Source organism: Pyrus communis, chromosome 9 (genome assembly GCF_041283825.1).
Source record: "Pyrus communis isolate YQ-2024b chromosome 9, ASM4128382v1, whole genome shotgun sequence".
In the NCBI taxonomy this organism is placed as follows: domain Eukaryota; kingdom Viridiplantae; phylum Streptophyta; class Magnoliopsida; order Rosales; family Rosaceae; genus Pyrus; species Pyrus communis.
In genome coordinates, this window is record NC_142573.1 from 21,749,034 (window position 1) to 21,893,212 (window position 144,179).

At 37.8% G+C, this 144,179-nt stretch overlaps 10 protein-coding genes, 1 long non-coding RNA gene, 1 other non-coding gene and 3 pseudogenes across 14 annotated transcripts; 7 read left to right on the forward strand and 8 right to left on the reverse strand.

Moving 5' to 3' along the window:
• Positions 1 to 1,422: 1,422 nt before the first annotated feature.
• LOC137740396 (shikimate O-hydroxycinnamoyltransferase-like) lies at positions 1,423 to 5,176 on the forward strand. Its single transcript, XM_088700525.1, has 3 exons — positions 1,423 to 1,930; positions 2,139 to 2,595; positions 3,902 to 5,176. Exons 2-3 carry the CDS (start codon positions 2,176 to 2,178, stop codon positions 4,796 to 4,798), a joined length of 1,317 nt encoding a protein of 438 aa, XP_088556651.1. The 5' UTR covers positions 1,423 to 1,930; positions 2,139 to 2,175; the 3' UTR covers positions 4,799 to 5,176.
• LOC148694402 (uncharacterized) lies at positions 3,810 to 6,028 on the reverse strand. The gene is made up of 2 exons (XR_015966921.1): positions 5,824 to 6,028; positions 3,810 to 5,745 (listed from the first exon to the last, which is right to left on the reverse strand). It is a non-coding gene; the product is annotated as an uncharacterized LOC148694402 (long non-coding RNA).
• Positions 6,029 to 18,743: 12,715 nt separating this feature from the next.
• LOC148694403 (uncharacterized) lies at positions 18,744 to 21,173 on the reverse strand. The gene is made up of 3 exons (XM_088700700.1): positions 20,465 to 21,173; positions 19,340 to 19,744; positions 18,744 to 19,228 (listed from the first exon to the last, which is right to left on the reverse strand). The coding sequence occupies exons 1-3, from the start codon at positions 21,171 to 21,173 to the stop codon at positions 18,744 to 18,746; spliced, it is 1,599 nt and encodes a 532-aa protein (XP_088556826.1).
• An 87-nt stretch (positions 21,174 to 21,260) lies between these two features.
• LOC148694404 (uncharacterized) lies at positions 21,261 to 22,138 on the reverse strand. The gene is made up of 2 exons (XM_088700701.1): positions 22,044 to 22,138; positions 21,261 to 21,969 (listed from the first exon to the last, which is right to left on the reverse strand). Exons 1-2 carry the CDS (start codon positions 22,136 to 22,138, stop codon positions 21,261 to 21,263), a joined length of 804 nt encoding a protein of 267 aa, XP_088556827.1.
• A 655-nt stretch (positions 22,139 to 22,793) lies between these two features.
• LOC137738953 (mitogen-activated protein kinase kinase kinase 20-like) lies at positions 22,794 to 23,842 on the forward strand (annotated as a pseudogene).
• Positions 23,843 to 36,477: 12,635 nt separating this feature from the next.
• Positions 36,478 to 39,862, reverse strand: LOC137739064 (uncharacterized; annotated as a pseudogene).
• Positions 39,863 to 53,222: 13,360 nt separating this feature from the next.
• Positions 53,223 to 53,333, reverse strand: LOC148694405 (small nucleolar RNA R71). The gene has a single exon (XR_015967097.1). It is a non-coding gene; the product is annotated as a small nucleolar RNA R71 (small nucleolar RNA).
• A 15,300-nt stretch (positions 53,334 to 68,633) lies between these two features.
• Positions 68,634 to 71,004, reverse strand: LOC137740676 (uncharacterized). The gene has a single exon (XM_068480509.2). It carries the CDS (start codon positions 70,430 to 70,432, stop codon positions 69,194 to 69,196), a length of 1,239 nt encoding a protein of 412 aa, XP_068336610.2. The 5' UTR covers positions 70,433 to 71,004; the 3' UTR covers positions 68,634 to 69,193.
• Positions 71,005 to 75,145: 4,141 nt separating this feature from the next.
• Positions 75,146 to 80,261, forward strand: LOC137739727 (protein HEADING DATE REPRESSOR 1). Its single transcript, XM_088699799.1, is given in 5 exon segments — positions 75,146 to 75,428; positions 77,600 to 77,629; positions 79,427 to 79,752; positions 79,840 to 80,025; positions 80,027 to 80,261. Coding segments are annotated over 5 exon segments (702 nt in total). The 5' UTR covers positions 75,146 to 75,283; the 3' UTR covers positions 80,042 to 80,261.
• Positions 80,262 to 81,810: 1,549 nt separating this feature from the next.
• Positions 81,811 to 86,678, reverse strand: LOC137740380 (uncharacterized). The gene is made up of 6 exons (XM_068480256.2): positions 86,162 to 86,678; positions 85,592 to 85,834; positions 85,325 to 85,498; positions 85,129 to 85,235; positions 84,034 to 84,365; positions 81,811 to 82,498 (listed from the first exon to the last, which is right to left on the reverse strand). The coding sequence occupies exons 1-6, from the start codon at positions 86,273 to 86,275 to the stop codon at positions 81,975 to 81,977; spliced, it is 1,494 nt and encodes a 497-aa protein (XP_068336357.2). The 5' UTR covers positions 86,276 to 86,678; the 3' UTR covers positions 81,811 to 81,974.
• A 7,027-nt stretch (positions 86,679 to 93,705) lies between these two features.
• Positions 93,706 to 96,052, forward strand: LOC137739837 (Eukaryotic aspartyl protease family protein). Its single transcript, XM_068479558.2, has 2 exons — positions 93,706 to 94,020; positions 94,498 to 96,052. Exons 1-2 carry the CDS (start codon positions 93,831 to 93,833, stop codon positions 95,772 to 95,774), a joined length of 1,467 nt encoding a protein of 488 aa, XP_068335659.2. The 5' UTR covers positions 93,706 to 93,830; the 3' UTR covers positions 95,775 to 96,052.
• Positions 96,053 to 105,177: 9,125 nt separating this feature from the next.
• On the forward strand, positions 105,178 to 106,303 carry LOC148694406 (uncharacterized; annotated as a pseudogene).
• An 81-nt stretch (positions 106,304 to 106,384) lies between these two features.
• Positions 106,385 to 107,026, forward strand: LOC148694407 (uncharacterized). The gene has a single exon (XM_088700702.1). The coding sequence runs from the start codon at positions 106,385 to 106,387 to the stop codon at positions 107,024 to 107,026; it is 642 nt and encodes a 213-aa protein (XP_088556828.1).
• A 4,501-nt stretch (positions 107,027 to 111,527) lies between these two features.
• LOC137739966 (putative folate-biopterin transporter 3) lies at positions 111,528 to 116,304 on the reverse strand. The gene is made up of 5 exons (XM_068479723.2): positions 115,687 to 116,304; positions 113,324 to 113,583; positions 112,754 to 112,849; positions 112,512 to 112,682; positions 111,528 to 112,408 (listed from the first exon to the last, which is right to left on the reverse strand). The coding sequence occupies exons 1-5, from the start codon at positions 116,066 to 116,068 to the stop codon at positions 111,818 to 111,820; spliced, it is 1,500 nt and encodes a 499-aa protein (XP_068335824.2). The 5' UTR covers positions 116,069 to 116,304; the 3' UTR covers positions 111,528 to 111,817.
• Positions 116,305 to 123,649: 7,345 nt separating this feature from the next.
• On the forward strand, positions 123,650 to 127,519 carry LOC137740985 (AP2-like ethylene-responsive transcription factor At1g16060). Of its 3 annotated transcripts, XM_088699393.1 has the most exons (9): positions 123,650 to 124,270; positions 124,408 to 124,490; positions 124,647 to 124,655; positions 124,792 to 124,880; positions 125,035 to 125,108; positions 125,191 to 125,241; positions 125,645 to 125,721; positions 126,734 to 127,334; positions 127,455 to 127,519. In XM_088699393.1, exons 1-8 carry the CDS (start codon positions 124,068 to 124,070, stop codon positions 127,285 to 127,287), a joined length of 1,140 nt encoding a protein of 379 aa, XP_088555519.1. In that variant the 5' UTR covers positions 123,650 to 124,067; the 3' UTR covers positions 127,288 to 127,334; positions 127,455 to 127,519. The 3 variants fall into 3 exon arrangements, with proteins under 3 accessions (XP_088555519.1, XP_088555518.1, XP_068336895.2); XM_088699392.1 differs by having other exon boundaries at positions 123,656 to 124,270; positions 126,734 to 127,519; XM_068480794.2 differs by having other exon boundaries at positions 123,662 to 124,246; positions 126,734 to 127,519.
• Positions 127,520 to 144,179: the final 16,660 nt, after the last annotated feature.

Sequence of the window (144,179 nt, forward strand, 5' to 3'; positions counted from 1 at the left end):
GGGTTGACTCAGAAACCACAGTTCTCGCCCCCAGTAAATATCGTTTAGGCTAGTGGGTTTTTAGCCCACAAAAAGGATTAGTTCGAGTGAGTCCTCGTAGAGGTAGGACTATGAAAAGATTAAGTGTAGCTCGATCGAGTCCTACACAAATTGAAATTGCCAAGGATAAGGATAAGTTTTGGATAAATATGAATTATGCTAGAGATCAGAACGCATACATGATCAAATAAAGATGAATAAATCTCATAATGGGACTAGGTTTAGAGTCCTAGTGAAAATAAAAGAGGCCGCGAGACTAGATGGAGATGAAGTTTTAGCTAAGAATGAATAAAAGGAATATTGAAGCAAAAGACGAGCAAACACAGTCTAATTAGGACTCTGCCTTGGCAGGATTGTTTATCATGTAAGTCTCACCTATAAATAGAACTCTAAAAGAGGCTCCACAACTAAAGCCCATTTCAACTCAACAAACAAACAACCCAAATGCTCTATGCGAAAACCCTTGCTATATGCGAAACCCTTCCCACACGCCTGGAAAAAAAACATTATCCTAACCCTCCCACCAACAAAATTTGAGTTGGGATAAGTAAACAGCACAGTATTGGCAATCGACAACATCTTCAGTTTGGATAATTGAGCACCCCTGAAGTCGTAGAACCAGGCGATTTAGGAGCGTCTTCAGTTCGAACAAGTGAATAACACTGCCTTTGGTTGGTTGGTTGTCTATCCAAGTCTCGGCCAATGAATAGTTTCCAACTTTTTCATCTAAAGAGGTCACTTCATTAGCTTCCCAGGGAAGTGAAGTGTTCTATGATTAGTTACTCTAAGGTGCATTTCGTAATTCGGCATTCAGACAACCAAACCACGTTCACCATAAAAATGCTCATCTCCTTTGAGTACCTGTGCCGCTATACCCTCATACCGATTTGGCACACTTATATTTTCATAAATATAGTCAAGGAAGCCAAACCTAGAGCAGGAAGTCCTGAACTTCGCAGTATCATGTATCAAAATGTTACGAAACATTATAAGGGCTTATAAAAAGTTGGATCACTATTGATTGCCAATGAATTTAGAGTGAAAATTCAATTTCCATTCATATAGTGGTATACAATATAGATAAAACACATTACCTTGAGTGATATGTCTTTTTATAAGGAGAATATTAAGTAGTTTTTTTTTTTATCCACAATTTAACTTGTAAGTAAGAGTATAATTGAAGATTCTCTAAAGTCCTTCACCGTTTACCGGGCATTAGAAAGTTGGTGGAGAATAGGAGTTGAAGCTAGAAGAAAGACCTTTGTTAGGTTTTTTTGGTTTTGTTTTTCTTTTCACTCTTCACATATATTTTAAAACAAAAATAAAGAAATAAAAAGGAAAGTGTTGGTTTCTTCGTACTATAGGTCACCAACTCTACTGATTCTTGCATTATTTTAAACCAAAGGAGACAAACCCAACGCAAGAGGGAGGTCTCCACCAACTCCTATCCATCACTTCCGTTCTATCTAAAGCAAACTAAACCCATATTACTTTTCTTCTCTTCTTTTTTTATTTTTTATTTTTTCAGAAAAAGTAACAAAAACAAAAATGGGAAAATTGTTGGCGGTGATCAAGGATTGCATTGCAGTTTGACGTGGTATGTTGTGAGTGGGCACGGTAGGTGAGTGACAGATGCTCTGCTCCTCCGCGCTCGCTCCAGATATATGCACTTAGTTGGAAGGTCTCAACAACACCCTCCCTCCCTCCTAAATAAGCACTCTTCCTCTCTCCTTTCATTCTCCTTCCCATTTCCCAATTTCCACCCATCTCTGTGAATTCTTCCCCTTTCCCTTGCCTCCATCTCTCTCTACTCTCTCTCTCTCTGTCTCTCTCTCTCTCCGCCCTTCCTCTGCTAAAGTACGCTGGTAGCTCGCAATACGCACATTTCCAGGTAATCATATCGGTCCTTCTTTTCTTCTGGTTTAATTATCATCTTTTAACGTTCACCGACGGCGCATGTTAGCAACAACGCCGGACATTTGTTTTGACAAACGACGGCAGACGTTACAAGAAAACGCGAGAAAGGAATGAGAATGATTTTTAGTCAAATTAAATACCACCAAGGACGGCGCACGTTAACAGTGTTTTGTTGGGTGCAGCGCGGGTGTGCCAGGCGGGGCCCAACGAAGAGCGAACATGGTGGTCAACGTTACCGTGAGGGAGTCAACGATGGTAAAGCCGGCGGAGGAGACGCCGAAGAAGGCGCTGTGGAATTCGAACGTGGACTTGGTGATTCCGAGCATTCACACGCCCAGCGTCTATTTCTACAGGCCGAATCAAAACGGTGGGTCCAACTTCTTCGACCCGGCGGTGCTCAAGCACGCTCTCTCCAAGGCCCTTGTGCCGTTCTACCCCATGGCGGGGCGGCTGAAGCGCGATGACGACGGCCGTGTCGAGATAGATTGCGGCGGCCAGGGTGTTCTGTTTGTTGAGGCGGAGACGGGCTCCGTCCTCGATGATTTCGGGGATTTCGCTCCCACGCTGGAGCTCCGGAGGCTCATCCCGGCCGTTGATTACTCCGCTGGCATATCGACTTATGCGCTCTTGGTGTTACAGGTATTTTATTTATTAGTTTTTCGGATGGTCGTTTTAAGTGTTGTCGTGTAAGTTTTTTATTTGGTCAAACACATTTTATTTGAATTGGTCAAGTAATTAATGATCATATTTCTTGTCCGCATATAAGCATAGGACAATGCTCCAAATGCTACATCTTTGTAGGGGTGTCCACCTAAATTCAGCCTATGTCATGTTGTGATTAGTAAATTTATTAGTTAATTCTCTCCGGATTGGTGGAAATTTAAAGAATCAATCAATCGTGTTCGTTCATCGTTCATCGTATGATTAGTTTTCGTTAGGTATTGTTTGTATTCAATTTTAAATAAAAAAATTCAAAATAATTTATAACTGCACGATATACGATGAACGGACACGATTGATTAATTTTTCGAATCATCACAAAAAGAATCCAAATAGAATCTTAATTCTTCATTTAGAATAAACTTGTGAGTTTGAATAAATAAATTACATGTGTAAGTGAATGACTGTTAGTTTTAAACTAAACTAAAAAAGAAAAACATATTGAATTTTGACAATCGAGTGCGTGCCCTTGGCAATTGGCATTAGCTTTTCTCGATACTTGTTTGCATCACATATATGACCAGGCATTTATTGTTTTAAACTTGTGTAAAAAGATTTACCTAAACAAGTGGGTGGCAAAAGTTTGGTCATACAAATGAGTCTCGTTTTCCCTTCATTAGATTTCGTATATTTAACACGGTCAACTGATCAGCTGATGGATCTATAGTTTAGAAAATGTGGGTTATATAGTAATATTATTGAGATGGTCATTTGGTAACAGGGTGGTGTTATCCACAAATTTCTGTTAATTTACGTCATTTGATTTTTTTCATTTCATTCAATTAGGCAATTGCTAATTAAAAGAATGTGAAATATAAAAATAGGTGTGCAAGTAGCACCACCATGATGGGATTTTGGACTAGTGATATTGCAGGTGACCTTTTGGCTCGAGTAAAAATCGATTTTGGACTAGTGATATTGCGGGTGAAATTTTTATGTGTGTTGACAATTTGGAGTAAACTCTGCGTTTAGATTATAACATAGTGTTGAAAAACATACTACTTGTATTGCATATAATTTCTTAAGGCTAAAAATCAGATTTCTTAATTATATCATTAATTTGATTTGAACTTCTCCACACTTATTTAGAGGTCCTAATCTCCATGTTGATGAAAGTTCAAGAAGATACTTAATTAGGAAAAAAAGGGGATGTTATTGTTTTTGACCATGGTAATTATTCAACAGTTGAGCTTACAAGGAATGGTTCGGTTTTTACTCTTTGCAGGTCACGTACTTCAAATGCGGAGGAGTGTCACTTGGTGTTGGAATGCAGCACCATGTAGCAGATGGATTTTCTGGTCTGCACTTTATTAACACATGGTCTGATATGGCTCGTGGTCTTGACCTTACAATTCCTCCATTCATCGACAGGACATTGCTTCGTAGCCGAGACCCACCTCAGCCTGCATTCCACCACATTGAATACCAACCTGCTCCACCGATGAAAACCCCTCTGCAAAGCGCAAAACTTGGTGCTGCAGATACCACCACAGTCTCCATTTTTAGATTAACGCGGGATCAGCTCAACATCTTGAAATCCAAGTCTAAGGAAGCCGGGAATACAGTCAGCTATAGCTCATATGAGATGTTCTCAGGTCATGTTTGGAGATGTGTATGCAAGGCACGTGAACTTCCCGATGATCACGACACCAAACTATATATTGCCACTGATGGAAGGTCCAGACTGCAACCACCACTCCCACCTGGTTACTTTGGCAATGTGATTTTCACAACAACACCAATTGCTGTTGCCGGGGATCTCCAATCAAAACCAACTTGGTATGCTGCCAGCCGTATCCATGATGCTTTGGTCCGTATGGATGATAATTATCTTAGATCAGCCCTCGACTATCTTGAGCTTCAGCCTGATCTGTCTGCCCTTGTTCGTGGAGCTCATACATTTAGATGTCCAAACCTGGGGATCACTAGTTGGGTTAGGCTGCCAATCCATGATGCCGACTTTGGATGGGGTCAGCCCATTTTCATGGGACCTGGTGGAATTGCATTCGAGGGGTTGGCGTTTGTATTACCAAGTGCAACCAATGATGGGAGTTTATCGCTGGCCATTTCTCTGCAATCCGAACATATGAAATCCTTTTCAAGGTTGTTGTATGACATATAAGGAAACGATATGCCAGAGAAGTTTAGTCTGGTTTGAGTTACGGCCAGCCGGTCATCTTCAGGTTTGCCTAAATTTTCGAAAGTGGTCGTGTTTCTTTCCTAGTGCCTTTTTGCTCATTCATGGCTAATGTCAGTAGGAATACTTATGTTGGTTGACTATTTGCTCGACCTGATATAGAACATAAGTTGCACACATCTAAGGACTTTGACAACAATTCTATTACTCATTGGAACTAAATTTACATAATGTTTAATTTTGTTATGTCACTTTGGTTACAATCTGGTATAAGTTCCCAAAATTTCGGAATCATGTATGCAGAACCTAAAGATCTGTTTTCGTTTTATTTTTACTGGTGTGATTTTACTTCAGTCATATACATTTGCCATGTTTCATGCTATTGATCGTCGCCTATATTTTTGGTGCTTTGGTTTAGAATTAAGGAACTCAATACTTTTACTAATTTGCGGAAGATGAAAATGCAGATAATCAGTCAGAGAATGCTGAAGTACTGTTTATAATTATACACAACAATCCTGGTACAAGCGTACAAACAATTTCTGTAAACTTACCAACAAATAGGATTAACAGATAATAACCACAGAAAATGTGAGAAATTCCCAATTAACAAAGCAAAGCTTATCGACCAAACAAAAACAAACCAACCCTCATATTCAGTATATGTCTCCGACGAATCGGAACATGTCATAGTAAATGAAAGGGAAGAACAAGAATAAAAGCAGAGGTTACTTGCAGCATGGTTTTAATGATGAGAAAAGGCTGCTGGGACTTTGCGAGCACCGGTGTTGCACTACTTTTCTCAGTTGGGCGTCGATGACCTACATCTGCACCACCATTTGCCCCTTTCCCTCTTTGGTTCTTCCTTGAATCATCCGTTCCATATTTTTCTCCATACAGACTGACTGAGCCACCCACACCAGCACGCCTCACTACCACAGAACATTCAGTGCAACATTAGTCGGTGGTTTGAAAGATCAATCAACTGAATAATAAAGGTAACTTCTTACCATGAATTTCTCTTCCTTGTACACCATGTTCGTGTTCTAACTCGTAGACGCTCGTGTGGGCCAAGCTTGAAAGGGCATGAGTGCATAAGATGAATAATAAGCATGTAAGTAATTTCATTCCCAGTCCTTTCATTTTGTTTAAGACTGCCAAAAGCTAAAGGTTTATGCCTCAGCCTTTAGGGATGCTTATATATATTCTCTAGTTTGTAGCTACACATATTTAGAGAATCTAAAAAGGAACTCAGCAAATGGTAGCGTCAAAGAGGAGCAATCCATCTGTTGGATAAGCAGGCACATTCCGAAACCCTACCATTTGTGCTTTGGAGGAATATTGTTAAGCTTAGCTATACTTAATATATATATATATATATATATTTTTTTTTTTTTTTTTTTTTTTTTTGATAACGACATACTAATTTGATCAATGGGTAAAGGAAGCCTTCCCTTTTCTCTCAAAAAAATGTAATTTCTGAAAGCCATGTTGCTGTCGGCCCCTTGCTTTGTCTTGTGGTCGGCAGCAGCCCAGTGTTCACCCCTCCTCACCCTTTTCCTTCCTCCTCTTTCTTCCTCCCCACCCCCGTCCCTACCCCCACCCCCGTCCCTATTTGTTAGTTCTCCAACTCTCCCCAGTTTTTCCCTTCTCCAAACCACCATGGTCGGTAATTTGGTTTTTCTTTTTTATGCACTTAGATTTCAGTTGTTTTCATTCTGGGCATTTTGTGTCTCAAGTTGCCATTTCCTTAAGTTTATCTCAGCTCTGCTTTTTATGCCTTGTGTTGAATATGTGGCCAAATTTTGATGGGCCTTTATGTTACCCAGCAACCCAATTGAATGGACCCTTTTATTTGGCCCATGTGAAAGCCACGGGGTGGTGTTTAGGGTTTTATTTGGCAGCAGCAGCTGCCTATTGTTAGAGAGCAGCACAGTGAAGAAAATGAGCCACTGCCGCAGCCCCATTTCAGAAAAGGAGAAGTTGTTGCTCGTTTATTGGTTAGCTATCACTCCATCAAAATTGTATTTATTGTATTGTCTTTGAGCTTTATATAGAGAGGAAATTATTCATTATATTTCATTCTCTATTTGTTTCTTTGGTGAGTGAGAGTTATTGGGTATATTGGGGTTTGGGTTGTGAGATTGCCAACACTTTATAAACTCTCATTTGGTTGATAGTGGATTATTGGGTGAGCTCCTACTGCTCCGAGAACATACTCTAGTTACATTGACTGTTGAGGAACCTCGTTAAAATCTTGGTGTCCTTTATATTTTGTTCTTGCATTTCATTTGATATATTTCCTGTGGGTTAGCTTGAGTTGGTTCCAATTGGTTTGGTGCTATCCTAGTACAACACTTTGTTCCTGTCCAAGCATTGCTCCTCATAGTGGACCTTCAACCATCTACCCTTGCTGCTCGGTTCGTCTCATGTCTCCTCCTGGGATCTCCTCCAGAGGAGAACTTTGGTTGTTTGTAGCATTTAAAGTGCATTTACACTTTTTGGTAGAATTTGGGGAGTGCTCTTAGTGTGGATAGCTTGCCTACCCCCATTTTCCGTTCATCCTTTTAGTTCTTTGGCCCTTCTTCCACGTGGTGGCGACAGACTTGCGGTGGTGGTGCGGCTGTTTTGGTGGAGGTGGCTACTTTACATTTTCTTAACTAGGTTTTTCCGTTTGTTAGCTGCTATGGGCTGCTCACTTTGGCCCTATTTCATTGTAATTTTCTATTATGGAATTGAGATTTTGCTTGGCCTTTTTTGGACTCTATTTTGGAGGTATTCTTACCTTGTAATAGCTTTTATCTTTCAATGAAATTTACTTTGATCGACAAAAATTAAAATACCTCAGAATATAGCTAATGGGGAAGTATATAACATATTCATTTATTAACTGACGTGACTGCTAGTAATATGATCGTCTGATCATCTGATTCTGAAGGGAACTGAACACGTACCTAATACACTGATTTTGGTATACCGCCTGGACTTTTACAATTTTTGTTGGATGTGAACACGTACAATAGTTTTACGTTGATGGTCTGTTGCCTTGCAGTTTCTTGCAACCTCCCTCTGCCTCATTGGTTATTCTATTACCTCATTTGGTTCACTGACCATGCACGTTAAATCGCCCCTTGCGTTTGTTTTGCAGAGAAACGTGAGGAGGCACAAAGAACAGAAACAAGGAAAACGGATTAAAGACTGACCAAAGAAAATCAAACATTATGCTTTCAACCAGTACAAAATTAGCTCCGAGTAATATGATCATAATTTTGGGTACAACAATGATTAAATTGACAGTTCTGCAGTTCTAAGTGACATCGTAGTAATACAAACTGCAAAGTGGAATTTAAACAAAAAAAAGACAAATTCATGAAAATTTCCTAATTGTAAAGTACATATCAACAACGTCCTCCTCCATTGCCTCAGGGTTCTCATTTCTCCTACTCTCCCGCTCAATATCCTTGCCAATGGTCTCTCTAATCGCATATTTGCAAGCATGCTGGCATGTTTCGGTTATGTCCGCACCACCTAAACCTGCAGTGTGTACTTGGAAAGGTCCTCATTGACACATCTTTTGGAAACTGTAGACTTCCTCAAGCAAGACTTGATTGCTTGATAGAAAAATTCCCCATTAGGGAGAGGGATGTAAATCAACTGAACCAGATGCCCTGGACGCAAAGGTGCTGGGTCTCTAACGTCAGGTCTGTTAGTGGCCCCAACAAAAAAAGCATCTTACTAGTGTGATCTTGCTCTAGTCTTATACGTTCTATCATGTTTCATGCAGTTGTTCGTTGAATATCTTTTCAGTTTTTGGTGTAGGACTAAGGAGATCATTTTCGTCTCCAATTTGCAGAGAATCAACAAGAGGATGTTAAATTTATGTTTATAACACTACAATCCATTTACAAGCTTAAAAACAATTTCTGAAAACTTGCCACCAAAAATATAGATATCAGCACTCATCAGATTCCAAGCTTATTAATTGCCACAAATAGAATGGGAGAAAAGTTCTCAATTAACAAAGCAAAGCTTATTAACCAAACAAAAGCAAACCAACGCTTCATTTATGTCTCCAATAAATCGGAACATGCTACAGTTATTGAATGCGAAGAATAAGAATCAAAGCAAATGTTACCTGCAACATGGTTTTGGTCAAGAGGAGGGCTGCTGGGATCTTCCAATCACCGGTGTTGCACAACTTTTTGGGCTCCGATGAGCAATATTTGAACCAACTCTGCCTTTCCCTCTTTGGCTCTTCCTTGAATAATCCGTTTCATGTTTTTCTCTATACAGCTTGATTGAGCCACCCACACCAGTATGCCTCAATACTATAGAATATTCACCGTAACATTATTTGGTGGTTTGAAAGATAATTCAGTTAAAATAATAAGAGGGTTTAATTTCTTATTCTTAACATGAATTCCTTGTCCTTGTACAACCTCATGTTCTAACTCAAAGAATCTCAGGAGAGCCGAGCTTGAAAGGCACGAGTGCATATAATATGAATAATAAGCAATCGAGTAATTTCATTCCCTTCATTTTTGTTAAGTTGGGTGGAGGGTGTAGGGAGATAGCTAGGGAGTTAGGGATAGACTGTGCTAAACGTAAAAGGTTTAGGCCTTAACCTTTACTGATGCTATCGAGTTTCTAGCTACATTTTGAGAGAATCTAGAAAGGAACTCAATAACTGGTAGCCTTAAAGAGGAGAAAATCCATATCTTGGCAGAGCAGGCACTTTCCGAAACCCCACCAATTTTACTTTGGAGGAATATTTTTACACAACTGTTGTGTTTCTCAAGCTTAGCATAATATTCTATGCAGACCTGAAGTTAAGTACATATATATGCTTCTGTATATTTGATAACTACGTACTAAACTCATACGCTTATTTTTATCAATGGGGAAAGGGGTTTCGAACTTGACACTTCTTCCAACAATGGGAAGAGAAATGCCACCTCATAGGATATGGATATTTGTGCAGTAAAACATATTCGTTATTAAAACGATCATGATCTCATTCCGAAATGAATTGAATTACGAACAGAATTACACCTGTTTGGGTATACCTCCTGGACTATTACAATTTCTGCTTGATGTGAGAAATTGAGCACACAATTATGTCGTTATGGTTTGCTTTTGAAACTGTAACGTCCATTGCCTTGAATTTCTAACTCAACTGTAAGATGCATTGCTTGAAATCAATCTCTAGAAGATGTAACCATTATTTTTCAACCGATGGTGTCTTCATTTGCCCTTCTATGGTCACCATTTATTTCGTTTAGCAGAAGCATATAGTTGCAAATGCGATTATTGCAGCAACATGAAAAGAAAGAAAAAACAGAATCCAGCAAAAGGGATTAAAAATAAGCGATCAAAATAAATCATGTACAATGCTTTCAACTAATTCAACATTTATCTGAGTATTATGATCATAATTTTGGGTACAATAATGATTAAATGAACACTCCTACGGTCCTAACATTGATGTAATACAAAATGCAAAAGCTGAAATTTAAAGAATAAAAAATACGCATATCATGAAACTATACTAATTGTTGGATGCTAAACCAGAGTTGATCGAGAAGGAATGCAGCAGCTAAACTAAGAAAGCCAACGGCTAGTTTCTTTTTAACGTGTAACCGCTAGTTAGGTTAAGTGATAGTTTTTGAGAAGTGTAAAGCCATCTCCAACTGAAGGCTGGTCAGGCCATCTCCAACCGAAGGGTCCAGAGGGTCATAGGGCCGAAAATAGCCCGAAAACCGTCTCCAACCAATCGCTAGGCCAGAGGGCTTGTGGAATCTGAGAGGGCCCATAGAATCTGAAAAGGTCAAAGGGCTAGAGGGCTGGCTGCATGCAACCAGCCCGGGGTTGGCCAGAAAAAATGGAAATCCTGTCGGTTATAACCGACAAAAATACATTCCTATTACTTAATATAAATGTATTACTGTCGGTTGAATGCTTTCATTTTTTTTAAATTCTATTTTTTTCCTATAACTTTTACTTTACAAAATTTGTTTCATATATTTTTTTTAAATTCCATTTTTTTCCTATAACTTTTATTTTACAAAATTTGTTTCATATTCTTTTTTTAAATTCCATTTTTTTCCTATAACTTCTATTTCACAAAAATTGTTTCATTTTATTTTAAATTTTATTTTTTTTCCTATAAATTCTATTTCACAAAATTTGTTTCATATATTTTTTTTTAATTCTATTTTTTTCTATAACTTCCTAAGCCATTATACAACATTAAATTAAACTAAGTAACATTAAACAATATGAAACAACATTAAATAACATTAACGAAGATAAAAATTATACTACATAAAAAAACATTAAATAACATTAACGAACATAAAAATTATACTACATAAAAAAACATTTAACCACATGAAACTTAAACAAGATTTAAGTTGTAGTTTTTAAATAATAAATTATCTTTGGCCCTCAGTTGGAGACAGTTTTTTGTGACAGGGATAAAACGAGCCTTCTGACCATTTGGCCCTCGATTGGAGACGAAGGCAAATATGGCCCTGTACTGTTTATTAAAATATTAATATCTTGGACCGGCAGAGGGCTAAAACGAGCCCTCTAGCCAGCCCTTGGTTGGAGATGGCTGATAGGAGCATATTCATGCGACTTAATTAGCTTGTTCTCGTGCATTTATGTTGTGTTTACTTAGCTATTTTAGTGTTTAAGGCTACTTTTGTGTATTTTCAGATTATAAGGCCAAAGTGTGCAAGAAGATGCAAATTGGAGTCTTTTGGAGCGAAAGAGGAATGAATGAGTTGAAGACTTGAAGAAACGACGAATTCCTACTCCAACGATGAATTCTTACCAAAACGAGGAATCCTACTCAAACAAGGTTTCCTATTTGATATAGGAAAGTTAACCCTAAGTTTCCCGTTTTGGTAACTTTTCCTAAACTTAAACGTCCGTATTTTCTAGCCACTTTGACGGCCTTATATGCATTTTAGGACACAAAACCAAGGCCCGAACCCAATTACACAACCTTGCCGCGCCTTAACCCTAATTCCCTTCCCTTGCCGTGCAAGGGGGGGCACTTTGGTCCAATTTTATGTACAAAAGCCCTAACCCTAAACCCAAGCCGCCACCATCACCCACCACTCTAATTATTCACCCTAATAAACATAAAAAAATCATTCATTGCCGCAACACCATATATCCCATTCATTCCAATTTTAATCAGCCACGATATCATTTTCTATTCCCCATGCAGCCGCACTATTTTTCATTGACTTCAACATTCACATATTTCCATTTTTTTAGCCGTGCATGCCATCACTTTTCAGCCCATTTTCATTCTTAAAACCGTACCCTAATAAACCATTCCAAATCAGCCGCAAAAAAAGGCCATTTACTTATTCCTCCTTGAGCCGCAAACTCCCATTCACCTTTTCTCCATCACAGCCGCAAACTCCAGCCACTCTCTCCCATTATCCTGCCGCAGCCACCTGCACCCATTTTTCTTCTCTGCCGCCAATCACCATCCATTCCAGCATCACCTTCTCAGCCCCCACTTGTCCCTCAACCAAAAACCTTCACTGCCGTGCCTTTTCCCACACCATTCCACCACCATTGCCGCCCACTTTAACACCCTAAATCCATCCCAAAGTCAGAAAAATCACCCAAATAAACCCACACAACATCTCTGCCGCAGCAAGGAGAAGAGGAAAGAGGAGCTTGGACGCGCCGAAATTCAAGTGGATTCGTTGGGCGTTCTAGGTGTAATCAATCCTTTGTGCTTTATGTTTAAATTCAATTGTATTTCTCTTTCTGTGAACATGAGAGGCTAAACCCCCTAGTTAGCTAGGGGGTGATTCGAAACCATGATTATATATGTGAAATAAGTTGATTACTTCCAGTTATTGTTGCATAAGTTTTGAATACAATTTGCTTAACCGTTTGATTTAGAACTTATTCTTGTATGTTGATTGAGAGTGCACGCTTAATTTGCATGCTTGAATTTGATGCTAGGATATAAGTTTGTTTCACCTAATCGTTATGAATTTATATTCACAAGTAGTGAAGGTTGCTAGTCACGATCATGTTAAGTAGATTCCTGGCAAGCGTATCATGCTTTTCATAGTTACAAATGCCTTGTCGATGCTTATGATTTCCAAAGAACGTAATGATTCTAACTTATATCTTTATCATGCTGTTCATATAGAGAATTTGTTAGGAATAATTTGTTTGCGATGCATATTCATCCAATTCAATGATTCTAGGGAAATCTGAAGGTTAATTTAAGCGGACCTAATTAACTTGGAGTGTCGAGGTTCATAACTTATTGGATTGATAATTGGAAATTGATTTACGTTGCATATATTTCATGTGTGGAGAAGAACCCCTTAGCTATCCCATCATCCATTGATTCATCCAAATTTTGTCTTAGAATCTATTTTCTTTACAATCTGCCCATTTAGTTTAAATTCATCCAACCACAATCCCCCCATATTTTGTTGAGTCACAGTCATTCGTATTTGTTTTATTTTGTGTTTTTAAGCATTTGGAGTCATAACACTTTCAAATTCGTCCCAATTAAGTTCTAGTTTCTGTTTGAGTCAACTCAAATTAGATTAGCACCCCTAGTTAATCCCCGGTTAGAACGATCCCTACTTACTTCATTACTACAATTGTCACAAATAGGGTTTAATTTGTGTGTCAACATAATTTTCGCATCAATGGCCTCAGAGGGCTTGTTTTAGCCCTCTGGCCCTCCAAGAAATTAATATTTTAATGAACAATGTAGGGTCATATTTCTTACCATCTCCAACCGAGGGCCAAAGGGTCATAGGGCTCGTTTTAGCCCTGTCACAAAAAACCATCTCCAACGAGGGCCAAAGGGCCATAGGGCCAAACATAATTTATTATTTAAATTTAAAAACTACAACAACTTAAATTAAATGTAATATAATTAAATATTTAAAATAAATTGTGAAAACACTAACTTCGTCATAGTAATTGACACTGCTTTCATGTTTACTTGCGGCGGTTAATAGTTCTATGTTAAATTAATTTTTTAATTTAAGTGTCCAATTACTAGTACAACTTAGTTTGAGATAGTTACATGTATAAATGCACAGTTACCATCTCTAATAGGAAGCTTATATTTGGGGCACCCATTATATTTGTCCCACATCGGGAGAGAATTGAGCAAGCAAAAGCTTGCATGTGTGGCACCCATTATATTTGTCCCACATTGGCTGTGGGAGAGATTTGAGCAATCAAACATGCTTATAAAAGCAACATCCTCACATAGAACCAATCACCTTTCCGGGCCTTAACTAAATATTCTTTTTAAATTTTTGGGCAAAAAAAAATAATTATATATATTAATAAATAATGACTAGCTAACATCAGCTAGTCGTTGAGATTCAAAATTTTTGGCTTGGCCTAGGGCCGGCTAGCTGGCTTATTTGGGAAGGGCCAGTTGGCCCTTTGGCCCTTTTTTGTCCAATGGGGTACACTAGCCCTTTGGCCTGACCCTTAGTTGAAGACGGTTTCAGGCTATTTTCGGCCCTTTGGACCCTTTTGTTGGAGATGGCCTAAGGCTTAGATTAAAAACTCCAATGAAGGGCTAAGCTTAGCTTTGTGCGAACAGGTTTAATATGCATTTGTCAACTAGCTCCAATGGAGATAAGGGCTGACTGCATTCTGATGAGGCACTTTTATTCTATACATTATTCCCTATTCTTGGTATATTTTGGTTATTATTTTGGTGAGATTTTGATACTTTGTTATATGTTTTTAATGTAGGACATGCGAACTTGTTTAGAGCATATAGTAATCAAACAGTGGAATTTTTTAGTGAATGCAATTGGAACGGGTTCATGAATCTGTCAAGAAGGTTGTATCAAAATTTCATAATTTTATCCCGAAGCATCTAATCATGGCGAATTAATTTATGCCCAGCGCGCAAAGTTGGCAGATTGGGCTGCAGAGCTTATTTGCAACGTTTGGGCTGGAAGATGATGGATTTTGGACTTAGGCTCTTCTTGGAACTTGAAGAGGAGGTCCTAATATTTAGTTTGAGTCATTTTGGGCCTGTTTTGGAGCCCTGAAAGTCCAGAAACGTGGCTATTTGTTTGATGGGCGAATTTCCTAGTCAGAATAGGAATGTAATTCCTAGTTTTTAGAAAACCTTTTCGATGAGGGTTTTAATTTGTAGTAGTATAAATAAAGATATTTAACCATTAGGAGAAGAAAAAGAGAGGAGAACACGCACACTACTTTAGAGAGGTTTGGTATATTCAAGGTGTTTTCTTTTCGTGTGCTTAATAATATTTTGTTTTATGATTATTCGGAACTAAGTTCTTTTGCTAGGGCGAAGCCACGAGCCTTAGCACGACTATGTGATTTTATTAATTTTCTTATGAATTGATGCATGCTTGCTTTGAATTATTAATCACCACGATTAAACTATCTAATCGTCTTAATGATTTGCGACCATTAGGGTTTTTAGACAAGTAATTTGATGCAATTTCTGTTGGAACATCACCCTAAAATTGAGAAGGGCTTCTAGTGATTAGTAATTGTAAGTTCACTTAAGGCGAGCATCATGCTCTTAAGGGTTGCATGGTTTTTCAAACGGTTTTCACAAAACTTAATGAGTCTTGCATGTTTATATTTGATCTGAACATCACGGACGAGTTGCATGTTAGATATAGGTTTTCGCTTGAACATCACAGGGAAAATATGCATTAGGAAAACCTTACCTTCAAAGCATGTATGTCGAAATTCATAAGTAATTGGTAAAATTGCATAAGATTGTTAATGGTGACAGCATAACTCTAGTGTCTAAATTGTTTTCAAAAACCTATTTCTTTTGCTATCTTTATTTTGTCAATTATTTAATTATTTTTATTTAAATTCGTTTTTATTATTTTAAATTCCAAAATCAACCTTTTCGAAACTTTGTTTTAAATAATTATGTTAGATCCCACATCGCCCAGGGGAGTGGATCCCGTAAGCCTTATATGTATATTCCCATCTATACCTAGCACAAGGCCTTTTGGGAGCTCATTGGCTTGGGTGACCCACTGGGAAGTTCTCGTGTGAGTTCCTAAAAACAAAACCGTGAGGGCATGGTCGGGACCCAAAGCGGACAATATTGTGCTATGGTGGAGTCGAGCTCGGGATGTGGTGGGGGCCCGGGCCAGGATGTGACAATTTGGTATCAGAGCTAATCGTTGGCTGGAAGTGTGCCGATGAGGACGTCGGGCCCCTAAGCGGGGTGGATTGTTAGATCCCACATCGCCTAGGGGAGTGGATCCTGTAAGCCTTATATGTATATTCCTATCTCTACCTAGCACGAGGAGCTCACTGGCTTCGGGTTCCATCGGAACGCCGAAGTTAAGCGAGTTCGCGCGAGAGCAATCCCAGGATGGGTGACCCACTGGGAAGTTCTCGTGTGAGTTCCCAAAAACAAAACCGTGAGGGCGTAGTCAAGGCCTAAAACAGACAATATCATGCTACAGTGGAATCGAGCTCGGGATGTATTGGGGGCTCGGGCCGAGATATGACAAATTAGCTAAGAATTAGTTTAAATACAAATTATTCATTCAATCCCTGTGGAAAGCGACCTTACTTGAGCCGCTATACTATAACAACTTTGTACTCTTGCAAGTATTTTTAAGCGTTTTTATCCCTATTTTTGCAGATGGTAAAAATCCTATCACAATCCTAAAACCCTACAAATGTCATAAACATGTGTGCTATGAGCTACTGCAATAGCAGTCTTAAATGGCTGCCATTTCCTTCTCAAATTCTATGCAATCATACTCATTCTTGAAAACCTAAAACGTCTCCGAAACAAAATACCAACTTTATAAAACATTATCATGGCCTCTGAGGTTAGTTCTTGATCACTAAAATCTGGTTGTTTGTGAAATCTGGTTTCAGGGTTGTTCAAGTAAAGGTTAAAACCCTAAGTGTCGATTCAAGTAAAAAAATGAAAGGATTCGGTAAAGGTGACCTCAAAGCTCTGATCTTTGATAGGGAAAACTACGACTACTGGAGGATTTGGATGACAACCATCTTCAAGTCGTATGACCTCTGGGAAATGGTTCAACATGGATATGAACTATTAGAGATGGAGAATGATGATCTAGAAGATGATCTTACTGAGAAACAAATAGCTATGGTGAAGGAGAATAGGATGAACGATGCCAGAGAGTTGAGAATCATTCAAGAGGCTATTTCAGATCTCATATTTCCCAGAATAGCAAATGATACACTACTAAAGTTGTTTGGGATGCTCTACAACAAGTATATAGAGGAAACGCGAAGGTACGGAAAGTGAAACTCTAGTCTCTTAGACGTGATTTTGAATTTACACGCAAGAGAGAAGATGAACCACTCAAAGACTACTTTTCTAGATTGTTTGATGTTGTGAGTCAAATGAAAATTTATGGAGAAGATCTGCCAAATGAAAGAATCATACAAAAGCTTTTAATTAGTCTGACTAAGCCTTATGATTTAGTTGTGAGTGTGATAGAGGAAATCAAAGATACTGATACCCTTAAAGTACAAGATGTGTTGGCTTCCTTGAGAGTTTTTGACCAAAGGCTTGAGAGGCACGCTGATTGTTGCTTTTCAAAGATTGAGTTGTATATTCATTGTAAGTATTACAAGAGAGTGAGAACATTCTTATAAAGAATCACAAAGAAAAGCTACAAGGGAGAGGCAAACACAATCCCTAAGAACCTTCCCTAGACCCGTGAGAAGCAAAAGAATAAAATAAGGAAAGAAGCTTCTACAAGTAAGTAGGAAGAACTAAGAGGTAAGGGATAAGACAAGGTATGGGAAGACAAGAGAGTAGGGTTAAGACCATCACTTTAGCCCACAACTTAGCTAAAGTGAGGATGACAACCCATCCTTGAGATCCTTACAAAATACTTTGGGAAGTTAAATACCGACTCCATGAATTAAGGAGTTGACAACATGTCACTAAGAAATCAAACTCAGTCATGCATGCAACCCGAAACCCTAAAGTACATTAGACAACTTCCAATACTCCCCCTCAAGCTGGATCCAGAAGGCTGATGGATCCAAGCTTGGACAGAAGTCGCTGAAACTGATGAGAAGGCAAGGGCTTTGTGAGAATGTCAGCCAATTGGTCGGAGCTTCTGGTATAGTGTGTCTGAATTACTTGTGATTGCACCTGCTCACGAATGTAATGACAGTCAACTTCAATGTGCTTCGTTCGTTCGTGAAACACGGGATTGGAAGCTATGTGCATGGCAGCTTGATTGTCACAGAATAGAGACATAGGAAGAGTTGCAGAAAACCCTAAATCATTTAGAAGACCCTTAAGCCAGATTAATTCACATGCTGTTGAAGCCATTGCACGATACTCAGCTTCGGCACTGGATCTGGCTATGACAGTTTGCTTTTTACTCTTCCAGGTGACTAGGTTTCTACCAACAAAGGTATAGTAACCACTAGTGGATTTGCGATCAATGGCATTGCCTGCCTAATCTGCATCACAGTACCCCATGATGTGAGTGTGATCATTCTTTGTCATGAGAATACCACGACCAACAGACCCTTTCAAGTAACATAAGATCCTCTTTACAAGATTCAAATGATCGATGGAAGGAGTGTGCATGAATTGGCTGACAATGCTCATTGCATATGAGATATCGGGTATGGTGATAGTTAGGTAGATTAGCTTACCAACAAGCCTCTGGTATGAACTGATATTTGAGAGTGGAGTTCCGCCCACGTTAAGTTTGAGCTTGCTATCGAGAGGAGTAGTGGCAGGCTTGGACTCACTCATGTTAGCATCCTTGATAAGATCCATGACATATTTTCGTTGATTAAGAAATAAACCCTTGTGAGAAGATGCCATATCAATCCCAAGAAAATATTTTAACATCCCAAGATCTTTAATCGCAAACTTTTGTTATAGTGACTGTTTGAGTTTGAAGATCTCGGCAGCATTATCACCAGTGATTATTAAATCGTCCACATAAATCAGCACCACTAATTTGCCACCAGCTCCAGTACGAACAAATAATGATGAATCAGCACCACTTCTTTTGAAACCAGCACTATGAAGGACTGAACTTAGTTTAGCATACGAAGCACGAGGCGATTGCTTCAGTCCATAAATGGACTTATGTAACTTACACACCAGATCAGGGACCTGACTTTGAGGATGTCCAGGGGGCAATCGCATGTAAACTTCTTCTTCGAGATCACCGTGAAGAAAGGCGTTCTTTACGTCCATTTGGTACATAGACCAACCTTTATTGATAGCAACAGACAATAACACCCTAACTGAGTTCATTTTTGCAACAGGCGCGAATGTTTCTTTATAGTCCACCTCAAATGTTTGAGTGAACCCCCGAGCCACTAGCCTGGCTTTATGCCTCTCGATTGAACCATCTGCATTAAACTTGATCTTATAGATCTACTTGCAACCCACTGCCCTTTTTCCTTTTGGAAGTTTGGTGATGCTCCAGGTGTTGTGCTGGTCTAGAGCTTTGAGTTCATCACGCATTGCTTCTTGATTATTAGCCTCATGGAAACTTTGAGGCTCCCTGTAACTAGAAATGTTGTTAAGAAAGGCAGCATGCGAAGGAGTCATCTTTTGATATGACACATAACTTGACATTGGATGCTTTGGTTTATATATATCAAAATCTTGAAACCTGGTGGGAGGCTGCCTATCACGTCGGGGATTGCATCGAGGTTCTGGGAGAGATGGCTCACTCTCGTGTAACCTTTCAGCAACATCTTGAGGGTTTTCTTGGTTCTCACTGCCTTCATCTTGTATGAACCCATCAGGCTGAGAGTTTTGGAGACCAGTATCAGTGTTGTCATGACTGAGCTCTTGGTGGTGTAGATCCTCAGGTCCGATTCTTGGTAATGGGAACAGGTCCAGGATGTCATCCCCTTGGTCTATGATTTCACTTGTTTTATTAAAAAAAGAGTTAGTCTCATGGAATCTAACATCTTTGGACACAATCACTTTCCTTAGTTGGGGATTATAGCACTTATATCCCTTTTGAGTGGATGAATAACCAAGAAAGAAACATTTAGCAGCTCTGGGATCCAATTTATCTCGGTATTGAGATTGAACATGCACAAAACAGATGCAACCAAACACTTTAAGATGTGAGACATCAATTTTTCTTCCTTTCAGGACCTCTAGGGGAGACTTGAGTTCCAAGACTCGACTAGGTAACCTATTGATGATGTATGCAGCTGTCATAACACCTTGGGACCAAGATCTCTTTGGTACATGCATTTGCAACATCAGTGCTCTTGTTTTCTCAAGAAGATCTCGATTTTTACGTTCGGCTACCCCATTTTGTTGAGGGGTTCCAACGCAACTCGTTTGATGCATGATGCCATTAGCACTCAAATAATGTTTCATGATATGGGACATGTATTCGGTGCCATTGTCAGATCGTAAGGTTTTTATTTGAGATGAGAAATGGTTTTTTACAAGGTTATGGAAATCTTTAAATACTTCTACAACTTCACTCTTAGACTTTAGCAGATACAACCAAGTGACTCGAGAGAAGTCATCCACAAAAATCACAAAATACTTGTAACCATCAAAAGATTCACTAGTTGGTCCCCATACATCAGAATGAACTAGTTCAAAACACTTACTTGTTCTAGAAAGAGAAGATTTAGAGGATAATCTAGTGTCACAAATCATATCATCCTTTCCTAAGTTTGGGAATAAAGCTGACAAAATGGGAGAGGAAGGATGAGCTAAGCGTTGATGCCACAACCAAGTATCACGAGTGGAGTCGAACTTGGCTTGAAAGCTTCTGGGATTGCTCTTTGACATGTAATAGAGACCATCTAAGTAAAACCCTTCACCAATCGTCCTTTTGGTGGCACAGTCCTGAAAAATCACATTGTGAGGAGAAAAAATGGCTAAACAATTCAAGGTATTTGTGATCCTTCCCACAGATAGAAGTTGGAATGGGAAGGAAGGAACATACAAAGCTACAGACTCGATTTCATCGGACATCAACTTGATTTTTTCTCTCCCTAAAACCTTTACTTGATTTCCATCTGCTATTGAGACTTGAGAAGGTTTTGTCAATCTTTCAAACTTTTGAGAATTAGACACATGGTTGGTCATATGATCTGTGGCACCTGAATCTATAACCCAAAAATCATGCAACATATTTAATTTGAGTGCAGTTTTAAAGGCTTTCATAATACCTGGCATGTCTTCTTGGGGCACAGGATTTGTGTCTGTCAAGAATCCTGTAAACTTGCCAAGCATTGTTGTTGATGTTCCTTTTTCCATGCTATTAGTGCTGTCTCTTTGAGCACCTCCTTTCTTGCCTTGAAGAAATGTCATGAACTCATTCATGAGTTTTGTTGGATTTGCTGTGAAGTTCTTGAATGAATCTGACTTATTGGAGATGGAGGTGGATGCATGATTTGCTCAATGTGGAGTACGATTTACCCTTTGTACACCCTTCATGAAGTCAGGCTTTAATTCTGGATGTAAAATCCAGCATGTGTCCCTAACATGCCCTGTGTTATTGCAGTGTTGACACTTTAGGTGAGGGTGCTTTCCTTTGTACCTTCTTTCGTTGGTTACATATGCCCTAGACTCCGGTACATTTGGCATTGTACTCATGTTCATGACTTTCCTCCTTACTTCCTCACGTTGAATCGTTGCACACACGCTTGGAAAGGAAGGTAGTTCTGTGTTCATGAGCATGTGACATCGCAGATCTTCATATGTTGAGTCAAGACTGGACAAGAGTTGGAATATCTTGTCTTCTTCTGCCCTCTTTCGTAGCAACGCTGCATCGGTCATATGAGGACGATAGGTTTCCAACTCGTTCCACATGGTCTTCATGCTTCCCAGGAGTTGCACGAATGGCTTACCATCTTGTTGCAGATCGGAGATGTCCTTCTTTAATTGGAAGACCCGAGCAACATTATTTTGGCTGTCATACATTTCCTTGACTGCTTCCCATAGTTGATAAGAGGATTCTGAGTAGCTAAAAATTTCAGCTAACTTTCGCTCCATGGAATTCAAGAGCCATGACATCACTAGCTGATCCTTGCTCAGCCAGGATTCATAGTTTGATGAGGAAGCATCAGGAACTTTGATGCTTCCATTTATGAACCCTAACTTGGACCTGCCACCCAATGCCAACGACACAGCTCTTGACCATGGCAAGTAATTGAACTCATTCAATACGATGAGCTTAACCTTTGATTTGGATTGACATCCAATTCATGCACATTTACGTAGGAAATTTCCGGGGAGTTATCAGCCGTTGATGCTGCCGGATTTTCTTGAGACATTTTTGAGATTGAAAACTTTTGGAAAGCAGTATAGCAGGAGCAGGTTAAAGTTCCTGCTCTGATACCATGTTGCTTTTCAAAGATTGAGTTGTATATTCATTGTAAGTATTACAAGAGAGTGAGAACACTCTTATAAAGAATCACAAAGAGAAGCTACAAGGGAGAGGCAAACACAATCCCTAAGAACCTGCCCTAGACCCGTGAGAAGCAAAAGAATAAAATAAGGAAAGAAGCTCCTACAAGTAAGTAGGAAGAACTAAGAGGTAAGGGACAAGACAAGGTATGGGAAGACAAGAGAGTAGGGTTAAGACCATCACTTTAGCCCATAACTTAGCTAAAGTGAGGATGACAACCCATCCTTGAGATCCTTACAAAATACTTTGGGAAGTTAAATACCAACTCCATGAATTAAGGAGTTGACAACATGTCACTAAGAAATCAAACTCAGTCATGCATGCAACCCGAAACCCTAAAGTACATTAGACAACTTCCAATACTGATGGTGCAATTGAGAAAGCTTTTTAGTCACTAATCACATGGTCCTCTAGTCATTCTAATCAACATTAGAAGAAACAGATGAGAGATTGGAAAGGGAAAAATAAGAAGTGGGAAGGAAACAAACAACTTAGATTGTTCGAGTGAACAGAAGAGAGGAATGGTGAAAACAAAAGCGGAAAAAGAAACTCAGAGCATGTGCAATCATGGAGAGCGCTGGTTGAGAGGAGCCTTGATTGGAAAAGGAGGATTTGGTTCGGTTTTTCTTGCTACTCCAGATAAACGTAAAAGGGGTCTCTTGACTGGCAATTTTCCTGCATTGATGGCCGTGAAATTAGCAGAGCCCTCTGCTTCAGAGCCCATTCAGCATGAGGCAGAGGTTCTCTTTGAGATTAAGGGCTGCTCTTTTATCAGCGAGTGGTTTGGCGAAGAGACCACAACCACCGAAAAGGGCGACAAGGTCCACAACTTGCTATTAGAATATGCCGCTGGAGTAACCCTTGATGGTCTCATCCAAAGATCCAATGGTCATGGATTACCTGAAGCTCACGTTAAAGCATACACACCGTCCATTCTGGAAGGGCTTATACATATTCACAAGTGTGGTTATGTTCACTGCGATCTGAAACCCGAGAATATTTTGCTTGTGCCTTCCACTACAACTTCTACTTTCGTAGCAAAGATTGCAGATTTCGGATTGTCTAAGAGAAGCAAGGAGAAATACAGTGGATGGAGAGGCACTCCTAGGTATCTATCCATTGAAGCTTTAAAAGATATCAAGCAAGATGAGTCCTCTGACATAGTCTCTTGGTTGTATAGTGTTTGAGATGCTAGCGGGCAAGTTGCCCTGGGAGTTGAAGCCAGGTTGTAGTGATCATGTCGATATACTCGATGTGGCAATGTTGGATCATCTGCGTACTTCAAGAATTGCTGCTGAAATCTCATATGTGGTCAGGGATTTTCTAGAGAGTTGCCTTGCCATGAAACCTGGGAGAAGATTAACTGCTGAGGAGCTCCTGTCTCATCCGTGGCGCAGCTGCACCCAAAAAAACCAGGTCATGTCAGGGTAAAGGTGGTTAACTCAGCCTTAGGTCAACAATATGGCGTCTGTTGCTTCAAACCGAGTGCAAAATACCACGCAAGCACTGCGATTGATCCTAGAATTTAGCCTGCCCCAGGTTTTGGTATACGATCTGGAGTGTAGAATCATGGAGTTGCTATTTGATGTGATAAATTCAGTACAAGCCTGTTAGAGGTTGATTGTTGTTATATCTTTTAACTGTAAAGTGCATTAATCGTTTCAAGTTTAGAAGCACACAATTGTACATAACGATTCAAACTTCAATCCAAAAATATGTTTAATTTTTTATAAATTATAGCATGCAGATTGCTTTTTTTGGCTTGCTTAGATCCTAATTTTTTCAATTTGATGCAGCCTAAATCCAAGTTTAACTTAAACACTTTGTGCTGTGGACTTACAAGTGAATGTCCAAACATGCTTCATAAAATTATCCGTTTTTTCCTAAACATCATTATTTGAATTGATTTCGTATTATAAAAGACATAATTGTACAAAAACGATTCAAATTTCTGTTTAACTTTGCACTGTAGCCGTACCACTCGATCAACGTTGCAATTAATCGTTGTATTTCTCTGTGTTAGTCACGCCACTGATTGCTGAGAGAATGTGATATAGCTGTGTGACTTAAATCTTGGGAGTGCCATTACAATTACTTCCTCATAGAATTGTTCTTTTGTAAGTCATTGGGACATGCAGGTGATAAGGTACAAATTATCCGTCTCTGAATTCTTGATAGTTAAACCGAATATCGTTAGAGTCTAGCCCTTCAACCAAATTTTATGTTTATGTTGTCAAGAAAATGTGAAGAAGAAACAACTCGAAAATCCTTTAAATAGTAATTTCTTTAATTTTGGGAAAACCTTAGCCATGCCTCATGAACTTTGTACCTTGCACATTGCCTTCTAATTAGTGAATTAGTTTTGAGTGCTCAAACTTCAATTCATGCCAATGCCCATAAAACCTTAAGTGCTGTCACAATTTTTTGTTACTTTCCATAGGTTCTTAAAGGCGTATGGGGTGGAACCAATCCAACCAAATTGATAAATTGGCCGATCTGAACTGTAATAATTGGTTTGTTTAGTTTGGTTTGGTTTTGAACCCTAGTGAATTAACCAAAAATTAGAATTGGTTTGATTATGACTGAGTTTTTGTAAATAGTCAAACTAAGTACTTACATATTTATATTAGTTTATTTTAGACTCTTAATCCTTCTATTGGCTAAAAATTAGATAAATATGTTTTTGGTTACTAACCAAACATTAAGGGTGTGGTGGTCTACTACCAAGAGAGCATTGGGCGTGCCCGGTACGACTTCACACAGTTGTGAAATAGATTGTAACATTTGTACGGCCCGTTTAGGGATTTTTTTTTAAAAATTTTATTTAATTATTTGTAGAAACGGAGTCAACAGCCTTATGTGAGGCATTAACCTCCTCCCAAAGGAGAAGGACCGTTGCACCCAAAAACCCCCTGCCCATCCCCCCTCTACTAGATTTTATTAATAATATGAAGAAAAAGAAAAGAAAAGTAAAACAAGCAGAGGGACTAAGCCAATACCTACTAAAAACAATTAACGAAAATGATATGGTCTAGCTTAAGACTTCTTCAGCTTCAGCCACCTGAAACTGATTTCCAATAATTTCGTTGCTCATATTTCATTGCCAAAATCCACTTCCACAACAACAATTTGCTCCTCATGACCTCGAACGGAAAAATGGAAGGTTGGCACAGTCATCAACAAAATCGGGTACCAAATCCCACCGTGTAAAACTACTATTCATTGCACCAAAATTAGCAAAAGCATCCGCCAAACAATTCCCTTCCCTGAAAATATGCGAAAAACATAAGCGTAAGCGAGCAATATACCGTAAACAATTTGCCCAAGAAACTTTAAGAAACCATGGAACATCCATGGAGTGAGTTGATAGTAGGCTAATGACATGCATAGAATCTATCTCTAACCAAATGTTATGCCATGTTTTATCCCATGCAATCTGAATTGCCTCGATCACAGCCACAATCTCCGCAACAACTGCACTTGGATAAGAAGACGAGGAGGCAAACACTCCTAAAAAAAGACCATTGGAGTCACGAAAAAAGCCACCACTACCTACATGACCATTCTGTTTACAAGACCTATCTGTGTTAATCTTAATCCACCCAACATGAGGCGGACGCCAAAACAAAAGCACAAAACTAAAAGCATCCAAAGAAAAGGATAAAATTCTTAACATGGAGAATATGGGAATCGATACACAACCAATGAAAGAAGAAAAAGAAATAAAAGTTGATTCCCTCCAATGCCGTAAAAGACGACGTTAGGATGTGACAGTACTAAATTTTTTGTTCTCAAACCAAATCTGGTTCCTTTCATGCCAAAGCCACCAAAAGAACCATAAAAAATATGAGAACCACCAAAAGAACCAAAGTTTCCGAACAAACGTGGAGAAAGATGAGACCAAAGAACCATCAAAAATATCTTCAATGAAATGCCAAGGAGCATAAGGCTTGCCAAAAAGAATGAAAATCTATTTCCATAGAGCAACTGTTTGAGGACAATACAGAAGAAGATGGTCACAAGATTCCCCAGCATTCTAACAAAAAGCACAATAAGAAGCCAAAGCGACACCTTATCTTTATCCCCTCTTGTCTTGTGGATTGCATAAATACGGGCCCTCTAACCAACACATTGCCTTCCACCACTACGTTCACACTACCTCCGCGTTGCCGTTGTCACATCACATATAGTCCTCTCTTTTTTTCTCTTGGCTTCCCCCTTCTCATCCTCTCCTTCTTCTTGGTTAGCACTAGGTCGACAATATATAAACTATATATTAATAAAATATTCTTTATTAATTAAAAATGTTTGAAAAGAAAATTTTGTTATATAACACGGTCCCGATCCTGATATCCCCAAATACCAGAATAGGCACATGCTGGCCGACATCCAAGGGTGACAAAGCCATTTTAACATGTGTTTGTACCATACTTGACCAATTCCAAAACTACTAAGCACCGGTCAACAGCATACCGTCAAGGACCCACAAGACTTTTCCTCCAACTAGGAGGCCAATCACAACACGACACATGTCGGTATCAGAAGCCAATCACAGCGTGACACGTGTCGATATTAGAGGCCATTCACAACACGACACGTGTCAATGTCAGAACAAAGCTAGAAACTCTCTTCTATAAAAGGGGATCATTCTCCCACAATAATCCCTAATGTCATTTGTACTAAACTATTCACTAGAACTCACAAAAAGAGAGCTTGAACCTATGTATTTGTGTAAACCCTTCACAACTAATGAGAACTCCTCTACTCCGTGGACGTAGCCAATCTGGGTAAACCACGTACATCTTGTGTTATTTGCTTCCCTGTCTCTATTCATTTACATACTTATCCACACTAATGACCAGAGCAACCTAGCGAAGGTCACAAACTTGACACCTTCTGTTGTACCAAAGTCCTCGCCGATATTGTGCATCAACATTTAGCGCCATCTGTGGGAATCGCACTTATTCCTACTCTCTCCAACTTTGTCAAGCTGGTTTCCACCATTCGTACACATTCTTTCGACCAGCCAGCCCTCTCCAACATGGGGAGTGAAGGGAGCCACAACACGCAGAACGACACCCCCCTCGCACTTAGTGCGAAGCAACGAAAGAAGGAACGAAAGAAGTTTGCTCTTCAGGCTAAAGTCGATGAACTAGAGGCTCAAAACAACAAGATAGCGATAAAGAATGAGATCCTCCAGGAGCAGTATGAGAAGCTTTTCAGGATTCTCCATGAAGCTAGGCATACTCAAACACATGAACTCATCGTCCCTGAGGAAGTTAACCACCACCTGTGTGTCCCCCAACACGAGGGATCATCTGCCTTCAACATGGATATCCCTAACGGGGAGCGAGTTACTCATCAAGGTGTTGATCAACATGAGACCTCTCTCAACCCAGCTGCTTCGACCCGAAGCAGGAGAAGTGGAGGAAGGCACCTTCTTGCAGAAAGAGTAGAAGGATCAAAAGCCGTTTATCGCGACTGTCAGGACTTCCTGAGTCAACGTCGAGAGAACCCCATCCACATAAGCTCGAAGGTCAATAACCCAAAGGTTTCTGAAAGATTCAGTCATCTCTCATGGCCCAAGCCAACTGCCAATCTAGGGAATGAGCCACATGTCCTAGAGGAATATGAAGGTACAAGGGACTCGGGGGCGTTTCGACAGGCTCGCCCTGGAAGTCAGTACGGTGAGTCCAAAGAAAAATCTCATGCCCTTGATCAAGCTTTCCTACTTCCAAGAGGATATGGAAACTTACGGAAGAAGGATCCAACAGTACCTAACTCCACTCAGGACCCCCTTGTCCTACAACTCCTTGAGGAAGTAAACAAGTTGAAGGCCGAACGTCAGGTCGAAATACCTGACTGGAACCAACCTAGGCCTGGCCCTCTTACAAGGAGGATCCTCGACACCCCCTCCAAGCAAAGACAAAGCAGAAGCTTGGCTTACAGCTCTACACTGGAAGGGAGGACCCGATTGAACACCTTAACCTCTTTGAGTCCACCATGGCATATCGGATGCACACCGACGAAGAACGATGTCTTTTCTTCCCCTCTACCTTCTCTAGCGGAGCTCTGAATTGTTATTGTCGTCTTCCACCTGAGACAGTAGACTCATTTGAGGAACTGAGGAAACTATTTATCTCTCAACACATCTTCCAAACAGATCGCTTGCATTCCGTAGATGACTTGTACATTATTCGCCAGAAGCCAGACGAGCCACTACGAAAGTATGCTAGCCACTTCAGCCATAAGTATTCTCCCTGCGCCGAGGCAGATGACAAGACCTCCCTCAAAGCCTTCACGGCAGGCCTACATGATTGTTTCTTCAAGTACATGATCAATGCCAACACTTGGAAGACTTACTCTGGGGTGATGGCACAGGCTTACAACCACGCCTCCGCTGAAGCAAGGATATGAGGAACACCCATATGGTTAACCCCTATCAACAGGTGGGAAGTGGAAGTCAAGTTCTACCAAGTGAGGAGATCTTGGCCATTCAGTCACCCATTGCATCATCTCTTGCCTCATTTAGCTACTCGCTAAGTCACCAAACGTATTTGTCTCTTGGTAAGAGGAAGAATTTTTACTCTCAGCAAGCTTATTATAACAAGAGGGATAAAAATTCGTATCAAGACAACCAGGGGTGAACGTACCGTTGACTATTATGACTATGGGGCCAAGCCTCATTTTTTCAAAATGGATGACTGGGTACTGAAGGAAATGCTATTATAAGAAGGCATACACATTACAAATGTTTTGACTCTCAACCACTTGAGATCTTTTGTCACACAAGCCATTCGGCAAATATTTAAAGAAGAGGGAATTCAAACAACTTATTCTGAGTCTTTTGCATTCCTAGCACTAGAAAACTTGGTCCACGCTGACCTACCCCTATACTCCAACTCAGAGTTTCAATATGCGTACTTTGACACAAAGTGTGTGATACTAAGTGTTACAACCAACATGGTTCACATATCGAAAGCATGGATCCCTTCATGCATAGCAAAACATTCATAAGCATCACTCATGTCAATAAACATGAACATCATACATTCCAACACATTCATCATGTCAATAAACATGAACATCATACATTCCAACACATTCATACATAAATATCATACATTCCAACACATCCATACATAAGCCAACTGTGCTTCGAAAGGGTTCAACATACTTTGTGTCATTCGACACTTGCTACAATGTGCCTCGACACCTCACCCTTATTCTCACCAACCAAGTGATGAAATGTGAAGAAAGAACTCATCTTCATGTCACCAACGAGGTGATGAAATGTACAACCTGTACTCTCCTTTATGCCACCAACCAGGTGAAGAAGGAACTTATTTTCATGCCACCAAATAGGTGATGAAATGTACAACTCGTACTCTCCTTCATGCCACCAACCAGGTGATGAAATGTACAACCCGTACTCTAATATCATTTGGCAACTTGCCACTCATGCCACCAACCAAGTGAAGAAGGAACTCATCTTCGTGCCACCAACCAGGTGGTGAAATGTGATGAAAGGTGATAAAGGAACTCACATTCGTACCACTAACCAAGTGATGAAAGCAACTTACCATGCATTCCACCAACCAGAAGACGAGTGGTACAACTTGTACATGTGAACTCCTAGCATTCATAAATAATCAAAAACCCTCAAGCTTTACAACTCAACTAGGGAAGCACTTATGCCTAACAAGAGTATAGTCACCAACAAAGTCTTATTGCAAGCCAACAACGGCTTCGGTGCATGGTATACGAAGATCAAGCTCTTCAGCCCTCTTACATCTACTTCAGACATTTCTCCTCTGTAACAATGCAAACACTACAGCTCGTAGAAAGCTTCACACACTCTTGATCAAGATTGTTCGAAACAAATTCAATTTATATGGTTCATCCAAACCTTCGACTACTACAAGGTGTGGCTTGCATCACAATTTCTTGCTCAACAGTGTGGAAGAAAAATTTGTATATGTTGTCTCTCTTCCGCAAAATTTGTATATGTTGTCTCTCCCACATTTTTCAAATTTCTAATTCCCCCCCCCCCCCCAAAAAAAAAAAAAAAAAAAAAAAGAAAAAAAAAGAGGAAATTGGGAAATTTAACAACTTCAACAAATTGAGGGTAACTACAATTCTCAAAAGCTTCACACTCTTGATCAAGATAGTGTGAAGGAAAATCAATTCATGGTGCCCAACAAAGCTTCAACCTCAAAGCTTCACCTACAAAGCTTCAACACAAAAGCTTCACCAAAAGAGCTTTAACAAATGGAGGGCAACAACAATTCTCAAAAGCTTCACACACTCTTGATCAAGATAGTGTGAAGCAAAATCAATTTATGGTGCCCAACAAAGCTTCAACACAAAAGCTTCACCTACAAAGTTTCAACACAAGAGCTTCACCTACAAAGCTTCAATACAAAAGTTTCACCATAAGAGCTTCAACAAATGGAGGGCAACAACAAATGTCAAAAGCCTCACACACTCTTGATCAAGATAGTGTGAAGCAAAATCAATTTATGGTGCCAACAAAAGCTTCAACAAGTGAAGGGCAACAACAATTCTCAAAAGCTTCACACACTCTTGATCAAGATAGTGTGAAGCAAAATCAATTTATGCTGCCCAACAAAGCTTCAACACAAAAGTTTCACCTACAAAGTTTCAACACAAAAGCTCCACCTACAAAGCTTCAATACAAAAGCTTCACCACAAGAGCTTCAACAAATGGAGGGCAACAACAAATGTCAAAAGCCTCACACACTCTTGATCAAGATAGTGTGATGAAAAATCAATTTATGGTGCCAACAAAAGCTTCAATAAGTGAAGGGCAACAACAATTCTCAAAAGTTTTACACACTCTTGATCAAGATAGTGTGAAGCAAAATTAATTTATGGTGCCCAACAAAGCTTCAACACAAAAGCTTCACCTACAAAGTTTCAACATCAAACAAAGTTTTAACAACAAAGCTTCATCAATGGAGAGCAACTACAATTCTCAAAAGCTTCACACACTCTTGATCAAGATAGTGACAAGCAAAATCAATTTATGGTGCCCAACAAAGCTTCAACACAAAAGTTTCACCTACAAAGTTTCAACACAAGAGCTTCACCTACAAAGCTTCAATACAAAAGCTTCACCTACAAAGCTTCAACACAAAAGCTTCACCTACAAAGCTTCAACACAAAAGCTTCACCTACAAAGCCTCAACACAAAAGCTTCACCTACAAAGCTTCATTAATGGAGAGCAACTACAATTCTCAAAAGCTTCACACACTCTTGATCAAGATAGTGTGAAGCAAAATCAAGTTATGGTGCCCAACAAAGCTTCAATACAAAAGCTTCAACACAAAAGCTTCACCTACAAAGCCTCAACACAAAAGCTTCACCTACAAAGCTTCACCTACAAGCTTCAACACAAAACCTTCAACACCAAAGCTTCAACACAAAAGCTTCACCCATTCAAAAAAAAAAAAGAAAAAAAAAAGAAAAAGAAAAAAAGAAAAGAAGAAAGAAAGAAAGAAATGAGCCTAGGCCTCCCCTTCTTTGGGCCTAACAACTTTCATACCAAATATATATGAAGGAGGAATTTTGGGTAACCACTTAGAAAGGAAAATGGTGAAGTATTGTTTGGAAAATTGTCTACTAGCAAGACACCGCCCTCGTCAACTCTCTTGACCAGAGACTTGGAGGACTCCTACCATATACCACTACACCTTGGTACTCAGAAATTTCGCAACTACTCAGTGCCTTGGATTTTTCAAGTCCCCAACCGAGAAGTTTTCCTCACTCAAGAAATTAAGGGAGCACTACTTCAACCTACAGGGTCCACCCACGAAGTTTCAACATGCAAACTTCAACAAAATAAAAAATCCAAGCTCGGCATCATTGCTCTAATTGAAGAGATCAATAAGCCTCAACAGCCATTTGCCAACACCATTGTCGAAGAACAAAGCTTCGCCATACCACATCTACTACTTTGTCAAACAGCAAAAGTATCCCATATCATCAGGATCGAACATACTCCAGGTTTGACGGACTTGTTTTGACCCTCAAATTCTGGAGTCGGCTTGCTCCTTTGGAGGAAACCAGAAAACCCTCCAGCCCAGTTCAAGAATACACCTGTGGAAAGTCAAGTACAACAAAGCACGTGCCAATTCGTCCGTCTTCTCCAAAAACAAGAATACCTCATATCATCTTTTCTCCCTGTTTCTTCTCTTTATCCTTGTTGCTAAATGAGAGACAAGGAGAATGAGTACAATCAGCCAGAACCCAAGATCAACTTACCGATCTGAGACTGATTGCTTGGAACCCTGATTGCTTACCTTGCATGTCACTTCCTTCGGCAGATCTCCTCGCTTAGAGACTTGGGGGACTCCTACTATATGGTTTGTATCGCACTTAACCAAACCCGAAACTACAAGTAAGCTTCAAATGAAAATGATACATTACCTTGTGTGTCAACGCCAACTAAAGATACCATTCCTGGATGAAGGAAAAGTACTTCCAAGAGAAGATGCCACATCTACTTACAGGACAGAGAAGGCAAGTGAAGGCGACACCACACTTCGGTACTTGGAAGTTTCGTGATTACTCAATGGCATGGATCTTGCAAGTCCCCAACCGAGGAGCTTCCCTCACTCGGGAACTTAGGGGAGCACTATTTGTACCATACTTGACCAATTCCGAAACTACTAAGCACCGGTCAACAGCACACCATCAAGGACCCACAAGACTTTTCCTCCAACCAGGAGGCCAATCACAACACGACACATATCGGTATTAGAAGCCAATCACAGCGCGACACGTGTCGATATCAGAGGCCAATCACAACATGACACATGTCATTGTCAGAACAAAGCTAGAAACTCTCTTTTGTAAAAAGGGATCATTCTCCCACAATAATCCCTAATGTCATTTGTACTAAACTATTCACTAAAACTCACAAAAAGAGAGCTTGAACCTATGTATTTGTGTAAACCCTTCACAACTAATGAGAACTCCTCTACTCCGTGGACGTAGCCAATCTGGGTGAACCACGTACATCTTGTGTTATTTGCTTCCCTTTCTCTATTCATTTACATACTTATCCACACTAATGACCAGAGCAGCCTAGCGAAGGTCACAAACTTGACACCTTTTGTTGTACCAAAGTCCTCGCCGATATTGTGCATCAACAACATGCATACAAACAAAATATGTAATGAGAAAGAAATGCACCAATGCAGAATCATGTTCAGAGCATACAACTAATCAAAAATAATGTGAAAGAATTATTATAAAAAGTATGAACAAGGGAATGGGTCCTACACAAGGAAGGCTCAAAGATACCAATACGAGAGTGCCTTAATGTCGAGATTAAATGCCTCAATTCTAACTCCTGAAGGGGGCGCAAAACAAATGGTGAGTGGACCAAAGTTTATAATACTAATACTAATAATAAGAAAATCATTTTCTTTCTGAACATACTAACCCCCTGTTTTGAAAATACATATATAGTACTACATAATAGGTTTTCTAAAAACTCTAGCATGCCATGAAAAACTTTCGTAAATCATGTATGTATAAAACAATGCTTAATAATGGTGATATAGTCATCTGAAGGAAAATCCATAAAACATCCGTAAATCACATCCATGATGTACTCAACTAGGGGTATCATACTGGCTCAAAGGCATAACCATCACCAAAGATGAAGCTGTATGACACCGTGTTACGCCAGTGAAGGAAATAAGGGTCCATCACCCTAAGGTGAAGCTATATAACTCTGGGTTACACCAAAAAAGAAACATATATATATATGTATACAGTGGGTCCATCACTCGAAGGTGAAGCTGTATGACTCTGGGTTACGCCAGAGAATAAATACACACACACACACACAACATAACGACACTAACCGAGGGCTACTGAAACTGGGAGTATGTCATAAATCTCATCAATTGTGCCTTATGGCCATTGACGTCTACATACTCAGTTGTGTGTATGTGTTGTATGATAACCCACTAGAAAAGCACCGAAAACATATCTCAAAAATGTCATATCAAATAACGGAAGCCTAAAAGCACATCTCATACCGGCTCTGCCGTAGCACCATATTGTCCGCTTTGGGCCTCGACCACGCCCTCACGATTTTGTTTCTGGGAACTCACGCGAGAACTTCCCAGTGGGTCACTCATCCTAGGATTGCTCTCGCCCGAACTCGCTTAACTTCGGAGTTCCGATGGAACCCGAAGCCAATGAGTTCCCAAAAGGCCTCGTGCTAAATAGAGGTGGGCATGTACATATAAGGCACATCAACCCCTTTCCGTTGGTCGATGTGGGATGTTACACAAAGCCTCAATTCATAAATCCATGATAATTCATATTCATAAATCCATAGAATTTCATATACGAAAATTCAATAATTCATAACCTCTCGTAAAACATAAACTTGATAAATCATAAATAATGCATAAAACGTTAAATCATGAAATCATGCTTTTCGTGAATGCAAGCCTAATATTATTATTTTTTTAAATATGCAATTTGAGAAAGGGTCAAGAGAGGACACAGAGAATGCAGGGACGCAAAGGATCGTCGGAGGTCGTTAGACACCAGCAATAGATATCATGTTATAATCTAGAGAGAGATTTAGTAAGAAAGATGGAGAGAGAAAGAGAGAAATGAAATTGTGAATTGTATTCATTGAATAATGTTTCACTTTGGTATATATACCATCATTTACATATAGAATAACTACCTATCTTATTGACTAAGTAAGGTATAACAAACTCTAACAACACTACTCAGCATCATTTTACATTACTACCCTTAATAGATGTCTTGTCTGTTGTGTCATTCCACCAGTGAGATGCTGGAAGCCACTCCAAATATATATTTTTGAGGATGATATAATTGTGGAAATGGCCACACTCTACAGTTCATAGTTGACATTTGGCAATAAGTACACATAAACCTTCATGACTCAAAGAGCTTCATATATCTGATCAAATATGTTGACAGATTTACAACTTGTGTGAGGGGATTCGAATAATAAAGGCCGCGACACTGAGCACAATCATGCATTCCTTATCATTGTGTTTTTTATTGCTTCCTCTTTCCATGGCTTTCATAAATTGTCCATCATATTTTGCATTACCTCCATAATATTACAACGTTTATATGCATTAGAGCTGCACTTTGCTTCTTAATCATAACGTTCTTTCAATGTTTAATTATTTACTAATATGCCTTTTTATGCAACTTGTGTGTCCTAAGTAATGTTTTAAAAGGCAAAGGTATAAATGAGGCGTTTCATGGATAGCCCCGTCTAGGCGAAAGCCTTGAGTTCGCCTCACGGACCTTAAAATTTTTAGTGTGTGTGTGTGTGTGTGTAATAGTTTGATGGGATACTTAGAATCTTAAAAGAGAAAAACAAGGATAATATAACGTTACAAAAATAATAATAAAATGCTTATTTTTTCTTGCTGGCCAATTACGTTTTTAAGTAAAGAACAATATAAGGTTTATAAGATGTTTTTATGGAAATGTCTATTTTTAATCTCTTGAAATCTATAAAATAATATCAACAAAAGAAATCACTCCAAACCATGCCGTCTTTTTCATCTTCTTCAACTGAAAAAAAATTCTAGATTCCAGCGATTTTTAAACAAAAAGGACGCCAGCCAAACACCTCAGTCACTCCTACTCTCACTAGGCAAAGGTGATTTCACCTAGCCTCTCCAAAACCACCTAGGCACGCCAGGGGCGATTTTTTCTTTTTAATATTGGTCCTAATCCATACTTAGCTATAATTTGTCACGGGTCGTTTTCAGGATCACCATAACCCACCAAATTTAATTTGGGAGGTGCAACACCACAGTGCTATCAAATATCATTGCATTTGATTAGGGTTTCCTGTAAGAGAAAGGACTAAACTTCACTAACCCCCAGATATAAATATTATTTTTCTGCTCTCTGTAAAATATATTTAGGAAATAACTGTAAGAAAGCTGCACGGTGCCAATGATGCAGAAACTTTTAATTGACTGGGGGATTTAACATTAGCTAGGTGTGTTTAATGGAAACACCATTTTTTGAATCCAACTGTGCTCATTGTTCTTATTTTCGATCGACAAGACTGTAAGACATTCCCCACAAGTTTGACATAAAACTAGAATCAGAATAAGCATTTCATTAAAAGAGATACGGGATCCGAGATGCTAGTCATCGTCTAGGGTAGAAGAAGAAATTCCTAGGGAAGAGGTAAATGCTGCAGTAGCATCCCCACAGAGATATCTCTTCAGTCGATCCAAGTCATCCGCAGCGTCGAGCATTGTGGGCCTAGTGGAGGGAGACTCCTGTGTGCAGAGAATTCCCAACTCTATCAACTCTCCAATTGCAACATCCCACATTTTTCTCACCTCGGCTGATTGATCTCTAGATCCTCTCATTAAGGAGAAGTCAACCACTTTTTCCACCCTTCCATGATAATGGTTCTTGACCCACCTGTGAAGGCTGAGCCCTCCAACAAACATGTCATCTGTTGGCCTTTTTCTTGTCACCATTTCTAGAACAAGAATGCCAAAGCTGTAAACATCGCCTTTCGTAGACGCATTAGAACCATACGCATATTCTGCATACAAAGAATCGAGCGTGGGTTAGGCCTTATTCTAAGTTACTGAACTAATAGATGGACATATGGGAAATTGGTTATAGCTTTCAATTACATTATAGACCTAGCTAAAATTGATTCAGGTAGAGATTTATTGTCAGTATTGTTATTTTTACTGTTTTTATAGTTGTGAACTGGTGATATAAATTCAATGATAGAGTTCATCATCCTCATAATCTTTAAAAATGGTTTCGTAATGAAAATAAACAAATAGAGATATTGGGGAACTGTTTTCATTATTTATAAAGGATGAATGATCTTAGTTACCATGCATAGATTTATTTGTGTTCAGAAATCAGTGCTTGAAGTCCGGTTAAAATTGGCTAACTGAAAATGTAGTTATAATAAAACTCATATTCTATTTGTTTGGTTTTACGAATGGCTAACTTAAGCAGAGGATAGATCCGTACCTGGTGCTATGTATCCGATGGATCCACATAACATATTTGCAGTAGAGTTTCCCATGTTCTCAAGAGCTGAATTTCCACCTCCAGCTATCAACAATCTTGCGATCCCAAAATTGGAAACTAAAGCTGTCATGTCATCATTGAGAAGAACATTGCTTGGCTTTAGGTCACAATGTATAACTTTGACTGGGGAGTGGTGATGTAGATATGCCATCCCTTTAGCTATGTCACTACAAATGTTCACCCCTTGGACCCGGCTTAAATCAAAAGAACCTGAACTCAAATCTGTCATATAAGGAAGAACAATGGCCTTAAAGTCTGGTAGACTCCATGCTGTTATAATCCTTGTAAGGTTTCTGTGCCTAATGCTCCTCAAGACTTGGCATTCTCTGGTAAAACTCTTTGTTGAATTTCCAGGTTGCAAATGTAAGACCTTGACTGCTATTGTTGTCCCATCTGGAAGAACTCCCCTGTACACATGTCCATAGCTGCCCACTCCAATCAGTCTCTGATCATCAAATCCGTTAGTGGCATCTGACAGATCTCGGAATGTAACTCTTAGAAAATTGTGAACCAATTCTGGTTGTGTTGGTTTTCTTGCAGTCTCAGCCCTCTGAGCTGAGATCAGTGCCTTAATGAGCCAGAATGCATTCACACAGCATATTATTGATAGGGATGTTGATATGAATATGACTAAGCTGAATAAGTTTAAGAAAATGTGTGATCGAAACAGATGGCTTTTGTGGGGGCATGCAGGTTTAAAGGAAACTGTACCACAAAGGTGCTGATTGCCCAAGAAAGATGTATATGAGACAACTTCAAATATGCCATCAGAGGCAATCATTCCTTCGAACTCGCAGTAATTAAAAGAAAGGTTTATATATGTGAGTGTTTGGCTTTTGTTGAGGCTTAGCGGAATCCTTCCAGAGAAGCAGTTTCCTGAAGCATCAAACAACTCGAGATTCCTTAGCTCACCTATGGAATCTAGAAGTTTTCCCTCCAAAGAATTGTACGAAAAGTTTATCGGGGTCAATGCAATACAACTTGATATCTATGGGAAGATACTTCCGCTTAAGTTATTCGAGGAAAGATCTATCTCTTGAACATCTTCCAGTTTGTTGAGCTCAATTGGTATAGGCCCTTCGAGCTGATTATGTGAGAGGTTTATAAAAATTCTGATCTCACTCAAACCTGATATTTGTGGGGGGATGTTGCCTGTCAATCTGTTGTATGATAAGTCAAGCTTGTACAGCTCTATGCGGTGTCCTAATGTTGGAGGTATTGTTCTGGAGAGGAGGTTGTTGTTGAGGAACAGATAATTCAGCCTAACCAAATCTCCTATACTGCTGGGAATATCACCTGAGAATGAGTTATAAGACAGATCAAGCAGGTCGAGGTGAGTCATCTGACCCAATTCTGCTGGAATTGCACTGGTGAAAAGATTGTGTGATACGAAAAGCTGTTCCAAGTTCGACAGCTGACTTAAGTTTGCTGAAATTGTTCCATTAAGAAGATTGGATGTAAAATTCAGGACCACAAGCTAAGAAAGATTGCCTATATCCGGACGAATTGATCCAAAGATTCGGTTTTCTTGCAGCAGAAGATTTGTGAAATTGACACCATGTCCGCCGATGGAACTGGGGAACATTCCTCCGAGTCCCATGCCAGCCAATTCAAGCTCCTCTAGAGAAGTGCAATTTATGAGGGCAGTGAAGAATGGGTCAAGATTGGTGTTGTCATCGTGGCTTACCATATCGTTGTTAGATAAATGAAGATAGAGAATATTTGGCAACTTCTGTACAAACTTGATTGGCAACTCACCAGAAAGATGGTTATATTCGACATCTAAGTTGACAAGTGAGCTATTGGTCAGAAAGAGAGGAAGTTCTCCAGTTAACTGATTGTTGTATAAGTTGAGGCCCCATAGTTTTGGACAATTTCCCATCTCTACGGGAATTTTTCCGGAAAAAAGGTTGTTGGAAAGGTCTAAAACCTTTAACATTGCGCAGTTGTAGAAGAGTGTAGGTGGAATGGGGCCGGTTAAACTATTTTGCAATAGACTAACTCTAGTGAGCTCTAAAGGAAGCGCCAAGGAATCTGGTACTGAACCATGAAAGTTGTTCCCCTCAAGTAGTAGATGATGGAGGCGTCTGAGTAAGGCAATTTCAGTAGGGATAGTTCCATAGAAGTGATTTCCAACTAGCACTAGGTTACGAAGGCCTGTAAGATTTGAAACGATGGTGAAAGCCACCCTGCAAGTGCATAATCCTGTAGAATGAGATCTGTTACATGATGATGTTGTGTGTTGCAGCTGACACCAGTGAAGTTGCAGACATCAGTAGCTTCCTTCCAAGTAGCTAGCGTGGAATATGGATCATATACAATGGCTTTCTTGAACTTCAACAGAGCAGCCTTGTTTGTAATCAAAGAATGATGAGGACTGTGGTGATGGCCAATAACTGCATTACTTGAAGCCGAGACCAAATTCTGGAATAGAAGAAAAACAATGGTTTCGACGAAAGGCATAGTTGATAAACTAAAAGAGCCTAATAACAATATTTGTGTATGAGATTCCCTTTGCTTCTACTTTCATCGAGCTTCATGCTCATATAATAACAGTGGCAAATGATTTGTGGTAGTATAAGTGATATGAGCATATTTATGCGACTTTGTTAGCTTATTTCTTTGCATTTAGTAAGTTAGTTTCTATTTATTAGAGTGTTTTAAGTCATTTTCGTGTGTTTGTAGGTCTAAATGGCAAAAGTGGCAAGAAAAGGCAATTTGGAGCATTTTAGAGCAGTTTTGGGCTTGGAATAGATAGCACATACATGGAGCGAGGTGGATGGACGTTTTTGAAGATCAAAAGAGGTTAGGAATGTGCTAAAGAGTTGAAGAAATTAATTCAAGACATAGAAGATAAGGAATCAGCTAAAGAGAATGAACATTATCCAAAACCTTATCCATTCCTGTTTTATCTCAACCTTGTCCAACCTTATCTTATCCTAACCTTATCCTAATCCCATCCTACCTTATTTCCAGCTGCATGGGGGATTATTTTCACATTAGAACACCTAACATCAGAATTCTAGAAGCCTAAAATGGTGCCACACCACCCTCTCCTTATTCTCCCTGCCATAGAATTAACCTTTTCTTTGTGGGATTGGAGTGTGTAATCTTTCTCCAACATAACCTTGCTGCGCCCCCTAGCCCTATAAATACCCACATCTGCCACATAATAGAGAGAATGGCCTTAGAGAGAAATTCAGAGAAATTAAACACTTTGTGCCGTAGCTTTGCAAGGAGAAGAAGAAGCTTGGAGCCGTGCCTGCCATCCAAAGCCCTTGGGATTGCTGGAGCGTTTCTAGGTGCATTTTATCCTTAGTTTTAGTCCAATGTCAGTTTTAATTTGGTTTTCAGTTATGATGAATATGCGTAACTAAATTTCTTTTTAGTTAGAGGTGAATTCAAAGCCATGAACATATGTGTGATATGAATTGATTACATCCAGTTATTATTTCATAAATCATGAATGCAATTTACTTATTTGTTTAATTGATAACTTATTCTTGTATGTTGATTAAGGAGGCCTACTTAATTTGCATGCATGAATTTGATGCTAAAATATAAGGGAATTTCACCTAATAGTTATGAACTTATATTTATAAGTAGTGGAAATCACTAGTCATGATTATGTTAAGTAAATTCCTGGTAAGAGTATCATGCTTTTCATAGTTACGAATGTCATGTCAATGCTTATGATTTTCATAGAACTTAATGATCTTTGATATGTATAAATATCATGCAGTTCATATAGGGAACTTGTTAAGAATAATTTGACTGCGTCGCTGAGTCCAATTCAATGAATTTAGGAAAATCTAATGGTTAATTTGTGCAGTTCACGGTTAACTTGGGGCATTGTCATTCATGGTTTATAGGAATAATAACTGGAAATAGATTTGTGTTGCATATGTGTCATGTGTGGAGAAGAATTCTCTAGCTAGCCTGTCACCCCTTAAGTTACCTTAGTTTCGTACCATCCTTACTTTGTTTCTGCAACCTACTTAGTTTTAGTTTGAAATTCATCCAAACAAATCCCCCTTTAGTATTTCGTGTCAATTTACTTCAATTTTCGTCCAAAACACCCCTTAGTGCTTGTTTTGTGTTATTTGAGTCAGTCTGTTCAGTTTTGAGTCATTATAGTCTAGTTTTGTGTTTTTAAGTCTAATTTGTGTTGATTAGCATTCCTTCTAATCCCCGACCTAGAACGATCCCTACTTACATATACTTCAATTGTCTAAAAAGGGCTTAATTTGTGTGTTAGTTTCTATCACATCAATAACAGAGATTGGAGAGAAGGTGGAAAATGATATTTCGGAATAAGAAATCAATCAAGTCTATGATTTTGTGGAGGGACTGAGGAAACTGTTCTATCTTTTGGACAAGGGGCTTCAACCATGATGGTAGGTTATCAACTTGAACGCATATGCATCGCATATTGTGCTCCGGAATGCAAACACTGAAAAGCACAATAGTGAGATGAGGAGAGTGGGAAGGGAGTTGGCATTTTTATAAAAACATAATATATCAAAGACGGTGACTTTTTGAATAGTCACATCTGTTCGTTATTTTATTTTAAGTAAAAATTGTAATAACTCAAACAACCACCATCTGAAAATCAACAAATACATAGCAATCAAACCAATGACCTTTTCTTAAGATTGTAGGAAAAATAGGGCAGAAAATCAAGAAATAATATATCAAACTAATATTGCACATGAGTAACCAATGTTAAATGAAAATATGATATAATGGATTAGAATACAGTCAAGGCAAATGTTAGACATTATATCCTTAAGATTAGTTTACACCCTCTACTATGAAGCTTATTGTGGCTTGTCTCCCAGAATACAACTACCACATCCTTGTAATAGTAGCACTCCAAATCACAAGACTCAAATGAACCACGATTATATTCAAAACTCTTGCATATGAACTCAATGAGACTCTCTAATGTTTCGTGAACTCTATGTATGATTATATATGTAAACAATGAAAATTTATTTAGTGATTGTAGGGTGCTTCCCTATTTAGAGCAACTCCAGTGTTGGAGCCCTCCCCCCAGGCTATTCACTATTCAATGCACCTGATGAACAGTAAATGCCCTTAAGGAACAGTAATCTCCTTTTGTATCTCCACCGTTACACTTCAATAGCCTTGGCAATAGGCAATAAAATATTAGTATTTTTTTTATTTATAAAATAATACAAAATAATTTTAATTGTAATTTCGGATAAGATTTTTAATCGTTCTCGTTACGCCACGTGTCATTATCTAAAGTATTATTAAATAATACAAAATTATTTTATTTGTAATTTCGGATAAGATTTTTAATCGTTCTCGTTGCGCCACTTGTCATAAAATCCAAAAAGACAATTATTGGGGATGGATCTCCGAGAAGATTTTTAATCGTACTCGTTATGCCACATGTCATTATCCGAAAATACAATTATTGATGATGGATTTCTGATAAGATTATTAACCAATCACGTCGCGTCACGTGTCATAATCTGTTTACAATCTTTGAGGATAGATTTCCATCAGATTTTTAACAAATGACGACATGCCACGTGGCATTATCTACAACCTAATCCTTTCTGAATCCTCTATATAATCCACCATCCATCCTCACAAATCCCACACCAATTTTCTCAAGATCTCTATCATTATTCATAGTTTCTGCTTCCTTCTTCACAAAAATATGTATCATTATTCATAGCTTCTGCTTCTTTCTTACAATGTCTTCTTCTTCCTCAAGGATGATGTGGGAACTCGATCAGGAAGAGGAAGAATTGTTTAACCAATCAGAAGGAATGTTCAATCACCAGGTGGCAAAAAATGAGAGGGAAGAGGACGAGGAGCGTAGAAGGAGAGATGACGAAGTAAGAATGGGCAGAGCCTCACATTCCCGTCGAGTCATCCAAGCTGTGGCTCAGATTTGCAGGCCCAGCCGTTCCAGAAACCTTGATAGAAGCATGCAACGATGAGGTATAGAACTCTTGGACGATTATTTTGTCCTTAATAGTGCATTCCCTGATACGTACTTTAGACGTCGTTTTAGAATGGAACGACATTTGTTCAACAAAATCATGATTGCTGTTTGCAACCATGATTCTTACTTTGTGCAAAAGAAAGATGTTTTTGGTGCTATGGGTCTCCTTCCTCAGCAAAAAATTACTGCTGCCTTGCAGATGCTTGCATATGGAGCATCTACAGACCAAGTGGATGAGATAAAGAGGACGGGGAAATCAACCATTCTTGAGTCCCTGATGAGGTTTTGCGAAGCAATCGAATCTATCTACACCGCAGAGTACCTCCAGAAACCTACAAACATGGACTTGGAACGGCTTCTAAAAAAGGCCGAGATGCGTGGTTTTCCTGGGATGATTGGAAGCATTGATTGTATGCACTGGACGTGGAAAAATTGTCCAAGTGCATGGCAAGGCGCTTATGGGGACAGAAAAGGAGCAAAAAGTATCATTTTGAAGGCAGTGGCATCTTTTGATGCATGGATTTGGCATGCTTTCTCCGAGGTTCCGGGAGCTCAAAATGACATCAACGTCCTTACCCAATCCCCAGTGTTCAACGATGTCCTACAAGGAAAGGAACCAAAAGTCACGTATGAGGTCAAGGGATGTATGTACGACGGGCCATACTACCTAGCTAACGGCATTTACCCGCGGTGGTCAACATTTATCAAAACAGTGCCACGTCCGCGAAGTGCAAAGGAAAAACACTTTGCAAGCTGTCAAGAGGGGTGCATGAATGATGTGGAGCGTTGTTTCGGTATCCTCCAAGCTCGCTGGGCGATCATCAGGGGTGCTGCTAGATTGTTTAATGTAGAGTCAATTCGATCCATCATGATGACGTGCATCATTCTTCACAACATGATTGTGGAAGATGAGTACGATTATGAAGCCGTTGATGAATATGAGCCAGACACGATGAACAATTCAAGAACACGTATATATTGTGCTCATGACGCCACCGATGAGCCCGTGCAACATGAGCCATTACAAAGGGATGGACGTTACAATGAAATGATCATTCAACGATATACTGCATTTCAAATGCCAGACATGCACAATGCCCGGCAAATTGACTTGATAGAGCACCAGTGGGCATTGAAACAAGCTGAAGATAATTAAGTTCATTTAGTGTGTTTTTTTGAATTTGGTATGTTTATGTAATTTTATTTGGTGTGTTTTATTATTTGGTATGTTTATGAAATTTTTTTTAGTTCATCTTTAGTGAGTTTTTTATTATTCGGTATGCTTATGTAATTTTATTTGGTGTGTTTTTGTCATTTGAATAAATATTCTCTTAGTATAACTAACTTACCAAATTCATTTGAATAAATATTCAATAAATTGGAAACAACATAAAGTACTATATTCAATAAATAATAAATTACAACCCAAAGTGATTGGAAAATTATGGGCTCCTATTACAAAAACTACTCTATTCATCATCACTTAACCAATTTGTGGTGCTAGGATGATCTTCTCATGTGGTGCTAGGACCAGCTTGGCTTGCTCTTGCTTTTCTTGCATGCCTCCTTCACACCACGTCCGCTTTCTCTGACTTCCAAAAAAATTTAGAATTTGGAGACTTCCCTTCTAAAGGCGTGTTCATAATCTCACAATCTCGTTGAGCCCGTCTTTCTTCTCTAACATGTTCCCTTTCTTGCCTAAGTAGCTCTCTTTCTCTCTCATTAGCCTGAAATTCTCTCTCAATAGCTGCAGCTTTTGCGTCCTCTCTAGCCTTATCAGCCTCATATTTCGCCATTTCCCTCACCAAAGTCAATTCACCTTGGCAAGGAAGTTCTTCCATGAACTTTGCATAATCATTCTTGGAAGCACTCCCTTTTCTCTTTGAAGCCTTCTTAACTTGAGGCCTAATTGGATAACGGGTCGAACCCGAGCTTGTTCAGGGAGGGGTGTTTCAGGCACTTCTTCTGCATCATCTTCATGAACATGCGAGACATGATCGAGTGTAGAGTGTAGAGGGGTGTTGTTCATGAAAACTTCTGGACCGACAGGTACAACTCTAAATTTAGGACAATCTTTGACAATATTCCAACATTCCCACCGATTGAATAATTTATTTTTGCTTTTGGTTTTGACACCGTACCAAGCTTGTGCTTGAAGTTCCTACACAATGTGGGAGAAGAAATAATTATAATGAAAATAGGTAACAAATAAATAATACAAACAAATAATTATAATGTAAGTAGGTAACAAATAAATAATACAAACAAATAATTATAATGTAAATTTGGGTATAGTACAAACAAATAAATAATAGATTGTTACCTGATCCGAGTAATTTTCCCCACTTCGAATATTACTACTAGCTTGTGCCAAGGCGTCTCTCCACGTACTAAACGATTGGCTAAGTAATTTCCAACGACTGAACATCGATTCTTTGGTTCTTTTCCCACCAATTTTCTCAAGATAATTGGTATGAATAAGACTCCACATTTCTCGCAACTGCATCTCATTACTCGTAAGCGAACTATGAGTAACTTCAACCCAGCTAGTACACAACGCAACATCTTCAAGAAGCGACCAATTCGTACCTGCATCAATAATCATTTTGCTAAAAAAAATGGATTGAAACTTTGAGAGAAAGAAAGGAATGTGATTGAAAGAGTAGTCGAGAACATATGAAATTGTAGTGTAAAGTAGATGATAATGAGAAGGTATTTATAGAAAAGTAAAAACAATTTTTTTTTTAAAAAAAATTCAGATTTTTTTTCAAATTTTTTACAATTTTTTTAAAATTTTTATTCAACTAATTAATCTCTACCGTTGGATAAAAAAAATTTGAATTCCAAGACTCCAAATTGTGCCACGTGTCACAATGGTAACTTTTCTTAATTTTAAAACTATTTTTTCTTTTATTTATTTATTTATTTATAAAGCATATTAATATCCACCGTTGATCTCAGATCGAACGGTGGATATTAAATAAGACTTTTTTTTTTTTTTTTTACCGTTGAGATCGAACAGTCCAAGTTAAAGAGCCGTTGAGATCGAATGGACCGTGGGAAGCCACGTGGCTTCCCAACGGTAAATGAAAAAGTGACTGATTTTTCTAATTTTGTGTTGGCGACGCGCCCCCACGCGCGAGTGGGGTGCACGCGCCTGACAAAAATTATATATATATATATATATATATATATATATAAAGGCCTGACGCCAGGCTGACGTCAGCCCTAGCATCACATCCACTCGGGCTCTCGGGCTGGCAATTTTTCACGGGCCCGGAGCTCGAGCCTCCACCTCCCCTCAGGCTCCTTCACGCTAGAGCCGGTCCACAGGGCCTTGGGCCCCTTTTCTCTGGCCTGTCCCCCGAGCATCCACCTACGGTGGAGTTGCTCTTATAGAAGTAGAGATGACTCTTTGAAAAGTATGTAATTATTCATAAAAAGTCAAAAGTTGCAACCTTTCATTTAAATTAGTATGCACATCTGTCCACCAAAATGCACCACTTTAAATTTCAATCAATTAATAATAATAATAATAATAATAATAATACTAAATTTTCTAACATCTTAATAAATTTAATATTATAATAATAATAATAATAATAATAATACTAAACTTTCTAACATCTTAATATATGTCAGTGTCGATCGATTAGCACTTCAGTCGCGAAATATTAGGAAGACAGATAACCTCGCCTGTCCGTCCTTACATACACAAATATCAGGATATACCAGAGACTATAGCCCGGTTATGGGTGAACCACTCAATCTCAACCACTTCATTTGCCCTTGACCATAAAGGAGGTTAATTTGGAATCGAACTCTCCTCGAACCTAAGCCACGCAATGGGGAGGAGCCACTGAACGAGGAGGATTTCGGCAAGTATCTTCTAGAGATGAATGAAGACTATCATAATGGGTGAACCGGTCTCGAAAGTGCAGAGGGAACATAGATAATTGCACGTTGGAGGGGAGTCGTAGAAATCATAGAGATGGATCAATGCTTATTATTGATTGACTGTAGGTAAAGATGACAAATGCCTATTCAGCCCATGACAAGCGTTTATTGACAATTGATGTACGTTTTTGAACACTTGACAAGCATCTATTGAGCGAGTAACGCCACTGAAACTACGTAAGAGAGAATCTCTCCAAGGTTACAAGCTTTAAATAAGGCATCAGTTATGTGATCTAAATCCTAGTAGCTGAATTAGGATTAGCTCACAAGCACCAGAGTGTACGGTGTTATAGCTAGTATGACAGAAAATACACAGAAATGAGTGGTAATACAAAAAAAATAGCATGACAACAAAAAAATTTGAACACTTTGTAAAATACTGTTTTGATAAACTTGAATTGAATAGTTTCAAGTAATGGACTTGCATAAAGAAAAAATACAATTTGTACAGTTTCTCAACTCAAACTTCAATCATCCAGCTGCTATCTCAAAACCCGGTGAGGTGGAATTCTGGGAACAATGACAACCTTCGTGCAACGAGTTGCTTTTGAGGGTTGAGGGTTGTGCATCAAATGGATGAAGTAATAGCTTCTCAGCAGTTAACCTTTGGCGATACCTCGTGGGAAGGCAACTCTTAAGAAAATCCCTAGCCACACCTGATATTTTAGTAGGGATTTTGGGAGTAGATACATGATAAAACATTATAGTGACTTCACTGTAATCGCCATATCACAAGACTTCAAATCCAAAACTTTGCTGCAGAAAAAACGACATAATTAAACATTAAAATCGGTCATTTTTTCAGTACTTTGCATCCACCAAATCATGTTTTAAACAAGTGGATATGTATTTAAGTTAGACGCTCTCTCTGTCGGTTCCTTAAACAGTTCAAATGGAGAGCCAAAAAGTTGGCACAAATACAACGCCATTAATTGAACTAAACACAGAAGCCCACAAGTACAAGATACTATAGCAATAGCAATGTCAAACCCCAAACAAAAACAGCAGCCGTCGCCGCTGAGGACCTCACCACCAAAGAACCAACTGAAGAGAAGTGTCAAAAGCCACCCGAGAAGGTGGTCATGCGAGGATGGGGGAGTCGCCATGCGCATCCTCAATCGACTAACTGGAGACATAGTCACTGAGATACCGTGGCCTACCAAGGTGTGGCTCCGAGAGCTGAGGAAGAAGGGACCCGTAATGGAGAATCCAACAACAAAAGGGAAAATTGATGCAAGGGCAAGAGATTTGGGGCAAAGGATAAACATAAAGCCCAATTTGAGACGAAGCTCAGAAGAACTGAGACAAAAAAAGCTTAGAAAAACGCACAAAGAAAAGATTGTGTTGTTTGTCGCAAGTGCGAGAGAAGAGAAGATTGGAAAGTTGACTCTTTTCAAGATTTAGGACAAAAAATTCTATGCTCTTCTTCTCCAAGAAAGCAAATGTCAGGGTTGTTAAACATCTAATGCTATTTATTGACAGAACACATTTGGTCCAATATTTTAGTCGGTGGGGTATTGGGTTCATCCATGTATCTCAGGTATGAAACTCTCTCTCTTAAATTATTATAGTAGTTTCGAACTTTGTCACTCACCATAATAATAATATATTTATAAATTAAAAACCGAAAACGCATGAAAAGACAACTTTAACCCTATGCAGATAACTGTACATCTTCTCTATCACGAACGGGCGTGGATAAATATGTCCAATGAATCTAACAACAAAAGCAACAAATAAAAATAAATAAATAAAAAGAAAAAAGAACCACTTCTCTCTCACGAGCATCTCTCTCACAAAAAAAAAACCTCTACAATGGCCCATCCCTCACATGTTTCTCCTCAAACTCAACTACTTCTCGATTCAAAACGCCCAAAAATCACCGTGATTTCGCTTGCTTGTAAGTGCTGTTTTAGGTTTGATTATCGCGTGTTGTTTGATAGATTTTGAGTGCCGCTTTTTCCCATCCAAGAATCTCCTTCTGCTTTAAGTGGGCATTCACACAAATCCAAAGAAGTTATCACGGATGAGCCACATGCAGGGAAACTCGCTAGTGTTGCCTGTAGGTCGTGATGTGCCTCGAGATAGCCGTCTCCTATCCTCCCGCAAAGTTGAACCACATTATTGTAGCAAACCCATTATAAGGCTTAGCCCACTCCCCCACCCCTTAGTGTACATACTACTGTTTGCTCATAAAAATAAAATAATAAAAAAATAAAAAAACCCCACATCAAAATTAGGTCCATACTTTCAGAATATTAGATGCAGTTGGCTATTGATGCATATTCACGGCTTGTCTTCACATGGGGGTTAAAAATGCTACTAATTCCCGTCAAGATCTTTTAATTTTTGGGTCGGTTGGAGGACGGGATTTCGTTTGCTATCTGTTTGAATTTGATTTTTCAGCATTTGTGAAGCTTATTAGTGTGGTGGTATAGATTTAATGGATACTATTTGGATTATTTTTCCCAAATTTCACCCAGAACTCATTGTGACCCAATTTCAAGTATTTGAGAGAGTTTAACGTATAAAAGTAACTGATGGCCTTCTATATGATTTTTGAGGTTCCAACTTCGAAGGAGGATTGTTTTGACCTTGGCTGCAACTTCGAAGAAGTTCAAATGTACCAGTATGCATGTGTATATTTTCATCTTCAAATATCTTTTCAAATGGAACTGTATCTTCAGTTCCCTTCATATCTTAATATATGAAAACAGCCACATCGTATGCTACGGTATGAAAACATAGCACATTAGTCATAATTCAAAGACAGAAAATAAAAATAAAAAGTAAATTTACTTGCACGCGCATAGCATGTGTGCCGGCTGCAATTCTAACACCCCCTCCTTGATAGGAGCATATTCATGCGACTTAAATGGCTTGTTCTCGTACATTTACGTTATGTTTCTTTAATTATTTTAGTCCTTTATGCTTCTTTTGTGTGTTTTCAGGATCATAAGACGTGTTTGACGAAAGGATGCATTATGGAGTGTTTTGGGGCCTTTTGAAGCACTATTGGGCTAAGGATGGATAGCTTATGCTTGGAGCCCAAGTGTTGGATGAAATTGAAGGCCTTGTATGCACTTGAGGACACAAAACAATGGCCCTAACCCAATTACATTCACCTTGCCGTGGGCTTAACACAAACACCATTCCTTGCCATGCAAGGGGGAGCAAATTGGGTCCATTTCATGCACTTAAACCCTAGCCCAATTACACAACATTGCAGCCACATGCACCAAAAACTACTCAATGCCGTGGCTACCCATCCCATTTCCAACATTCCACATGCTTTCACAACCCAATTCACATGCACATTCATCCACCTTTCTCCCAAAAACCGTGCATGCATTCATTATTCATTCACTTTGCATTCCCTTTGCATTTCAACCCACATGCAGCCACATATTCATTCACTTAATCATTAAGCCACACATTCACACACATGCAACCAAAACAATTCCATGCCGTGCATCCCTTTGTTCCAGCCATTTCCAACACACATGCACCCAAACAAAGCCAACCTAGCTAACCCTACATGCATTTCTTTATTCACTCTTCATCATTGCATTTTCACCACCATTTACACACACATGCATCCTGAAATCCTTGCCGTGCCTTCCCCTTAGATTTTCAGCAACTTCTCTTCATCATTACACCACAAATCACCCACATGCAATCTTAATCATTCATCCATTTCACCACAAATCCTTCTTTGCCGTGCACATGGTCTTCCCTTTTTCAATTCCAACTTACACATGCACAACAACCTGCCATCATTCACAAAACACATTCTCCCTTCTCTTTGCCATGGGTTTCCCTTGCCTTTCCAGCATCCCCTTTTGCATTTCTAGTTGCCACTCACATGCATTCACATGCATTTCCAGCACCAAAACAGCATTCACATGCATTTGCAGCATCATTAACACCCTTGCCGTGGCCTTCAAACACCATTCCAGCACATACACATGCAATTCCAGCTTTCACATGCTTTCCTAGCTGTTTTTCCACCACATTCCAGCCACATAAATGCTTAAACAAACAGCCATATACACCTCCATTCTTCCTATAAATACCCTTGCATTCCCATTACCTAAACACATCTCATTTTCATACACAAGATACCACAAACACATCCAATCTTCCCTCATTGCCGTGAGCTCCCATTCCCTTACTATTCCATTCACCACAGAAATTCCATTCACAACACAACACACAACACAAACACTTCCCCTTTGCCGCAAATCCCCTTCCATTTCTACACAACTTCTTCTCGGCTTCATTCCATACACTCTCCCATTCGCAGAAACCATTCAACCTTAGCCGCTCCACCTTCATTTACAACACACTTGGATCACCACACCGAAGGCAACTCTTAAGGGATTTCGACATCAGTTTTGCTTCGAGGGTTCTTTCTCCTTAATTCTATGTTCATTCATGTTGTATATTTTTATATCAAACATTCTGTAAACATGAAGTGTAACTAATCTCTTTCTAGGGATTCGATGTAGCCTTGCAAGATTGCCATGTAGTTATTTCAGAATGCTCAGTTGATCCATCTATTTCTTGTTTCATTCTCTGATTTAATTGTGACTTTGTGTGTTGATTTTAATGTTTGATCACCATTTGATTTAACCACAGGTTGTTTAGCCAAGAGCAAAGCACACATCATGCATACTCTTGGTGGATATGTGAATGAATGAAGGGAATGCTTTGCAAACAACCAGCCGAGTGTTTCCTTTGGTTTTATGAAAGTTTCTTGTGCGTGTTATGTTCTTGATTAGGGACCAATGTTGCACATCACACTTAGGTTCATGATTAGGAACATTTGATCAAATCCACACATCATATGGTTGATCATATCTAAGTGAAACAAACCCAAGAAATAGGTAGATGGATGAGTATAATCTGACTTAACAAGCATGGACTTGGCTTAGCAATGGTGAAACCGAATCCCTAGCTTCATCTCCATTTGTGCTATCTCATTTTATTAGTTGTTGATTCATTTATTTGTGTCTACTTCATTTTCTTGTGCTTTCAAGTTACAACAACAAATCTGCCTAAGTTGATTAGTTTTATTTCTCTTATAGAGTTCTTGCAAAACAAGTAGTTGTATAGGTCCAATTAGTCCCTGTGGATTCGACACCCTTACTTGTGCCATTATACTAAACATATTCTAGCACGAAGAAGGAAAACATCAATCAAAATGGTGCCGTTGCGGGGGACTGATTTCAGTCCCTTATAATTGCTTGTTTTGATATTAAACCTTGTTCTTTTAATTTATGTAGATTTCTGATTTTTATTCAAACTTGTTTTATCTTGTGTCAGGTAGTATATGTCAAATAGACTTGTTGAATTAGGCCAAAGAATTGAACGGTTAAAGGGCAACACTTTGGAAAGCTTTGTGCCAACAAGTTCCTCCATTGTCCGTGAAGAAGAGGAAGGGAAACCGTCTAGTCCAACAAGTGAAGGATCTGAGCACTTTAATTGGGAAAGAGAAGAAGAGATGGCGGGCAACCAAGATGATCTTCGAGCTTTGGAGGATTTTGCTCAACCAATCATACCAAATTCACCTTCATGCATCTTGCTGCCCACAGAAGCTAGAAACTATGATCTTAAATCTTCACATTTCCATATGTTTCCTTCTTTTTATGGCTTACCTAATGAAGATCCTTTAGCTCATATTAAAGAATTTTACAATGTTGTGAGTGGTTTACCTTTACAGGGAGTAAGTGAAGCAAATCTGAGGATGAGAGTGTTCCCTTACACCTTGAAAGATAGGGCCAAGGGTTGGTTGATGACTCTAGTACCTGGTTCACTCACCACATGGGATGCCGTGGCTAAGAAGTTTTTGGAAAAGTTCTTTTCCACTCAAAAGACAGCCACATTAAGGGGACAAATCTTCAACTTCAAACAAGATGATGGAGAACCTTTCCATGAGTGTTGGGAGCGCTTTAAAGGCCTTTTGTTGCAATGTCCACACCATGGGTTACCTCTTCACTTACAAATGCAAATTTTCTATGATGAACTAACCCAAACATGTCAATCAACTGTTGATAATGCAGCAGGTGGAGCTTTGAAGAAAAAGAATGCTCAAGAGTCATATAACATTTATGAGATGTTGGGATCTAATGCTCAACACAAAGATGTAAGGGGTAAGAGAGTTGGAGTATATGAAACAAGCTCTAATCATGATCTTTCTTTGCAGGTAGCTAACCTAGAAAAGAAGCTTGAATCCGTGCTCAACATGGTGCCAAAAGCAAGTGAAGTGTGTGCCATTTGCAACATACCAAGCCACCTTACTCATCAATGTCCATCTAGGGAGGCTTACCCCGAGTATGTCCAAGAGCAAGTGAACCTCATGAATTCTTACAATCAAAGGCCAAGGAATGATGTGTATTCCAATACATATAACCCAAGTTAGAGAGATCATCCCAATCTTTCGTGGAAGAACAACAATCAATTCCAAAACTTCCAACCAAAACCTACTCTTGAGGATACGGTTAAATTGTTAGCCCAAAATACCTTGCAATTCCAACAAACCACCAATAGCACTCTCCAACAACATTTGGCGGCTCTAACCAAAATGGAGACACAATTGGGGCAGATTGCAGATGCCTTGAGCCAAAGAGAGATTGGAAAGTTTCCAAGCCAACCTGTGATACTCCAAAGGAACCAAGAGCAAGCCAAAGCAATCACTACACTTAAAAGTGGTAAGGTTATCAATAATAGAGTTGGCAATGAAGTTACTAATGAATCTGATCATGTGAATGCAGGGGTTACTCAAGGAGAAAATGAGAAACCAAATGAGGAACCAAGCCATGCTACTCCCTCGTTTGAAGCACCAAATCTTCACAAGGCCGAGAAACCTTACACTCCACCAATACCATTCCCTGGAAGACTTGCCAAGAGCAAGCAGGATAAGTCATTTAAAGAGATTTTTGATATTCTAAGTAAGGTAAATGTTAACTTACCTTTGCTTGATGTCATTAGGAACATGCCAGCTTATGGGAAGTTCTTCAAAGAGTTAAACAACTACAAAAGGAAGTATGGACCACATGAGAAGGTAGTGGTGTCCGAGAATGTAAGTGCCGTGTTGCAAAGAAAACTTCCACCAAAGCTCAAGGATCCAGGAAGTTTTTCTATCAACATCACCATAGGGGACAAGAAGGTAGAGAAGGCGATGCTTGACTTAGGTGCTAGCATCAACTTAATGCCTTATTCCGTGTACCTTCAACTAGGTTTGGGGGAATTGAAAGCCACCACCATCTCATTACAACTTGCGGACAGATCCGTGAAATATCCAAGAGGTATAGTAGAGGATATTCTAGTTCAAATTGATAAACTAATCTTGCCTGCGGATTTTGTAGTGTTAGACATGGAAGAAGCTCCTATACATGACCGAGAGTTGCCTATTTTGCTTGGGAGACCATTTATGGCCACGGCCAAGACCATCATTGATGTGCAAAATGGACTCCTCACTATGACAGTGCTAGGAGAGACCGTTCAATTCAAAGTGTTTGAGTCTCTTTCACATCCTTCTTCATCTCTTGATTGTTATGCCATTGATGTGCTTGATTCGCTTGTTTTCTCTAAGTTCTTGCAGGCACAATCTAATGAACCATTACAAACTGTTTTGAGTCAATCTCAAGATGAGTTTGATGAAGAAGATGCACTCATGGAAGAGGTAGCTGCCTTGGAAGCATTGGCACCGTAGCTTTTGAATATTTTACCTCTTTTAGAGCCTTTAGAACCATCGAGGTCACATTTAACCCCTTCCACTGTTAAGGCACCAAAACCTGAACTTAAACTACTTCCACCACATCTAAAGTATGCATATCTAGCTGAATTTGAAACTCTTCCAGTTATCATAACTTCTGACCTCACCCCAAATGAAGAAGATAAACTAATTAGGGTGTTAAAAGAGTTCAAATCAGTTATTGGTTGGTCTATTGCAGATATCAAGGGAATAAGCCCTACCATGTGCATGCATAGGATTCTTTTGGAAGAAGGAGCAAAGTCAACCCGTGAACCACAAAGGAGGCTCAATCCACACATGAAGGAAGTTGTGAGGAATGAAGTGTTGAAGTTGTTAGATGTGGGGATCATATATCCCATTTCTGATAGCAAATGGGTGAGTGCTATTCAGGTGGTACCTAAGAAGGTGGGAATCACGGTGATGAAGAATGAAAACAAAGAGCTTGTGCCCACAAAGCCCACGGCTAGTTGGCGTGTTTGCACCGATTACAGGAAGTTGAATTCTAGCACTAGAAAAGATTACTTTCCTATGCCTTTCATAGATCAAATGCTTGAGAGATTGGCAGGTTACTCACACTATTGTTTTCTTGATGGTTACTCAGGTTACAATCAAATTGCAATTGCTCCGGAGGATCAAGAGAAAACTACCTTTACTTGCCCGTTTGGCACATTTGCATATAGAAGAATGCCTTTTGGACTTTGCAATGCTCCAGCAACATTCCAAAGATGCATGTTGGCAATCTTTTCTGACATGGTAGAAAGATTCATTGAGGTATTTATGGATGACTTTTCAGTGTTTGGTTCCTCTTTTGATGAATGTCTTAACCATCTCTCTTTAGTACTTCAAAGATGTCAGGAAACAAATTTGGTTCTCAATTGGGAAAAGTGCCAATTTATGGTGAAACAAGGAATTGTGTTGGGGCATGTAATCTCTAGCCAAGGAATGGAGGTGGACAAAGCCAAAATTGACATCATCACCAATATGGCAGCTCCCACAACCGTTAAGGGAGTAAGAAGTTTTTTGGGCCATGCGGGTTTTTATCGTCGTTTCATTAAGAACTTTTCAATGATCACTCGTCCATTATGCAATCTGTTAGCTAAAGATGTTGTATTTCATTTTGATAAAGCTTGTATGGATGCATTCAATACTTTGAAACATGAATTAACCTCGGCCCCTATTATTATGGCACCAGATTGGTCTTTACCTTTTGAATTAATGTGTGATGCCTCTGACTATGCTATTGGTGCAGTTTTAGGGCAAAGGGTGAACAAGCTCCCACACGTGATCTACTATGCAAGCCGGACTCTAAATGATGCTCAACTTAACTATTCCACAACTGAAAAGGACTTGCTTGCTATTGTTTTTGCCTTAGAGAAGTTTCGGTCATATCTTGTTGGATCTAAAGTTATTGTGTTTTCTGATCATGCAGCCCTTAGGTACTTGATGACAAAAAAGGATGCTAAGCCACGCTTAATTAGATGGATACTCTTACTACAAGAGTTTGACTTGGAAATTCGAGATAAGAAGGGAAGTGATAATGTTGTGGCTGACCATTTGTCACGGCTCAATGAAAACCATGGAGTTGGACAACCTTTGCCTCTAAATGAATCATTTCCAGATGAACAACTCCTTGTTATTCAAGAAAAAGAACCATGGTATGCTGATTTTGTTAATTATCTTGTTTGTGGTATAATTAGAAATGACCTTTCTTTTCAGGAAAGAAAGAAGTTCCTTGCCATGGTAAAGCACTACGTTTGGGACGAACCATATTTGTTTAAATATTGCCCTGACCAAATCATTAGAAGGTGTGTCCCAGAGAGTGAGCAACAAAGCATTCTAATGTTCAGCCATACATTGGCATGTGGAGGACATTTTGGTGCCAAAAAGACATCTCTAAAGGTTTTACAATCTGGTTTCTTTTGGCCTACTTTATTCAAAGATGCTTTTGATTTTTGTTCTAAGTGTGATAGGTGCCAGAAAATGGGGAACATTAGCCGAAGAAATGAGATGCCATTGAACAACATTTTGGTGGTGGAGCTCTTTGATGTTTGGGGAATCGATTTCATGGGACCATTTCCATCCTCTTTTGGTTACTTATACATATCAGTGGCAGTAGATTATGTATCCAAATGGGTTGAAGCCATTGCTACAATAACTAATGATCATAAGGTTGTTTTGAATTTTCTTAAAGATGTGATTTTTTGTAGGTTTGGAACCCCAAGAGCTATTATTAGTGATGGTGGCAGCCATTTCTGCAACAAACCCTTTGAATCCTTGATGAAGAAGTACAACATCAACCACAAAGTGGCAACCCCGTACCATCCTCAAACCTCAGGACAAGTGGAGATTAGCAATAGGGAGATCAAGAACATTTTGATGAAGACCGTAAGCCCTACAAGGAAGGATTGGTCACTGAGGTTGAATAATGCACTATGGGCATATAGAACAGCATATAAGACCCCCATTGGCATGAGTCCTTATCGCCTTGTGTTTGGGAAAGCTTGTCATTTGCCAATGGAGCTTGAACACCGTGCATATTGGGCCATCAAGAAGTTCAACTTTGATTACAAGGATGCTGGAATAGCAAGGAAGCTCCAACTTAATGAGTTGGAAGAACTCAGAAATGAAGCATATGAGAATGCCAAAATCTACAAGGAACGGACTAAGCTCTATCATGACAAGGCCATCCTATGGAAGGAGTTTCACCAAGGTATGAAAGTACTGTTGTATGACTCACGTTTGAGACTTTTTCCAGGTAAATTGAAGTCTAGGTGGGTGGGACCATTTAAGGTGCTGCAAACATTTCCCCACGGAGCTGTGGAGATAGAGAACATGAAGAATGGCACCTCTTTTAAAGTCAATGGGCAGCGATTGAAACCATATTTGGAGAAAGTGGAGGAAGAGCAAGTTTATCAAGTTGTAGATTTTCTTGAGTTTACAACACCGTGAACAAGCTACCATGTCTTGCCTAGACATTAAATAAAGCGCTTACTAGGAGGCAACCTAGTGTGGTTTGTGTTCTTTCCTCATTTTGTGTTTATGTTGTCACCATTCCAGATTCTTTGCCTACTTGCATTACATACAATTTTAAGCATCGAGGACAATGCTTTGGTTAGGTTTGGGTGTGGGATGGAAGGTTTGTGTTTTTTTTTTTTTTTTTTTTTTTGTGTAGTTGTGTTAGTTTTGGTTAAGTGTGTTTTTGCTTACTAATACGAATGTATATGAGGGCTATGTTTGTAGACAAACTATTGGGTTGCTATGAGACATGTCATAACTTTCGAAGGGGTGTTTATTTTTAAGTTCATGTCGGAGCACAAAGGTAAGCCGCCTCCCCGAATTTCAATTTTCTTTTATACTAATATGTTGTTAATGATTCAGGCATCCACTCTAGAATTTAAACCATTACCGGATCATTTCAAGTATCACCCTCCATTCAAAGATCAATTCCATGCCGTTTGATCTGATTAAAAAAAAAAAAAAAAAAAAAAAAAAAAAAAAAAAAAAAAAGAATAAAAATAAACATGGCAGAAAGATGGAGCCTTCACAAAGGATGTTTACGTGAAGCCCCACTACGAGGCGTCGGAGCAGAAGGCGTCGGAGCAGAAGGCGTCGGAGCAGAAGGCATCGAAGCGGGAGGCATCGGAGCTAGAGCATTCCAGGCCTCAATACTTGGCCAACCGCTGGATGACCCAGGAAAAAGGTGCCTCTGGAGATAAGCCGCAAGCCTTTGACGGTCACTTTGAATTCGACCCTCAGATTCGTGCAGCTCATCAAGCTTCCTCTTCATGCCCGACGAATAGTTATTTGCAAGCACATGCAAACTTCTATTCTCGTACTTAAGCTGCTGAATCTCTTGCTTAAGACTTTCCACCTTTGCCATCAATGATTCCACCTGATGGGAGCGGGCAAGCAGGCGTTGGCCCATGTTGGACACAGAGCTCGCACACTGAACACTAAGTGCGAGGGACTCTTGAACGGCCAACTCATCGGACCGTCCTGACAGCAGCCTATTATCTTTTGGAGTGAGGAGGTTCCTAGCTACTATTGTAGCTGTTGTGGCGTCCTGCATCACGGAGTCTTCACCTGTAAGAGGACCATTAGAAGATAAGAAAGAAGGGCGCCATACGTTACCTTGACGCGGCGCGCCCGTATCACTGCTGAGACTCAATTCTAAGCTAAGGTTCGATGGGTTTGCCATTTTTCAAAAGTGTTCAAAGAGAAGGGGCGGATGGAGTTAATTCTCAAAGGGCCGGAGTCGATTTTCAAGAATGGGAAATCTTCAGAGTGTGTGTGTTGGGGTGATCAATACCTCTATAAAAAGCCAAGGCGACGCGTCCACCGATTCAAAAAGCCGGAATTTCCGGCGTAAGTTAGGCGACGTTTTCTCGGCTTTTCAGAAGACGCGTCCAACTTTGTCAAAAGATTTCTTCTTTTCAGACAACACGTGGAGGCCATCATCGCAACTACACATCTTTAGCCGACAAGCGCAAAGTCCGGCGACGCTTTCTCTGCTTTTCAGAAAACGCATGCAGCTTTGTCAAAAGGAGCCGCATCCGCACTACTACGTGTCGTTCAGAAAGAAAAAGGGGCGCCTGCTCAGAAATCGAAGAGGCGTCGCTCAGAAATCGAAGAGGCGTCGTTCAGATATCGAAGAGACGTTTGTCGACAAGGGTAAAAGAACAGTACCACCACTTGATATTATCTCTATATATGTCGACCTTCGTTTTTTTATGGCAAGACAAACCTGAAGAAAATGCCCAACTCTCCCTCACCTCTGAGGGCGCACTCCCAGCAAAGCCTTTCGAAATACTGAATTCTTTCTTCTTCCCCAACGATGATACCAGATGCCTGGAGTACAGATGACCCAGGAGGAAACGGCGGATTGAAGTGTGCTGATTCATTCACCGCTTCTTCAAAAGCAAAGGTATCTCATATCATCAAGGTCAAAAGCAAAAGTATCTCATATCATGCTCTTTCCCTGTCTTTTTCTTTGTCCTTGTTCTTACTCGCATGGCAAAGTAAAAGAAGCAATCAGCCGGCACTTGGAGTCAGTCTTCCGATCTGGAGCCAACTGCCTGGAATCTATTCTTGATTGCTTACCTAGCGTTGCTCTCGAGTAGTCATCTTCAACGGTTGAAACACTTCCAGAGAAGGGACTACTTCTGCAAAGGGGAGCGAGTAAGGCAAGTGAAAATGATACATTGAAGCATGTGGAGACAAGCGCAAAGGCTGAGTTAATCTCCAACCCTTTTCAATACGAATTGGAAAGATTGAACAAAGAAACAGACCAAAGGAGTAAGCTCAGACCTTCGGGGGAGACCAAAAGAATCCTGCTGCCCAGTTCAAGAGTAGCACAAAGGAAAATCAACGATGGGCGGAAACCAGTTCAAGAGTAAGCCTGTGGAATCACCAAGATCAAAGCCTCAATGCAATCACCAAGGAGAAGAGGGAATTTACACTCCATAACCAGATTTGCGTCCCTAAACTCTTCTCTTTGTTAATTACATTCTGCCATGTTTAGTATGTTTAAGTGCTTTTTGTGTGTTTACTTATGTTTTGCGTGAATCTATGCTTAAAACATTGAGGACAATGTTTGATTCAAGTGTGGGGGGGTAACTAATGTGTTGATGCAAATTCGTGAGATTTTATCACCCATAACTTCAAGTGTTGTTCCTTGCTGTTTTAAGGTGTTTTTAAACTGTTTTAGTGTGTTTTGTTTTATAACTCCGAAAATCACATAGAAATTTGAAAAACATTTTTTAAAAGCCTAAAAAGAGTGTTTTGAGTTGTTTTTGTGTCTTAGGGTACCTTCCATATTACTTTAAGAATGTTTGTTTATCCTTTACCTTTCATTGTTAGCCAATACCCTAGCCCCGTTACACCCCTTTGACTTCTATCTTGATCGTTATGTGTTCAATAATGTGGAGTTTGGAATTGATATGAGCTTATGGAATCACTGGTTCTCATTCTAAGTAGTAGCATTCCATTCATGAGATCATATTCATGTCATTATCGTAAATCCAGAAAATGCTTTCTTTGTTATAACATATGTGAGATACTAGTCTTTCATGTTTACATAAATCTCTCACATATAACTAGTGTAGGGTGTGTAGTCTATAAATCTGTGTGAAAATAGAGTGCATTTTAGTAAGGAATTGAGGAAATTCTCTAAGGCATGTTACTACATTCGAAATGTGTTTTAAATGCTTAATTGTGAAATAGTATGTGGTGACTATGATTAAGAATGTACTTAAGTGTGAAGATGACTAAAATCTGTGGGAAAGATGATTTTTAACATGTCATGCGCATTGGAAATCCCTAAGACGATTGTTGGAAGGTTTAGGTTGTGTTTTACTTGTTTTGTTTCGTTTCGTTTTGTTTTGTTTTTCTGTTTTGCTCGAGGACTAGCAAAAGCTAAGTGTGGGGGTATTTGATAGGAGCATATTCATGCGACTTAAATGGCTTGTTCTCGTACATTTACGTTATGTTTCTTTAGTTATTTTAGCCCTTTATGCTTCTTTTGTGTGTTTTCAGGATCATAAGACGTGTTTGACGAAAGGATGCATTATGGAGTGTTTTGGGGCCTTTTGGAGCACTATTGGGCTAAGGATGGATAGCTTATGCTTGGAGCCCAAGTGTTGGATGAAATTGAAGGCCTTGTATGCACTTGAGGACACAAAACAATGGCCCTAACCCAATTACATTCACCTTGTCGTGGGCTTAACACAAACACCATTCCTTGCCATGCAAGGGGGAACAAATTGGGTCCATTTCATGCACTTAAACCCTAGCCCAATTACACAACATTGCAGCCACATGCACCAAAAACTACTCAATGCCGTGGCTACCCATCCCATTTCCAACATTCCACATGTTTTCACAACCCAATTCACATGCACATTCATCCACCTTTCTCCCAAAAACCGTGCATGCATTCATTATTCATTCACTTTGCATTCCCTTTGCATTTCAACCCACATGCAGCCACATATTCATTCACTTAATCATTAAGCCACACATTCACACACATGCAGCCAAAACAATTCCATGCCGTGCATCCCTTTGTTCCAGCCATTTCCAACACACATGCACCCAAACAAAGCCAACCTAGCTAACCTACATGCATTTCTTTATTCACTCTTCATCATTGCATTTTCACCACCATTTACACACACATGCATCTTGAAATCCTTGCCGTGCCTTCCCCTTAGATTTTCAGCAACTTCTCTTCATCATTACACCACAAATCACCCACATGCAATCTTAATCATTCATCCATTTCACCACAAATCCTTCTTTGCCGTGCACATGGTCTTCCCTTTTTCAATTCCAGCTTACACATGCACAACAACCTGCCATCATTCACAAAACACATTCTCCCTTCTCTTTGCCGTGGGTTTCCCTTGCCTTTCCAGCATCCTCTTTTGCATTTCTAGTTGCCACTCACATGCATTCACATGCATTTCCAGCACCAAAACAGCATTCACATGCATTTGCAGCATTATTAACACCCTTGCCGTGGCCTTCAAACACCATTCCAGCACATACACATGCACACACATGCAATTCCAGCTTTCACATGCTTTCCTAGCTGTTTTTCCACCACATTCCAGCCACCTAAATGCTTAAACAAACAGCCATATACACCTCCATTCTTCCTATAAATACCCTTGCATTCCCATTACCTAAACACATCTCATTTTCATACACAAGATACCACAAACACATCCAATCTTCCCTCATTGCCGTGAGCTCCCATTCCCTTACTATTCCATTCACCACAGAAATTCCATTCACAACACAACACACAACACAAACACTTCCCCTTTGCCGCAAATCCCCTTCCATTTCTACACAACTTCTTCTCGGCTTCATTCCATACACTCTCCCATTCGCAGAAACCATTCAACCTTAGCCGCTCCACCTTCATTTACAACACACTTGGAGCACCACACCGAAGGCTACTCTTAAGGGATTTCGACATCAGTTTTGCTTCAAGGGTTCTTTCTCCTTAATTCTATGTTCATTCATGTTGTATATTTTTATATCAAACATTCTGTAAACATGAAGTGTAACTAATCTCTTTCTAGGGATTCGATGTAGCCTTGCAAGATTGCCATGTAATTATTTCAGAATGCTCAGTTGATCCATCTATTTTTTGTTTCATTCTCTGATTTAATTGTGACTTTGTGTGTTGATTTTAATGTTTGATCACCATTTGATTTAACCACAGGTTGTTTAGCCAAGAGTAAAGCACACATCATGCATACTTTTGGTGGATATGTGAATGAATGAAGGGAATGCTTTGCAAACAACCTGCCGAGTGTTTCCTTTGGTTTTATGAAAGTTTCTTGTGCGTGTTATGTTCTTGATTAGGGACCAAAGTTGCACATCACACTTAGGTTCATGATTAGGAACATTTGATCAAATCCACACATCATATGGTTGATCATATCTAAGTGAAACAAACCCAAGAAATAGGTAGATGGATGAGTATAATCTGACTTAACAAGCATGGACTTGGCTTAGCAATGGTGAAACCGAATCCCTAGCTTCATCTCCATTTGTGCTATCTCATTTTATTAGTTGTTGATTCATTTATTTGTGTCTACTTCATTTTCTTGTGCTTTCAAGTTACAACAACAAATCTGCCTAAGTTGATTAGTTTTATTTCTCTTATAGAGTTCTTGCAAAACAAGTAGTTGTATAGGTCCAATTAGTCCCTGTGGATTCGACACCCTTACTTGTGCCATTATACTAAACATATTCTAGCACGAAGAAGGAAAACATCAATCACTCCTCCTGCAAACTGGATGAGCCTGATTAGACAAGTTTCGAACAAAGGGGCACATGACGAGGTTGATGGAGAGTCTTGGTAAGAAGATTAGCAAAGGGAATATAGCAAACACGTGACACGAGGTGCAACTTTTTCATGGACAAAATGATAATTAAGCTCGATATGACGTGTGTGAGCATGATAAACATGGTTAGCAACAAGATAAGTGGCACCTAGATTGTCGCAATGCAATAAAACATGTGTTGGAATCCCATTATGTCCCACATTGGACAGAGGAAAGGGCAAAGACCCATTTATATAGAATTACCTCACTCTAACTAACATCGAGGCCTTTTGTGATAAAACCCCACACCTGAGGATTGTGCAGGTGGTTAAGTGGGGACAGTATTGGTGTTGTTGGAGTGGGTCCTTGGCCCGCCGACCTGAAAAATTCTACATGATATCAGAGCCAGGGGACGGGCCCGTACTGCCACGTGATTGGGGGGGTCCTCATTGGCCCCACATGATTGGTGAGTCCCTATATGGCTTCACATAGGTCAAAGATGCCACATGATTGGGCGGGTCCTTATTAGCCCCATGCGATTGGGTGAGTCCCGACATGGCTCCACGTGGTTGCTGATGTGTGGAATTTCATGTGTGACCCATAAAATAGGGTCTCACGTGCGGGGGAGTATTGGAACCCCATTCTGTCCCACATCGAACAGAGGAAAGGGCAAAGACCCATTTATATAGAATTACCCCACTCTAACTAACATCGATGCCTTTTGTGATAAAACCCCACACCTAATGATTGTGCAGGTGGTTAAGTAGGGACAGTATTGGTGTTGTTAGAGTGGGCCTTCAGCCCATCAACCTGAAAAATTCTACAACATGTGTAAATAAGCAAACACCAAGCTGACCAAGAAGAAAGCAAATCCAAGCGGTTGTAGCACACGCATGAGCAAGAGAATGATTATCAGACTCAACATTAGATCAAGAAATTGTTGGCTGCTTCTTATAGCACTAGGAAATGAGATTAGAATCTAGATAAATAAGATAGCCAGTAATGTGGAGCATTAAGTATCTGGACATCTAGCCAATCAGCATTCAAATAAGTATCTGGACAACCCAGATAAGTAATTAAGTTTGTATGCACTTTAAAACAAAACTTGAATCCCCTTGTTCGAACTTCGATGATGATGTGTGTATGCGTAAGGGGTGTTGATTCGATGGTCGTATGACTTCATCTTGTATGAACGAATGCCACAAGGGTTTGGCTATGGGCAATGGAAGAACCGGCACGTGTAGTGGTGCTTGATGAATCTTCACGGGTGTGGCGAAAGATTCAGAGAACTTTCTGAATCTTCCAAGTGTTGAGAGTTTGGAAGTTTGAGCGTCCGAATGATTGGATGAATTTCTGGCCCCTTTCTTTGTCTTGGAGCCTCGTATTTATAGGCTCTCCAAGTCTTGCCTACGAGTGGATTTGGCCTTGATTATGGTCTGATTAATAGACGAAAGAACTAAGACTTGATTTGTGGCTTGGTTCGTGATTTGACTTCATCAATTAATATTTGATTTAATCAAATAAAAATCAAATAAATCAATCTTTCTTGATTTGGCATTTTCATTTGTTTCAAATTTAAATCAATTAATTTGTTTAATTTAAAAAAATAATAATAATTCCTTAATTTCTTTCTGTCAAGTGTTGGCACATGTCCCTCTTGATGACTAGTTCGATTTTGATGGCATATATATGTCATGTGTAAGATTTGTGAGACTCATGGTTCATGGCATGTAAGCCCTACATGTTGAATTCAATGTGTTGGTGAACATTTATTTTCACTGAAATTTCGATATCTACATAATTACTATGTGGCAGTTTTGGGAAAGAGAGCTTAATATTGGAGTTTTCTTATTCTGAATCTCTGATTATGACTTGGTGATCTATGAAATGAACTATTTCGGATTTCATATTATTGTTCTAAAAATTGGCCTGGTCGGTGGAAGACCAATGCGATTTAGGCCGAAACGTGGAGAAAAATCGGGTAAGGGCTAGGCAGCTAGGCGGTCAGACGGGCTAGGTAGTGGCTAAGTGGGCTAAAAGGGGGCTAGGCAGATGCTAGGCGGTTCCATTGTTTTTTAATTTTTTTAAAGGTAAATTACACAAAACTACCTCAATTATGTGTCGCACCACAATTTCATAACTCATGTTTTAAACATTACAATATCATACCTCAATTTACAAATTCGTTACAATGTCAGACTTTCGTTAAAAATTATGTTAGCTTATCTGTTAAGTGCTGACGTGGCAAAAGCTGGGCCACATGTTTAATGAAATATTATCACATTTGTGCCACGTGGCAAAAATAATAATTTTAAAAAAAATTTAAAAATTTAATAATGCCAAAAATAAGAAAATATATTTAAAATATACTTTTTGGTTCGAAAAAAAGTGTAATTACATTAGTTAATTAAAAAATTTACAAAATTTAAAATAATGAAAAAAAAAAGAAAGTAAATAAGCCCTATTTTCTCCCACCCCTCGGCCCCGAATTGCTATCCACCATCAGAACTCCATTAACCTTGTTCCCCAGTTCACATCGCAGTCCCCAACCCACCATCCCAACTCCACCAACTTAAACTCCAGCGAGAGCGGCGACTCCCCACGTGGCGGAATGCGGTGCTTCGTCAGATTTTATTTGCATGTGGCGTGCTTCGTCAGATTTAATTTGCAGGCGACATGTTGGCGTTATTTCTGGGTTGAAGATTGCATGATTTGCATCTGGGTGGGAAAGCAGGTGGTCGTGGGATTGGGGGACTAGAGTGGGAAGTGAAAGATGGTTGTTTATTGTTTAATCCTTTTCATTGTTGTATATTTTTTTAATTAACTAATGTAATTATATTTTAAATATGTTTTCTTGTTTTTGGCAATATTAAACTATTAAACTTTTTTTAAATTATTATTTTTGCCACGTGATACAAATTTGATGATATGTCATTAAACATATGGCCCTACTTTTGTCACATCAACAGTTAACAGATAAACTAACGGAATTTTTAACAGATGTCTGACATTGCAACGAATTCGTAAATTGAGGTGTGATATTGTAATGTCTAAAACATAAGGTATGAAATTGTGGTGCAATCCATAGTTGATATAGTTTTGTGTAATTTACCCTTTTTTTAATTAAGTTAAAGGTTTTTTTTAATAACCTACCTAATTAGTGAATTTTTAGCAAGTGGCCATCTACCACAGTGGTGGAGAGAAGTGTTGTTCTTGCACCACGGCGTGGGTTCAAATCTCATCGGTTCCTTAATCTAACATCTAATCTAATAAATCTATCGTTTGAAGAAAAAAAAATAGTGAATTTTCAAATTTGACTTTGGGTCTTTTTCTTATTTTTTTGCTGCATTTGTCAGTGATGACGGCAATATGGCTTAAGTTTTAATTTTCCTAAATTCTCAATACAAGTATATATATTTTTATTTTTAGAGTGTAAGTAGATACTTATTTATATGTTATTAATAAATTTAATTAAATCAGCTTAGACCCCATCTAACCGTCTAGACACTAGGTATCAACCCGTCGCCTGACTAACACGTAACGTTTATTAGAATCTTGCTTCACATAACAATAACAATAGCCATTTAGGCTACAGAAACACAAGAACACAATAATTTAACGAGGTTTAGTAATTTGTGTTCACGTCCTTGTGATTGCCTTGAGAAATTCCTATTGTAGAAAGAAACAACTTTGACTAAAAGAATTCGCTTATCCCTTTTTTGTTAATTTCTTTGTAACCTGCTCTAACCCTCTTGGCATCTCTCTTGCAATTCTCGTTAAATTTAATACTATTTTGTTGAAGTAAGAAAATAAATCCTTAAAGAATTTAAACAAAAAAAAAAAAAAAAATTCATTGATTGCTTTAGTGCGGCGTGAACATGCCTAAACACTTGGAAAACCCTTTGCAACCATTGTCATACAGCCGCTTAAACACTCTGAACAACCATAATATTGTATTGTCAAACATTTATTCGTCCAGATTTCGACTACAAACCTCGTCCAACAATTTTGGTGAGCAAAACCATAACACATATAACAAAAGCAAACAAGTCATTATGATCATTTACTCTTACATTTGAGGTCCCATATCGGTTACCACATCTCCCATCCATTATTGCTTGTAGATTAGTATATAAAAGGAAAACAAGCAATTGAAAGTCACTAAGAGTTCGTTTGGATGTGTTTTTAAAATCATTGAAAGCGCTTTTGGTGAAAATATTTTTGGAACTAATCCTTAGTAAAAATGCAAGTAAATTCTGAAAAAAACACTTAAAGTGTTTCATGGAAGAAGCACATAACTGGTGTTTTTTGCAGAAAACACTTTAAGTGATTTTGGAACCAAAAAATATTTTCTCTAAAAGCGCCTTCAGTCATTTTAAAAAAAAAAACATCCAAACGAGCTCCAATTTTATTTTATTTTATTTTTTTTTTTTTGCCTCAAGAATAAGGCGTTGAGTAATTCAACAAAAATGCAAATATCCCTAATGATCCACAGGCAAATTCTTGACAACTTTCGGGTTATAAAGAAGAGTTTCGAACTCTGAATCTTTTGCCTACTCCTACCGTCTCACTACTGGGCTAAACCCAAACTGGCTCAAACCTTTCCGTATCAAAGGCAAGATAGAACATTTTTAACACAAGGTTGGTGAAACTAGAGAACTCAAATCCACACGAGAGAGAAAAAAAAAAACCTAATAAAATGCATATATAATATTATTAAAAGAAGCTGAAATTGGACGTCCCATATATGAGAACTTTGAAATTTCTCACTAACCTGTAAAACCGTGATCCCAGTTCATACACATCTGAGCAGCTTAGCTCTGAATCATGACTAAATGATACAAGTACCAAAAATCAATGACATAATTAGCAACAGCACATTATATATATGTATCTCTCTCTCTCTCTCTCTCTCTCTCTCTGTATTTCTTTGTTTGTTTAAGAACAAAACACCGTACAACTTTCAGTTGAAACCATCCCTCGTGTGACAAACGTTTCACCTTCTTTTTTCGTCGTCAAGATCTTGCAGAGAGTTTCTTCTTCATGACGATGAATTATATGAACTCTAAGTCCATACATGCAAAGTAGTACACACCAACAAAACAAATGCAATCGAAATAGAAAACAAAAAAGAAGAAAAATAATCAAAACAACGACAGTTTTTGCTTGCTATATTGTTACCACTCTCTCTGAACTCGTGCAACTCCCTCCGCTCTCTCTCTCTCTCTCTATGCCCGGAAACTTTTTTCTGTCTAACCCCACCATTGATGCACCGCAACACCTTCATCCCGAAGCTGCCCGTACAATGCCAAGCACTGCCAATATGCTCTGCGGCTTCTAACATTAATTTTCCCATTATGTCCCTGTGGCTTGCACTCCAAGAAAAGCTCATCCACCAGATGAATCGCTTTACTCTTCACCATCTCATCCACCACCTCGGCCTCGGCCTTCATCACCACGTACTCCTCCTCCTTAACATTCTTGTTCAGCCACTCTGACATTCCAGTCTGAACCACCTCCTTCCCGGAACTCTCCTCTGTCACGGTCTCGATCTTGTACATCTCAAAGTTCTTGTTCCGTGTAGGGTAGTTCTTCGCAAACCAGCTCGTCCCACTTCCGCCTTCCTTCTCCGGCAATCCTACGTCAATAAAAACCCTTCTAGGGTAGCTCTCGAGCGAGTCACCCATCAAGTCTGGGAGGAACCTCGTTCGCTTCAAGTACCGCCTCGATTTCCGAGACGCGGCTCTAGGGGGTTCTAGAAGCACATCTTCTAGCCTCTTCAACGCCTCCTTCTTTGCCTCCTCAGCCAAGAGCCTTCTTCTTCTGGGAGAGCTGGTGGTAGAGGATGAAGTTTCAGTTGCGTGGGTGCTGGTCTTCCCCATTGCCAAAACGGTTGTGTCCAATCGCCTCAAGTACACCATCTTGTAGTTGTCAGGCTTCTTGAAGCTGTTGGAGGCGTCATTGCTGAGCTGAAGCACGATGATCCCACCGATTTTAAGAGTCCTTTCGACGAACTTTGAGGCGGCAGGGAAGGCAGAGACGAATGCAAAGTCAATTGAGTTTTCAGGGATTGATCTTTGTTTGTCGGAGTTGATAAGCTCGATTTCGTTAATATCTTCGTTATCGAAGATCTGAGATGCTTTGGCAGCTTCTTCGTCCCCACTGCTTACAAAAACAGCTTTATGTGTGCCTCTCTTGTATAGGCCTTCGTTGGCCAAGTCCCTGAAGATCAAAGGCAGGAGCTCCAGATTAAGCATGTCGGATGAGCTAATTATTTCAGGCAGAGAAGTGGTTGCAATGGGGATGAGTGAGTGCAACCATGGGAGTGAGACGATGCACAAAGCCAAGATGAAAGAACGAGCGACGAGGACCAAGGCTCTGGAATCCGGAATTCGAATAACCAAGTACTTGGCATCTAGATACAATCCGATTGGAGCAGCATGCTTCGGTTGGTGTTTGGTATGGAAACCTTGGATCAAATTGACCGCCATAGTCGTGAAAAAAAATTGAGTACTAATGTTGTGTGCAAAAGTCGAGAATTACTAGACTGATAATTCGGTCGATGTGAAGACAGGTAAAATATTGAATTGTGAGAAAAAAAGAGAGCAGATGAAGGATTGTTTTGGGACAGAGAGGGAGATTTAGCGCGGAGAGCCAAAAGAATTTAACGAGTGCAAAACCGGGCGGCGGTGTGATTCCCACCCACGAGGGCCACACGAGTGCTTTGCATTCTAGACCATAACAACATCAACTGCCTCATCCTCTGCACCTCCATTTCTCTTGAATTTTCGACCCAGATCGGTGTGTTTAATGTGATTCTCCGCCAATTAATACACTTTACTTGCTCGTCATCATCATCATCATAACTTGTACGATGCATGTGTAAATTAGCGAGGCATTGTGGGTGAAAACCACATCACACGCCGATCAGAGATTCATGGAGGGAGGACTACAGAGGGAGGCGTTGTTTGTTTTTTTTTTTTTTTTTTTTTTTTTGGTCTAGTGGAAAATGATATGTACAATTGGGGGATGGGAGAGATGATATATGGGACAGTTAATTTACAGATAGGTTTTAAAATAGGGAGAGAAGGGAGAGGTCTTAAAAGATGGATGGAGCCAAATTTTACCGTGAGAAAGAAATGGCTGGTGCAACGAGATTTGAGTTTGGCCATTGCTTCGTCCTTCATGCATAGAATGCATGGAGTGTAATTTTCCCTATCAACCTGCTATAATTAAGCGTAATTGGTTGTAACAAAAACAGCGACTTCGGGGTGCCATATATGCATTGCTTCACTTGGAATCATAGCTATATGTTACATTTTGCTAGCATAAAAAGACATGCTTGCTCTGCTGAGATGATACAATGTAGTCTCCTTAACATTTTCTTTTAAAAATATGCTTATATTTTGAGTATATGTATAAAAAGAACCCACACACGTCCCTCGAAGAGCCTCAGCCCACCTTCAACGACCTCTCCCAGTTTTGTTCAAACAAACAATCTATCATTTGTTCAAAAAAAAAAAAAAAAAACACACAAACAAACAAACAATAACATTAGATGCGATCCGAAGGGGGAAAAAATTCAATGGCATTACTAGCTAGCTAGAAGCATTTATTTTGATTATAAATTAGAAACCATACATTTTCGGATTATAAAGTAGAAACCATACATTTTCGGATTATAAATATAGCTTTCGACATTTCGCAATAAGAACGTAGCTAGCAACTTGAGTTGAATGTTTCTTCAAACAAGCACATCAAATGAAATAAACAATTATTGACCCAAAAACTACCAAGCTTACATGGCGCGCAGACCGAATAACTAAGAACTAACTCCGTCCTTTTTGTGATTGATGTGGGCGTGTCACCTAGCCACCGAGGTGAATTGGACGAATAAGATGAATGTAGTAGTGATGTAGAATCACGCTATTGACTTCTAGACCAAGCGACTACGGCTGAGGAACACTCTCGATCTAAAGTTCTTAGAACCTGAAGACAAGATTGTTAATCTCGTTGTGAAGTTCAGGATCCTCTGCACAGGGTTCAACGGCTTCAACTATATTTGTGAAAATATAAGTGTGCTGGATCAGGTACAGGCTGTAACAGTAAAGATACTCAAAGGAAATGAGCATCTTTATAGTGAAAGTTGTTCGGCTAGATGAATGTCAAACTCTAAAGTGTACTTGGGATTAACCAATCATATAACACCTCGCTTCGCTAGGAAGTTGATGAAGTGACCTTTTTTGGCGATGGAATCAGAAACTCTTCACCAACTGAGACTTGGATAGGTAACCAACAAGGATAAGAGTGTTGTTTAACCAAACTAAAGGTCTCCTAGGCCAAGCAAGTTTTACAGCCCCAGTATTATTAATCACACTGAAGGTGTCGCCAGTTGTTGACACGATGATGTTTAACCAAACTAAATATATGTCAACTGTGGGATGGATCAATGATACGTGGAAAGAATGACCGAAATGCCGGAAGCCCATGAAGCGTAGTCCGGCAAGCTCGGCTTAGGCGTATTAAGGATATTAATTATGTCCCAAGTAAAGAAACCCTAATTATGATATCTTAAGGATTAGGCAACTAATCAAGATTCTAGGAAGATTGGGTATCTTATCCTAGATTCTCTCTTAGATAGTCTCCCGATTTGAAGAAGATTACTCTTCCTACAAGAACTATCAAGATCCCTATAATATACACAAGCATGGCTATTTATCGGGGGGACATGACATATCTCTCAGACTTCTCTCTAAGTATAATATTCTCTACATCACACATATTCTATCTATGCCTAACAAAGGCCTTTACGCTACCTCTACACGTAGACACGTCCATGGAGAACTCCTCTACTTAATACCCCACCATAGGCTATTCATCAAGGATGGTTCACCTCACTCTTTCATAAAACTACACCCGTAGTTTAATTCTCCTTCCTGTAGATATGTAGTCAATCATATTCAGATTCAACCACACCCCCAATCAACCCTGTTCTCCCCTTGCTGAAGGTCAAGGGCTACTTCGACTAGATTTCGCCTCCATCTGCAAATGTGCATGAATTTGGTTCCAACAATTGGTGGCTTGATTGAAAGTGAATTTGTATTCCCCCGACCAAATCACTTTATCGACATGTGAATCTACTTTGGAAAAAAAAAAATGATCAAACAAAGGAATTGTAGTAATTTCAATTGGAGTGGATTTGTGAGTCTCTCAAAATAATTGTATCAAAATTCCATAATTTAATTCCAAGTTGTTTGATCGTGGTGAAGAAAAGAAGGCCCAGTGCGCAGTGTTTTCAGATTGACATTTTTGGATGTTTTGAATATTTTGAAGATCAAGATGGCATATTTCAAGGAAGGTTCCTTCTGAGGATTTGTTGAGGATGTCTTAAGCTTTCAAAAGCGACAACAAAAACAAGGACAATGGTCACAATTACTTAATAAAGGATTGAAGAGTCACGAACCCCAACTCTATATGACTTGAAGAAGAGTTTTATTAATTGCAAGGCCCGGATTTTCCCAAGTGAACACAAAAAGAGAGGGTTTGTAATGCCTTTATTTATTTTTGTCTAATATCTTATTTATTTATTTTGTTCTAATATCTTATTGCTTTTAAAAGTTTATATCACTTTACCATGAAACAAAGAGTACAATCTGACTATTTGTTATTGTTTTACAAAATTGGTACATGCTGATCGCACATCCCCTCTTCTTTTTAGATCCTCAGCGTTGGACTAACTCAGTCCAACATCATTTTGGTGGAGCTAGTAACTTCGACAACAACACAACCTCTTTGATGAGCATGGCCAAGTCTAAAGACAGGAAGAAGTACACTCGGGTCAAGTCACCCCTAAAAATGATACAAAGTTCAACTCCGGAACTAAATCTCAAGTTCTAGGTTCCGAACCCACATATGAACCATGATGGTTCTACTACGCGGTATCACGATCTACGACAGGAAGAGTAAAAAGAAAGAGAGATGATAATCCCATAACTTAGGGACAAGCGTACCCAAGGATATCCGATAAGCATGGACCTAGTTCACCAGGAACTTTCAAGCCGAGAAGCGAAGGCAAGTTAGCCTCCGTGCAGGCCAACACTTCATCGCGAGTCCAACTCGTAAACCTCTCGTCTGAAGTCTACATGCAACTCTATTCAAGTACGTCAACACTCCAACTGGGGCAATGCAATCATGCCTAAAATCCATTATGCACACTCTAATGATCTTCAATAAAAAATTGACTGCCAGGATGAATTTATTCACAAGACCAATTAGAGACGAAAGCTAAGACGCCCAACTTGATTCCTATTGCTCCAGTCCTTCATTCTGTGAGGTTTTTTTTGTGAATTTTTTATTTTTGAAAATTCGTCATGGGAGAAGAGAAATTTAGATAATAAGAAAGCTTCACCATTTTTGCATTCTGCCTTTATATATATATATGAAGCATTTAAGGGAATGGATCCTCACTTTCTTTTTACAAAAAGTTAGGGATTAGTTGTGGGGCCCACATCATCTTGAACTTCAACGATCCGTACCGTCTATTTTTTAAGTTAGATCTCATAAATCATCTTTACAAAATATTAGCCAAATCGGAAAGATTGGAGACATCTAATTGAGTTTATAGAAAATGACGAACACGTGATAATTAAGTAGGCAAATGGTTTGAGATTAAATTGAATTTTTGCAAAAATGATATGTGAATTGAGATTTACAAAATACACAGTTCGGATCGTTAAAATTTGAAGTGGAATTAGTTCCATAGCTAGTCCCTTTTTTACCCAAAAATGAGAATTCCTTGCCTACACACACACACACACACAAATACACGTTACACGCACATTCTTTTTTTTTTTTTTTAGTGAGGGATTCTGCTTATAAGAGAGATTTAAATAGAATATTTAGTTTACATTCTTCTCATTGCATTGCAGTAGAATTTTTTATTTACATTTTTAAAAGATATAAAATAAAATATAAATATAACTGTTCATCTAGTTGCATCTCCCGATGAGATGCTCTTAAAAAGCACGCAAGAAAATGAGAGGGGACCCAATGGCAATGGCAGAGACGGAGAGAAGGACAACTGTTAGCCTCCAATCGTCCACCAACTGCCAAATCTCGACCGTCAAAAGTACCCACATGGTCCCGTCCATCGTGTTGGTCGAACATTACAATTATCTCCTCGTTTTTCTAGGTGAGCAATCAAACGTAAAACAAACAAGAAAAATGCTCAAATAAAATTCCCAACAGGAAGAGCAGCAAGAACAATTCTCCTCTCTCTCTCGCTCGTTCCGCTCTCTAAGCTGCTGCTGTTGTTGTTCTGCTTCTGAATACTTCGTGTTTTGATGGAGAAGGAGAATATTTATGGTTTAGATGATGATCATGTGGGGAAGAAGATGAAGGGCAGTGATGGGGGTTTGGAAGGATTTGCTTTGGTTTCTTCCACAAGGATTGATTGGAAACCCAGAAGGAGATCACTAATATCATCAGGTACTACTTTTATTAATTAATTAATTAATTAATTGTTGTTCATGGAGAATTTAAGCTTGGTTTTTGTGATGCTTGCAAGATTTAACTTGCTTAATTTCTACTTACCACAATTGATCGGTTCAGTTGAGCTCATTCAATCATTCTTTTAGTTGTAAACTTGGTATGAATCCTAACATGATCCGAAAGATTAAAGCCAAAACACTTTGTTAATTAGTTTGGTCTCTCTTTCAAGAGAGAGAGAGAGAGAGAGAAGGAGAAAGACTTTGCTCATACCTTACTACGTGTATTAAATTGCAATTTGCATTTGTTTTTGTCTTCAAAGGATTACTTACTCCTTTTCAAATCCAACCAAAAAAAAAAAGGTTTGACTTTTAATAGCAAGCACATCTGATTTTTTATTAATTAACCGAACTGTGAGCATACTTTTATTTCATAAAAAAATGCGACCATACACATTAAAAAAAGAGGCAACCATAAGGTTTATTTTAGGGGTTTTTTTTTGTTTTTAATTTTTTTTTTCAAATTGAAATTTCGTTTGATAACTGTTTTTAAGTTTCAAAAAATGAAAACAGAAAACTATTTTCTTAATTTTTCAAATTTGGGCTTTTCATTTTTTTTTTTTTTTAAACTATAAGTAGTTATCAAATGGATTTTCAATTTTTTTTAAGAAAAAATAAAAACGAAATATTTATCAAATGAACCCGTATTTATCCGTTCTTCATAGTCACTTCGTTTTGGATGCGTTAGAGGTCTATGTGTTTAATTATAAGAATTCCAGACCTAGACATCACATAACCAAATTGGCTACTAATACTTTGCTCCTCATTCAGCACTAAAGTTCAAATCTACCTTCATTAAATTAGGATTTTTTTTTTTTTTTTTTTTTATCAAATCATTTAATTGAGATTGGATTAATAAAAAAGACATATCTCCAATATATGTATCATATTTCTTATCTTCATACGGACAAATTTATGGTCGAAAGTTCTATTTCCTATTAGCTTATTTTATTATCATCTCACATATTGTTGAATACACCCTTCGCATATTTAATTCACCTCACATTTGTTTTTTCAATTATAATTTATTTTAACACATCTCAAAAAAATTTCCCAAATACCGCCATCTCATATTTTCTATATACACATCACACCCTTGACATCTTAGGCGCAAATTCGTATTTTATGTTTTTATTTTTATATTTACTCCCAACACTCTTCACATATTCGAATTATGAGGTGGTTTCTACGTTGTTTCTTCTCCCTTTAAAAGATTGAAGATTTAGGTTCAAGAATCATCATTGATAGAAAAATATGAAATCTTACATCTTGTGAAGCTTCCGAAATGTCGATTTCATGTTACATTTGTCAAAATATTTTTTTCGATCAAGATGTTTATAGTTTCATTGGTTAGGGTTTTGTTCTACAATAAAAGGGTGAGAGTGGTATTGAGAGTTGAAGAAGATAAATAATTTTGGGATATAAAAGTCAAAAGTGATTTGGGGTGTTGTTAGATTTTTTTTTTTTTTTTTTAAATATTTCTAAAGCTTTATGAGGTCGAAATTGTCAATGCATATTAGAGTGTATAAGTCATTTAATATCAAATTTTAATGTGGAGTGTACTTAACATTATGATGGGTGCCAATAAAAAAGCCTTTCCTGTTTCAATATTTTTTTAGGCTTAATTAGATTTAAACGCTTAAATTTAAAAGTGTTTTTTTTTTTTTTTTTGATCAACCATCTTTGCCTTTTAGGATTTAGCTTAGGTGCATTAGGCCACATTAGTATTTTTCTTTTATCAAATTAAAAATTATTATTTAATTTTTTATGTTGATTCCTTAATTTGTCCTTTAATTAGTTGAGCCTTTTTTTTTCTGCCAATTTTTGTAAAGTATTTTAGAAGTCGTGGACTCTTTTTCAAAGGAGATAATCTTGGGTTTTCTTTCAAAATATTTAGGGAAAATTAGAATCCCTACACTTTTCTAATACTCTTTAGATTAAACATTGGCTCTATTTTGAAATTTGATTAGAACGCCTAAATAATAGTCATGTTAGCATTTTTATATTTATTTAGATTACATCTAATTATTGTGTTTTTTTTTTTTTAATTTAAAATGTTAATTATCATCCTTTAAGGTTGATATATTTTTGTATGCTTCCTGTTTTTTTTAGGAAGCCAGTTTCTTCTCCCACATTTGAGCTGTATGGTTTCTTCTCTCACATTAGAATTCTGTGATCCTCATTTTTTTATTTTGAATGGACTTATCCATTTCTATTAATGGTTGTTTTCACTATTTTATATTGATATCATGTGAGATAATTAGACATATTATCTGCTTTCGGAGGCTTGAGACTGGTACGTTCATATTATATATTTAAACGTACTGAATACGTACCAAGAAGATATATAAAGTAACTTACCAAATATGTTTTTTTAAATAAATATAAATGTACGAAAATAATATATAAATGTACCAAATACATACAAAAAAGAAATATGAACGTACCAAAGACATACCAAGAAGATATATAAAATAACGTACCAAATACATACCAAGAAGATATATAAAATAACATACCAAATATGTACTAAGGAGAAATATATGTTTAATCAAGATGAAATATATGTAGCAAATATGTTTTTTTTTAATGAATATAGACGTACCAAATACATACAAAAATGAAAACAAACATACCAAAAGGTATATTAAATATAATGGCAAGTCGTATTCATGGGTGTTTTGAAAGACTTTTTATTGGAATTAAATTCTACAATATTTATCTACAAGATTTTAGGAGTTTTGATGTATTATCTAGGAATTAAAAGGTATATTTATATAATGGCAAGTTGGGTAATTTAAATTATAAAAAAGGCTACTTCTAATCCATGTGGCATCTAAATTGTAGGAAAATGTTTAATTAAAACTCTAAAAGGCATAAATGTTTAATCTCAAAATTTTAAAACCTAGGCATCTGTATCATAACCCCTCAAATATTTATCCAATTATCTCTTTTTTATATTTTTCCAAAAAAAATATTTTTTCTTGTAAAACTAAAGCATAATTTTATCTTCAAGATAAACAAAATGGTGGATGTTTATTTTTCTTTAAATTACTATGTATGCATTTCATTGAGAGAATCATTTTGTATACACTAATGATACGTTTATTATTGGTTTTCATACATTGCTTTCTTCTTATTATCAATTGGTACGTCTGTTTTTAATATTTGATACGTTCAGTTTTGTACATACCATTGATTGGTACATTTAGTTTCAGTACTTGATACGTGTAATTTTAGTTTTTGGTACGTTTAATTTTAATTTTTGGTAAAATATCGTTGATTGATAACTTAATAATTATCTCTCTTTATTTTGGATTTAATAATATAATTTTGGTTTAAAGAAGGATATATTTTGGAGCTTTGGATATTATTTTTAGTATAAATTGGTGGATAATTCAGTATTGTATTTTTAGAAAGAGGACAATTTAAAAACGTGGCACCAAAATTGTAGAAAGTAGTTCAATAAAAAGTCAAAGCTAGAGATATTTGGTCTAACAAATTCCAAAATCAAGCACCTAGATCAAATTCCCTTAACCTTTTTTGAGATTTATGATTGAGTTGCACCCATGTACAAATGACCTAATTGAGTACAAATTTCTTATCTGAACTTTAGTATTAGCGGTATGGTATGTATGTACAAGGATCACCACACACTACCTCTATTATCTTTTGTATGCAACCCGATATAGCAGTAAAAGCAAGACGTGTACCCGGATCGACTCAACAAGTTCCCATTGAAATAGGATCCACACACAACTCAACCGATAAGCTATTGTACATTAGTGTCCTGTACTTGTATACTGAAACTCCTTCTGTTATTCTACTCCATTTATCGATCACTGCATTCTGGTTCGAACTTTTAATGCCACCACCTTGTACAAAATATGCTGCATCTCTCAATTCGATTGCACTAGAAAGTGAATTTGTTTCCCACAGCTAGAGGGAGGAATATAGACAAGGTAACAGAAGACACTGCTAATGATAGTCCCGACAAACACGAAGCGTCCATCACCAAAGAGGAAATGCAGGACGTAACTACTGCTGCTGAGCTCTCTGAACGTCGAAAGGCCCTTTTTGAACCCTTAGAACCTATAACAAATATCAATGGCAAACGTCCGTCAGCTGAATCCTTACTTCCTCCACCGGACTTTGATGCCACAACCTATCCCAAAGGGTGGCTGATTGGAAAAAAGAGGAAACTAGTTAACGTTGATGTTGTTGAGAAGATGCGGACGATTGCCGTTCAAGAAATGAACAGAAAGGTGTCATTTCCAACACCTCGCATCGTCTCCAACCAAAGGAAATGCTTTTGCAACGTATTAAACTGCTATTATTTGTTGTCGTTTCAGGATAGGGAGATCGACGGGCTAAACGAGCAGTTGGAAGAGGATGCCAGGTGCCTAGAGCACCTGCAACTCCAACTCCTCCAAGAGCGAAGCAAACGTGCAGACGTGGAGAGAGAGAACGCAATGCTGCAAGACCAGATAACCATGCTCATGAACATGTTGCAAGATGACCCCGTGGACGACGAAGGCTCCTGACGAGCCATAGATGTTGTTTGTTATTTGTTTCCTTATTCATTTTGTACATTTGGTTGGAGAAAGTAGTCACATAACAGATGCTACACAGTCTAATATTGCAGGTGCTAATGCCCTCTGCACATGCCTATTACTAAATCGTGAGAATCTTGCGAAGGTCATATGTCAAAGTATGTGTCGAAGCTGTGCTTATCTTGGCTAGTTTTATGCGTCAAATGATTCCTCATCCATAATTCAAGTTCGTTCGCTGTCACTGTCACCAAAGGCCAATGCCGATGCATCAATAAATCTCAGTGACGGCTTTGTTAAGCCAAAGTGATCATCAACACGAAACAAAATTAACAGATAGTAGTGTTCTAGATACACTTCATTAAGAGCACACCTAGCCTTTCATTTCTTTCGTTTGCAATTGGAGATAAACAGGTTTGAAACTTCTGTTTAGTGTCCCTCTGCTGCGTGAAAGTTTACGGTCTCGAAGAGAGGGAGGCAAAGCAATCTGTTGAACGATATCAATTTAACAAGGAAACAGATGACGCCGATGGGCCAAAGAGATCACAGAAGGGCAGACTTTTAGGCCCTATTGGCACATCTGATACTACTAATAATACGGAGTACGATGTTTGATGTCCGTTTGGATTAAATAACCATCACATTAAATAATCCGACCCCACCTCTGATACCCGCTTAGTTATACCGCCCAAAACCTTGATATTATTTAGTCGGCTAGAAACAAGCCTCTCTCGCTCTCTCCATCCCGCATCGCTTGCTCTCTAATCTGAATCCCAGGTTCTTCTCATCCTCCTCCTTCTCTGTTCCGCCCTCCTGCAACTTCTCCTTCTCTTCCTTCTCTGGTCACCGCGAACAGCGTAAGAGGACAATCGCGATGGACTGATGAAACTCGAATGGGAGAAGCAAAGTGCTTCAAATTACAGAGAGTTCCTCTCGCGGCTCGCTCTACTCTTCTCACATCGCTTGCTCTCTCCTCTGAATCCAAGGTTCTTCCTCCACTTCTGAATCTGAGATTCTTCTTCCCCCTCCTGTTCCGCTCTCCTATTGTTCTTGCAATTTTTTCTTCTCTCTCTATTCTGCCCTCCTATTTTTCTTCCAACATTTTTTTATTCCAATCTGATTGTTGTTTTTCTCTCAAATTTTTGCAATTGATTTTATAAATTTTCAATTGCTAAAGAACCCATCTGCCTCCTTTGGGTCATATCCTTCATAACCATTCTACTTTTGCTGGGCTAAAAGGTGGGTTTTACTGGGTTTCTTGTTGCTGTCTTTGTGGTGGGGTTTAGTTCAAGGGAGCAGACGGGGAAGATCTGGGAACATAAGAGATGATTTTTCAGAGTTTTTTTTTTTTAATTTTATTTTAAGTTTGATTCCCCTATCCGGTATAATGCCAAACACAGGATAAATAATACAATCATTAGTCCGATACTGCACCAAACGCCCGATTAATTTAATCAGAACTATCCGATGGCTATTTATCTTATCCTATCCGACAGAAATAATCAGTATAGTCCGAGCTGTCAAACGAGGCCTTAGAGTGTTAAAAAAACTCACATGGCTAAAAAAGAACACTGTTCATTGTATACAAAGGTAAGACGAGTACTGTTTTTAAGCGCCACCCAAGCCCCTCCTAGGTACTAGGTGCTAGCTACCATCCCGATTAATTCCTAAACGTTTGAAAAATAAGAACTAAGTTGGCGCTGGCTACCGTCCCGATTAATCCCTAGGCTTTTGAAAAATAAGAACTAGGTTGGCGTTATAAACACCTCAGGATTCTTCATCAACGAACGTACATTTCTGAATCCCTTACACGTTTTAACAACCTGCACCTGTTGTATTCACAGACGTGAGAGCCGCCATTTAGATTCCTATGCTTTTGTACAAAGACTAATCCGGGAAAGTAAATGACTACTCCCTAGCCTAATTACATCATAACCTTATGACCAGTTAAAAAGAAACTGAGGAAGAGATGCTATCCTGGGAATATTAAGAAGCAGCTCCCCAAATGAATCCCTTCTCGGCATGGTCAGTCCCTGCTTGTCATGAGAATCATCGTTGGGCTCGCCCTTGGGTGCAGGAAAACCTTCTACAGGCTTACTCTCATGAGCTGATGCAGAAGCGGAGTTGGTTTCCGCTGCTTTCCAATCATTGCTTCCATTCAACCACTCATCGCTTCTGACTTGCAAGTTTAGTTCTGTAGAAGGATCCTTTTGCAAAAGGCAGCAAAGGGAATTTACCCTCGTCATGAGGGACTGCTCATCAGAGGGTAACGTGATTTGGGAGTCACTGAACAAGTACTGCGTAATCTCCTCCAACATGTCTGTGCTGGGTTGTTCCTTTCCGGAAATACAATTTCCAATGTGGCTTACGAAGTCACTCACTGACATTGACGAAGGAAGTCCAGGAACTTTTATTTGATTGAACTTGCCGAGCGTCTTTGAGGTTCTGGCAGTGTCCATCACTGTATGTAAGAGGACAGGTTAGGCACAGTACTTGTGCAATGCAGTCTCCATAACAAAATTCCACGACAAACATGAATCTCATATGAAGTGCATGCTTAAATTAATAGAGATTAACATGTTTTTATGCCATAAAAGGAACTCATGCCGAGATACACGAAGACCACATGCTTTTAAGTGTAGCAACCATTGACGACATTGCTCAGACCAGAAATCCAGTGTATTCATCTTCTAGATTAGGAGGACATAAATCCTACTAGCTCTGGTCTCAACTTTCTCCAGAATTTATATAATAGAAATCAATTGTCGCAAAACAAAAGAAAAAGGACATCTTTCCATGGACAACTACCGTTTTTTTTTTCTTTTCCATATGAGGGCTACTTGGACTGGCATTTCATTGATCTCTAGGTAGCAGATGATTTCTTCCAAAAAAAAAAACATTTAATATCATGCTTGGTGTACACAAGGGGTGGGTGACTTGCTTCCTTTTTTCTGTTTTGGGGTAAAAATAGATGATTTCCTGCAAATGAATGACTTTCTTTCTTCCTACGGGGCGTGAAAAAAATATCAGGATCTAATGCACTCAATAGATAAGCTACAACAATCTAACCTATAATGTGCATCCATGAAACTATCTTAGTGAAACAATTACCAAAAAGGTAGCAACATCTATAGCTCCCTTAACATTCATTATCTTAGGGCCTGTTTGTAACCATTTCACTTCTAGGTTTTAGTTTTCATTTTTTATTTTACTAGATATAAAGAGAAAGTAGGAAAGATGGATGAACCAAGAATGTGGATGGAGTGTGGTAGGAGGGACGATGGCGAAATGCACATGAAATTGTCATACAAAATGAATACGAAAAACTAGAAAAGATAACCTACTTAAAATTGTTTTCAGCTTTCATTTTTGGTTTATGTTGGTACATTTCATGGTGGCGTATTTCTGTACAAATTAACTTGATTAACCAAATCAGCTGCAAATTAAAATATGGAACATCATGTTTCAAATTCCATCTTTTTCTACTCGTTACTTGTTTCTTTTCAGATTTTCTAATCCCTTATTCAGTGAATGTAACTCCTCTTATCCTCTGAATAGATAGTACCAGAAAAATAACCAATCCCAACCCATTTACTGAACCAAAGGGGACGCTGATGAAGAGACTTTCAAACATAATTCTCAGGCTCACATACTTTGCCAACAGAATTTCTATTGCAGGGGATCCGTAAGTTATTTTGTGACTATTTATTCTATACATGCAGAGACAGAATTGACGAGATATATAAGCTTCTAACTCAGGTTACTCAACGATATGATGAAAAATGAAAACTTGTTAAACGCAAGAAATAAACAGAACTGCAATTGCATGGGAATAAAATCTTAAACCCAGAAACACAAATTTTAATTATAAGTCATGGGGGAGGAGAGTGAGGATTGAATTTTTAGCAAATATAGTAATTAAGCAGCTTTGTAATACCATATGGTTGAGTATTTATCACTGTAACAATTAACTCGGTTTAAGGTTTGCAGATTTACCTGTACTAGGTGAAGAAATTTCCTGGGAATAATTTTGAGGAGCTCTACTACTAAAATCTTGTTCATTTTTAGATGGTGACGAATGAGCTCCAGAAGGTGATGCTGATTCCTGCAAACCAAATATCGCAGACCCCTCTTCATTCTTTGTTCCAAACTGATGTCTATATTCATCATCAGGGCCACCTGTTACGGTAGCTCTAGCATCGAAGAACGGAGATTCTAACACAATTTCTGGCTGCTGGCTTAAAAAGTTGAGACGAGGATCACATTGAATAAGCTTTTCGAAATGCTTGCCAAAGAGCAACCCTTGTGGGCACTGCAGAAAATGCCGCCTAAGACAAAGGAAAAATTAAATTAAATTTGGAACACAAAAGATGATAATTCTCCACTCTACAGTATGCATAATCGGTTGCAAACTACTAAATGAACCTTGTAAAACATTGGATATGTAAAACATTAGAAAAACATCAAGGCATACCAAGTCATTTATAAGGAGTTCCTGCACCATGTTTTCTGAAGCTACCGTGCATATGTGTGCACATACGGATATATATGATTTCCACGAATGGAAAGCTAACCACTTGTGGGATACCTAACCCAGTGAGATACATGACGATTGGAAAGGTACGAAGTCTACATGCCTATGTTTGCTACAAGTATCCTTGTATTCTCATTTCACAGACCCAGACTTTGCAGCTTGCTTCATTCATTTAGTACATTTTAATGTGGGCTAACCACCTTTTACATGTGCGAGTGACAGACAGATAAAATAATAAAGTTGCTTAGATGGTTCGGTTCTAAACTTCATGGTAAAGGGTAAAATGATATATAGCATGTTGCCGTATGGCAAGATAATAATTCAGGAGATTGTTTTGGACATAACTGTTCTGTACACCATCACTCTAATTTGGCGAACAAAAAGTTTTACCCTTTATATAAGCTTCTCAATGTTTTAAAAAGTTCTCATAACTATAGTAACTAACCCATACCACTGACGTTTCAAATAAATATGTAATCAATCTAGGAAACATTCTGACAGAGATTCATGCTTTGGTGCTTAAAGCATCTAACTACTGACTACAAGGTTAGAGATACCTGTTCAAAGTGGCTTGTCCAGCAGTAAAATCAGATGTTGCCTGCCACAAGGTATGTTTCCTAGGTTGCGGATTGGTCTCCCTAAAGAAAAGAGGCGGTCTGGCAAGCTGCACCAAGAGATAATATAACAGATTATGAACTGATACGGTGTAATTCCCAAGGGAAAAAGGAAAATTATGTTAAGAGTGACAATTACCACTACATCCAAAGTCCCCGGTCCATCATCCGGGTAGTTTGCCTTGATAGCCACGACATCTGACCACTGAATTTCCATCTTGTTCTTAAGACTACCATCAAGCACTTCCCATACAAGTTTATGCTTGGCAAAATAACATTTCGCCACCAAATCTCCTTCGTATCTTGACTTATACTGCACCAGAAAATCGATAATACTTCAGTGCAACATCCACCATCAATACATTAAACAAAATCGAATACAGAAAACATGTTCGTTTTTGTATACCTCCCAAGTCCCAATCCTAAGAAGGGAAGCCGGAAAGTTCATAGCTTTGAGCTTGTCTGATGCACCGGAAGTAGCAGCTCCCTTGTGACTTCTCTTGCCTAGGGTTGCCAATTTAGCAGATTTTTCTTGAGACAGCTTCATCTGGATCAAATCCAAAAATGATGGACTTTTTTTGAGCTGCAAACCGAGCGGACTCGGCTCATCCAGCGGATGGCACACCCATGCATCCACATCGCCCGGCATCTGTGACACAAACACCATGAAAAATCAGCACACTCTCGATACATCACATCAAATTTGAAAAAAGCCATATTCATTTCTCTCTGAAAACGACTGCCTAATCTGTTTGGATGCTAAGAAAGTACAAGAAAAGTAAAAAAATTCAATCAAGCTAATTCAAAATCAAAAAACACGGGGAAAAAAAATATTTTCTTCCTGAAAACGACTCCCTAATCAGTAATCCGTTTGGTTCTAGGAAAATTCAGGGAAATCAAATCAAATCAGCTCAATCTGTGCTAATTCAAAATCAGATAATACGAAAAACAAAATTGAAAGGAGATGAACATATACCTGCGGAGATGAGTCGAGTTTGAGCCGTTTGTGACTCGCACCGCGTCGGGTGCCACACGACTCATCGCCGTCCAACTTCACCGTCACCTTTCGCGGACTCATTAGCTGACCCATCGGCGCTAGAATTCACCAACCCCAATCTGACTCGGCTGCACAGCGAGTTAACTCACCGAATTTTCCGATCCCGAAAATGTTCATAAAACTTCGCGTCAACGAAACAATAACCGCGTGGCGCTGTCTTCTTTCCTTTTAAGGCAGACAGCCCATGGACGACCGTCACGTGCTACGCACATGTCCCACCGATTCGCCGTGTTCGCGCACAAAAATAGACTGGACCCGATTTACGTAAACGCCCTTGGGGTTGGGCAGTGACTGTGCTCTTGGAGGCAGGCGGCGGCGGCCGATGACGTCAGCTGGTTTGGCGTGTTCTGTCGGGCCGGGAAGTCACGTGCGCCCACTTGCGTGTTTGGATAAAATTGGGAGCGCCCGCATTCTGAAGGTCGTGTGCTGTGCAGTTGATTTGGGATCAGGATCCTCTCCTAATCTAAGGATGAGGATCCTCATGATTAAGGGATGTGGATCGTTTGATGAAAATTCAACGGTTATAATTATTATAATTTTAAAAGAACTTTTTGTTTGTAGCCGTTGGATTTTCATCCAACGATCCATATCCCTTGGTCATGAAGATCCTCATCCTTAGATTAGGAGAGGATCCTGGTCCGTTGATTTGTCTGATAACTGGCCGGGTGAGTGATGAGTGTGCAGAGTGTCTCGACACGTATGAATTTAAAATCAAATGAGGATTCTTTTTGGATCATCTTTGTGAATATTTTGAGGATCTTCTAATCATTTTCTTTTATCATATATCGTGCGATCAATTTTCGTTTTATATTTAATTTTAAATAAAATAATTTACAATAATTTTCGATCGTACGTTATACGATGAATTGATGTGATTAAAAGATTATCGAGATCTTCACAAAAAAGAATCCGAAAAGATCCTCATTCTTTGAAACCGAGGGAAAGTCTGCCAACGTCCTCATTCTTTGAAACCGAGGGAAAGTCTGCCAACGTGTTCCTGTGGATAAGGCTCAGCACCTACTTGTCAACTTGCCTTTTGGCAGTGGATAATTTATAAAATGGGTTATTTGCCTTCTTTAAATGATAGGGAGATATTTTTCGTTGATAATGTTAGAAAGATTACAATTATAAATTAAATTTGTAATTTCAATGGGTTGTTAAGATCTATTCTAATTTTTGAAGTAAAACTCAAAGTTTAAGTTCGAAATTTATCCCAACTAGATCTAACATTTGGGGCAAATATGAGTTTTAGTTCAAAACTTATTTCTGAAGCAAATTTAGGTCAGGATTCTCTTGGATTAGTGGGCTTAACCCACCATATATGTTTATTTTTTTAGTTTTAGTTTATAAATTCATTGAATCTAATCGCTAAGATCTAATATAATCAAATTTAACAGTAAAAAAGAGATCTAACGGTCCAAATTTAAATCTAATAGCTAAAGTAATTAAAAAAAACTTTTATGTGTTTCATATTCTTTCATAGTGTTCCTTGAGTTTCGTGGTGTCGGTTTAGTGATTTTTCAATATTTTTCAAAATCTAAATATTTTTATGTTAACTGTTCATAAAATTAAATTGGTGTAGTCTACATAATTTTTTTTTTTTTTTTTAAGTTAATGCTAAGGAAACTAAATTTTTAAATATTTTTGAAAACTAAATAATGTGTCATCAATAAGAAACAAGCGCATTAATCGACACTCAATTAATAATTCAATCATTTGCAACTACATCATTTGTTTTGCAAAGTTGGTTTAACATTACCCTTTTATTTAAAGGTAGTGCTAGGAAGACCAAATTTGTAAATCAAATTGTGTAAACCAAATAATGTGGTTGTTGACGATTGGATTATTAATTAAGTATCGATTAACGTACTTATTTCATATTAATGACACATTATTTGATTTGCAAATTTAATTTTCCTAACATTATTCTTTATTTGTTAACCAATAAGCTTGTGGTGTAGTTGGTTAGTAATTTTGGTATAAATTAAAAACTATTCCAATTTATGTTAAAAAGTTGAAGGTGCCTGTGACATCCCACATCGCCCAGGGGAGTGATCCTTATATGTATATTCCCATATCTACCTAGCACGAGGCCTTTTGGGAGTTCACTGGCTTCGGGTTCCATGGGAACTCCGAAGTTAAGCGAGTAGCGCACGAGAGCATTCCCAGGATGGGTGACCCATCGGGAAGTTCTCGTATGAGTTCCCAGAAACAAAACCGTGAGGGCGTAGTTGGGGTCCAAAGCGGACAATATCGTGCTACGGTGGTAGAGCGGGCCCGGGAAGTGATCATCTCAGGCCGGGATGTGACAATTTGGTATCAGAGCCTAACCCTAGTCGTGGTGTGCTGACGAGGACGTTGGGCCCCTAAGGGGGGTGGATTGTGACATCCCACATCGCCCAGGGGAGTGATCCTTATATGTATATTCTCATCTCTACATAGCACAAGACCTTTTGGGAGCTCACTGGCTTCGAGTTCCATGGGAACTTCGAAGTTAAGGGAGTAGCGCACGAGAGCATTCCCAAGATGGGTGACCCATCGAGAAGTTCTCGTGTGAGTTCCCAGAAATAAAACCTTGAGGGCGTGGTCGAGGCCCAAAGCGGACAATATCGTGCTATGGTGGTGGAGCGGGCTCAGGAAGTGATCCGCCCTGGGCCGGGATGTGACAGTGCCACTCACGTATAAGGCTCTAAATGATAAGACATCGAGGATAATGGTACTGCGAGTGGAGATCCTGATCTAGCTACCACTTCTTGTAGCACGGTGACCATAGATTTGATACCATTGGCCTTAATCGGGGTTGGTCTATGGAGATAGGGGATTGAGGGTTACTGGGTTAGTCGGTGGTGACGGCGGGACTTGGGTTGGCTGGAAGCGTCGATGGGACTGATGTCCAAGGAGACACTAGGAAAAGAGAGGCATATATTATTTCTTCTTCTTCAGTTTTTACTATAAATTTTCAAAATCTTTTGTTTTTGTTAGACTAGTTTCATGTTCCTTTAACAATTTGGATGTAGATAAAGATTGTTAACGACTTCACCACAAGTGTTTGATTGATAGTTTTTCGCCGAGAGCTTGTTTGAAAGTACCCTAGGATGAAAAAATAATTACACTTGTGCTAAATGTTTTCCATTTAGTTCCATAATCTTTTGTGTATAGTTGTCATTGATACTCTCATAAAGGTACAAGTGTTATTTCTTTTCAAGGTTTCTTCATGAGAAACCAATATGAGATTGTGGTAGCACTCCTTGTGTTGAGCAAGTTTTAGAATTGGGCCTTCAAATTTGTGCTATGTTTTCAAATGAACATATCTGATTTTCAATTGCCCAGAAAGCATGTGTAACACGAACATAAGGGTGTTTTTGAGGTGCGGAAGAAGCAAGCGAATCATCCGTGTTGACAACGATCTAACGACTAAGAATAGACGAGCTCATGAGTAGAACCGGGTTGTTGTGACCCAGTGCATTTAGAAAATTTTAAATTTTTTTATTCAATTAGTATATTTTGTATGAGGGAGGGAAACAGGGAGCAAGCGGGAGGGTTGCTCGTTGAGCACGTTGGAGTGGGAAAGAGAAGGGAATAGAAGGGAAGAGAAGGGAGTTGGAGTTCGGAACGGATTTGAGGTGGATTGAAGCTGGGTTGCGGCTGCTACTCAGTGATCCCATAACTTTTTTTTTTTTTTTTTTTTGTGTTCAGTAGGATGTGTTTTTTACAACGATGGAGGGGACATTAAGGTTGTCTTTGCCGAGAAATAGGCAAAGAGACAGAGGTAGTGAAGGGCGGGAGGGTTCGATTTCAGTTGGGACTGATTGGGCGGCGGTAAATCCCATACCTTTAATTTCTTTTGGTTCAGTGGTTTTTTTTTTTTCTTTTTTGACGGAGACAGAAGGTTGTATTTTGTTGGGGGGGGGGCACGAGGAAGAGAGGCGGAGAGAGGCACTACTACAAAAGGACCCAGTAATTCCATTTTAAAAAAGGAACTTTAACGAAAAGATCTGAGGATTGTTCACTTTAAAGGAAAATCACATTCTTACACTAAAAAGTCAATCATGGTACTATTCATTTTACCCTTTATTTTGTCCTTATTGTTAAAACTCAAAGTTTTCAAGCCATTTTCATTAGTTTTCCTTTTTAAAAAAGACAAGAAAAACTCAATTATGTCGGATATTAGCAAAAATCTAACAGAAATTCATGTAAGGCAGATAAAAGAACCGATAGCATTGCTTGCATCACGAAAAGGTTTTCGCTGTCAGATAGGACTCTTAATCTGCCAATGGTTGGCTTCCAAAGCTAGAAGTTTAGAGGCCATGGCCTCTTGCTATTTAAGGACTTTGATAACTTCTGCATAAGTGTTAGGTTCAAATGAGCGAGTAATATTGGAAATAAAAGATTGATATGATGGAGATGAACTATTATAAGAAATATAATTACAGAGTGGGTGTCGAGTTCCTGAAGAAGAACATGTTGAAGACAACGATGAAGGTTGTGGAGGGGGTAACTGTCACATCCCGACCCGGGCTCCATCACATCTCGGGCTTGACTACGCCGTATCACGATATTGTCTGCTTTGGGCCCCGACCACGCCCTCACAGTTTTGTTTCTAGGAACTCACACAAGAACTTCCCAGTAGGTCACCCATCTTGGGATTGCTCTCACGTGAACTCGCTTAACTTTAGAGTTCTGATGAACTCCAAAGTCAATAAGCTCCTAAAAGGTCTCATGCTATATGGAGGTGGGCATGTACATATAAGGCATAGAGGATCCACACTCCTGGGTAATGTGGGATCTAACAATCCACCCCCCTTAAGGGCCTAACGTCCTCTTCGGTACACTTCCGGCCAGGGATTGGCTCTGATACCAAATTGTCACATCCAGAGCTCAACTCCGCCGTAACACAATATTGTCCGCTTTAGGCCCCAACCACACCTTCACAGTTTTGTTTATGGGAACTCACGAGCAACTTCCCAGGTGGTCACCCATCCTAGGATTGTTCTACCCCAAAACTCGCGGGATTTAACAATCCACCCCCCTTAGGGGCCCAACGTTCTCGTCGGTACACTTCCGCCTAAGAATTGGCTCTGATACCAAATTGTCACATCCCGAGCTCAACTCCATCGTAGCACTATATTGTCCGCTTTAGGCCCCCACCACGCCCTCACGGTTTTGTTTCTGGGAACTCACACGAGAACTTCCTAGTGGGTTACCCATCCTGGGATTGCTTTCGCGTGAATTCGCTTAACTTCAAAGTTCCGATGAACTCCAAAGCCAGTGAGCTCCCAAAAGGCCTCATGCTATATGGAGATGGGCATGTACATATAAGGCACATCACCCCCTCTCCGTTGGTCGATGTGGGATGTTACAATAACTCAATAGCCTAGCAAGTATAATTTTGAGGCCATAATTTCCACCTCTACGGAATAGTGATCTGTCGGCTCGACCTGGAGTGGGTGATATGGTTCCTTGCAAAACTCAAATAAGCACTCTGCAATCAGAGTCCTGTCGATATTATACAATCCGTCTCCCCCTAAGTGCCCGACTATCTCCACTCAAATGTCAATCAAACCCATCCTATCCAAATTGTAAAAACTCTACTACACGGAAGTTTAGGCAGAGTGATTGGCAACTGACCCATGCTATCACAAATTATAATTTACCGATGATTAATAAAAGTTTATTTTCCGGCAAAAAATTTCAGTCATCAATGAAATAAATTATTATTTTAGACTTTTAAAATTGAGAAATAGAATTAATACTAGACTAATTGATGAGTCAATATTATATTATATATTTTATTCTAATGTTAGTTTATTTTTGTTATATTTTAAAAGAATTTTAATACTTTGAATCATATTTCCAATATAGGACTTTCGACTTCCTTTGGAGCAAAACGTGGTCAATCAGATGAATTTTTGAGTAACTCTAATTGGAGGATGTTCGTGAGTCTCTCAGCTTGTTTGTATCAAAGTTTGACATTTACCCACCAACCGATTATTATCTGGCGATGAAACAAAGAAGCAGCGCACAGTGTTGTCAAACTGACGTTTTGGGCTTATTTGGGCTTTTTGGCGTCCAAGATGATGTCTTTTGGGTTGGACGCCTTCTGCAATAATGTTTGGGTGATCTCAAGCTTTAATCATTGTTTAAAATATCGGTATTGTTGGAAATATCGATATGTAAATTTGTGGAAATGTCAATGGATATATCAAATATCGATATAGATATCGGTTGCTTTCAATGGAAATGATAAAAATTTAAGTTGAAACTTTAGGGATTGTACCATTGGTTTTGACAAAATATAAGAGTTTCTTCGATATTTAAAATACTTATCAGAAATATCGACAATATTTATCGATTTTAGTATAAACTTAAGAGTTTCTCCGATATAAGGTGAAGTTTAGACTTCACCTCCCTATTTCCATATCTTTATCTGATTTTTTGGATATTTCCACCATATCGAAAAATTTTTAAACATTGGCTTTAATTCAAGTCGTTTTGGGCTTGTTTTGGAGCCCTGAGGATCTAGAAACGTTAGATTCTTTGTGGCTGGGCAGATTTCCTAAAATTAGAATAGCAATGTAATTCCTAAAGTTAATTTGTGCAAGTTCACTTAGGATGAATACCACGTCTTAAGGGTCGCATGGTTTTTCAGAGAGTTTTTACAAAACTTAATGAGTCATGCATATTTGGATTTGATCTGAATACCACAGATGGATTGCATGTTTAATATACGCTCTATGTTGGCGGTCCAAGTAGGCATATATTAGGAAAACCTAACCTTCAAATATGCATGTGTAAGTTATAAATAATTGGAAGAACTACGTAGGATTGTTAAGGTGACGGTGGAACCCTAGTACTTTCACAATTTAATTTTCAAAAACCATTTTCTTTTAGTTTATTTTATTTTGTTAATTTATTTAATTATTTTTATTAAATTCATTTTTATTATTTTAGGTCATAAAATCAACATTTTTCGAAACTTTCTTTTAAATAATTGATTAAGATTTGATTTTACACAATTTATTTATTCAATCTCTGTGGAGAACGACCTTGCTAGAACTGCTATACTACAATTACATTATACTCTTACAAGTATTTTAAGTATTTTTATCCCTACCTTTACGATGGTAAAAATCCTATCACTAATATAACAACCAGTTGGTATAGAGGTTTGTGAGTACCATATTATATATTCTGGTGTGTATGTTGTGACAGTTGATTCCGTGAAGAGTTGGGCCCTTATCTTTGGATTGCTGGGTGAATGTGAAGCAATTAAAATAATTGTTAATGACAAGTTCTTCGTTTCATCCATCAACCCCATTTGCATGTTGCATTTTCTTTCTTCCGAATTATGTCAAAGTGTGCACGTGAAACCCCAATAATTCTCATGCATGCACCAGTGGCAGTGGGGTCCCTAGTTCCTAAGGACAGCCCTTCCTCTTTTGTTCTCATGCCAAACTCCAACCCCCTACCAAGAATCTCTCCTCTCTCTCTCTCTCTCTCTCTCTCTCTCTCTCTCTCTCTCTCTCTCTCTCTCTCTCTACAAACACAGTCATTGATTCATATCTTAAGTTCTTGACCACCATCAATAATGGCTGCTGCAAAACCTCAACTTTTGCAGCAGTTTGTGCTGTCTGCTTTTCTTCTCTGCCTCTGTTATTCTGCAAATGGGGTTCAGTGCTTTAAAGAGAAGAAGCTCCTCAAGCAGCAACAGTTTCGTTGGAGGCAGCATGGTCGACGTGCTGGAACCACAACTACTGCTTGCCTCTCCCACAAATCAAGTAAGCAAACACTACTGTACCACTGCTTAACTTTGTTTTGCATTGTACTATGTTTTGCACTACTGGATTATGGGCTTTTCTCTGGTGTCCCGGGGTATTCCATACTCTGGATGTTGGAACCGTTGGATCCTTGGTTAAAAATATAAAATTGAGATGTTTAATGGTTGAAAAGCCTGAAGTATCCCATACGGAGCGCCCTAGAATTTGTAATTATATGTGTATGTGGCGAATAAAGGTCTCAGGTCGTCTACCAACAAAACTCTCTTGGTAGATTATGCTGGGTTGTGGCCTATGCAACTCAAAATAATGAACTTTTAATGGTTTCTATATATTCTCTGGGCTTTTTAATTTGTTCGAATGTGTATCTACTTTGATAAATGTGTTTTCTTTTTTTTTTTTTTCGTTTGAGATATTAAATAGAATGAAAATATTATTTTAGTAAATCTTGAATCGGGTTGTCATTTAATTTGATTATAGGAAGAGAAAAAGGTGCGGCCATATTGGAGATAAAACACAGAGATGGCTGCTCTGGAACTGGAAAGATTGTGGACTGGAACAAAAAACAACAGAAACGTTTAGTTTTGGACGATGTTCACGTTCGGACACTACAATCCGGATTCAAAAACAGGGTTTCCGGCAGCATGAAAGATGTATCAGATGCTCAAATCCTGTTAACTTCCGGCGCTAGGCTACAAACACTGAACTACATTGTAACCGTGGAACTGGGAGGAAGAAATATGACACTGATTGTAGACACAGGCAGTGATTTGACTTGGGTTCAATGCCAGCCTTGCAAATTGTGTTATAATCAACAAGAGCCTCTCTTCAATCCCTCTGCATCCTCTTCGTACAAATCGGTTTTATGCAACTCATCGACTTGTCAGTCACTCCAGTTTGATACCGGGAATCCAGGGGCATGCGGGAGCAACCCAATGAGCTGTAACTATGTCGTGAAATATGGTGATGGCTCGTACACTCGCGGTGAGCTAGGTAGTGATCGTCTCAGTCTTGGAACTGCGCCGGTGACCAATTTTGTGTTTGGTTGTGGCAGAAATAATAAGGATCTGTTTGGAGGAACTTCGGGTCTAATGGGTTTGGGAAGGAGTGAAAGTGTCTCGGTGGTGTCTCAAACTTCTGCATTATTCGGAGGAGTTTTTTCCTACTGCTTACCTACAACTGAATCCACAGCTTCTGGTTCTTTAATTATGGGGGGTGATGCTTCAATTTACAAGAACTCCACTCCTATTTCTTACACTAGAATGGTTAATAATCCACAGCTATCATCCTTCTATATTCTCAACCTTACTGGTATAAGTATCGGGGGAGTCGCTTTACAAGCTTCAAGTTTTGCAAGTGGTGGGATTCTGATTGATTCTGGGACAGTTATTTCAAGACTGCCTCCTTCAGTTTACAAGGCTGTCAAGACAGAGTTTTTGAAACAGTTTTCTGGGTACCCTACGGCACCAGGTTTTTCGATCTTGGACACTTGCTTCAACCTGAGTGCATATCAGGAAGTGAACATTCCTACCCTCAAGTTCCACTATGAGGGAGATACTGAGATGAATGTTGATGTAACTGGAATTTTCTATCTCGTACAGACAGATGGATCCCAGATCTGCTTGGCTCTAGCAAGTCTTTCGTACGAAGATGAGATTGCTATTATCGGGAATTATCAGCAAAAAAACCAAAGGGTTATATACAATACCAAAGACTCCAAGCTGGGATTTGCAAAAGAATCATGCAGTTTTACGTAAGCTGAAATGTTAGAAGGAATTAGGTTTGTTTTCGCCTGTATTTTTTGGAAGTTAAGCCAAGCAACGCGTTGGCAACAAAGTCTTCAAGCGATAGTTCTTGGTTCATCTGATGAATAAATAGGTATTGGTACAATTGGACAAGGTATGGAACATATGCATGTGTGCCATTTGCGATTTCTGAATGTCGTTGTGTGATAAAGTGATTCCCTACAGCTGAGGCAGTAAGGGTTTGAACTGTATATTATTTTTCTTTATGATATGTGATAAGATTTTTACCATCTGCAAAAGTAGGGATAAAAACATATGAAATACTTGCAAGAATATAAGGATGTTGTTGTATAGATGCTCATGCAAGGTTGTTATCCTCAAAGACTATTTGGATAATTTATGTAGAAACAATTCCCAATTAAACACTTAAAATTAAAAGTTGAGAAAATAGCTTTTAGACTTGAGTAATATTAAAAACGAATTTTAATTAAAAATAAATATGATAAAAGAAAAGAGTTTTAAATACCAATTTATAAAAGCACAAGGGTTCCACCGTCACCTAGCAATCCTATGTATTTTTACCAATTACTTATGATCCACACATGCTACTTTGAAGGTTAGGCTTTCCAAATTTATATTATACTTGGAACCTCCAACATAGAACGTATATCTAACATGCAACCCGTCCGGAAGTTCGGATCAAATCTAAACATGAAAGGCTCATTATGCTTTATGAAAACCCTTTGAAAAACCATGCAACCCTTAAGATGTCGTGTTCATCTTAAGTGAAATTACAATTATTAATCATAAGAAGCCAACGTCAATTTCAGGGAACCTTCTGACCAAAATTGCATCAAATTACTTTTCTAAAGATCCTAATGGTGATCAAGCATTAAGGCAATTAGATAGTTTTAATCACAGTGACCAATAATTCAAAGTATACATGCAATCAATCATAAGCAATTAAATAAAAATTACCTATTCATGCTAAGGCTCAAGGCTTCGCCCTAGCAAAAGGAATTAGTTACGCATATTCATAATTGAAATCATAGAAAATATTATTAAGAATAAAAGAAATGAAAACATTTTAAAATAGAAAATCTCCAAGAATCCTAGCAATAACTCTCTATCTTCAAAGTTTCATAAAAGTAAGCATCCCTCAAACTAAGGCTGACTAAAACCTTAAATATCTCCCTCAAAGCCAGCCGCACAAACCCTAGGAACCAAGTCTCTTATTTCCACTAGGAAGCTAACTAATAATAAAATATATTAAAACATAAAGTCCTAATTAAACTAGGAGAAACTGCATGGAAACTGTCTAGCCACGTTTTAGCCTCAAATCTCCACCAAATCCAGCCCATAATAGCTTCTTTTGAAGATTAGGACGTTCTGAACACATCTCCAGAAGGCCACGAACCCATTTGACGTCATCTTGGGCTCCAAAAATGCAATTCAAGCCCAAAACGTCACTATTCGAGCACTGCGCATTGCTCCTTTATTTTATCGCCAGAAAGTAACCGCTTAGTGGAAAAATATGATATTTTGATAGGATCAAGCTAGGTGACTCACAAACATCCTCTAGCTAGAATTACTCCAAAATTCGTCCATTTGACCATGTTTTGCTTCAGAAGAAGTCGAAAGTCCTATATTAGAAATACAATTCAAAGTATCAAAATTCTTCCAAAATATTAATCAAAGTATACTAAGAATAGGGTAAAATATATAATATGAAATTGACTCATCAATATGTTTGGATGCAACACGTGGGCAGGAGTGCACGAAAGAAAAGTAATGTTATTCATACCATGTTTTTGTACCACATTTTCATTCCACCTTAGGTGGGATTTGATATGGACAACCACATCATTTGAATTAATCAGATTTTTAAACTTAGTTCATTATTTATAATAAACTAATAATTAAGAAAAACTAGTTAATTAAAAGGAAAACTAACCAAAAGGGCTTGAAAACTTAACTTTTAACCAAAAATCACATTAGAAGTTTATTTAATGGTTAGTACAAAACCCATTTTTATATCAGCCCAAATAAAATAGCCCAAACAAAATAACATGGTGATTTGTCAAATTTACCCCTAATGCATTTGGTTAACTTAACTTAACTTAACTAGTCTGTTAGATTACTTAGCCGAACCTATAAAGTAATTGAATTTTAATTTTTGCATAACAATTTCAGAGAGTTCTTCAATTTTTTCCGAATCTGGTTGAGTGGTTTGGGTAATGCTTGCTGACGATGTTGAGAGCGTATTTCGAAATCATGATCGTTGTTGTTCTTCGTCCCTGTTAAGGGGATTTTTCCGAAATAAACCTTTGTTTCATAACATATTCACAGTGGTTGCATATTTTGAGGTTCTATCGAATCGTTGTCATCAGTATTGTTCGTTGTGCTTGAATATTTTCACTGTAGTGATCGTCTTTCATGTTTGGTTAGATTTTTGTTTGGAGGTAATCGACATTGTTTCTGCAGTTTTGAATTCGGTTTTGAATTCGATTTTTTTGTTTTTTGTTTTTTTAATTCATTTTTGCATGTAATATGCTTATCTTTTTGTTTGACTTATATATTGTTGTTGATTTGTTTTCAGATTAGCAGATTGATTCCGGTTTGTGAAATTTTCAGTTAGGAGTTTCTTATTTCAAAGAATCTCAGGTAAGTTTTGATTTGTTTTTTTAACATTTTTCAGAAATAGTGTTCTTTTTTTACGAAACTGTGGATATTTCAGTTTACTTCTTGTTTTTGTGATTGTTGTGTTTTATAAATAGTGTAATTTTTGTTCACTTTATGTATATTGTTTAATTAATAGGTGTTCATCACATTTGATGTTTTTAACATTTTTCAGAAATAATGTTCTTTTTTTACGAAACAGTGGATATTTCAGTTTACTTTTTTTTTTTTTTTTGTAATTGTTTGTTCTATAAATAGTGTTATTTTTGTTCTCTTTTTATGCATATTGTTTAACTAATAGGTACTTATTTGTTTTACAAAGATTGGAATTTAGATTTGCAACAGATTAATAAACAGTTGTTGTTGATTTTACATTTTGTTGTTTATTGTTATGTGCATAAAAGATTGTATATTGATTTGAATTGTTTTGTTTTTTTGTTTTTGTTTAATAGTTATGGAGAATGGTAAACGAGCTCGGTTTACATATGGTGGTTTTTGTGTTGTTAGTTCTATTTCATCAACTTTTACCTTCAATCAGATTTGCATTGATCTTTGTTCTAGGTTTAAGGGTTTGATAGTTGGTTGTTTTGAGTTGTGATATGCTTTGAATGAAGATCCTAATTGCATGTTAGATTGTGATGTCGATGTTCTGAACATGTTGATGGTTCTTGATGTTGTTAGGAAATCCATTGTAGAAATATTGGTTATGGATAAATGTAATGGTTCCATGGTTCAGTTATCTATAGAAAGCACATCTTCTTGCCATACATCAGACTCTATGATTGTTGCTAGTGAAAATGATCATTTAGGGAAGTATGGCTCTCATGGTGTTAGGCCTGGCAATTTCTGACACGACCCGATAACCCGACACGACACGACACGAAATTAACAGGTGTTTGGGTCGACACGATAACGAATCGGGTCTTATCGGGTAACCCGATAAGCACCTGTTAAGATAACGGGTTGGGTCGGGTATACACGTGGGTAAACACGATACACGATAAGCAGAATATTATTTTTATAATTTTATAACCCTAAAAAAAATACTGTAATAATTATATACATTAATTTTACAATTTTATACCCCTAAAAATTATAATAAATATATATATATATATATATATTAAATTAACTATAAAATTTATAATAATTATAATAATTATATATACTATAATAATTATACCCCCAAAATATTAAGTCTATCTATACTAATTTTATATATATATATTAAATTTTATAAAAACTATAATGCATATTAATTAATAATTTAATATGCATGATCATGCATTTGCCAACTTGCCGCCCTTTTTGAAAAAAAAAAATGGAGGGAAAATGAAAATGTTAAGAAAAGTTGAAAATAAAACAAAAAAGTGAGGGAATTAGAGAAAGATGTTGGAGGGAAAAGTGAAAATGATAAGAAAAAGTTGAAAAGGAAACAAAAAAGAGAGGGAAAAATGAAAATTAATAGAAGTGGTGAGAAATTTTTTTTTTTTTTTTAAGTTATTAACTTTTTATCACACACATGACTGTCATTATATCTCACTATTTTTATAATGAACACGTGACACGTGATGTATGTACTATTCCATGTACCAGTCAATTATAATTTATACGTACAAAATAAATAGATTTAAATCTACTTAATAAATATATATATATACACACACACACACGGAACTTGATTGATGGCATACGAATTCTCCAAAACTAATTTCAACGATCCAAACCGTCAAAATTGTTTGTATATGCTTGGAGATCACATCAACAAAAAATCACAAAAAAAAAACATTCAGAGTTTAAGTAACGGGACAAAGTTTTTCAACGGTTATAAACGAAAAATCACGATTTAACGGTTATTTTAACTCCGATTTTGATGATTTTTTATAACTACACTCCTTGACCCTATATGAATACAATGAATGAATTCGATCTTCAATTTAAAATATTTACACAAGTGGATACCACAAAATCTTATGTTATACTTAATAAAAGTATAAATAAACTCTAAGTGTTAGTCAATCTATCGTTTTACGAATTCTCCAAAACTAATTTCAAAGATCCAAACCGTCAAAATTGTTTGTATATGCTTGGAGATCACATCAGCAAAAAATCACAAAAAAAAAACATTCAAAGATCAAGTAACGGGACAAAGCTTTTCAATGGTTATAAACGAAAAATCAAGATTTAACGGTTATTTTAACTCCGATTTTGATGATTTTTTATAACTACACTCCTTGACCCTATGTGAATACAATGAATGAATTCGATCTTCAATTTAAAATATTTACACAAGTGGATACCACAAAATCTTATGTTATACTTAATAAAAGTATAAATAAACTCTAAGTGTTAGTCAATCTATCGTTTTACGAATTCTCGAAAACTAATTTCAAAGATCCAAACCGTCAAAATTGTTTGTATATGCTTGGAGATCACATCAGCAAAAAATCACAAAAAAAAAAACATTCAAAGATCAAGTAACGGGACAAAGCTTTTCAACGGTCATAAACGAAAAATCAAGATTTAACGGTTATTTTAACTCCGATTTTGATGATTTTTATATAACTACACTCCTTGACCCTATGTGAATACAATGAATGAATTCGATCTTCAATTTAAAATATTTACACAAGTGGATACCACAAAATCTTATGTTATACTTAATAAAAGTATAAATAAACTCTAAGTGTTAGTCAATCTATCGTTTTACGAATTCTCGAAAACTAATTTCAAAGATCCAAACCGTCAAAATTGTTTGTATATGCTTGGAGATCACATCAGCAAAAAATCACAAAAAAAAAACATTCAAAGATCAAGTAACGGGACAAAGCTTTTCAACGGTTATAAACGAAAAATCAAGATTTAACGGTTATTTTAACTCCGATTTTGATGATTTTTTATAACTACACTCCTTGACCCTATGTGAATACAATGAATGAATTCGATCTTCAATTTAAAATATTTACACAAGTGGATACCACAAAATCTTATGTTATACTTAATAAAAGTATAAATAAACTCTAAGTGTTAGTCAATCTATCGTTTTACGAATTCTCCAAAACTAATTTCAAAGATCCAAACCGTCAAAATTGTTTGTATATGCTTGGAGATCACATCAGCAAAAAATCACAAAAAAAAAACATTCAAAGATCAAGTAACGGGACAAAGCTTTTCAACGGTTATAAACGAAAAATCACGATTTAACGGTTATTTTAACTCCAATTTTGATGATTTTTTATAACTACACTCCTTGACCCTATATGAATACAATGAATGAATTCGAATTCGATCTTCAATTTAAAATATTTACACAAGTGGATACCACAAAATCTTATGTTATACTTAATAAAAGTATAAATAAACTCTAAGTGTTAGTCAATCTATCGTTTTACGAATTCTCCAAAACTAATTTCAACGATCCAAACCGTCAAAATTGTTTGTATATGCTTGGAGATCACATCAGCAAAAAATCACAAAAAAAAAACATTCAAAGATCAAGTAACGGGACAAAGCTTTTCAACGGTTATAAACGAAAAATCACGATTTAACGGTTATTTTAACTCCGATTTTGATGATTGTTTATAACTACACTCCTTGATCCTATATGAATACAATGAATGAATTCGATCTTCAATTTAAAATATTTACACAAGTGGATACCACAAAATCTTATGTTATACTTAATAAAAGTATAAATAAACTCTAAGTGTTAGTCAATCTATCGTTTTACGAATTCTCGAAAACTAATTTCAACGATCCAAACCGTCAAAATTGTTTGTATATGCTTGGAGATCACATCAGCAAAAAATCACAAAAAAAAAAACATTCAGAGATCAAGTAACGGGACAAAGCTTTTCCACGGTTATAAACGAAAAATCACGATTTAACGGTTATTTTAACTCCGATTTAACGGTTATTTTAACTCCGATTTTGATAATTTTTTATAACTACACTCCTTGACCCTATGTGAATACAATGAATGAATTCGATCTTCAATTTAAAATATTTACACAAGTGGATACCACAAAATCTTATGTTATACTTAATAAAAGTATAAATAAACTCTAAGTGTTAGTCAATCTATCGTTTTACGAATTCTCCAAAACTAATTTCAACGATCCAAACCGTCAAAATTGTTTGTATATGCTTGGAGATCACATCAGCAAAAAATCACAAAAAAAAAACGTTCAGAGATCAAGTAACGGGACAAAGCTTTTCAACGGTTATAAACGAAAAATCACGATTTAACGGTTATTTTAACTCCGATTTAACGGTTATTTTAACTCCGATTTTGATGATTTTTTATAACTACACTCCTTGACCCTATGTGAATACAATGAATGAATTCGATCTTCAATTTAAAATATTTACACAAGTGGATACCACAAAATCTTATGTTATACTTAATAAAAGTATAAATAAACTCTAAGTGTTAGTCAATCTATCGTTTTACGAATTCTCCAAAACTAATTTCAATGATCCAAACCGTCAAAATTGTTTGTATATGCTTGGAGATCACATCAGCAAAAAATCACAAAAAAAAAACATTCAAAGATCAAGTAACGGGACAAAGCTTTTCAACGGTTATAAACGAAAAATCAAGATTTAACGGTTATTTTAACTCCGATTTTGATGATTTTTTATAACTACACTCCTTGACCCTATGTGAATACAATGAATGAATTCGATCTTCAATTTAAAATATTTACACAAGTGGATACCACAAAATCTTATGTTATACTTAATAAAAGTATAAATAAACTCTAAGTGTTAGTCAATCTATCGTTTTACGAATTCTCGAAAACTAATTTCAAAGATCCAAACCGTCAAAATTGTTTGTATATGCTTGGAGATCACATCAGCAAAAAATCACAAAAAAAAAACATTCAAAGATCAAGTAACGGGACAAAGCTTTTCAACGGTTATAAACGAAAAATCACGATTTAACGGTTATTTTAACTCCGATTTTGATGATTTTTTATAACTACACTCCTTGACCCTATATGAATACAATGAATGAATTCGATCTTCAATTTAAAATATTTACACAAGTGGATACCACAAAATCTTATGTTATACTTAATGAAAGTATAAATAAACTCTAAGTGTTAGTCAATCTATCGTTTTACGAATTCTCCAAAACTAATTTCAACGATCCAAACCGTCAAAATTGTTTGTATATGCTTGGAGATCACATCAGCAAAAAATCACAAAAAAAAAACATTCAAAGATCAAGTAACGGGACAAAGCTTTTCAACGGTTATAAACGAAAAATCACGATTTAACGGTTATTTTAACTCCGATTTTGATGATTTTTTATAACTACACTCCTTGATCCTATATGAATACAATGAATGAATTCGATCTTCAATTTAAAATATTTACACAAGTGGATACCACAAAATCTTATGTTATACTTAATAAAAGTATAAATAAACTCTAAGTGTTAGTCAATCTATCGTTTTACGAATTCTCGAAAACTAATTTCAACGATCCAAACCGTCAAAATTGTTTGTATATGCTTGGAGATCACATCAGCAAAAAATCACAAAGAAAAAAACATTCAGAGATCAAGTAACGGGACAAAGCTTTTCGACGGTTATAAACGAAAAATCAAGATTTAACGGTTATTTTAACTCCGATTTTGATGATTTTTTATAACTACACTCCTTGACCCTATATGAATACAATGAATGAATTCGATCTTCAATTTAAAATATTTACACAAGTGGATACCACAAAATCTTATGTTATACTTAATAAAAGTATAAATAAACTCTAAGTGTTAGTCAATCTATTGTTTTACGAATTCTCCAAAACTAATTTCAACGATCCAAACCGTCAAAATTGTTTGTATATGCTTGGAGATCACATCAGCAAAAAATCACAAAAAAAAAACATTCAGAGATCAAGTAACGGGACAAAGCTTTTCGACGGTTATAAACGAAAAATCAAGATTTAACGGTTATTTTAACTCCGATTTTGATGAATTTTAACAGCTACACTCCTTGACCCTATATGAATACAAAGAATGAATTTGATCTTCAATTTAAAATATTTACACTAGTGGAATTTCATGATGTTCGATGTAAATTGAAGATTTTGTAAATGGAGGTGTAAACTTTTAAGAAAGACTTACAATCTTAAAAACAAAAACTCTTTATCCTTGCACATTTAATATTTGTAATAGATTAGTAGTGTATGTATTATTTTTTTTATTAGGCTTTCATTTTCGAGTGTAGATATAGTACTTGAACGAGAAATGTTTTAATGTTTTCAAGTAATATTTATGTCGCAATGTGTGGTATGTGCAAATTGTAAAAAAATATATTTTTTTCTTAACGGGTCATAACGGGTCGGGTCACTTTACCCGTTGGGTAAAGTGACACGACCTGTTAAGGACCCGTTAAGATAACGGGTGTGACACGACACGACCCGTTAAGATAACAGGTGTTACACGAAAACGACACGAACACGACAGACACGACCCGTTTGCCAGGTCTACATGGTGTGCACAATTATATGTCATGTGAATGGGATAGTTACATAGAATCTGAGGGGCAAGTCTTTAGGGAAGGTTGTGTTGATTTCCGAGGTAACTTGAAGAAATTTTCTGTTGAATGTGGTTTCGAATTGAAGTATTTGAAGAGTGATACCAAACACATCAATGTGGAGTGTTCTAGGAATAAATCTGATGGTTGTCTTTAGCGTGTATATGCATTCAAGTGTGATATTAATGACTTTTTTGTTATTCGGAAGTTGCATAATATGCATACATGTAAGTGTATGATTCAAAAGAAGAAAAAAAAAGTTGTTGGATGACAGTTTGTTGCTTCTCTCATCAAGGATAAGGTTCGGTCAAATCCTCTTATTAAACCGAAGGAGATCATTTCAAACTTAAAACAATTTTATGGATTAGATATTAATTATTCTACTGCATACTTTGGCAAACAGAGGGCAGTTTTTGAGTTAAATGATGATGATGTTGATGCTTACAAGTTCTTGCCTTGGTATGTTGAATCTGCCTATTCAAGCAATCCTGGATCTGTTGTTGAGCTTGAAGTTGTACCGGAGAGCAATAGATTTCTTTGTTTGTTTATTGCTTATGATGCATGGATAAAAGGTTTCATGTTTTGTCGCCCGAGGTTATTCATTGATGGTACTTTTATCAAGAGCAAATACAAGGGAACATTTCTATCTTGCTATGCAAAAAATGGAAACGATGGTGAGTTAATAATTTCAGACTTTTATATTGGATTTTTTTTGTTTCTGTTTTCTTACTGTGCAAAAGAAACATATCCAAAATTAGTTGAAGAACAGTTTACGAAATAGTTCAATTAGTCTAATCAATAGGTGATACATGACTATCTGTTTCTTTTTGTTGTGCATTGGTCTTTGATTTTATGTTCAAATAAAGGAAAAAAGTTGCAGAAGTAGTTCAAACAGAGTTTAATAAATAATTCAATTACAGTTTCAGAAGTAGTTGACATTTGATAATGCATTTTCACTTATGTTATGCAGAGATTTTTGAGGTTGCTTATGCTATTGTTGATTCAGAAACGATATCAAATTGGAGATGGTTCTTTGTAATATTATCTGGTATTTTGAGGCCTTAAGGGAGGGTGATCACATTTATGTCGAATAGACATGATGGTATTTTGAAGAGCATTCAAGAATTCTTTCTCGAGTGTCCACATTCATTTTGTATTGTTCATTTGAAACAGAATGTGAGTACTTTATTTTCAAAGGCTGCTAGTGAAGGACTAAAGAAGAAAATGATGAATCTGTTGGTAAATTGTGCGTACACATGTACTCAATTTGACTTTGATGATTTCATGGCGGAATTCAAGGATAATGGGTAAGGGAATGTGAAGAATATTTTGTGTGATTTGCCAAAAGACAACTATGTTATTGCCCATTTTCTTGGTAAGAGATGGGGATCGATGAACAATGCATTTTTAGAATCTTTCAACGTCATGGTGTCAAATAGTCGTTGTATGCCACTTTTGGATCTTCTTGAAAACATTAGAATTCGGTTGATGGGTAGTATGGCTGAGAAGAGAATATTTGGTCAGAATATTCATACGATTTTGTGTCCAAAGAAAGAAAATGAGATGAAGTTGATGTTGAAGGAGGGCATGCATTGGAGGATTAGTCGTTCTGATGCGGATGTTTTTGAAGATAGGACAGAGTGGAATCGGTTTGTTGTTTGTCTAGATGATAGGACGTATTCTTGTGTGCAATGGCAGCATAATTGTTTTCCATGTTCTCATGCTTTGCAAATGTTGCAACATGATAATCGTGATGTTTTTTATTACGTTGATGATTACTGGAAAGCAAGCTTTTATCAGAAAACATATCAGTTTATCATGCATTCATTTTCAGATTTGGAAAAACCGAATGTAGATACTATCATAAATAGTGTGAGGCCTCCAATTACAAAGATTCCATCTAGAAGACCAAAGAAAATTAGGATCAAATCTGGTAGGGAAATTAGTAGGAGTAAGAAGACTGTCACTTGTAGCAGGTGTGGATGTTCAGGACATAACAAGGTTTCATGTAAAGTTGTTATACAAGACGGTTGATTTTTTTTTTCTTTTTTGTTTTTAGAGATGGGAGTTTTTGGTGATATGTAACAAATTTTCATTTTGGATATTTTCTATTTTGTTTCAATTGGTGTTTGGGAGTATGTAATTGTTGATTTGGAATTATGTTCGAGTAATAAATATGAATTCAATGTTTTAGTATTTCTAGTTTTACGAAACAATATGTTGAGTTTGATAAACAGTGAATACATATCTAAGTTTATGGTTTTGTGGTTTCAAAATCTGTTTTGTAGGTTGTATGTAAGTATGTGTGTTGCATTTAAAGTTTTAAAGTGAATGCAAGACCTTTTGTAGGAGGCCAATATGTTGGTTTTCATTCTTGATCTAGTTAACATTCCATTTTAGGTAAGTGAAAATGAAAAAAAACCACACTATTTATCAATGTGAACTAGAAAACCACACTTTTTTACTAAAGCAAACTATACTATTTATCAAACTAAACTATTTATCAAAGTGAACTAGAAAACCACACCAAAGCAAACTGAACTATTTATCAAACTGAACTAGAAAACCACATTTTTTTACCAAAACAAAATGAACTAGAAAACCACATTATTTTACCAAAGCAAACTGAACTATTTATCAAAGTGAACTATTTATCAAAATAGATTAAAATTTAGATTTAAGTCATGAAACATATATATATATGTTTATATAGAGTTGTGTCAAACATGTTTGACAATGACATTTGTAAATCATAGCAAAAGTTAGCTTGAACCTTAAAAAGTACATCCACATCAAAATCACATATAATGCGTATTTTTTATTGTTGACTCTAATGTCCAATGCTTGTTAGTTGTTGTGAGATTCTGATATATGCTTCTTGTTTCCTTGTCCAGCTGAAATCGTGGTTCATCAAATCCATGAGGATATCTTTCCTTGCTTTTATTACTTGGTAATCTTTGAAACATCCTTGAACCTTCCGGTTAGTTGAGAGTTGGTCAATGAAACTCATCATTTATAAGCCGCAATCTAATCTGATTTACAAAGAAATTCAAGTGAATGATTATGAGTATTAAAATGAAATAAAGTGTGTGGTATATATTATAGAGTAGTTGTTTAATAAACAAACTATTTCTATAACTATATCAAATTATTCATAGTGTTTCTGAAACTGCAGTAGGCACAAAGTATATATATAACTAAAATGCTTTTAATTTTTTTAACGTACGATGTTGGTTTCTGTTGTTCTTCTAGGCTAACTAACTTTTTTGATTTAGCCAAGAGAATAGGTGTCCTAGTTTCTTCATAGACCAAATTGACAATTTCTTAGGCCGAAGCTTGATTGTGGACTAAGCAAAAAATTGCCTCTGGCATTCCAATCCAACCATTCCTTAATGGAATAGACTTGTACCCAAGAAAAAAAGGAAAGTGTTTGTCATCTAGCCAAGCATTAAAGTGGGCTCTATCCTCTTTTGCCCATTGTTCTTGTAGGGTGAAGGGAGTTTTCACTTTCAACATGTGAGCGAAGATTTCGCATCTCTTCATGGGCATCTAGAATTTTTTCATTTCCCATGCTCTTTATTCTTCTCACACTTTTGAATGTGTTTTTCCAATTGTGCTTGGAGCTCTTCCAACCAGCTAAATTTAATCGAATTTGAATATTGAAATATCATATGACTTTGTAGTTTTAACACTCGGTCCTACTAGGTGTACCAAAATGTTGACCATAAAAATTACAAAGCCTACATGGCGCATAGGCCAAGTAACTATAAGCTAACTACGTTCTTCTTGTGAATGTGGGTGTGTTAACTCATAACTAATCTCAGTCAGGCGCGTAGAATAAATGTAGTGGGTGTGGTGTTGAATGCGCTGCTGACTTCTGCACTTGAACGATTATGACAGAGAAACAAACATGTTTCGGCCTTGGTTCTAGAACCTAAAGGCAAAGTTACTAAATCACTGCAAAGTTCAATAATGGGTTCGGCTTTCGCTGTGCCAAACAAGGAGTAACAGGGTAACATCTCACTTCGTCGAGAATCTAATGAGATGACATCTTTAGGTGAAAGAATTGGAAACTCTTCGGTCGTTGAGTCTTGAATAGGTAACTAGCCAACCATAAGCAGTGATCTTCATTTGTTGGAACTGAATATGCTTTTATGTCACTTGGTTTTACAACTCCGGTGCTGTTTAGTCCAAACTAAAGATGTCACCAATTGCCAACACAATGCTATTCACTTATCCGAACTGAAGATATGTTGGCGGGAGAGTTAGGATAGTTAGTGTTTTCTCACAGATGTGAGAAAGATTTCACATAGAGCTAGGTTTTCGCGTAGAGCGTTTTAGTTGTTTGTTGAGTTGAAGGGGCTCTCTATGTTCCAAAACCTCTTGTATTTATAGGGATGAATTTTGTGATGGCCAAGTCTACTGAATGGCATTTTAATAATATTCTGATTCTTCAGCATATTCTCTAAATATACACGGAATTATTCTCAGCCAAAACTCTATTGATGCCAAGTCTCGTTGTCTTTAACTAAGACTTTAAACCTAAATTGATTATGCAATTGATTCAACCTTTATCCAAAAACCAATCTTAATCATCAATATTTCTCTCATCCAACAGCTTAGAGTACATGCAAAATCAGGTCCAAACACATGCACAAAAAAATAAATTTTATAACTCATGAAATTCAAAGCCTAGTGAATGGTGAACCATGACTCTTACAAAGTTAAATTGAAACATATGAGCTTTCATACACTTGAAGCTCATCCTTGTGTTCACAAGGTTATCACCCGAGTTGAGGGCCTTCAAAGTCCACTCCTAGCTTCTTGGATGTTTCCTTTCTCCTTCAATCGTTGCTCCTTGAGTCTTTGCTCCTTTGTTTGCTCCTTAGCTTCTTGAGGATTTGGGGAATAGAACCTCCAAAGCTTCCAAAGTTGAAAACTTCTCAGTCTCCACACCAAAGTTGAATGACCTAGAAGAAGTTTTGTTGCTAGTAAAACTCTCCCTGAGTGGCATAATTGAAATTATGTAAACCTTTAGGCAAGGCTGGCGATCCCATGGTTATTGGGCTTATGTCCCTCTTTGTTTAAGTTGTCATAAAACTTAACCTTAACGGGTATTATGGACCAAAGCCCATTAAGCCTCAAAAACCCGAAACTAATTTAAAGCCCAATTCGAACTTGTTCTTTAGATTAATTAACTCGTTATTGATCTTAGCCATACTCAAGTAAACTATTTAATTGTTTACATGCATCTCATTTATATTTTTTCAATCTCATCCTTATATGGTGCATGATCCATTATGTTATAGTTAGCGAGATGATGATTGTAACTTTTACTTATTGATAGTGTATTAAAACTTTCTTTTAATTTTCCCTATGCTGAAGATTAGTGATTGTTTAAATTCAGGGCTTCCACAAATCATGAGTGACACCTAGCAATATGTCATGGCTACCCAATCTAAGTAGAAGTGGTTTGAAAACGTATTCAGTTACAACTATAATGCAATATGGTCATTCTCTAATTCAATACTCTTGACCGCATTGTTTCTTTGATACTTTATTTCATGTCTACTATCTAATGTGATACTTCTCTATATGATTCTAGTGAATATAATTTGGAAAATATTTCCTAAATCATTTTCATGTGCTTTGGCCAAAGACTCCCAAAACATATCTCAAAGTATCTTAGATCAAGGTTCTAAAAGACGCTATGTGCTAGTCGGGTAATGGACTGGGGCCTAGCGCCTAGGCGGACTAGACGAATTTAAGTAAATCTATTATATTTCATGTAAATAAGTGTCTGTTTATACTTTATATAAATATATATATATATATATATATATATATATATATATATAATTTCACCATAAACTACAAAATAGAACGACACAAATATTATGAAGTATTGGAACATAATGAAAATATGGGGAACAAGCCTATAATGCGTGTTCATTTAAGTATTCAACCAGTCTATTACAATTTATTGAAAAAAATAAAATAAAATTCAAAATGAAAGTTATCTATTTTCTGTTTAAGTAAGTTGCAATCTAGGTAGGTTCCTAGGCGGTCTAGGTGGGTGCCTCAATAGGTTTAGACGCCCCTTCTTAATTTTCAAACGCCTAGACATTAATCGGGACGGTGACCAGGTGCCTAGCGCCTAGGAAAGGCCTAGACGGCGCTAGGCGGAGATTTTAGAACAGATGCAGCTTATGATTTCTTACAAGAAATGTATGTTAGAACCCTTTGTTGATCGTTGATCAGTGTACTCAACAACCTTTTGAGCACTTGTGTGTTTGTCTTAGGTTCTAACACTAATGACTTGAGACAAGTCATACTCCCAATTGAGTGACACTACACATATTAGCCTTAGCAGATTGTTAATGCCCAATTATCAATCCTATAGCTAGAACCATTTTGAGAATGAACATAAGAGAAAGATCTCATTGATCTAACATACTTATATCACTTGTCACTTAAGTTGATTACGTTCTTTGAATTCTATTATTGATTAAACACATAATACGTTAAGTAGTGATTAACAACAAACATTATTCTTCTTTTAAACTGAATAAGAGTACATAATAAGTATTCCGAAAACTATTACGTCAAATGAGTGTGGCTTTAAAGCATAATTCTAACAGTACTAAGACCTGTCGCGGAAAAGGGTGGTTGTATGTGCGTCCAAGTTCTTCTTTATGCTAATTAGATAACGTGCAAAAATGCCTTCTCTCAGGGCTGTGGTTGCGACATTTTGAAAAACTGTTTCTCCAGTATCTCCCAACAGCCATTCTTCCTTGACGCTGCAGTTAACAGATCCCTGGTTGATCAAGTGCCATTGACAAGGGAGGACATTTCAAGAGTCTCATACTCATGTACATCGTTGGCTTTTTTGGTCCTCAACATCTCAGATGGAAGAATAGTTAAGTTGGGATCGCTTCTAGGTATTAAGAATAGTAGCGCAATTGGAACAATTCTCAACAAACTCCGGATCAAAATGGCCATCCAAAGATTTTCGAACTGTGTCCGCGTAATATTCAAGATGTGGAGTAAGAGGCCTCCAGCCCAAGTAGATGACAGCATCCCTACATGATCAATGGACATCAGTAAAGCAAAGAAAGTACCTTCTATACCTGCAGGGCAGAGTTTGGAACTAAGTACAAGAAGAGGCATCCACTTCAAACGCCCAATCAACACAGAAACGCCTTCGTCAATGACAACAAAAAGATAATCTGGCAAACCAAATTTCAAGTTTATGCGCAACACCAATACCAAGTCTAGCATTCCTGAAGCACCATAGAGCAACTGAGTCCAGAAAAGAACATCCCTGAAAGGGTAACTTTTTAAAAAATTCTGGTAGAGAAGGACCCCAAAAAGGGAACCAACAGCACCAATAGAGAATATGGATCCAACAACCTCCTGTAAGAAGCACATAAATAATGAGTTTGGATTTAGGCGCATCAGACCAAACAATTTCCGGCCACAAGAAATGCACTGGAATTATAGAAGCAGTTCCGGTTACCTTGGAGAAAGACGGACCCCCCTTTGCATCAGTGTACCAATAAAACATTCCTTCACGAACATTCAAGGCCAGAGCAAGTGACAAGTACATGTATAAGCAAGGCCTCCATACACTACCGCATTTTAATGTTGTCCACATAACCTTGCCAGCATCCAGTAACTTTACACTGACCTAAATTAAGATATTGGCACGAGCATCAGAGAAAGCAGGAACTAAAATGCACAAATAAAAAGTAATCTCACCTGTTTATAAGCAAAGTTGCGCGCACGAGATTCTCTATGCATTATCCCAACCAAAATGACAAGCCCCGGAGGGATGCTGAGCAACCCAAACACACCCTGTCATAGAAGTGCCAAACTTCCACCATTCAGAAAAGCAATTTCAGCCGATAAATTATCTAAGTGGATAAGGAAATTATACCAACATGAATCTTTTCAAATCAGACGACAGGTTGCAAAATTCAATTTCAAATCGACATGGTTCAATCGACAGGTTGCAAAATTCAATTTCAAATCAATGTTCTGTCTAATCTAACAGTATAATATGAATCTTTTCATATGAAACGAAGTTCATAAATGAAAATCTACATGAATGAATTAGAGTTTTTCAACCATATGACCACTGAAACTCATCCATTGATAGTTGACCAGATGAGAATTATATCATTTGGATGTTGGTAAATTCAAAATCCTCGGCAAGCCTACTATAGTAAAAATTGGAAAGGTATGCCTACACATGCCCAAAAATAAAAATATACCAAAAGATTGACAATGCCAGATGTTTTTATGTTGCAACTATAAGCGAAAGCATACCTTAGAGCCCACAAGGTGAACAAGAAACCCACTAAGTGAAAAACCCACCAGTGCCCCGACCGAAGAGCTCAGTCCACACAAGCTCTGCATATCACCGGCAAGGGATGGATGTCTTATACTGTTCTGTGTAACACAGGCATCAATTGTTACATCGGCAATTGCAACTCCAGCACTCCCCGCCATCAGAGCCAGCAAGGACATTGTCAGATTTAAATTCTTGTCTAGTGATAACACAAGCATGGAGATCACCCCAAGTAAACCTGGAAAGACCAACAGAGAGAGGAAAAATAAGGGAACAGCATTCAGGTAAAGGAGTATTTTCTAGTTTATAATCAGGTCATACTACTAAATGATATATAGTAAATTTCATCTTATATAGATTAAAATAGAAAAACAACAGCCAAGTTTCAAGGTGACTCTTGCAGACAAACTAATGCAGCATCAGATTACAAATACATATACAAAATGGAAGTCATGACTGTCACGGTTCATGAGATTTTAAAACTCAGCCAGAGATTACGATCGTTGGATTGTACAAACCAGCAGTTTCTCAATTTTACGAAAATTGATGTAGAATGGTCAATTCATGTATGTATATATGTGGAACAAATAAATATATGTCTCGGTTCCACGTCCTCTTCTCCTGTGTCAAACTGTGGACTACTTTCCCTTCTACAAGTCATGGCATGTCTTCAACTTTGTTGGCATGTCCTTTTGTGCACACTCTACAGATGCAAAAGTTATCACATGAAAAGAAAATAAGGTACTGCAATGTGGACTAAGGAGAGCCAGTCACTGCAGCTTCTAGGTATCACAAGAAACAGTTTGGAATCTGCTTAACTTAATTGCTGCGACGAAAGCATTTTCAAGGTAGATAAGGGATATCTAAGAATCCTCCTACTGAAACTCATATTTTTAATGTAAGTAAGAGAAGTTTCGAGGGGGAAACAAAACAATTGAATTGACTACCAGTCCTGAAAGCATTCCCTAAGGTCTAGCAGATATTCTATATAAAACCTTCTAGAGATAATTTTCAGTTTTGGACTATCCACAGCACTTAAATAGGGATCCAGTCTCCAGATACAGGCTTTTTTTTTTGGTCTCTTTCAAAAGTCAGATGATGTAGCTGAAAAAGAAAATGATCTGTGACAACATATAACAGAACGTCCTTATTAAATTGCTCAAATTATCCCAAAATAAATTTGAATATGATGCCAATCCAGACTATGCAAGGCCAAATTATCATGCCAATATTTAAAAAAACTAGAGTATGAGAGTCGAAATCAAGTAAATCAACGGTATAATTCCATAAAACATGCTATCACGGTAATCACACTTAAGTAACACAAACTTAAGCTTTAACCGTTAAACATGTTATGCGATATACATCTATCTTGATTTTGAAATGAACATCCCACCTGGAGTTCTGTATACAATAAAATATTATCTCCTTGCAGTGAGATTTTTCAAAGTAACTAATAATTTACTTTCAGAGAGGAAGAAAATGATCATTTTACCAGTTTCTGTTATATTCAGCATTTCGGTATGAGGACAGACAACCATTAACAGTGGAATGTCAACTCATCTATGAATGCATATGTTGATGATTAAAATTTAAAGTCCAACTTTTTAAAACATCCTTCATGTACAAGTTGAACTTTGAATTTTATATTTAAGGTTAAACAAATGGCACATACTGAAACTAAGTAAGTAGGTACCAGATTCATAGTACTATACATACATACATACATACATACATATTTTCTGTTTAAACCTGCATGCCTGCCTACTGATCGTACGTCTGCACAAGGAAATGACCATTTGTTTGAAAATCAAACCAGTTATTAGAATGGGAGTCACTTAAAGAGAAAACTAATGGAGCCTACGTCTGAAGGCATAAGATTGGATTTTTTCATTCGAACAGACAAGGAGTTTCAAATCTCGATTCCCTTTGTATGTAGGTCGAAGGTATGAGGTAGAGGTCTTACTTAACTGCAGCACAAAAGATTACCATCTGTACACCGTGCACACTTACAGGTGCAAAGGTGCAAACACACACTAGCATTTCCCAATTTTACCACCCCATATGCTAACAACTGCCATTTCTAAAATTAATGTTTTTCCCCTTATCTGGAATTGGTTGTTTACGTATCAAGTAATTTACAACATATATTGATCTTAAAACTAAAAAAATTGACAAGAATCAGTAGCCATTACGTATCAAATAAGCAACAACATATATTGATCTTTAAATAACATAACAATATGCCCTTTAATTCAATCAAAAACTAAAAGCAGCATCTGAAATATATAAACTCAAAAACATACATTTATGTAGAAAAATGAGTTGTATCATAATTTACCAGCAAAAACAAAGTATGGTTTTCGGCGGTAGCCAAGAACAGGAAGAGTGTCAGTGAGAAGACCCCAGAAAGGCTTCACAATCCAAGGAATTTGGATGATCCCAAAGTAGACTTGTGCCTCAGAAGGCTGCACTTTCTGATCATCTTTCAAGTAATACTGTATGCTAATTCTACTCAGTCCCATGCTTAGACCCTGACTGATGCCGTACACAATCACCACACCCACCACAAAGCTCCACTGCAACTCGCTGCTCAGCATTCTGAACCAATTTATGGGTGTCCATAGCAAATCTCGGACACCCTTTACTGGAGTTTTCTGCTTTTGGTTCTCTGACTCAGGGTGAAGACTTTCTTTTTCATGTTCTTCTGCTTCCATTTCCATGGCTGATAATTTTGATTTTCCTTCAAAATTTGGGAACAATAAAACGCACCCAGTTGATATATCTTGGTTTTCTGAGGTGGGTTTGTTGATTTGGTTCTCAGAAGCTTCGTCTGCTTGACTTTGACTTAACTCAACAGTTGTACTCTGTCAGGGTGGGGGAAGGGGGAGGGGGAGGGGGAGGGGAGAAACCATATTGCTGGGCTCTTTGTCTTTTTCTCTTTTTTGGTTAAAGGCTCATTAGCTTTGATCCAAGCCCAATGGGAAATGGACATTCGTTTGTAGTTTCCTTTTGTTTTCACTTTAGTTAAAAGGTAGTGTTATTCACACATTTATTTTTTATTACTAACACACTCATTTTAATTTTTTGTCGTTAGATCAAATGAATTAAATAAAACCAATAGCCAAACATTAACAAGGATGTGTAAGAAGTAAAAATGAGTATGAATAATAACATTATCGTGTTGAAAGATATTAGTATTTATGTTTATTGTGGTATTTGGGTTTTGTTAGTTTAGGAATTGGCCTAGCTCATCCGAGTTAGGATTTCTTAGGTTTAGTTCTCTATAAAAATAGCTTGTAATCGAGTTTGAAAATAAGTTAGTCACGATGTGGTCTCTTGAGATTTTGTAGCGTTTCGGCATTCTCGTTTGTTTAATAATATTCTTATTATTTTGTAATCTCGTTCATCGCACACTTTAATATTTAACTTATCCTAGTTAAATTCGTCAACTAAGTTGAATTTTCATCCTTTTGTTTTACACGTCTTCTCATTCAGCAAGTAGCCACTGCATCTTCAATTCAAGTTCTTCTTCCTACACTTAGTGTAGCATAAATTAGTAACATTGTTTGTAACAAAAAAGAATGTGCTCATTTAGTGTCTTGACTTAATAGTTACTAAACTTTAGACAAATCAAAACTAAAGTAATCGATAACCAAAATTTTTTATAAACCAAAGTTACCGTAAATTGTCGAACCAAAAGTGCCAGTATGGATATTACCGAATAGCAAAATACCAATAGTTTTAGTTTTGCTAAGGGTCATTATCGATTTAAATTAACTAAAGGGTCCTGTACCCTGTTTTTTAAACCCAAATTGCAATCCCACTTCCCACCCTGAAGGTGCAAGTTTTTATGATTTTATGAATTACTTTCTGATTATTATGCTAGACTCAGTTTTATGGTTAACACTTGGCACAATACAGGTGAAACCATTTCTAAGAATATTGTTGTCAAGAAAATCCTTCGGTCTTTGGCTACTAGGTTTGACACAAAAGTGACCACAATTGAAGGGCATGGGAACTTAAACACCTATAAACATAAAGAGTTACTTGGGTCTTTAAAAGCTTAGGAATTGAAACGTCCTCCAGTCAAAAAATTCATAAGTGTTGCCTTTAAAGCAGTTCAGGAACATGAAGGGGATAGTGGTGCTGGTGATGAAGAGCTTGGCTCTTCTCACTAAAAATTTCAAAATTTTCTGAAAAAGTCAAAGTTTAAAAAGTCATTATAAAAAAGGTAGTTCATGATCTAAAAATTCAGGTCTAAAGAATTCACTTACAAGATAAAATTTTAACTAGGAGATAATGTCATGAGTGTCAGGGATATGGTCATTGTGCCACATAAGTGTGCGAACACTGCCAAGAAGCCCAAAAAAAAAAAAAAAAAAGAAAAAAAGTTAAAACTGCAATGAAAGTCATTTCGAGTGATAGTGAATCCTATGTGATGAAGACGAAGTTGTTGCTGTTGTTGCTCAGGTTGAGTTGGTTAACCTAAGGACCTTTTCTTTTGACTCTTGAAGATTGTATAAATTTACTGTTGTCTCTGCTTCTTCTATGCCCAAAATGATATATTGATTTGGAGGAAAAAGGAGAACTTTTTTTTTATTTTTTTATTTTTTGCATGCTAGCTAGATCTTCAATTTCATTGCATGATTCTAATGAAAATCATATTATTGCTCTTGAAGGTGTACCTATTCAGAAACATTTGGTGAATAAATTTTCAAAAACCTTTGGACATTATTCAATGTTCGATTCGAAAATTTTAGAAAATTAATTGGTGTGTGTTGCATTGACTAAATCATTTTGTAAATTTATGTCAAACATGCATCTCATCTGCATGTTCATGTCGATTAGAATAGTGCGAATTTTAGTTTGTTTCTTGCAACGGTTACACTGCTTATTGGTTTCAATCCCAGACTCAAGTATGTTGGCAGTTCTTGATTTTATTGAATGAGTTTCCTTTTATGTTAGCACTGAATATGTTTGGTTATCATGAAAAACAACTGCACGCCATTTAGATGTTAATCTAAGGCATGATTTAAAAATTCATATGACCACTCAGTACTACGGTCTAGTGGTATCCCTCTTCACTTGAAAGTGAGAGGTCTTAGGTTCGAATCTCGCGGATAGCGAATTCAATACCAAATTAGGCTACTCATTGTGTGGCTTTGCCGAACTCCCCCTCCCCTTAGTGTAAAAATATCGATGTACTAAAAAAAAAATTAAAATTCGTGAATCTAGTGATTTTATAAAATCCTTGTGATGTTTTGAGCCGATTGAACCATTATATATGCATCAATCACATTTTTTTGTGTGTGTATGATCTCATATTTACTTGTACCTCTAGAACTTGCTTTAAACCTCTGGAACATATATTGATTCATGTGATATCTTGAGGATGACAAAAGCATCTAAGACATACCACCATTACCATATTTATCAATGTCCTAATATAATATTCCCTAGCAACCCCTTTGAGCCTCATTAGCTTTTTATTCTTGTAACTATATATGTTATTTTTATCCCCAAACCTTAAACACTCATCCTGCTCTATTCTTTGAAATTGGTAGAGTATGTTTTCTTTAAATTAGTTTTATGTTGCAAGATTTATGCTTGGGGTTATTTAAAATAAAAAATGAAGGACAAAAGAAAAGAAGAAGAAGGGAAAAAGAGTGCACAAAAAGTTCAATTGTGGGAAAATGTTTGTGTGATTTTAGAGACAGCTTTTTTCTTAGATTGGGTCCAACAAAATAATTTTGATCCTTGTTTGAGATATTTGTGTTCTTAATACGTTGCCAAATACTTCTACTTAATTATATGGACTACTAAATCACTGAGTCTTTGTGTTATCTTTACCCCTTGTTTCTTTCACCTTCATCTTAGCCCCATTGCAACCCTAATTATAGACCTTTTGATTGAAGAAGTTGCTTGATATTGATAACGGGTTAGGTAGTCAAGCAAGCATATGTCGGCATGTTCTATGAGATCACTTAAATGAAACACTAGTATAACTCAAAAATTTATGTGTGCATGGGTGTACATCATGTGAGAAGCTTACTTGTTGCATATGATGATTTAAAGGAGCTTAGAATTACTTGAGATGGTTATTACACACATGAACTTTCAAGGAAAATCAAAAAATAATTTGCTAAACACATGCGATGCTTATTCACTTTCTCTCTTGAATGTTCGCATATTATGGCTATGGGATGGGACTCCATTGCATATCATGTTTTGCTTGTTTACATTTTCATTTACTTAATTTGGCATAAAATTGCTAGATGGTGAAGTCATGTTGCCTATATCACATGATTATTTGTTTGTTGGAGTTTGACTTTGTGTTTTTGCAAATTAAGTGCTCTTTATTTTCATTGTAAGAACGATACAGCTTGTGTTATTGTCGTTGAAATCAACACCACTTGGTGATGCTCTTCTTGTTATTATATTTTAACTTTGTGTTTTGTTACTACTTTTCATTTATTGTTTTATATTTTTGGATTTCCTTGACAAAAAGGGGAAGAAAGCATATTTTTTGTGTTTAGATTTTCTAACAAAAAGGAGTTGTTACATTGAAAGTGAGTATAATTTAATTTGTAGGATTGCAACATGGTTTTAATCATTTGTTAGTTTGATTGATCTCACTTTGGTTATTGTTATTCAAATCTCATTTTATACTTCACTGGTATTTTGGATTTTTTGTGTGCGGGTTTCAATTCATGATCTATGATGGATAGGTTTAGGAGTCATTTTAATCGTTATTGGGGTTTTGTCTAGGAAATGCCAAAGGTGAGGTTGAAAGAGCAAGCTTTTGTGATTGGTTAATTTCCTAGACAAGGTAATGCATGTGTCTGTAATAGACTAGTGCTAAATTTTAGTGCCTAGGTTCGTGATATGAAAACTTGTACGTCAAGGAAAATCTAAGAAAATGTGATTTCGTGGATCACTTATGGTAAACGTGCATCATTTTAGGAAAATATATTAGGAGAGTGTGGTCAAATAAAATCCATTTATGATATCATCAACTTATTTTGGGGTTAAAGCATAAAATCAATTTACATAATTGTAGGCTGTTGATTTTGTTGTTGGAGTTTGAGACCCTTTTGTCCCACATTGGTCAATAGTATTTTTTCACAAGCCTTTATATAGGCTTATTCCCTTTTCTTAGTAATTAGAACTTAGACCATTTGGAAATGGATTGAAGGTTTGGGCCTTATGGTTGTGTGGATTAGGCTTGAATATAATATAGCCTAAATACAATTAATATTAATTAATCAAGACAAGGGCCTTGTGGCCTTGGAATTTAAAATTAATCAGATTCATTAATTTTAATTTTTGGATTAAGTTTTTTAATTAATTTATTAATTAAAAAAAACGTTTTGATTAAAAGACACAGCTATTAGAAAGAGTTGTACTTTTTGATTAAAAGACACAGCTATTAGAAAGAGTTGTACTTTTTGATTAAAAGACACAGCTATTAGAAAGAGTTGTGTGCTTTCAAATACACTGAACAGGTATTTGAAAGGGTGTGAAACAACCTATATATTTACAGTCACAGTATCCAAGTGAAAATGATCTTTTCTTCCTCCTTATCTTCTGTACAAAATTTCCAGAGAGTAAACACACAAAGCAATTCGCTAGAGTTCTATAATCCAGTGCGGGTTGTAGAATTTGGTAGTTGTATCCTGGTCGAGCAGACGTTGTAGAACCACAAGCACAAGAGTGGGACGAAAATACTGTTCGAAAGACATAACTTTTACGCTAGCCTCTACCTTCTGTGATCAAGTTAGTATCATTGTATTTTTATATTAGTTTATGTATTTATTGTATAATTTCATTTTGCACATCAAGTATATTTGGTAAATAAAATATTAGAATTTCAAGTTCTGTTATTTTTGTTTATTTCTGAATTGTTCTCAAACAGTTTCTCGCATCCAATATATACTGGTGGTTTTCCAACAGGTTTACTATCTTTGCCAACCATAGTTTTGTGCGAGAAAAAGTTTAAGGCAAGGATCTTGCATGCTACGTTAGAAGAGAAATCCAAGTGAAACACTTTTTTCTAGCTATGATCATTCACATTTCCTTTCAAGAGGAGACAAAGAAAAGCAAGTACGAAAACTACAGGACAAGGTGAACTTTGAGTTTGTAAATTGTCTTATACGAGTCTTGTATATAGTCCCTGATCTTAGCTGATTATATTCTGGCAATGTGTTCGTGGATTTTCTCCATCATGTGTGCCTTTGACCACGTTAAAGAAACTCTCGTGTGTTCATTGTATTTCATGATGTAAGAGTTCCTACATAAAATAACTTTTTATTTAATTGATAATCATATAAAGCAGAAGATATTACGCTCATAATTTCTAAGTTTCACGTTACTCTTACTCCATCCAAGAGACATGTCAGATACAAGGCATCCCACCATAAACCAAATATTGTACCTTAGATTCAATGGGATTCAAGAATCCATTCTACAAAACATGGACAAGTGTTGTCTTATAGCGATTAGATTACATACACCTTGTTCGACCCCCTAAGCTTTCCACAAAAATCTATATGTATCTATGAGATCGAGTATGGAATTCCGTTTACTCATTTTAAATTGAGTATTTGATTCCACCATTTTAATTTTCAATTTCTAAATCCGACCATGAATAATAATACAGTCATTTTAATGTCCAAATGATTTTTTGTCAACAAAACTGTATGAAACTTTTGCACGTTGGTCCCGAGGCGGTTTCTCGATCCGACAATGCTACCTAATATCTTAACTTGTAGTAACCCAAGTATAAGAACAGATTGTGCTTGGTTAATTTGCAATGGCGGGATTACAGCCTCTATTTTCTTTTAGCACAACCATGTTTCAAACAATTTTGCTGATTTCTAGATAGATTTTTGGTGGTTAACCATGATGAGTTCATTTAGCGCAATTACACCTGATGGGAAAACAAAACCGCAAAGTGAAGCATCACACACCAAGAAGTTTGCACCAATTAAAAGCTTTTTAATCTGTGTTGCATATATATTAATTGATGAACATGCAGATGCACAGAATGGTAGGACCAAAATGTGGACCGTCGATCCAGTCTACCCGTAAGTTAGTGCGACGATCCATAGAGGAGGAGTTTGACCATTTGTCAAAAATTGAGTTCCCTAAACTCTTAATTGATTGTTTTTTACATAGACATCAGCCACCTACAAGTGCGGAGCTATATAATTAGGCGCCCTTGCTTTGTGGTCGCAATCTTAGGTTGTTGTTAACTTATTTATAGACAAACTCAAGTAGTCAATTGTAGTTAGTGTATAAGGCTATCTCCAATCTCAAAACTAAAATCTAAAAGTTATGAATTCGTACTCGGCCTAAAATGTGGTAGTGCAAACAATCAACAAAGTTAGAAGAGCCTAAATTATTATGAAGATTTAAAAAAAAATATATGAAAATGGTTACGTTAGGCTATCTTCAATGTAAATATTCAAAGTTTTAAGTTATATTTGACTCTAAATATGGCAGTATAATTTATTCCATGTCATATGCATACAGAGTCAAATTCAAATTTGAACTTTTAAATTTAGCGCATATAGGAGGATTGTGTCAAATTTAGAGTCAAGTATTGTTTTTCTCTATTTGAGAGATTAAGTGTCTAAGATTAAAGTTAAACTCAACTTTTAAATCTAAATTTCATGGTGTATTGGAGATAACCTTATAGATGATTAGTGCCGACTAATTTGTATTGGCATTTGAAGAAAACTTTGGCATAAACCACCACGGGGGTTGTTCAGTGGTTGGGGATGAAATTCAGGCCCGTATATTCCACATGGCGCGTCTTGGGTTCAATCCTGATGTTAATGAATCGCACGATGGTGACTAGGGGAGACTAAAAGGTCTTTGTGAGTCTTCCCGTCTCCGGAAAATGTGGACTGCCGTGACGAAACCATCAGCTGGTCCCCTTTAAAAATAAAAAAAATAGAAGAAAACTCTGGCATAGAGAATCCATTTTAGGATAGAGTAATTACATAATAGTGAGAATTATCAGTATAATGGATTAGTGAAAATAAAAAAAGAATTGATGAGGATAATCGAAGATGGAGGAAAAAACAAGATAATCACACAAACAAGAAGAGAGGCCAAAAAGGGAGTCAGTTTATAAGTTAATTAAGGGTGAATAAGCTCATGACTTGAGGCCTAATCACACACACACACACACATTTGCATGACATGTAAATATAAATAGCATAGTGTATATATTATATAGGACAAAATGAAGAAAAAGTTCTATCAATTTTCAGTTTTGACAAATAGCCCCAAAATAGAGTAAGTGAGGACAAAAGGTAGGAGACTATAAGCGCTTGGAGACGGTCACAAAAATACCTGTGGTCCAGCCGGCTCAACACCTTCTGTTCTCCCAGCCCCGTAAATTGTAAACACCACCCCCCCCGGGTTCCAAGTTCCAATCCAATTTTCAATCCAAACAGCAAATCCATAAATGTTATTTATTTTTCATTTCATTTATAAATTTTCGTGCCAAGAAAATCATACCATTTAATTAATTTTGTGCTCTCATCCTCCAATATATTAGCACTAGTATATCATCCCTTCCTTCCTTCTCATTATATTAGATGACCTAGTCACATCCCTCATCTCCCTCCCTCTCTTCTCTCCTTCTCTGTCTATTTTTCTCTCTTTGCTCTCTTTGGGTAAGAGAAAGCGAGAGAGAGCACGAGTTTAATGGCGAAAACCTCACAGAAAACGAAGAACAGTACTGCTGGAAGCACTAACAACAGCAGCACCACCACAACCACCACTAGCAGTACTGCTACAACAACAACAAAAGGCAAGCGGACACGAAAAAGCGTTCCCCGTGACTCTCCGCCCCAGCGGAGCTCCGTCTACCGTGGTGTCACGAGGTTATATCATATTCATGGATACATGTTAGTTAAATTAATTGTATAGTCTCTACCATTTTCTTGCCTTTTCTTGTTTGGAGTTAGCCGCCAGCTCTTGTTTCATTTCTGTTTTTAACTTAGGGTGATATATCACTGATCAGTGTTGATGTTTTTGAATTTAGGCATCGATGGACGGGTCGATTCGAAGCTCATTTGTGGGACAAGAATTGCTGGAATGAGTCGCAGAACAAGAAAGGAAGACAAGGTTCTTCATTAATCTCTTCTTTCCTTGATTTGGTTTTTAATTCTTTTCTCCTTAATTCTTTTTTTGTTTTGGGGTTAACAATTTTCCTTTTCTTGTGTTTTTGGTTTCTTGGTGGCGATGATGATATTGATGGAATTAATCCCAACTCAAATGCAGTCTATCTAGGTCTGTCCCCTTTTGAAAAAAAGTTAATTTTCATATTTTTTTTTATTCCTGCGTCATTTTAATTCATAATTTGATTTATTGGTTGGGCAAGAAATGGATCAATTTAATTATACGTGGGATATTTCATTTTTCTTAGGGGCATATGATGACGAAGAAGCTGCTGGACGTGCTTATGACTTGGCAGCATTAAAGTACTGGGGACGAGATGCAGTCCTCAATTTCCCAGTATATTTTTTACCTTACTAAAACTGGATGGTGGATCGATCCATCTCTGGACTTGGATCAAAAATATTTTTTTAATTAATTTGTGATGTCATTAACATATATATGAAATGGTATGTATCCACCTTAATTCTACATCTTTGATTAATTGTTGTAGGTATCCACTTATCAAGAAGAGATCATAGAAATGGAGAGCCAGTCGAAAGAAGAATACATTGGATCATTGCGAAGGTGATAATTAATTAAACTTGTATCTCGTATCTACTTTGATAAATATATATAATAGAGCTTTTAAATTTTTATTAATTAACAGGAAAAGTAGTGGATTTTCTCGCGGGGTTTCAAAGTATAGAGGCGTGGCAAGGTGCTTATATTTAGTTAATTTTCATTAGTTTTTTTTTTACAAGCGATAAGATAATTTTATTAAATTCATCTTAACTACTAAGACGTGTGATTCAAACTTAGATGCATACAATAGAACACCTTATTTTAACTAACTTGATTAAATTCATATATTTTAATTCCACGATTATTGCGTTAACGAAATGATACTAAAATAATTAAATGCAAGTCTATACATTTCATAAAAAGTTGAGATGTGGCTGTCACAATGACACAATCTATATGCATATAATTCAAAGTTACCAAAAAGTTGACATGTGGCCGTCACAATCTATACGCATGTAGGGAGATACTGTACAACTGACTTTATACTTTATAGAGATATATTTGGTTTTTAATTTCTTTGATTTAATTCATTTTTGCAGACATCATCAAAATGGAAGATGGGAAGCTCGAATTGGCAGAGTATATGGAAACAAATACCTTTACCTTGGAACCTACGGTAATTCCCACTTTTTACCTTTTAATGTTTTTACTACAAGCGATATTATCATTAAAAATTATATTAAACGAAAAAAAAAAAAAAAAGAGTAAAATTTGAATACAGTGATTTGAAGAGGAACGTTATATCCGTTTAGGACAATACACCACTGCTTTACAGTTTTGAATTCAAGTCTTCAGCAATAAATATGTTATAGGATATTTGTTAATAAAAAAAAAAACCAAGAAAGCAAAATCTTTGGTTTGCCAAAATAACTTAACAAAGAATCGTTTTCTTTAACTTGTGGGTTAACCGAATTGGATTTGGATCCCATCCGGATCCAAATTGTGAGAATCCCAAGAATTCTCACATCTTAACCGTTCATTGTGTATTGTATTGTAAAAAATTATTTGATTTTTTTTATTTAAAATTAAACACAAATAATACTGATGAAAACTAATCGCAAAATATACAATAATCGGCTAAGATATAGAAATGCTTAGAATTCCCACAAAATGAATCCGGAAATGACCCTCTTTCAACCTAAATCTGGTTACAAGTTTAAAATGCCACGTGGAAAGATGCGACTCCTCACACGTCATTGGTGTACTTCAACTACTAACACCAAAGAAGTAAAGTTATGCAATTGAAAAATCTTTTCCTCATGAATTCCTAATAAAAAAACAACACAGGTGATCCAAGATAATAGGATAAAGAAAACAATGAAAATTACGCAATCAAAACCATTTAGTTGGTACGTAGATCACCTAACCTGAACTGCCCATGCACCTATTCAAGATTTTTATTCATATTTTTTCGAAAATAATTTCCAGATCTTTCCACCAAAATTTGCTAGCAAATTAAATTTTTCTATTTATTATAGCTTTGTTTTTATTATTGCTTTGTTTGTATCCCACACCATTATAAAGATGTGTGAGAAGTAAAAATAAGTGTGTACGTGTAGATAGCACACACCCTTTCTTATGTATGTACAACCTTTGAATTTTATTGTTTAATCTCTATATTTTGGCAGCTACACAAGAAGAAGCAGCCATAGCATATGACATGGCAGCAATAGAATACCGTGGACTTAATGCCGTTACAAACTTTGATCTTAGCCGTTACATCAAGTCTCTGTGCCCAGATAATACAAACGGGCCTAACGACGCTCAACAAAACCCTAACGGTGACCTCCATCAAATGCAAAACCCTAATGGTGTCCTCAATCAAATGCACAACCCTGACTGTAAACCAGAACTGGAGATCATGCCTGACCACACGAGTTCGAGTAGCGCTAGTCAGTCAGCCGTAGTTTTGCCACGGTCAGAAAATGGTTCATCGGCGTCATCCGCACCAGGGCTCTTGCTACAATCTCCTAAGTTTAAAGAAATGCTCGAGAGATCCTCTGTTACTGAATGCTCTCCAACTCTTTCAGAGCCGGAAATACGTAGACGCATTTTTCCTGATGACATTCAAACGTATTTTGATTGCCAAGACTTGAACAGCTTTGCGGAAGTAGACGACATTATTTTTGGTGACTTACGATCGTTTACTTCACCTGTTTTTCACTGTGAACTCGATGCATGAAGATGATCCGCAAAGAAAGTGGAAGACGTATACTATTATAGAATGAGGTGAGTTTTATTTGGATGTTCCTGTGAATATGGAGGGACATCGTGTTCACTGACACAGAAGAAGACGGTAACTTTGAAAGTTTGCTAATTGTTGTTGTTTATTGGTTGATTTTCATGTAGATGGGAGTAGAAATTCATTTACCACATATTTTCCTAATAAGATAAGTTCAAAAGTTGGCATTTAAGGGCTATTTAATTCATTTCTATTCTATATTATACCTGCATGTTGTGGTAGAAGTTTTAGCCATTTTCAGACGAAAACTTACACAACAATCAACAAATAACACCTTTGATGGTCAAAGAGATTACGGCTTACGTGCATAGCAAAAACTTACTAAAAGTTGGTGGAGATGAGGTATTTATAGGGAGGTGGCCAACGATAAGGGTACACATGGCTACATTCGATTGACTAAGATGAGTCATCCGTAGGATGGATGTGAAAAGAATAATCTCAAAGATATTAATTGTTAAATAATATATTGGGATTATCTTGGAAATTTCCTTGATTGGATATGATTGGAATTTTTGCATGTTTAAGTTGATCTTCGATTAGGAGAATCTTAAATGTAGATTTGGTAATTAATCCTATCTTTAGTGCTTTGACTTTCCTCCTTGCCACGAGTAGGGAGCTTGATGATTTCGTAGTGAGCTGCTCTAGCCTATAGGGATGTTGGACTACTCGTGGGAAAAGGTTCAAGTGTCGTCTTCAGAATTTTTGAAATTATATTTTGCTCCACACATATCTTTCATATATATAATGAGTGCACCTACGTTAATGAACAAAACATTCATTCTTTGAAACTACTATGTTTCTTGTTTGACATGCACTGGATAACCGATTCAAATGTTTTACTACAAAACATTTTTGTATACATTTTGGTGTGAATTCGATCTCACTGATCCTCCTTCTTCTAATAATTAACAGTTTATGTCATTAATATCCCTGTGTCTATGAGAAAAACTCACTTCTCTGTGTGATCTTATTGTCCCTCAATAGGGCCCAATGTGCGGCCGAATAGTAACATGTGGGGTATTTCAGGGAAAGGGATCCTCTCCAGATCCCTTTCTAATCCACCAAGTTCGGAGATCCAGACCATTGAAATTTAATCCAACTGCTAAAGTTATTATAACTTTTAAAGTGGGCCCCTATTTGTAGTCGTTGAATCAAATTTCAATTACCTAAATTTTCAAACTTGGTGGATTAGAAGGAAGGGAGCCTGAAAGGGATCCTCTCCAGATCCCTTTCTAATCCACCAAGTTCGGAGATTCAGACCATTAAAATTTAATCCAACTGCTAAAGTTATTATAACTTTTAAAGTAGGTCCCTATTTGTAGTCGTTGGATCAAATTTCAATTACTTGAATTTTCAAACTTTGTGGATTAGAACTTAGAAGGAAGGAACCAGAGAGGATCCCTTTCCTTATTTCAGGTCGTTAGTAGTTGGCAGCTGGCAATAAATTTTTTTCTTAAAAAGTTGAGTTGATGGTAAACCCTTGACACAAAAAAGTTTGATGGCGAACACATATGACTAACTAGGTGGGAGGTTTGTCACTGTGTGTGTAGAGAGAGAGAGAGAGGGAGAGAGAGAGGGAGAGAGAGAGGGGAAATCTTTAAGGGAATAGATTCCCTAGTTGTGGGCTTCACATTACATCGAATTTTAACGATCTGAATGGTTTATTTTCCAAGAAATATTTAAGGGAATAGATTCCTTAGTTATGGGCTTCACATTACATCGAATTTTAATGATCCGAACGGTTTATTTTCCAAGTTACACCTCATAGATTATCCTTACAAAATATTAGCCAAATTGGAAATGTTTAAGACATCAAATTGGGTTCAAAGAAATTAACGAATACTTTATTATATAAGAAACAATGAAATTTTATCTTGATAATTAAATAGGCAAATGGTTTCGGATTGAATTGAATTTTTGCAAGGATGATCTATGAATCGAGACTTACAAAATAAACAGTTTGGATCATTGAAGTTCGATGTAGAGTGAGCCCCACACTTAATCCTCATTTTTTTCAAAAATGGGGATCTTTTTGCATAAAGGGCATATATATATATATATATATATATATATATATATATATATATATATATGTATGTATATAGTTAGGACTCGAGATACACGTTTTGATACATTTTGAAACGCATTTTTGTAGGGTTCACTCAGTAATGTTTATCTTTTATATCTTATCTCAATGGTCATGTCTACCAAAAATCACTCAAATGCAAAACGATATGACCATTGGATTAAATTTGATGTTTCTTTATAGAACGGTATTCATCCATTTTCTTCATTATAAATGAATGCCTTAATGATATTGTATTTGTCTAATTTTTTGCAAGTATGATCTATAAGTAATGTATTAAAATATAGACAATTCGGTTCGTTGAAATATATTACGAAGTGAGCCCTACAAAATAAGTGTCAAAAGCTTGTGTTTCCGGATCCTAACACACACACACACACACACACATATATATATATATATGTATGTATGTATGTATGTATGTATGTATATTTATTTATTTATTTATTTATTTAATTATATGACTTGGCTATAGTAAATGCATTGACTTATTCATTTAACATCTAATGGTATCAGAACGAGAGAACATCAAATCTAATCGTATCTGATGTTAAATGATGAATGCATTAAGTGAACACATGTACGCGAGTCAGTCCTCACAATTTGTATGTTAATTTAAATAATGTAGAAGTTTAGGTGTTGGTAGGCGCCCTGAATTCATGTTTTCTTGCGCATGCAGATAATTCAGATTAACTAGCAAGATTAGTTTTAGTCAGTTTACAGCTGGGTTTATGGTTGAGCAGAATAACTAGATTAATGCGAGTCGGTTTATGGTCGGATATATAGTTGAGCAGATTCAAAATTGACCCAATTTATAATTTAATTTGTAGTTGGATGTATATGGTTGATAAGTGATCTCAAAGTCCAAGTACAAGGATCCTGTTCTTTTGTTTGTCTTAGCATTCGGTTCACCTTTGATTAAGTTTTAGTTTACAAACGCATATACGTATGACAATTGAGTTTTTATATTGTTGTTATGTAAAAAATTAATTTATATATATTTTTTTTAAATTATTAAAGTTAAAAGAAGAAAGGAAGTAACGGCAAGAAACCACCCACTAACGTCGGAGTTTTTTTTATTTCTATAATTTTAAATTTTAAATTCATTCGAAATTAAAATGTGGTTAATTACTTTAGCTCCTTTTGGTTCAATTGTAATTTTTGAAATTTTTAAAGAACAATTTATGGTATTTTGAATGTTTCACAAGGATGCTCACTTTATATATAATATTACATATATACATCATTGCAACCCAGAAAAAGTAATAGTATTTAACCATGTGAAGACTAGTTAGTGTAGCAGCATCAATCTCCATTTTTGTAAGGAGATTTGAAATAAAACTTATTAGGTTGGTTGGTAAAGCAAATTGCCTCCAAGAGGGTGTATATGTATTATACCATCTCAAGTCGGCGGGTGCGATGGTTGTGTGTAGTGTGTAGACGGGGGGGAAATTCTATACATATGCGAGTGGAGTGGACGAAAGCTAGCCATGGATGATGGATCATCTCCACCACCCCTATCTTTTAGACTTTTAGTACCTTAATTTTGACTTGATGCATGCACCGATCGAAGTAGAGAATAAATGATACTAAATTGTCGATTTTATGTCATATGTACGAGTTGTACTTGTGTTGCTTCTTAAAAATTACAAAGTTTACGTGGAGCATAGACCGAGTGACTAAGAGCTGATTACTATTTTCGATGGCTTGAATGCTAATGCAGGTGTGCCAATTCATCACCAAGTTCGGCCAGGAGAATAACTTGAATGTGGTGATGTGATGAAATGCGCTGCTAATTTCTGACTCGAACGATTCCGGCTCAAGATGAAATACTCTCAGCCTGAGTTTTACAACCTGAAGACAAAGTTATGCAAATCACTACTAATTATCAACAATAACCCATTTCCCAACCCTAAATCAGCTACCACAATTATCGCTAAAGAGAAACCCAACAGACACCCAAAAATTAGCCGTAGAACAGAAGCCATCTCAGCGGCGCGAGAGCACTGCTCTCTGAAACCCTAGAAACTCTAGAGCCGTTTTTTCGGGTTCCATTTTCTTTTCTTTCTTACGGAATCAAAACCATATGTGGTTTCTGAAAAACAACCCTAATTCATGTATCTCCTATGGGTGGCCATAAGACCTTTATGCCCTTAATTGGGCCTATCTGATCTTTAAGCCATCTATAACTTACGTCTTCTAAATGGGTGTAGGCCTAATGGGCCCACTTGAACCTAAAACCTTTTTAAGGCCCATTTAATATGTCAAAGCACCAAAATTAATTATTTCCAATCCCCCCATAATTAACCAATAGGGTGCCACAAGCCATCCACAAATACATAATTAACAAAAATCAGTTATTACTTGTCAACCACCTCCTTGAGGTTACCAAAATCGGTTCAGCCAAAATTATTCGCTAGTTCGGTTGGTAAATGACATAAACAGTTGTTTTGCAATATTATTATCGTAAAAATTAAGCTACAAAAATATCAGCCCAAGACAGCAGACCGACTGTTAAGAAGAACAAACCAAAAAATAGAAGGAACAAAAACTAAGTAGAATAGAAATCAACTCATAACTTAATAAGCCAACAGCAATATTAGCAAACATAATCCAAATGGTTAATTGACACACCCCGATCGAGATCAGGGCATGCTGGCAGTCACGTGTAAGTGACCTAACCATGTGCACAGTGCGGAAGCTAATAAAATAATAATAAAAGTACGAATAAATAAAAACCAGCTATACACAACATGAGAACATGCATGTGCAAGCGTAAGTGTGAAAACAAAGTTCAGAGCTCGAAGACCTAATGCAGTCCGGGAGAAAATAACGCTACAAAAACACACCCAAAGGTGGTCCTACACTGGTAATAATCTGTCAGATATGCCGGGGAAATCCTCTGGGAAGCCACCAAAAGTACTAGCCAACTAGAACCTGGAGGGGCGCAAAACAAAAAGTGTGAGTGGGCAAAAACAAAGCTTTTCAAAAACCATTTCATAAACAATATTCTAACCCCTCGCCATAAAACCTATATACTTCCCAGAAAAATAGAATGTACATATATATAAGTCATGCTCAAAAATATGCCATGCCAAATGTCTCTAAATAGAATGCAAGTGCTCAGGAATATTAAATCAATGCCATGAAATCTGTCAACCGGAGTCACCTAACTTGACATGTACGGCTGAATCTAGAGCTCAAATCTTCATCTCACTAACTATACCTGCACACGAGTCGGAACCACCTAAAGTGGTCTGTACGACAAGACTGTGCACCTAACTTGGATCCAAGATAAGCGTGTGGTGCGGGAGGTGAACATCACGTGAAGGACTGTGCCCAACTCTGGGCGGGAGCACTAACACCGGGAGTGCAGGTTATGAGCTCTCTATGCATCTCAAATCACTACTGGACATAAACATCAACCATAACTTACCTGTTACTTACTTGTGCGTCCACAACACCCATACATACATACATATATATATATATATATGCAACTAATAATGCGTAAATAAATGGCAAACAATAAGCATGGCATATAAACGAATAAACGTTTCATTTCACTTTCTGGGAAAAGTATAAGTATATAAGTATATACGGAAAACCAAAAGCCCACTCACTGGTATGTAGAAGGGTCGTAACCCCCTTGCCTTGAGTGACCGCGCTCATCCTCGGGATAGGTCTCACCTATATGCGAAACAACTATAAAAACGTTAATTTTTAAAACACATAACCAACCTTATGAAATAACTTCTCATACAATGCTCAAATGGGGTGTATGAATACACCAACGTGATCTACTCAACCTCAGGAACATCTCCATATTTTTAGAAAAATTTACCATCGCCGCACGCGCCCCCACGTGCCGGTCACCCGCAGGCACGTGCCTGGCACACTGACAGCGTCAGTTAACGCCGTCAGGAATATTCCGTTAACTTTAACGGAATCCGTTAACGCCGTTAGGAATATTCCGTCCAAACTGACGGAATATTCCGTCGTCTTCTCCGACGAGGCTCCAGCGCTGTCGCCGGCGCCAGAAAACCAGGTAATTTTCAAAACCTTGTAACTTCTTCGTTTTTCAACCAAATTTAACAAAATTGGTACCAAAATGAAGCTTACAACAAGAGGAACAAATCCATACCACTTTCAAGCACCAAAACACATGGGATCACGCTGGGAAAACACCATCAACTCCGGCCAACCTTGTAACTCACGATCCTGACGTCCAAAACCTTCAAACGAACTAGGAACGACCTTGTCATAAAACTTACCTTGGATTGGCAAGCCCCCTATCTTGTGGAGATCTCAAAGTGAAATTGACATCTCTCCTTGAGCTGTATGAAGCGTGTTAGTCGCTGAACACCAATGCTCGAAGAACGCATGAATGACGGAATGATGGAGATCATAACTGAACAAAGATGCGTACACGGCATGGTAAAGGCCCACGCTAGTAAGCACATGTTTAGATCGGCCTAAGACATCTTTAAGCCACTCCCAATGAGACTCAGCAAAAATAGCTTCTCCAGTAGTCGACAAGACATCATTCCAAGCCATAGCTCCGCTGCGGATGTGATCACCGAGAAGCTTAAACAAAGCCGGATGATTGTCATGAGCATGGTGCGAAGGGTTCAAGATAAGAATCCTCAGTGTGCACGCCTTCTTCTCCGTATTTGATCGAACAAAGTCTGCCACCTCCCAAGATACTTCAGAAGACCACGACTTAATATGCATGGAGTTGTCTTTTGTAGGAAGAGCAAGCGCCTTAAGGCCAGTCAGTGGGGCGTAAATCTTCAGCATTGTTCCCCTATCTTGCGAATCACTTTCCTTCGCGAGAATGGTGATGGTGTTGCTCTTAAAACACTTGAAAAATACCATGACCGCAACAAAGCAAAATCAGCCACAAAACTTGAGCAGCACACCAAAAAAAAAAAAAAAAAGCATATGTACACCCATAGTCCTGTCCGCTCTACCACCAGCTACCACACCTTTGGAAACTTCATGAGGGTCCTAGCATCATGCTCTGCCTTCCCCCAAAAAAAAAAAAAAAAAATATCGTAGTATCACAACAAGGAAATCCATCAGTGGGGTACACACATTACATATTTTATACGCATAAAGATGAGACAATCAATATATATATATATATATATATATATAAGTGCATGTCAGAAAGTGCATGTCAAAATCAATATATATATATATATATATATATATATATAAGTGCATGTCAGAAAGTGCACGTCGAAACCAATATATATACAGTTAAGTGCATGTCAAAATCCATATATATATACACACACACACACACACACACACACATATATGTACATATCAAAATCGTCTTCAGCTTAAAAGGAATAAACCTTACAGAGCAAAGGTTGTGCAAAGAAACTTGCTAAGTGACTGCTTCCTCTCCTTCCTATCCACAGCAGCTGAACTCCCACAAATAGCACAGAGAGCTGCAAAGGTTAAAGAAGTGGAAAGCAACTCACCTTGGCAATTCAAACCTATGCTAGCACCCAGTTCAACGGGCAGCAGACGTGGAGAACGCAGTGTAGCAAGGAAGCAGTGCGTGCGGTTACCGACAGCGCAGGGTTGCAAGACAAAGCAGTCGGGATGCAAGAAGGTAGGCAATGAAGTGGCTATGCAATGGTTGTGCGGTGACAATTCGATCCCATATAAATACATATATATATATATATATATGTGCACATGAACCCAGAGAAGTGAATGAAGTGCAACGACTGTGCAAATAATGTTGCAGTGACTGCAAATAGCAATCCGCATGCAGTGCAGCCAGGGACCCAGCGGTGCCAGACTGTCATACTCATCATCAGAACAATGTACACGCACACAAAAAGAAATTGCAAGCTACTGTTAGCAAGTCAAAAAGGAAGAGGAAAAAGAGGTGGTGGCGACAGAATTATTGCAAAGAAGAAAATAAGGGAAGGATGGTGCACGTCACCACTTGCAAAAGTGTGATTTAAAAAAAAAAAAAAAAAAAAAAAGTCGACATAATTATTGCAAAGGATAAAATAAGGGAAGGATGATGCACGGCACCACTTGCAAAAGTGTGATTTAAAAAAAAAAAAAAAAAAAAGGGCAACAGAATTATTGCAAAGAAGAAAATAAGGGAAGGGTGGTGCACGGCACCACTTGCAAAAGTGTGATTAAAAAAAAAAAAAAAAAAATTTAGGGCGATAGAATTATTGCAAAGAAGAAAATAAGGGAATGATGGTGCACGGCACCACTTGCAAAAGTGTGATTAAAAAAAAAAAGGGAAATAACGCATCTTGGTGATATATATGTTTTATCTGTATTTAGCACAATACACTGAATAAAATAAAGCATGTCCATTGATTTCCGAGAAATTACAAATGCGTACAAAAAAAAAAAAAAAAAAATATGATGGAGCTTTCACAAAGGTTGCTCACGTGAAGCCCCACTACTTGGCAAAACTCCAGGAGCGGGAGGCATCGAAGATAGATCATTCGAGGCCTCAATACTTGGTTGAACGCTAGATGACGAAGGAAAAATGTGCCTCTGGAAGAAAGCCGCAAGCCTTTGACGGTCACTTTGAATTCGACCTTCAGATTCTTGCAGCTGATCAAGCTTCCTCTTCATGCTCGTCGAATAATTATTTGCAAGCACGTGCAAATCTCTATTCTCGCGCTTAAGATGTTTGATCTCTTGTTTAAGATTTTCCACCTCCGCCATCAATGATTCAACTTGACGGGATCGAGCGAGTAGGCGTTGGCCCATGTTGGACACAGAGCCCGCACATTGAACACTGAGAGCTAGGGACTCTTGAACGGCCAACTCATCGGACCGTTTTGAAAGCAGCCTATTATCTCTAGGAGTGAGGAGGTTCCTAGCTACTACCGTAGCCGTTGTTGCATCCTGCATCACGGAGTCTTCACCTGTAAGAGGGCCATTAGAAGATAAGAAAGACGGGCACCATATATTACCCTGACGCGGCGCACCTGTATCACTGCTGAGACTCAAATCTAAGCAAATGTTAGATGGGTTAGCCATTTTCAAAGATGTTAAGAGAAAAGGGTGGGACGAAGTAAAATCTAAAAAAAAATACACCGGAGATGATTTTCACAAGCAGGTAATCTTCAAAGTGTGCACGTTGGATGTGATCGATACCTCTATAAAAGGAGAGGCAACACAACCACCAATAAAATAAATAAATAAATAAATAAAATCAAAGAGACGCCACTTTTCAAATCTTAAAAGCTGGATTTTCCTGCGTAAAGTTCGTCAACGCTCTTCAGACGCAATCTCAGCTTTTCAGATAACGCATGCAACTTTGTCAAAGATCTCTGATAAAGTTGAAAACGCGTGATGGTCATTATCCCAACCACCACACTTTTGCCGACAAGCGTGGGTGACAAAGCCGCACCCGCACTACTACTTGCCATTAAAATCCCTATATATGTCAACATTCATGGCAAGGCATACATCCAAAAATGCATGACTCTTCTTCTCGGCCGAGAATGTAGCTACAACCAAACCTCTCAATATGCTCAGTTTTCTTCTTCCCTTGAGAACACGTATTCAACCAAGTCTTCGAGAGCAAACATATCCATATCATTAGGGTTGAAAGCAAGAGTATCTCATAGCATGCCTTTCCCCCATCCTTTCCTTTGTTCTTGTTCTTCCCTGAAAGACAAAGAAAGAGAGAGAGATCAGTCGGCACTTGGAATCAAGCTTCCTGTTTGGAGCCGACTGCCTGGAATCTCTTCCCTGATTGCTTATCCAGCCCTGCTCTCAAATACTCATCTTCAACTATTAATGTACCCCCAAAGAAAATACCAGATGCCTGGAGTACAGATGAGGCAGGAGGAAACGGTAGATCGAAGCATGTAGAGACAAGCGCAACAAATATATGTGCTGATTCATTCGCTGCTTCTTCAAAAGTAAAAGTATCTCATATCATCAAGGGCGAAAGCAAAGGTATCTCATATCATGTTTTTTCCCTGTCTTTTCCTTTGCCCTTGCTCTTGCCTCCAAGACAAGGAGAAAGAAAGTAATCAGTCGGAACCCGAAATCAAACTTCCGATCTGGAACTGATTGCCCAGAACATTTGCCTGGTTGCTTACCTAGCGTTGCTCTCGAGTACTCATCTTCAATTGTTGGTGAGTCTCGAATTCCCTCAGCGCATACTTCAGGACAGGTGACGGAGTGTCGGCTCTTTACACTGAAGCTGCTAAGCATGGATGAATTGCTGAGACATGATGCCCTGAAAGACCATTTAAAGGCAAAAGGTTGCGCACCACCTCGGTTATGTAAAAGAAACAAGCAGAGAAGAATGCGGTACAAGGAGCTGGAACAAATTACTGGAGCGCGACACCTTCCCCTGCAGAACCATCCAGACAGATGAGTTTAAGTCAAATCCAAGCTCGACATCATTGTTCTAATCAAAGAGCTCGAGAAGCCTCAACAACCTTCCACTGGCGCCGTCGCCAAAGAGCAAAGTCTCGTCGCGCGACGCTGGTAAATCGTCAACACTTCTTCAAAAAGCAAAAGTATCTCATATCATGTTTTCCCCATGTCATTTCCTTTGTCCTTGTTCTTACCCGCAGGGCAAAGAGAAAGACAGCAATCAGTCGGCACTTGGAGTCAGTCTTCCGATCTAGAACCGACTGCCTGGAATCTATTCCCTGGTTGCTCTCGAGTAGTCATCTTCAATGGTTGATACACTTCCAGAGAAGGTACCACATTCGTCTGGAGAACAGCTAGGACGAGTGACAATGAAACATCAATCTTATGGATCGTCAGCAAACGCAACAACTGCACATGCTGATTCATCCCCTAACCCTCTTCAATATGAATTGGAAAGATTGAACAAAGAAACAGGTCATCACCTCCACCTCGTGCTTGCTTGCCATGTGTCTGAATCCTGAAACCGCTCATGGTCCTATTTTCACTCAAGATCAAGCCTCGATGGCCCTTGAAGAAATCACAAGTCCAATTCAAAATCAAGTGTTCACCACCCTTGAATCAAATTCAAACTCCAGATAAGAAGAGTAAGTTCAGACCTTCGGAGGAGACAAAAAAAAAAAAAAAAAAAAAAAAAACCTACAGCCCAGTTCAAGATTAAGCCTGTGGAAAATCAACGATTGGAGGAAACCAGAAAATCTTCCAGTCGAATTCAAGTTCAAGCCCCGACGACCCTTGAAGAAATGTCCAGCCCAATTCAAGATCAAGTCTCGACGGCTCTTGGGTTGACATCTACATTAAAGGACTTCAAAACGCATCTTCTACACGTGACAAGCATGTGTATACGACGCGCCTTGAAGTGGGGGCATTTGTAGACACCGAAATTTCAGTGAAATAAATGTTAACCAATGTATTAAAATTACAACATTTATTCATTTCACTTACATCACACATTCATTTCACCTACCAACTCCACTCACTTCACCAAAAAACAAATGGATTGTGGTGATTCACTCTCTTGGCCTATAAATAGCCTTCTCCATCAAGAGAAAGGGGGAGGAATTTACATACACACCAAAACCTTGAAGCCTTGAAACTCTAAAGCTCTCAAAAAAAATCCCGAATGATCAAGAAAGCACTCTTCGTTCTTCGTCAAATCCTCCTTCAAGGTCAAGCCCCAACGGCCCTTGAAGAACTTCCACCAACTCAAGATCAAGCCCCGACGGCCTCTTGAAGAAAGTGTTCATCATTCATCATCCGTTCATCCTAAGATCAAGCCACAACGGCCCTTTGGATCAATAACCTCAACAAACTCATACACCCATTCTTCAAGGTCAAGCCCAACGCCTCTTGAAGATCCATTCATCAACTGTTCATCCCTAGATCAAGCCCCGACGGCCCTTTGGATTAACAGCTCATCCATAAATCAACACCTTACGAAGATAGAATCAGAGGATCAAATTACAAAGAGATTGTAACCCAAAATCATCATTAATACAAAATATATTTTGTACACGTATTCTTGTTTCTTGTTTCAGGAATTTTTCGTGTTTACAATGGGTCCTGGGGATATTGATACTGCCCCGGGGCATAAGGAACAGCATCGCCCTGATAGTAATAGGCACCACCTCGACCCGTCTGCCCATAACTACCAGGACCAGGAATCTGCTGAATCGATACAGGTGGTGGCAAGAAAGTCTGCTGGGGCTTCTGCTAACCCTGGTGATAATTTGCAGCCTGATGTCCCATCTGCCCACAAGTAAAGCAACCACTGCTGCCTCGCCTACACTCACCAAAATGTCAATTATTACACCTGCGGTAAACTGGGGCCCTACCTCTACTAGCATCACTTTGTCTCTGGCCTTTAGCACCACCAGCAAACCTACCACCATGACCCTGACCAGTGGCGCTAAAACCACCGCTAGAAGAGCTAGAACTAGTGCCACCCCTCTTGAAGTTCTGGGTCCTACGAGGTTCGAGCGACGCCTGACCCATGCCCTTATCATCCTTCCTCTGATTACCGTCTTTCTCTTCCTTCTCACTCTCGCTCGGCATATTTTCTTAATCCTCAATTCTCAACAGAATCTCATAAAACTCCTGGTAGGTGTCACAAGGGGTAGTGGTCGCCATCGAACGCCACTTCTTCTTAGTGCCTAAACGGAAACGATGAAGCGTCTCCGCCGGATTGCCAGCAACATCTGGATGATAGCGAGACAAATCAGTAAACCTCCGATAGTACCCATTTGCTGTCAACTTCCCCTGTCTCAACTCAGTGAATTCCTGCTTCTTGCGGTCAATATACTCAGGAGGCACAAACTTTCTCCTGAACAACTCTCGGAATACATCCCAATCAGTCTTCTCCGCTGGAGTCAAACGACGAAGTTCCTGCTCCCACCAGGATGCAGAATCCTTACCCAAAAACCACGATGTCGTCTTTACCCACTTCTCGACAGGGAGATTCCCCTGATTATGCAAAACACGAAAAGTCTTCTCAATATGTTCTAGCCACCGCTCCGCACCCTCAAAACCCTTGTTGCCTTCGAACTTATCCAACTTCAAATTATACATAGTCTCCAGAGGAGTCCACTGGGGAGGGTAGAGCGCCGAATGAATAGATGTAGCGATAGCTTCCCCCAGCTGAGCTACCTCAGGGAAACTAGGCTCAGCAGAGCGACGTGGTTCCCGACGAGGTGACATAATTCTGACAGAAGACACCAAAACCATTAGAATACTCACAAAAGTACAGGACTGCCAAACCTAGGCTCTGATACCAAACTGACACACCCCGATCGAGATCAGGGCATGCTGGCCGTCACGTGGAAGTGACGTAACCATATGCACAGTGCGGAAGCTAATAAAATAATAATAAAAGTACAAATAAATAAAAACCAGCTATACACAACGTGAGAACATACATGTGCAAGCGTAAGTGTGAAAACAAAGTTCAGAGCTCGAAGACCTAATGCAGTCTGGGAGAAAATAAAGCTACAAAAACACACCCAAAGGTGGTCTTACACTGGTAATAATCTGTCAGATAGGCCGGGGAAATCCTCTGGGAAGCCACCAAAAGTGCTAGCCAACTAGAACCTGGAGGGGCGCAAAACAAAAAGTGTGAGTGAGTAAAAACAAAGCTTTTCAAAAACCATTTCATAAACAAGATTCTAACCCCTCGCCGTAAAACATGTATACTTCCCAGAAAAATAGAATGTACATATATATAAGTCATGCTTAAAAATATGCCATGCCAAATGTCTTTAAATAGAATGCAAGTGCTCAGGAATATTAAATCAATGCCATGAAATCTGTCAACCGGAGTTACCTAACGTGACATGTACGGCTGAATCTAGAGCTCAAATCTCCATCTCACTAACTATACCTGCACACGAGTCGGAACCACCTAAAGTGGTCTGTACGACAGGATTGGGTGTAATATAAATACGCTCAAGTGCTACGATCACGTGAAGGCTGGGCAAATAATCGATAGTCACTTACGAGTCGGAACCACCTAAAGTGGTCTGTACGACAAGATTGTGCACCTAACTTGGATCCAAGATGAGCGTGTGGTGCGGGAGGTGAACATCACGTGAAGGACTGTGCCCAACTCTGGGCGGGAGCACTAACACGGGGGGTGCAGGTTATGAGCTCTCTATGCATCTCAAATCACTACTGGACATAAACATCAACCATAACTTACCTGGCACTTACCTGTGCGTCCACAGCACCCATACATATATATATATATATATGCAACTAATAATGCGTAAATAAATGGCAAACAATAAGCATGGCATATAAACGAATAAACGTTTCATTTCACTTTCTGGGAAAAGTATAAGTATATAGGTATATACGGAAAACCAAAAGCCCACTCACTGGTATGTAGAAGGGTCGTAACCCCCTTGCCTCGAGTGACCGCGCTCGTCCTCGGGATAGGTCTCACCTATATGCGAAACAACTATAAAAACGTTAATTTTTAAAACACATAACCAACCTTATGAAATAACTTCTCATACAATGCTCAAATGGGGTGTATGAATACACCAACGTGATCTACTCAACCTCAGGAACATCCCCATATTTTTAGAAAAATTTTCCATCGCCGCACGCGCCGGCCACGCGCAGGCACATGCCTGGTACACTGACGGCGTCAGTTAACGCGGTCAGGAATATTCCGTTAACTTTAATGGAATCCGTAAACGCCGTTAGGAATATTCCGTCCAAACTGACGGAATATTCCGTCGTCTTCTCCGGCGAGGCTCCGGCACCGTCGCCGGCGCTGGAAAACCGGGTAATTTTCAAAACCTTGTAACTTCTTCGTTTTTCAACCAAATTTCACAAAATTGGTACCAAAATGAAGCTTACAACAAGAGGAACAAATCCATACCACTTTCAAGCACCAAAACACACGGGATCACGCCGAGAAAACACCACCAACTCCGGCCAACCTTGTAACTCACGATCCCGACGTCCAAAACCTTCAAACGAACCACCCCGAGCCTTCTAAGGACCTCACCAAGCTTCATACAAGCTTGAAATTCCCAAAAACACAAGAATTAACGTGTGCATGAACAGTGACCAAATCGGGGTATCCCGAGTTCGACGTGAAAACGAAGGTATCCTTACCTGAAATGGGTATGGTTGAACTCCTACGGACCTCACGAGCACGAATATGTAATTTGTTTCCTCAATCTGTGAAGGTTTGGTGTGTTTTTGGGTGTGTTTGTACGTGTGGGAATGGAAATGGGAGAAAAAGAGTCAGGGAAAGGGATAAGGCACGGGACAAGGAAAGGGTGAGGGGGTGTGAGGAAGTGTGTGTGGTCCACAACCAGCCAACCCAAGCTCAAAAACAACCACACAACGAAACAAACATATTAGGGGCAAAATCGTCATTTCACCCCTACGATTCGAAAAATCCGGGACGGACTGTCACATTAATAGTATGCAACAACCAATGCAGGCAAAAACAGAAAACTCAAAAGTCAAAAGTTTGGTTCTAATTATAGGATCCCCTGATTGCAATCTGCATGGTAGGGCGAGCATCTGGCGTGGTGGCAAGGGAGGTGTTGGCTCATTGAATAAAAGATGCAAACTGTGGGAGCAGGGGTGCGAGAAGTCGTACAAGAGTAGAAAAAAATGAAGTGAGAAGTCATGAGTGGGTTTTTATTTTCTAAGCCATAAAACTTGGATTTGGATCCTCTCCTGAACTAATGGAGAGGATCCTCCTGACCAATTATCGTGGACCGTTGGATTTTTATCCAACGGCTACAAACAGGGGGTTCCTTTAAAGTTATAATGATTGTAGTCGTTGGATAAAAATTCAACGGTTCACGATGATTGGTCAGGAGGATCCTTTCCATTAACTCAGGAGAGGATCCAAATCCATAAAATTTAGGAGTTGTGCATGTAAAAAATAGCTAATATATATATTCCTTTTTATGCAAAGGGATTCTTATTTTTTTCAAAAAATAAGGATTAAGTATGAGGCTCACTTTACATCGAACTTCAACAATCCGAACAGTCTATTTTGTAAGTCTCGATTCATATATCATCCTTACAAAAATTCAATTCAATGTGAAACCATTTGCCTATTTAATTATCAAGATAAAATTTCATTGTTTTTTATATAACAAAGTATTCGTTAATTTCTTGAACCCAATTAGATGTCTTAAACATGTTTGATTTGGCTAATATTTTGCAATGATGATCTATAGGTGCAACTTGAAAAATAGATGGTTTAAATCATTAAAGTTTGATGTAGTATGGATCCCACAACTAATCCTCATTTTTATAAAAAAAAAAAAAAAAATAGAGATCCCTTCCCTGATAGATTTCCTACATATATAGACCAATACAATTCTAACTGTTAAAATGGGTTTGATCTAAGGGTTTATATATGGGATAGGATCAAGGGACAAAGATGTTGACAAATACTTTTACACTCCATTTAAACACTTAGATCAAACCCATTTTATCGGTTAGAATTGCATTGGTCTATTAACTATTTTGAAATAAGAAGGGAAACTATACAAATATACCTCTACAATAATGAAAATTATTATGATAATATTTTGATTTCTCTCTCTTCTCATCTCTTCAAATTCAAAAATAAAAACTGTTTATTCCTACCTAGTCCTTCTGATGTGGAGAAGAAGGAAGAAATAGGAAGAAAGTCCAAATGACATGGGATTGAACTTGTATGATTCATGGAGTTCTTGTAGTCACGTATCCTATTTTCTTTTATAATCTTTAGGCTTTTGAGGATAAATAAAAGATCAAATTTTGGACACCAAAAACA

Bases quoted from the DNA above. Each gene is read 5' to 3' on its own strand.
- LOC148694407 (XM_088700702.1), top strand. From the start codon at position 106,385: ATGAACAATGCATTTTTAGAATCTTTCAACGTCATGGTGTCAAATAGT.
- LOC137740396 (XM_088700525.1), top strand. From the start codon at position 2,176: ATGGTGGTCAACGTTACCGTGAGGGAGTCAACGATGGTAAAGCCGGCG. The intron at 2,596-3,901 runs GTATTTTATTTA...TACTCTTTGCAG, and splicing joins ATGCGCTCTTGGTGTTACAG to GTCACGTACTTCAAATGCGG.
- LOC148694404 (XM_088700701.1), bottom strand. From the start codon at position 22,138: ATGTCTCAAGAAAATCCGGCAGCATCAACGGCTGATAACTCCCCGGAA. The intron at 21,970-22,043 runs GTTAAGCTCATC...ATTGGGTGGCAG, and splicing joins GATGTCAATCCAAATCAAAG to GTCCAAGTTAGGGTTCATAA.
- LOC137739966 (XM_068479723.2), bottom strand. From the start codon at position 116,068: ATGGAAATGGAAGCAGAAGAACATGAAAAAGAAAGTCTTCACCCTGAG. The intron at 112,683-112,753 runs GTGAGATTACTT...ATCTTAATTTAG, and splicing joins GCAACTTTGCTTATAAACAG to GTCAGTGTAAAGTTACTGGA. The intron at 112,409-112,511 runs GTAACCGGAACT...TGCTTCTTACAG, and splicing joins GGGGTCCGTCTTTCTCCAAG to GAGGTTGTTGGATCCATATT.
- LOC148694403 (XM_088700700.1), bottom strand. From the start codon at position 21,173: ATGACATTTCTTCAAGGCAAGAAAGGAGGTGCTCAAAGAGACAGCACT. The intron at 19,745-20,464 runs GTAAGTGTTTTG...GTGAAATCATAG, and splicing joins ATCTTCTCTTTCTAGAACAA to ACCAAGGGGATGACATCCTG. The intron at 19,229-19,339 runs GTGATGAACTCA...AGTTTAATGCAG, and splicing joins TAATAATCAAGAAGCAATGC to ATGGTTCAATCGAGAGGCAT.
- LOC137739837 (XM_068479558.2), top strand. From the start codon at position 93,831: ATGGCTGCTGCAAAACCTCAACTTTTGCAGCAGTTTGTGCTGTCTGCT. The intron at 94,021-94,497 runs GTAAGCAAACAC...ATTTGATTATAG, and splicing joins TTGCCTCTCCCACAAATCAA to GAAGAGAAAAAGGTGCGGCC.
- LOC137740676 (XM_068480509.2), bottom strand. From the start codon at position 70,432: ATGGCGGTCAATTTGATCCAAGGTTTCCATACCAAACACCAACCGAAG.
- LOC137740380 (XM_068480256.2), bottom strand. From the start codon at position 86,275: ATGGGTCAGCTAATGAGTCCGCGAAAGGTGACGGTGAAGTTGGACGGC. The intron at 85,835-86,161 runs GTATATGTTCAT...TTTGTGTCACAG, and splicing joins AACTCGACTCATCTCCGCAG to ATGCCGGGCGATGTGGATGC. The intron at 85,236-85,324 runs GTAATTGTCACT...CTCTTGGTGCAG, and splicing joins CGGGGACTTTGGATGTAGTG to CTTGCCAGACCGCCTCTTTT.
- LOC137740985 (XM_088699393.1), top strand. From the start codon at position 124,068: ATGGCGAAAACCTCACAGAAAACGAAGAACAGTACTGCTGGAAGCACT. The intron at 124,881-125,034 runs GTATATTTTTTA...TAATTGTTGTAG, and splicing joins ATGCAGTCCTCAATTTCCCA to GTATCCACTTATCAAGAAGA. The intron at 125,722-126,733 runs GTAATTCCCACT...ATATTTTGGCAG, and splicing joins CCTTTACCTTGGAACCTACG to CTACACAAGAAGAAGCAGCC.